At 42.9% G+C, this 103,258-nt stretch overlaps 1 protein-coding gene across 16 annotated transcripts; it reads left to right on the plus strand.

The window, feature by feature from the left end:
- The first annotated feature begins 3,225 nt into the window (after nt 1-3,225).
- ptgr2 (prostaglandin reductase 2) lies at nt 3,226-85,226 on the plus strand. 16 transcript variants are annotated; one of them, XM_073040464.1, is made up of 11 exons: nt 3,228-3,310; nt 18,630-18,697; nt 31,057-31,175; nt 56,790-56,981; nt 59,671-59,841; nt 68,679-68,888; nt 72,571-72,692; nt 77,481-77,568; nt 81,102-81,250; nt 82,767-82,806; nt 84,893-85,226. In XM_073040464.1, exons 2-10 carry the CDS (start codon nt 18,658-18,660, stop codon nt 82,783-82,785), a joined length of 1,110 nt encoding a protein of 369 aa, XP_072896565.1. In that variant the 5' UTR covers nt 3,228-3,310; nt 18,630-18,657; the 3' UTR covers nt 82,786-82,806; nt 84,893-85,226. The 16 variants fall into 16 exon arrangements, with proteins under 16 accessions (XP_072896569.1, XP_072896565.1, XP_072896570.1 ...); XM_073040463.1 differs by having other exon boundaries at nt 3,247-3,364; XM_073040466.1 differs by lacking the exon at nt 3,228-3,310 and adding an exon at nt 3,547-3,565.
- The last annotated feature ends 18,032 nt before the right edge of the window (nt 85,227-103,258 follow it).

Consider the following 103,258-nt stretch of genomic DNA (forward strand, 5'->3'; position numbering starts at 1 on the left):
CAGTGCAGGTCTGCCAGAAGTACCTCATCGTAAAAGCATGTCTCCTAATATTTGGTGTTTCTAAACTCTGTCATGGTCCAGTCCGTGGGATCCGCATTCCAGCTCACGGTCCGGTCCGTGGACCCCAGACTCCAGGTCTTCCGACGTTCCCTTGTCTCATTTGGGCTTAATCGTAGGCACCTGATTCTCGTCTTGGAGCTGGGAATATAAGTGACCCTGGGGTTGAGGCTGTTGGCTGGTTTGTCTTATCAGTATTATGTCCTTGCTTCTGTGGGGTAAGTCAGGCTGTCATTGCTGTTACCCTGAGGCTGGACTGTTCCCTTCCTTCCCGTTGAAGCCCTGCCCTGCAACCTATGCCTGGGGCCCTGTCTTGCCTCACCTGTGCCTGGAGCCTTGCCCTGTTTGGATCTGTCTGTCTGTGTCCATGCCTTTGCTAGGTAGGTCTGGCTGTTTTGCTGCTACCTGGTGTTGGGAAATGTCTCATTGTGTTCTGTGTAATGAGTCCTGGCCCTATGTCCTGTACCCAAGGAGGGGTCCTGGCTCTGTGTTCCATGTTCCTGTCTCTCCCTTGACTCTTCTGTGTTCCTCGACCAGGGCTCTGGTTCTCATCTTGTTGATGTTCCTTGCCCAGCCCAGGAGTACCTTGCCTAGCCTGGTGCTGGATTCCCTTGTCCTGTCCAGGAGTCTCATGTCCAGTCCTGTGCCTCTCCTTGTCCTATAACCATGTCTTGTCCTTGCCTGGTTCTGAATTCTGAGCCTGAGTCAGAGTCAAGACCTAGGTTCTGGGTCCTTGTCCAGGCTCTGGCTTGGAGTCCAAGCCCAGGCTCCTAGTTCCCAGATCCATGTCCTGGTTATGCTGTCCTAGTCAAGTCCTAGCCCAGGCCCAGAATCCTTGTCTCATCTGGGGCCTGTGTCATGTCCAGTGTCCTTTCTGCCTCACTTCCCTTGCTTCATTCTCACACTGTCTTACATTGGGGTCCACTCCCATCGCCGCCCCCCCCCCTCGTTATGACACACTTGGGAAAGCAGCTTCCCCCTTGGCCTCTGACACTGCAGTGGAAACAATCTAAGTTTCGCCAACCTCTCCTGATAGCTCATACACACTAATCCAGGCAGCATCCTAGCAAACCTCTTCTGCAACCCCCTCCAAAGCTTTTATACAGCTCCAAATCAATTTACCAATACTTATTTGCAATGCGTTGTCAAATGAATGCAAGCACACTATATGCTTTTTCTTTGCTTTCTCCCTCCCCTCCCCCCACCTTTTAACTTTACTCATCTTTTTTCTGCGGGTATCCTGCTGAAAGGTCTAGGCCTGAGATGTCGACTGTATTCTTTTCTGTAGGTGCAGCCTGGCCTGCTGAGTGCCAGCAGCATTTCGTGTGTGTTGCTCAGATGTACAGCATCTGCAGAGTTTCTCTTGTTTGTGATAACGGATTATCTACTTGCATGATTGCTTTCAGGAGTTCTTCTGTATATACAGAATCTTTGTGTGTTCCTGACACATGGACGCAGGGCTCACAATAACATCTTCAGTGCTCTTTCTGCACTGAGTGATCGCAAGCCTGGTCTCTAAAAGCCAAGCCAGGTGTAAATGAGGAGAACAGCATCAACTGAAGGAGGTAGAACATTGCTCATCACCAATACAACCAGATGGTCGACGGAAAGGAGGTGGAAGAGCTCAAGGCCTGGTGTCAGGGAAGTAACCTCTGCCTCAATGTCATCAAGACAATGGGGATGGCTAGGAGAACTCACAGCACTTTAGATCGGCAGCACAGCAGTGGAAACTGCCGTGAGTGCACAGCTCACAGTCCTAGAACATATTAGACACTTCCCGAGGAGGCTGAGAAGAGCTGAACTCTGCACACCTCTATACTCGCATCCTTCCACAGATACGAGGTAGAGAGCATCCCAACAAGCTAAGTGAAGAAGTTCACTTTTAAATATTTCACCTTGGTCTCACCCAACATGAAGAAAACGATCCAGGGTGGATTTACCTTATCTATACCCTTCATAATTTTGTATAGCTTTATAAGATCTCCTGTTGTCTTGCGCTCCAGGCATCTATTCAATTTATTCCTATATTTCTGCTCTCCAAGTCCTGCTGGCATCCTTGTAAATTTTCTCTGTACTCTTTCAACCTTATTTATATTTTTCCTGTAGGTAGGAGGCCAGAACTGCGCACAGTTTTCCAATTTGGCCTCGCCCATGTCCTATACAGCATCAACATAGCATCTTACTCCTGTACAAAATACTTTAATTTGTGAAGGCCAGTGTGGCAGAAGCTCACTTTATGACCCTATTGAAACTGATGCCACTTTCAAGAAACTATGGATTGGTATTCTCAGATCCCTTTGTGTCAAGCACCTCAATGGCCTCCCATTCACTCCCTAAGTCCTACCCTGGTGTGTCCTGCCAAAGTGTCTGAGTTTAGAACAGATGAGGAGGAATTTCTTTACCAGAGGGTGGTGAATCTGTGGCTGAGGAGGCCAAATCGTTGGATATATTTAAAACAGGTTAGTTAATGTATCAAAGGTTATGGGGAGAAAGCAAGAGACTGGGTTGAGAGGGATAATAAACTAGCCTTGATCAAATGGGCTGACTGGCCTAATTGTGAACCTATTGCTTATGGTTTGTAAGCACAATGACTATCCAGTGTTAACTGCAATCAACGCAAGTTATTATAGAGAAGATATGCAAGTCTGCTCAATGCAAGTCTTCAAAATGCAGATAAGCCTTTCACCTAACTTCAATCAACCCTGCTGGCATAACTACTCTTTAATGTGATTTAAAGCAAAAAAAAAAAAATCTTGTACCTAATGAAGTGGCCACTGCGTGTATGTTTGTAGTCTTCGCTGCTGTAGTCTCTAAGCCCCTAAGCTTCTCTTGCAATCTCATTGTGGATTTGGCTGCAGTATTGCAGGTCAGGGTCTGATCATGGATATTGGAACTCCCAGGATATTGTTTGTGGGGAATTTGGTGATGCTAATGTTACTGAATGTCATGGGGTAATTGCTGTATTTTCTCCAGTTGGATGTTGTCATTGTCTGGCACTGGTGTGGCCCCAATGTCACTTGTACATATTCCTTTTTGTCATTTGCTTTCTCCTGCCTTCCATAAATTTTGCTTTCTGTTCCTTCCCCCACCTTTCTTCTCTTTTGGTCCCGACCCCTCCAAGGATGCCTCTGTCCGAGCCGCCCCTTTAAGCACGTCCACGCGCGAGCGGGACCGGCCCCTTTAAGGAGCAGCACTCGCTCTCTCTGGCCCCATTAGGAGCGGAAAGGACTTTGCGCTGGGGCGGGCAGATCAGGTTTGTTTTGGCCTGGCCGCATTGGGAGCGGAGAGGACGGTGCAGGCAGATCAGGTTTGGTTTGGTTCTGTTCGGTTCTCCAAATGCTCCCTCGCCGAGGGCGGCCGGTCTAGCCGGGGTAGCGGGCGCTGCCCGGCAGGGCCGGTCGGTAACAAAGGACGGCCACAAGCGGAGCTGGTCGTGTTCTGTAAAGGGGTGACTGTGAGCGGAGGGGAGGAAAGAATGCGATGTGTCTGTCGGCGGACCCGGCTGGTGGTAATGGTCCGGGGGGTCGAATGGAAGGTGTCGGCGGACCCGGCTGGTAGTGAGTGAATGACTGGGAGGAGCAGATGGGCTACATGGGTGTCCGGATCAGTGAGGGGCCTGGGGAAGTGGGAGGTGTTGCGGAAGCGGTTCCATCTGAAAAGTCCTAGCTAGTTTATTTCTCGTCCTTGGTAGTCCCGCTTGGTTTTTAAGGTGACTGGTGTGGTTCTTCCACTGATCGGACAGTTGGTGGCAGACTGGGTGGAGGCATGCAGAAATCCCAAGATTTCTGTAGGCTTGTGAAAACTATGGGTTTAGGATTCACAGATGCCATGAAGATGTTGCATTCCTTTTCTGAGCAGGTTTGACTGTGTACTTAAATTTTACTCTTACCTGCCGGTAATACGTTCCTGTAAGTGTAATTGACTATGAAAAACTTTGTGACCAGGCACGCTGAGGCAATTTTCCACAACCCCATTAAAGAGCAGCTGGCTAATCAAGATTCTTTTTTGTGTGTGGATATGAGCACTCTTCTGTCCTTGATGTTTACTTTTTATAGAGCTGGGCTGGCAGGAAAAGATTGACTGTAAAATAATGGGAGCTACTTGAGCATTTGAAATCTGATATGCTTCAAATCTACTCTCTGGAGTTGTTGCTTTAATGTCCATTTCATAGAGTCATACAGCATTAGAAACATGATATTCAGTGTAGCTGTTTCAGCTGTCCAGTAACTACCTATAGCAGTACTTGCCCTTCTATGCCGTGGTCTTTTAAGTGTTCATTTAAATAGTACTACATTTTGTGAGTGCCCCTGCCTCACACCTGTCAGCTAGTGATTCCAACCACCCTCGAGGTAGAAAAGAAACCTTAATCTGTTCAAAATTGCCTACCACTTTTTTAACCCATAACCTATGGTTACAGACATTTCTCCATAGGGAAAGAGGTTTCTCACTATCTATTTCATCTATGACCATCAAAATGTAATATACCTCCATTCCCCCTACCTCACCCTACTATAAAAAAACATATGATCTGTGCAACACACAGCAGGCGAGGCTATGGACAAGAGTAAACAGTTGATCTTTCAGGCTGAGACCCTCCATCAAGATTGGGGGTAGAAAAGATGAAGTCAGAATAAAAAGGTGGAGGGAGGGGAGGAAGTACCAAGTAGGTGGAACTAGCTGGGGGGGGGGGGGGGGGAGGAGAGCAGGGCTGAAGTAAAGAGCTGGGAACCTAGGCTGCCGGAAGCAGGTCGTTGGGTGACAGTCAGGGGGGGGGAAAGCGAAGGAGAGTAGACAGGTAGTGCAGAGCACCCCTGTAGCCATTCCCCTGAATAATAAGTTTACCGTCCTGGATGCTGTTGGTGAGGATGGCCAACCAGGTGTGAGCCACGGTGGCAGGGCCTCTGGCACTGAGTCTGACCTTGTGGTACAGAAGAATGGGATGGCGAAGAGGAGAGCTGTCGTCATTCGAGACTCTATAGTCAGGGGAGCAGACAGGAGATTTTGTGGATATGAGAAGGACACCCGCATGGTTTGTTGCCTCCCGGGTGCCAGGGTCCGGGATGTCTCTGACCGGGTGCACAACATCCTGGTATGAGAGGGAAAGCAACCAGAAGTTGTGATACATGTTGATACCAACAACATAGGCAGGAAGAAGGATGAGGTCCTGAAGTGAGTTTCAGGAACTAGGCAGAAGGCTGAAGAACAGGACCTCAAGGGTGGCGTTCTCAGGATTGCTGCCAGTGCTACGTGATAGTGATGGTAAGAATTGGAGGAGATGGCAGTTGAATGCGTGGCTGAGGAGTTGGTGCAGGGTTTTAGATTTTTGGAACATTGAGATCTCTTCTGGGGAAGGTGGGACCTGTACAGATTGGATGGGTTGAACTTGAACTCAAGGGAGAGCAATATCCTTGCAGGTAGGTTTGCCAGCATGATTTGGGAGGGTTTAAACTAATTTGCAAGGGGGATTGGACCCAGAGCGATAGAGCAGTGAAAGAAGTGCATGGAGTAAAACCAGATCTAACATATAGAGAGGCTTTGCGGAAAGAGAAGCAGAATAAAGGGTGTAAAGGTAGTAAGGTAGAAGGGCTAAAGTGTGTGTACTTCAATGCAAGAAGCATCAGGAAGAAAGGTGATGAACTGAGAGCTTGGATACATACATGGAATTATGATGTAGTGGACATTACAGAGACTTGGCTGGCACCAGGGCAGGAATGGATTCTCAATATTCCTCGATTTCAGTGCTTTAAAAGGGATAGAGAGGGGGGAAAAGGGGGAGGGGTGGCATTACTGGTCAGGGCTACTATTACAGCTACAGAAAGGGTGGGTAATGTAGCAGGATCCTCTTTTGAGTCAGTACGGGTGGAAGTCAGGAACAGGAAGGGAGCAGTTACTCTACTGGGGGTATTCTATAGGCCCCCTGGTAGCAGCAGAGATACCGAGGAACAGATTGGGAGGCAGATTTTGGAAAGGTGCAAAAATAACAGGGTTGTTACCATGGGTGACTTTAACTTCCCTAATATCGATTGACACCTGATTAGTTCCAAGGGTTTAGATGGGGCAGAGTTTAAGTGTGTCCAGGATGGATCCCTGTCACAGTATGTTGACAGGCCGACTAGGGGGAATGCCATACTACATCTAGTATCAGGTAATGAACCGGATCAGGTCACAGATCTGTCAGTGGATGAACATCTGGGGGACAATGATCACTGCTCCCTGACCTTTAGCATTAACATGGAAAAGGCTAGAATCAGAGAGGACGGGAGATTTTTTAATTGGGGAAGGGCAAATTATAAGGCTAGAACTTGCGGGTGTGAATTGGGATGATGTTTTTGCAGGGAAATGTACTATGGACATATGGTCAATGTTTAGGGATCTCTTGCAGGATGTTGGGGATAAATTTGTCCTGGTGAGGAAGATAAAGAATGGTAGGGTGAAGGAACCATGGCTGACAAGTGAAGTGGAAAAGTCAAGTGGAAGAAGGCAGCATACATGAGGTTTTGGAAGCAAGGATCAGATGGATCTATTGAGGAATATAGAATAGCAAGAAAGGAGCTTAATAAAGGGCTGAAAAGAGCAAGAAGGGGGCATGAGAAGGCCTTGGCAAGTAGGGTAAAGGAAAATCCCAAGGCATTCTTCAATTATGTGAAGAACAAAAGGATGACAGGAGTGAAGGTAGGACTGATTAGAGATAAAAGTGGGAAGATGTGTCTGGAGGCTGTGGAAGTGAGCGAGGTCCTCAATGAATACTTCTCTTTGGTATTCACCACTGAGAGGGAACTTGATGACAGTGAGGACAATATGAGTGAGGTTGATGTTCTGGAGCATGTAAATATTAAGGGAGAGGAGGTGTTGGAGTTGTTAAAATACATTAGGGCGGATAAGTCCCTGGGGCCTGACAGAATATTCCCCAGGCTGCCCCACAAGGTGAGGGAAGAGATTGCTGATCCTCTGGCTAGGATCTTTTATGTCCTTGTTGACCAAGGGAATGGTACCGGAGGATTGGAGGGAGGTGAATGTTGTCCCCTTGTTCAAAAAAGGTAGTAGGGATAGTCCAGGTAATTATAGACCAGTGAACCTCGCGTCTGTGGTGGGGGAAGCTGTTGGAAAAGATTCTTAGAGATAGGATCTATGGGCATTTAGAGAATCATGGTCTGATCAGGGACAGTCAGCATGGCTTTGTGAAGGGCAGATTGTGTCTAACAAGCCTGATAGAGTTCTTTGAGGAGGTGACCAGGCATATAGATGAGGGTAGTGCAGTGGATGTGATCTACATGCATTTTAGTAAGGCATTTGACAAGGTTCCACACAGTAGACTTATTCAGAAAGTCAGAAGGCATGGGATCCAAGGAAGTTTGGCCAGGTGAATTCAGAATTGGCTTGCCTGCAGAAGGCAGAGGGTTGTGGTGGAGGGAGTACATTTGGATTGGAGGGTTGTGACTAGTGGTGTCCCAGAAGGATCAGTTCTGGGACCTCTACTTTTCATGATCTTTATTAACGATCTGGATGTGGGGGTGGAAGGGTGGGTTGACAAGTTTGCAGACGACACAAAAGTTGGTGGTGTTGTAGATAGTGTAGAGGATTGTCGAAGATTGCAGAGAGACATTGATAGGATGCAGAAGTGGGCTGAGAAGTGGCAGGTGGAGTTAAACCCGGAGAAGTGTGAGGTGGTACACTTTGGAAGAACAAACTCCAAGGTAGAGTACAAAGTAAATGGCAGGATACTTGGTAGTGTGGAGGAGCAGAGGGATCTGGGGGTATATGTCCACAGATCCCTGAAAGTTGCCTCACAGGTAGATAGGGTAGTTAAGAAAGCTTATGGGGTGTTAGCTTTCATAAGTCAAGGGATAGAGTTTAAGGGACGCGATGTAATGATGCAGCTCTATAAATCTCTGGTTAGGCCACACTTGGAGTACTGTGTCCAGTTCTGGTCGCCTCACTATAGGAAGGATGTGGAAACATTGGAAAGGGTACAGAGGAGATTTACCAGCATGCTACCTGGTTTAGAGAGTATGGATTATGATCAGAGATTAAGGGAGCTAGGGCTTTACTCTTTGGAGAGGAGGATGATGAGAGGAGACACGATAGAGGTGTACAAGATATTAAGAGGAATAGATAGTGGACAGCCAGTGCGTCTTCCCCAGGGCACCACTGCTCAGTACAAGAGGACATGGCTTTAAGGTAAAGGGAGGGAAGTTCAAGGGGGATATTAGAGGAAGGTTTTTCACTCAGTGGTTGGTGTGTGGAATGCACTGCCTGAGTCAGTGGTGGAGGCAGATACACTAGTGAAATTTAAGAGACTACTAGACAGGTATATGGACAGGTACAGGTATTTAAGGTGGGGGGTTATATGGGAGGCAGGGTTTGAGGGTTGGCACAACATTGTGGGCTGAAGGGCCTGTAATGTGCTGTACTATTCTATGAAATTGATTGGTGCAGGAGGTGAAGGGCTGCTGAAGAGGGAAGGTTAGAAGGCCATGGAAGAAAGGGAAGGGGGAGGAGATGGGCATGTAAGGAGATGAGGTGGGAGAGGGGAACGGTGAAGAAGGGGAGCAGGGACAATTAATGGAAGCTTGAGAAATCGATGTTCATGCCATCAGGTTGGAGGCTACCCAGATGAAATGCATGGTCACACGAGGAAATCTGCAGATGCTGGAAATTCAAGTAACACACAATGCTGGTGGAACACAGCAGGCCAGGCAGCATCTATAGGAAGAAGCATGGTCGACGTTTCGGGCCGAGACCCTTCGTCAGGACTAATTGAAAGAAAAAATAGTAAGAGATTTGAAAGTGGGAGGGGGGAAACCGAAATGATAGGAGAAGACTGGAGGGGGTGGGGTGAAGCTAAGAACTGGAAAGGTGATTGACAAAAGTGATACAGAGCTGGAGAAGGGAAAGGATCATGGGACGGGAGGCCTCGGGAGAAAGAAAGGGGGAGAGGAACACCGGAGGGAGATGGAGAACAGGCAGAGTGATGGGCAGAGAGAAAAAGAGGGGGAATAAATAAGGGATGGGGTAAGAAAGGGAGGAGGGGCATTAACAGAAGTTAGAAGTCAATGTTCATGCCATCAGTTTGGAGGCAGCCCAGATGGAATATAAGGTGTTGTTCCTCCAACCTGAGTGTGGCTTCATCTTGACAGTAGAGGAGGCCATGGATAGACAATCAGAATGGGAATGGGATGCAGAATTAAAATGTGTGGCCACTGGGAGATCCTGCTTTCTCTGGCAGACAGTGTAGGTGTTCAGCGAAACGGTCTCCCAGTCTGTATCGGGTCTCACTGATATACAAGAGGCCACACTGGACTCGCCGGATACAGTAGATGACCCCAAAAGACACTCGGGTGAATTGTTGCCTCACCTGGAAGGACTGTTTGGGGCCCTGAATGATCGTGAGGGAGGAGGTGTAGGGGCAAGTGTAGCACTTGTTTCACTTGCAAGGATAAGTGTCAGGAGGGAGATTGGTGAGGAGGGACAAATGGAGAAGGGAGTCGTGTAGGGAATGGTCCCTGTGGAAAATGGGAGGGGGAGGGGAAGATGTGCTTGGTGGTGGGATCCTGTTGGAGATGACGGAAATGTGGAGAATTATGTGCTAGACATGGAGACTAGTGGTGGGCGGGGGGGGGGAGTGGTAGGTGGGGATGAGAGGAACCCTATCCCTGGGAGAGTGGGGTGAGGGCTGATGCACACAAAATGGAAGAGATATGGTTGAGGGCAGCATTAATGGTGGAGGAAGGGAAGCCCCTTTCTTTGAAGAAAGAGGACATCTCCTTAGTCCTGGAATGAAAAACCTCAACCTGAGAGCAGATGTGGTGGAGATGGAGGAACTGAGAGAAGATGGCTTTTTTTTTTAAAACAAGTAGCAGGATGGGAAGAGGTATAGTCCAAGTAGCTGTGGGAATCAGTGGGTTTATATATAAAAATAAATCAGTAGATAAGCTGTCTCCAGAAATATGGAGAGATCGAGAAAGGGGAGGGAGGAGTCAGAAATGGACCAGGTAAATTTGAGGACAGGGTGGAACTTGGAGGTAAAATTGATGAGCTCAGTCTATGCAGTTTCCCTGATAACTGAATTATTCCATCTAAGACAACACTTCAAATCTCTTTTGCATTTTCTGGTATTACTGTGGCCTTCTTACAACATGGTGGCCAGAACTGCTCACGACAAACAAGCTATGATCTAACCAAGGTTCTGTATAATTGTGGGGTGTTTGTAGTGATGAGGCTTTGTCTGGAATTTCTGTTGAGTAAATTAGACTGAAAGAAGTCATTCATTTTGGCGAGGATGTTGGGCTGGAGGGCCTGTTCCATTGCTGTATAACTTAAAAGACTTTTTTTTGCCTTTGGCTTCTTTGATGGAGTTCATCCCAGATTGTTCTCTCTTAATAGCCTTGCAAATTATTTCACCAAACATAAATTTCAGGAAGGTACTAAATTTTCATTATCTGGAATGGGGGAGAAATGGTTCTGTAAATACTTCTCTGGTTATTCTCTTGTGACAGGAATACTTCTCTGGTTATTCTCTTGTGACAGGAACCAGTTTCTCTCAATGTTCTCCATCAGACCCCACTTTAATTTGTAATTTGTAGAATTGTTAAAGCATATTCAATCTATTGAGTCTGTACCTGCTCATTGTACACAACTATCTAATCCCTTTCCAACTCATTTTAAAGGCCCTGATTTGTTTCCACCAGCCAACCAGGCAGTGAAATCCAGATGCTAACTACCTTCTCCCTAACCCCAGTCCAAAATCACTTTTGTTTTGCTTTGGTCAAGGTCCTTCACAGGTCATTATGAGATTCAATTGACATGGGGTGAGCATAGCAAATTTCCGTGATCAAAGAACTTTAGGATTTTGGTTAAAAACTAATTGAATATTTTTGTCATTCTTCCTGGGTGCTTTTAAACCTCTGGTGAGGTTTCTTATTGAACCAGTAAAAGTGACGTGAAGTTTAATCAATGTTTAACCAAAGTCCGAAGGTTGGTCAGATACAGAAAATTGTTGTTTTTGCCATTTGGATGAAATGAAATGAATTGGGAGGAGCTCTGAACGGGAGTGTAAAGCCTTCATTGACTACTTGGGCTGAGCAGCTTCTTTTGTGCACTGATTAAAATCAGAATAATGACACAACAGGCCAGTTAGATTCTCTCATCAACTTACTACTTTTTTCAATTATTTGTCTAGTACCTGTTTGGAAGCTCTTGTTGAATCATTTTTCATGCTCTCTTAAATAAAACATTTTTTTCTTTAAGTCACTCTTGGTTCTTGTGCTGATTAATTGAAGTCGGTGCCTTTCAGCCACATCTCATTTGCTCCATTTCCAGTCTTTATTTCCTGCACCACTTGTATTGGTGCATAGTGATTCCAGTCTCAACTGAAGCCCCAGTTTCAGCTTCCCCTGGAGAAATGATGTGCTATAGAGGCTGAAATCTGGATCAAAAAAGGCCTATTTAATAAAAAAAAATGAAGATTTGTTGAATAGGCAACATCTATAATTAATATTTCTGTTGACTAACATCTGATGAGAAGTCAATGAGCTGAAATGTTGGCCATTCTTTTAACACAGATGTGGATATTTCCTAAGAAATGAGAGTAGGAGTTGGGACACATTGCACTACCATCCAGCAAGGTCTTGGCTGATCTTGTATCTTAGTATCATTTTCCTTGTCCTCCCAACTTAGCATCATCTACACCATCATAATTGCAGGAGGAGCAATGATGGTGACTTGCTGTGGATAACAAAACAATGACATACCTTTAACATCCGGACCCAATACACATGCCTAATTTAAGATAAATTCTCTATAATGTTTTAACCAGCATTAAAATGTGTTAATAAATGCATTTAAAAGATCTGAGGATTGTGGTTGAAGAGCTGCCCTATAACACATTGTTCATATAATATGAATTGGTTCCTTAAAGTGTAAAGTGGCTCCCCAATGTTTGCCGATTTCAACTTGTGGTTTAATGGGGAGCAGTTGATTTACACAGCTGTACCTTCTGACTTCAAAACCTATTAGTGCATGTGTCAGTGTATTTAATAACAGTAATTTGAACCCCCACCCCTTGTTGTTCTGTCATCGTCCCCTTCCTTTTCAGTCCAGAAGGAGGGTCTTTTGACTGAATCTTTGACCAGTATTCATTTTCGTGGCTGCTGCCTGACCTGCAGAGTTTCTCCAACATTTTGTGTTATTTGAACTGTAGCTTATTTTTGTGGTTCAGTTGTTCTGATCAACTATACACCTTCTGACTATTGTATGTTCCTCCCTACAAATGCCTAAGTGGAAATCAAATTGAGTAACAACACAATTAGAAAAATTATCACAGGATTTTTCATTGTTATAATCTTGAGGAAGAAGAGATAAGCAAGTATGTAGCTAATTTTTTAATTAGTTTTTCAAAACATTTTACAAATTAAAAACCCCAAATCCCAATGAGGAACATTAATACAGTACAAAATTAAGCATACAATAACAATATGCTACAAAGGAAGAGAATTTAACAAAAAAGCACCTAAATTAAAGACAAGTGAGCTTAGTATCCTCCCCAAGCCCCACAACACAAGAAAAAAAACAACTCCAGACCGACCACAACACAATATAGAGAGTATAAGTCCGGACAGTCAAACTCCCAGACTGTGAATACACTTAGCAACAGAGGATAATAATGCCTACTACCAGAAAAAAAAGGGAGCTGAAAGCAAGGGACCGAAAAGAAGAAGAAAAAAAGAAAAAAAAACCCTAGTCAAGAGGAAGGTTATGAAAGTACTCGATAAAAGGTCCCCAGACCTTATGGAACTTTAGATCCGAGTTAAGAACTGAATAATAAATTTTTTCGAGGTCCAAGCAGGCCATAATGTCGTTAAGCCATTGCGCATGAGTGGGCGGGGCAACATCTCTCCATCTAAGGAGGATCAAGCGTCTAGCCAGGAGAGAGGCAAAGGATAGTATTCGGCATTTGGTCGGACCCAGGCATAAATCTGTCTCGCCCCAAAAACCGAACAGAACAATTAAGGGGTTTGGTTCTAGGTGCTGATTCAGAATACACGATAGCGTAGTGAAGACATCTTTCCAGAATTTCTCCAAGCTAGGACAGAACCAGTGCATATGGATGAGAGAGGCCACGCCCCTCTTGCATTTATCACAGAGCGGACTAATGCCAGGGTAGAATCGAGATAGTTTAGATTTAGACATATGGGCTCTATGAACAATCTTAAACTGTAAAAGGCAATGGAGAGCACAAAGAGGTTGAGTTAACCGATTTGAGAACTGAGTCCCAGCTCTCCTCGGATAAGGAGATATTTAAATCCTGCTCCCAGGCCATTTTAATTTTATCCACAGGGGCCCGTCGTAAGGCTGCTAGTTTATCTCGGATAATTGATATTAAACCTTTACCTAGTGGATTAATGGAAAGAAATAGGTCCATCGCATTTTTCGCAGGCATTTCAGGAAAGTTAGGAATTAAAGGAGCAATAAAGTGTCGGATTTGGAGATATCTGAAAAAATGAGCGTTAGGCAGATTGAACTTAACAGAGAGCTGCTGAAAAGAAGCAAAGCGATTATCAATGAAAAGATCTTCAAAATGTCTAATGCCCTTCCTATACCAAACATGGAATGCTGAATCGTACGTAGTAGGTAAAAAAAGGTGATTATGTGCGACAGGGCTGGAAACGGAAAACCCCTGGAAACCATAGCATTTCCTGAACTGAGCCCATATACGCAAATTGTGTCTAACAAGAGGATTAGCTATTGATGCTAATTTTAAAATAACTGTGACATTATTAGTGTTTTTCTTTCCTCCCTCCCAATAGACAGATGACAGGTCATTTAGGTTGAAGGGGAGATGGTGATTAATGAGAGCAGCTGGTCTGTCTTTGGGTTTGTGAAGGAGGGGGAGGCTGTAAGGGAGAGGAAGGTGTTTTTTTTTCTTTTTTTTGGGAGAGGAAGGTTTGAAGTAAAGTTGGTTTCTTTTGCTGGCTTGGCTATTGTGAAACGTAATGTTTTGTGGAGATGTGATAACTTTGAATCCTTGTACAAAGGATAAGGAATTAAATAAAGCATTTTCAGCATCCTTTTTGACTTGAGTGCCATGCTTGAGGACTAGTTAACTAGTGCTTTCAATGCCAGACTGAAATTGAGACTTTTCTTGTTTTAGCTGATTCTAAATGTGCTGTTATTGGCTTTTTAAGTAATTTTGCAACTTCATCCTTAACCATATCAGACTATCCTCAGAATAACCTGAGCCAGCTTAATGGTGTGGGGTATTTCTCTATTTAAAGGTGAAAATCTTGTGAAGCCATGACCTTTTCCAGAGAATATTCAGCCCAGTGGCCAGTGTCAATTCATCCTGAGATTTTGTTAGTTCTGCACTTGGCAGTGATATAATTTTTCCAGAGTTTCCATACATTGAGGGCTGCACCAGTATCCACAGCCTGATGAATGCATAGAGAAGTATATTCTAATTGGCCTTGAATGTTGAGTGGTCGCAAAGCTGGATGAGAGGGGTGGACTGGGAGGAAAAAGCACTTCCTGGACATTGGGGTTTTTGGATGGCCAGGAGCAGTATCTAATATTATTCTCACCATAAACATTGATTCATCACACTGATATTTCTGTACCCCTTGTGAAAGCAGTTCGAGGGCGTAGTCTGCTGTTGCACAGGTTTGTGCCCCTTAAGGCAAGAGGAAAGAATCCTTGATGACAAGGGTTTTCTATGTGCTCAGCAGTATGAAAGCCTGAAGCCTTTAATACGTTATTACTTCCATGTTTTGTTGGCAGCCCTTATCCCCTGATCAACACATACAAACAAGCTGGATGAACTCAGCAGGCTGTTGAAAGGATGCTGCTCAACCTGCTGAGTTCATCCAGCTTGTTTGTACGTGTTGATTTGACCACAGCATCTGCAGTGTACTTTGTGTTTACTTATCCCCTGATGCTGCCTCTCGTGAGCTCACATCTCCCCCTCCCCGCCGCCCTATTCTGGCTGCTGCCCTAACCCTAACACTCCCCGCCGCCCTATTCTGGCTGCTGCCCTAACCCTAACCCTCCCCGCCGCCCTATTCTGGCTGCTACCCTAACCCTAACCCTAACCCTAACCCTAACCCTAACCCTAACCCTAACCCTAACCCTAACCCTAACCCTAACCCTAACCCTAACCCTAACCCTAACCCTAACCCTAACCCTAACCCTAACCCTAACCCTAACCCTAACCCTAACCCTAACCCTAACCCTAACCCTAACCCTAACCCTAACCCTAACCCTAACCCTAACCCTAACCCTAACCCTAACCCTAACCCTAACCCTAACCCTAACCCTCCCCGCCGCCCTATTCTGGCTGCTGCCCTAACCCTAACCCTAACCCTCCCCGCCGCCCTATTCTGGCTGCTGCCCTAACCCTAACCCTAACCCTCCCCGCCGCCCTATTCTGGCTGCTGCCCTAACCCTAACCCTAACCCTCCCCGCCGCCCTATTCTGGCTGCTGCCCTAACCCTAACCCTAACCCTCCCCGCCGCCCTATTCTGGCTGCTGCCCTAACCCTAACCCTAACACTCCCCGCCGCCCTATTCTGGCTGCTGCCCTAACCCTAACCCTAACACTCCCCGCCGCCCTATTCTGGCTGCTGCCCTAACCCTAACCCTAACACTCCCCGCCGCCCTATTCTGGCTGCTGCCCTAACCCTAACCCTAACACTCCCCGCCGCCCTATTCTGGCTGCTGCCCTAACCCTAACCCTAACCCTAACCCTCCCCGCCGCCCTATTCTGGCTGCTGCCCTAACCCTAACCCTAACCCTAACCCTCCCCGCCGCCCTATCCTGGCTGCTGCCCTAACCCTAACCCTCCCCGCCGCCCTATTCTGGCTGCTGCCCTAACCCTAACCCTAACCCTAACCCTAACCCTCCCCGCCGCCCTATTCTGGCTGCTGCCCTAACCCTAACCCTAACCCTAACCCTAACCCTAACCCTCCCCGCCGCCCTATTCTGGCTGCTGCCCTAACCCTAACCCTAACCCTAACCCTAACCCTAACCCTAACCCTAACCCTAACCCTAACCCTAACCCTAACCCTAACCCTAACCCTAACCCTCCCCCGCCGCCCTATTCTGGCTGCTGCCCTAACCCTAACCCTAACCCTAACCCTAACCCTAACCCTAACCCTAACCCTAACCCTAACCCTAACCCTAACCCTCCCCGCCGCCCTATTCTGGCTGCTGCCCTAACCCTAACCCTAACCCTCCCCGCCGCCCTATTCTGGCTGCTGCCCTAACCCTAACCCTAACACTCCCCGCCGCCCTATTCTGGCTGCTGCCCTAACCCTAACACTCCCCGCCGCCCTATTCTGGCTGCTGCCCTAACCCTAACCCTAACCCTGCTTCCTCCTTTGCAGCCCTGATGAAAAGTCTCAACTCAAAAGGTCGACTGTTAATTCCTCTCCCAGCATACCTGGCTGGCTGAGACCCTCCAGCATTTTGTACCTGTTACTCAAGATTTCCAGCATCCCAGTTTGTGGTCATGTAACAGAAATGCTTCAGGCTATAAATGTTTTTTGGTTTGGGCCATCCCAGAGCTTCTTGTCTACAATTTGAATACATGCGTTTTTTTCCCTCAGGATCTTGGCTTGAATTCATTAGAGCCTGCAGGGACATTTTTTCATTTGTTTGCTCTTGAATCTCTTTTGCATGTTAATTTTAAACTTCTAGGATCACTAAAAACTATACTTAGTGATTTCTTTTGCTTTGGATCTTATGAATTATTAGCCATACAGCTTCGTGACCGCTGTCCGTTGTTTCTAAAGCTTCCACTTTTTGTACTAATGTCATCTCTTTGCCTTTCTGGTGTTTCACTAGTTGAATTATGTTATAAAAACACAAAGTGCTGGCAGAACTCAGCAGGCCAGACAGCATCTATGGGAGGAGGTAGTGACGATGTTTCGGGCCGAAACCCTTCATCAGGAGTGAAGTAACGTGGGATGGTCGAGGGGGGATAAGAAGTGGGGGGAGGGATAAAGTAGCGAGCTGGGAAGTGATAGGCTGGAGGGAAATAGGCTAGGGAGAAGGTGGAGAATTATGGGAAATAAAAGAGAAAGAAAGGTAGGGCTGGGGGGAGATTATAGTGAGGGGGGAAAAAGAAAGAGAACCAGACTAAAATTATAGATAAGGGGGGGGGCAGGGGTATCAACGGAGGTCTGTGAGTTGAATGTTCATGCCGGCAGGTAGGAGGAGGCTACCTAGGCGGGAGATAAGGTATTGCTCCATCGACCTGCATGTGGCCTCATCTTGACGGTAGAGGAGACCATGGACAGACATGTCGGAGTGGGAGTAGTCTGTGGAATTGAAGTGTGTGGCCACAGGGAGATCCCGCCACTGCTGGAGGACTGAGCGCCGGTGTTCAGCGAAACAGTCTCCCAGTCAGCGGCGGGTCTCCCCAATGTATAAATGGCCACATCAGGAGCACTGGATACAGTATATCACCCCAGTTGACTCGCAGGTGAAGTGGTGCCTCACCTGAAGCGACTGTCTGGGACCTGGGATGGTGGTGAGGGAAGAAGTGTGGGGGCAGGTGTAGCACTTCTTCCGTTTGCAGGGATAAGTGCCCGGAGGGAGGTCGGTGGGGAGGGATGGGGGGGATGAATGGACAAGGGAGTCGCGTAGGGAGCGATCCCTGCAGAAAGCCGAGAGTGGGGGGGGGGGGGGGAGGGAAGATGTGGCTGGTGGTGGGATCACGTAGGAGGTGGCGGAAGTTACGGAGGATTATACGTTGGATCTGTAGGCTGGTAGGGTGATAGGTGAGGACCAGGGGGACTCTATCCCTGGTGGGCTGGCGGGGGGATGGGGTGAGGGCAGAGGTGTGTGAAATACGGGAGACGCGATGGAGGGCAGAGTTGATAGTGGACGAAGGGAAGCCCCTTTCTTTAAAAAAGGAAGACATCTCCTTTGACCTAGAATGAAAGGCCTCATCCTGAGAGCAGATGAGGTGGAGGAATTGAGAGAAAGGGATAGCATTTTTTGCAGGAGACAGGGTGGGAGGAGGAATAGCCTAGGTAGCTGTGAGAGTCTGTAGGTTTGTAGTTGACATCGGTGGATAGGCTGTCTCCAGAGATAGAAAGATCTAGAAAGGGGAGGGAGGTGTCGGAAATAGACCAGGTGAATTTGAGGGCGGGGTGAAAGTTGGAGGCGAAGTTAATGAAGTCGACGAGCTCAGCATGTGTGTAGGAAGCAGCGCCAATGCAGTCGTCGATATAATGTAAAAATTATGTTATGGTGCTTTAATGGTGAATTAAAATTTAAATGCTAAACGTGGAACTCAAAGTAGCATTTAATGTGTAGTAACACAGAATATGTGGAACAGGATGGAATGCTAATGACACTTTGCTCCCACTCTTGTGTGGAGGCATTTCAAATTTTATTCATTTCATTGACTGTATTGGGTTGGTGTTGAAGGGCAGGGGAAGATGTGGTGTTTGGGTTTGCTAGTGCACAGAATTACAAATAACAGATACTGAATGTTCTTTGCTTGAAGTTTTAAAGTATTTTTGTGAATGATCAGACATTTCTATATTAAAAGGGGAATCTCATTCCTTCTAGGTCAGTTTTTGTTTCATTCTCTTCACAAATGGTGTCGATTCAGCAAGTTGTATTAAGTTGTCGACTGGGTGAGTGCCATTTCAGCCATACTATTTTTCTTTGGTTTTTAGTCCAAATGAAGGGTGAGGTCTTTGCTTCATGGGTTAAGCAGAAAATTGAAATCAGTCGAGAGAAAATCAGATACTTGAAAGAGTTAGGTTTAAGGAGGAGTTGGACGCTAAAAATCTAGAGAATGAATTCCCAAATTTTAAGATTCGGCAAGACACTGCAGCGGATAGTGAGGTCAACTGAGAAGATCATCAGGGTCTCTCTTCCCGCCATCATGGACATTTACACTACACGCTGCATCCACAAAGGAAACAGCATTATGAAGGACCCCATGCACCCCTCATACAATCTCTTCTCCCTCCTGCCGTCTGGGAAAAGGCTCCGAAGCATTCGGGCTCTCACGACCAGACTATGTAACAGTTTCTTCCCCCAAGCTATCAGACTCCTCAATACCCAGAGCTTGGACTGACACCTTGCCCTATTGTCCTGTTTATTATTTATTGTAATGTCTGTACTGTTTTTGTGCACTTTACACAGTCCTGTCTAGGTCTGTAGTCTAGTGTAGCTTTCTCTGGTTTTTTTTAATGTAGTTCAGTCTAGTTTTTGTACTGTCATGTAACACCATGGTCCTGAAAAACGTCTCATTTTTACTATGTACTGTACCAGCAGTTATGGTCGAAATGACAATAAAAGTGACGACTTGAAATGAAGGCATGGTTACCAATGACAAGAAGTAAGAAATTTCTGATTGTAGTTGTAAAGGAGGTGACAGGAAGTGGTGGAGGGATTTGTAGATGTTGGAAAGAATTTTAAAATGGAGGCATTTGTAAAATGGGTCAATGAACATGAGTTCAATCTACTTAGTGCAGGGATGTAGTTGAGAGTTCAAAACTTGAGAGAACTGAAGATGGATGATGCCTCTTTACACAAGGAGATAGAAATAAATTCATTTAACAGCATTCAGTTGGATTTTCTTTGAAGTTTTGAGCTTCCAGTTTTAATGTTGATAGTGTATTTTTTAATTGTTAGGGCTGTCCAGTTTTCAATTCAAAGCTTCAATAGATATTTTGATGGTTAAATTAGAATACATAAGCTAGGGCTTGTTGAAGTGGGAGGGTTTCATTAAGGGGTAGCGTGGTTTAGATTTTTCTCTTCCGTACCTGAGTGGAACAGCAGCAGATTTTCCTGGTAGCTCATGCCTTGTCATTCCCTTGTACCTGATGGATACAGTATTCTCCTGTGTCGTAAAGTGACTTGCTGCACTTTCAGATTGTTAATGTGTAATGAATTTGAATGATTACAGTTTGTTGCCTCGTTGCAAGCTGTTATCTTTGACAAAGTGGGCAGCACTCTTCTGAGTCAAAGGGTCATGGGTACAATTCCCAGTCTGGAATCTTGAGCATAAAATGAAAGTTAATTCTTCCACTGAACACTGAAGGATTATTGCACTGTCAGAGCGAGCAAGTGCCTAATAAGGGTGGCATTTTTGACCGGGAAAGTAAATCAAGCTCCATAGTTCCTAGAGGATGTAAGGTCTTTTAGTTATTATTCTGGTGCCCTGTTCAATTTTTATACTTTATTAAACCATTAAAATAGAGAATCAACTTGTATTATCAACTGTGCATGCAAATTAGTATGTATTTTAATTGCCACACTTCCAAGTCATTGAGTCACTTTGGGATCTCCTGAAATTCACTAATAAATCTTTCGGTAGTGCCACCATATAATATGTTTAAGACAGTGGCTTGCAGTCAATGAACTGTGCTCTGGTCATTGGACTTGAAGCAGGGCACCCTGAGGCCTTTTCATCACTGGTGATTTCAGTCGGGCCAACTTCAAGCTTATTTCCAAAATACTTCCAGGAAGTCTCCTGTCCCAAAAGGGGCCCAAACGTGTGTGAACCTGTGGAATTCATGGCCTCCAGAGCCATCTGTGACAAAGTCATTGAGTATATTTAATGAGGAGGTTGATGGGTTCTTGATTAGTCAGGGTATCAAAGGTTGCATGGAGAAGGCAGGAAAATCGGGTTCAAGGGACTTAATAAATCAGCCATGATGGAATGGCAGAGCCGGCTTGATGGGCTGAATGGCCTATTCTGCTCCTCTGTCCTGTGGTATAAATCAGACCACCAGGCTGTGCCCCTTCACTTTGCACACAAACCAAAGTTGGGAACCCAGTACAGAAAATCATAGTGCTGGTTTGAGGAACTGGATCAGCTTCTAGTGACTGCTTTGAGTCAGTAGACTGATGCACATTCAAAGCCAGTTTAGCTGAGTATGTCAGTCACCACAGACTTTATCAGCAAGTGTGTTGAGGATTATGTACCAAAGAGGACAATTCGGGTGTTCCCAAATTGGAAACCATGAATGATCGGGGAGACCCACTTCCTACTGGGATTTAAAACAATGAATGGGGAGACAAACTTCCTATTGGGATTTAAAACTGTTGAAATTGGGTGACCCTGACCTATACAAGAAATTAGAATATGACAGCTGAAAAGCCATCAGGGCTACCAAGAGTCAGTGTCTAAAGTAAATTCCCAGTAGTGGCAGGGTTTATTTGCAATTACAGGCTACAAAACAAAGTCTGGGAGCATCACTGACAACAGCACATCCCTCCTGGTGAACACAGTACGTTCTGTGCATAGAATGGATTGGAATGTCACTACCACCTCCGACTGTCTGATACGTAGCTCAGCCCACAGTCATGGAGAGTGGATCTGGCCCAGGCACTCCCTGGTCGTGTCCTTTCAACCTCTACAGATTAGTTGGTGGGGGTATTTGCAGACTTTAACTCTCCCCCACCTTCAAGTTGAGTTTCCTGTCTGCTTTAAGCAAACCACCATCACTCCAGTACTCGCAAAACAAGTAACATTCTTCATGACTATTGCCTGTTGCTCTGATATCCATCATCAAGAAGTGTTTGGAGACGTTTGTCAAGGCACAGATTAATTCTGACCTCCCAGACAGCCTTAACACACTGCAGTTTGCCTACTGTGAAGCAGGTCTTGTATGGGTGCCAAATCCCCAGCCCTGCACTCATTCCTGAAGCATCAGGACAGTAAATGTATCCATGTTGTTTATTGACCACAGCTTGGCCTTGTACTATCATTCCAAGCAAACTGATCTCTAAATTCCCAGATCTGGGACTTGGCACCTCCTCTAGCACTGGGTCTGCAGCTTCCTGATCAATAGACTGCAGTTAGCGAGAAGTACCTTTGCTCTAATTATATTGGTGCCCCACAGGCTGCAATCGCAGCCCCTAACTGTACTCACAACAAACCAGATTCTTCTCTAACTACGTCTACAAGCTTGCGGATGATCCCACTGTAGTGGACGATCCTTGTGTAATGGTGAGTTTTAGAACAGAAACTAAGCCCTCCTCTTGGCACCTGGACAGAAATCTGTGCCAGGAAGGTCAAGTTTGTAGGAAGATGTAATTAAGTAGGGTAGTGAAAATACTCTTCACTTCAGATCCCTTGCTCAATTTCTAACCTATCACATCCCGACATCTATCTGCACTGTCCCTTATATCCCTTATAGGCTATCTACAAGACGAAGCAGTAATGGCATTAAAGCATTCCAGAAATTTGATCACATCTTGGACACTTCTGTCTTCTCTATTTCAACCAGTCTTTAAAATGCAGCTTATCATCTGTGTGCTTGTTGCCTCCTCCCCTACTGACCCATTACACTTTCATCACATCCTTAACTTCAAGCCTTCAATCTCTGATAGCCTAAACTGTGGGCAGGGGGTATCAGCAAGGCAACTTTGTTTCAGGTTCACATTCCATTCAATAGTAGGAGGTTATCAGAATAATCAGACAACCAGCCACTGCCCTTTGATCTAAGTGAGTGTTTGGGGTGGCCCCTTGTCACCCTGATGGCACTGCACCCAGATTGTCCTTTTGATCGGTGGCCTCAGACTGCTGAAGTGAAGGGTTAAAGGTATCAGTGAACACTCCAGCCAGTTGATCAGTTTAGGTTACATTTGCATTCTAGTAGACAGGAATGACCCAAATCCTGTCTACTTATTTGCATTTTGAGAGACATATTGTGACTGTCTTGATTTTGCAAAGTTCTTTCCAAAAGAACTGAAGCTCAGTGTGTTGTCTATATTTTTTAAACCTTCTGAAACATTCTTGTTAAGAAAAGCCATGCTTCAGTTCACTACCCAAATGTTCCAATTTCCCTTCAAAAACAAACAAATCACCAATTTCCCAAATTGTCAATGTCTTTATGAAATGTGGGCATCCCATATCTGTAACAGAAGTGTAGATTTCCATCATCTTAACCTGAGTTTCACATGACCAGTATAGAAAAAGGGTCTCAAATCAATTCCAAATAAAGAAACAAACTAAAAACAGAGACAAAACAAAATCCATCCTTGTCCTTTTCTCCCTTCAGGGCCTTCGCGAGTTCCTTTGCCTTCCACAGTGAATGAGCAAACACACTACAGCCCGCCCACTCTCACTGAGCTGAACTCACATTTGGAACATGCAAACCAGTCACACCTCATGCCATTTCAGAAAATGACTTGCTCTTGTTACCAAACTATTAGGCATCTGTTTTGTTGTAAACAAGCACCCGTCCAGTCACAGCCAGTCCATGATCCCCTGGTGGGTCAGCTCCATCATTATACCTGTGACCAAAGCCCCCAAGCGAAGGATCTTAGTCCTTTTCTCTACCATGCCTTCTGGGACTTTAAGTTCAACAAGGGAGGGATACCTAACTTTAACCTCTGTTGCTTGATCCCATAAAGATTTATCATCCCCTTGGGAAGTGGGTGGCATTCTCAGTGCACTGTTTATCGGATAATGGGGCAACAGCTTCCCCAGGGCACCCATCTCTCTGTTAGATAAGATAATTCTAGCCCCCTCCACATGCCATATCCTCAATAGCCACGTAGCCAGCCAGTTACTCCCTCGGTTTTTGTCCATATCTACCTCAATTCCACCAGTTCTGTAGCAGAAATGCTCATTGTTGCCATCTTAAAGAGGTCTATTATGCTTTCCACCTCATCTTGTCCTGTGGAGGTGGGACAGGCCATGGGCCAAAACCCCCTCCCCTCCCCAAACAGGTATGAGACTGCATGGTCACTGGTCTAGACTTGACTGTCTCTGGCGCATAAGGGGCAAGGACAATAATTTTGCAGGTGGAATTACAGACTCTCCTCTAACCTCTCTTCCCCGTCCTCCATCCACACATCAGGATCATCAGGCCTTAATGGGGCCCAGTTGTTTAGCAGCCTCTACAAGCTGCACCTTTACAAGCCCACAGGCTCTCTGGTAATCCTGTCCTCCAGTTCTTCAGTCTGGGTCTGCTGACCAGGTAGCCTCCCCTGTGGTGATACGGCACTGATTCAATGCTTTCACTCATTGTTTCTTGCTCCTTGTGCAAAATCATCTCGTACTGTTGCTTTATGATAGTCACCGGAAGCTGTAAATCTCCCTCATGGCTTTTCTTGCTAACTGGGAGCCCTATCTTCAGGTTCAACTTCAAGTCTAATTATCATTCAGCTACACATGAGTATAGCCAAACAAAACAGTGTTCCTCCAGGACCAAAGTGCAAAACATTACCAACAGCACACAGAATACTGAATGTAGCACAGGGTTACCATTTCTGAAAAACAGTCACAAAGGGGAATAAAATGTAGCTGAAGTCCCTGACTGGCATGACTCTGGTAGAATTGATGGTAAGTTGTCCTGCTCCAATTTGTCTTGCCACTGAAGGGGTGGGGCAGCCCCCAGCTCAGTATGGATTCCTGTGTGCCCACAGAGGCTTCTGCTGTCCCCCACACTGCCGCCGGCATCTCGTCCCCTGGGCGACTGCAGTAGGGGACCCTGCTGTAAGGGCCTAGTCCTTGCTATAACTGAGGCAACGCAACTTCCCCCGTCAGTCTTTCCAGTGAACCAGTGATCTGCACTTGCGTTGTTTTATATGACCTATGTCCACCAGGGTCTTACGAGGCAATCACTCGCACTGCACGCCATTCACCAAGCCCAGGTGACAACACAACGGTACAGCTCCACCACTGTTTAGCAACTCACTGATGGGATAGTCCTGTAGTACTTAACGTTCTTGGTATCTGGCAGTGGCTTGTGATCATTAAAAAAAAAACACATACAGGATGAACAAATCCACCTTTGATTGGACCTGGAATGGCTGCAGTGTCTAAGCTCCCAGCCATTTTGTTCAGCACAGATGCAAAATGGTGCCCCATTTTCATTCAGTGGGAGCCCAGTAGGTTGGCAAGACTTGTGAATCCCGCACTGTTATCAGGCCACCCTGGGACTCGGCATTCATCACAGAGGGTGTTCTCGTTCTTATTTCTGCTTTTAAACACTTTAAGCATTTTCATCTTCTGTTCCATTACAAAATCCTTGCCAGCTATGCTAATTGTTCACAGATTTGGTGAATAGGTCAGAAGACAGCAATTATGAGTAAGTTTTAACTATTTATCAACAAGCAAAGACAAACACTAAAACATAGTTACACAGATATTCATCCTAATGTGCGCACACTTCCAAACTTTACACAGCACTGTTCACTCAACCCATAGTTTGAGAGTGGCCAAGCGAGAGCACCATGTGGGCTACATTCACTGGGGAATAAAATCGCTTTGTGAGCTAACAGAATTGATAGGCCAAAATGACCTATATTGTCAGGATGTATAAAATGGTTGTAACATGCAGTTCAGCAGTCAACAAGTGAGAAATTATGAAATAAATACTGTTCTGGCACAACATAGGTTCTGAAAGGATGGTTGTTTCAGAACAAATTTATTCATCTTTACCTTAAATGAGAAGAGTTTTTACAGAATGCTGTAAATTTTTGAAGTTTTTTTTAAACACCGAATTGCAGTGGAGGTTGAATAATTGGATGTCTTGAATGCCAGGATAGCCAGACCTTTTTTTTTTGTCTATAGGGGAAGCTGGGATTATGAGGAATTGGCAGGAAAATGGAACTGGGAGCATGCTCAAGGCAGCCTGGAATGTCCTTGTTACTTGTTCTCTCGTGTGAGGTTCCTTGCCACCGTTATAACCAGGAGAGGCAGTGGGGACAGGCCCCTATTAAATTTTCACAATTGCAGGTGTTTCAACAACCAAGTCCAGCTCCTGGCCTTCACATGTGGCTTAGCTACTAAGCTTGGCAGAACTGTTTCTACTGAAGAGAAGGGGCAAAGGCCCTTACCCCCAGTTGCTTCAGGCAGTTGGGGCTCATCAGCCGAGGTTGGCAGCTCATCCAGCGAAAGGAAAACTCTGATCTCAAATCCGCTGCCTTATGGCTATATCCACTCGTGGGCAAGGCTTTAGGAATAAACTGAGGAGCTGGAGTCACTAAGGCAGTCCTACATTGAGTTCAATGCTGACTGGCAATTTCTGCGACGCCAAGCTGGTGGTCTCTGCTGTTCTTTTAGATTCATCAGCTGCATAGAGAGGGGGAGGCTGCTGCTTGGACAACAGCTTGCTCTCCATATCGTACTGCCCCGGCTCGCTTAGACAGCTGGGACACAGCACCCGTGGCTGACCCTGATCAGTGGAGGTAACAGCAGTGATAGACTGGTAACAAGTGCCACTAAGTCATAATTCCATTGTATTCCATTAATTCACTGCTCTGACCCATCTGTTTAGGCTACTTTCACTCTATATAATAAGGCCCATTGCAAGCTAGAAGCTATTTGGCCCAATTTGTTTTCGTTATTTCCTTGTCCTGTCTATCACTTCCATCTTCTCACTAAATTAAAACTAATATTTTTGTCTTAGTTCTGTCAAAGACTTCTTGGTCTGAACCATTAACTCTGATCTGCTGTTGCCAGGATTTTCTGTTTGTATTTGATTTCCAGCAGCAGCAGTTTTTAATTAATGTTTTGTGTAGAAACAAAGCTGCTGCAGCCAACACATTGCTGCTAGTGCCACTGTTGTACACGAGCAGACAGCTGTCTTGTGTGCATTGGTATATCTGGTGTGAATATGGGTAGTGGCCACCCAGATGAAATCATCGGCGACCATGATCATAATCCCAGCAGAGGGAGCTATCAGGTAACAATGAGTAGAAGAAAGCCTTCTCCAGTCCATTGGTGTGACTTTACTGCATCCTGTGAAATTAAGAACTGTCCTCATTTGAACCTCAAAGCACACTAATGTACACTTAAATGTTTTTATTTGTTGATTGAGATACAGTGCAGAACTGGCTGCAACACCAGCTGCACAGGATCAAAGTGAGCTGCTCCATCATGGACACTATCCTCCATAGTACCTATGACATCTTCAGGGAGCAAAGCTTTGAAAAGGTGTCTGTCATTGGGGACCCCCATTACTCAGCTCATGCCTTGACACCACTGGGAAAGAGGTACTGAAGCTTGAAAGCACATAATCTATGATTCAGGAACGGCTTTTTCCCCTCTGCTGTCCTATTTCTGAATGGATATTGAACCCATGAACATTAACTCACTACCTTTTTATTTCACTTTTTGCGTTACTTATTTTATATATATTACTGTATTTCATGTTTTTTTCTATTATTATGTATTGCACTGCTGCTGTAAGGTTAACAAATTTCATGACTTATGCCAGTGATATTAAACCCAATTCTGAATCTGAGCAGGCCCGCACAGCAACTCTGATTTTACCTGGGCCTAATAACTGGATAATTTACAATTAACCTACCAGCCAGTACGTCTTTGGACTGAGGGAGGAAACCCACGTAGTCACAGGGAGAACAGCAAGGGGAATTGAACCCAGGTCACTGGTCCTGTAAGGCATTGTGCTATTGTGCGGACAAAAGTCGACAGGAGTGTAATTACTTCTAATGTACACTTTATTCCCAACGCAAACAAATGGCAATGTCATATACAGTGTGTGTGTGTACGTACCTCGCCTCCAAAACATAATAACATAAAACGTAACACTTAACATGGTGAACTTAACCCTTAACAGTCTGGGTGAATTCTGCCTAATGAAATTAAGGAGTCCCTACAACCCCCCCCCCCCCGAATTCACCCTAACAGACAAAGTCAAATGAGCGGAGACCCACAAAACTCAGCCAAACCTACTCCTGTCTTCACGGCAGGTGCTGGGGAGGAAGTATAATCAATGTTAGAAGGCCTGGAGGTGGGAGGCCAGCCCTATGTGGGGGCTGTGCCACTTCCACTGGAGAGTCCAGGTCCGAATAGGCATGCTTGAGACGATCCACAGGAACACTGTCCAGGATACCTCCAAAGTCCAGTGTAAAAAACGGGCCGTCATAAGGTGGTCGCAGGGGAGCCCTACATCCATCATGATGCACAAACACATATTTTGCCTCCCGCAGACCCAGCAACAGGTGCGACCATGGCAGGCCGTGCTGCATCATGGGCACTGGAGCACAAGTTTGATGCTGTCCATGAAAGCGGACGGCTGCTGGGAAGCGGACCGTGGAAGTTGGGAGAAACTCCTGGCACTGGCAGAGGTTGCCCAAAAATGAGCTTCGCAGAAGAGGAAAAGTCCGCCTTGGGAGCTGTCCTCGGGCCCAACGTGACCCATGGCAATCTGTCCACCCAAAGCCCTCACTGAGGCAAGCACGGAGAGTGCTTTTCACAGAACAGTGGAACTGCTCACAAAGACCGTTGGCCTGAGGGTGATGAGCTGTGGTCTGGTGCAGTTTGACCCGCAGATCAGGTGTAAACTGCGTCCCTCGGTCTGAATAGATGTCCGATGGGACGCCGAATGGAGTAATCCACAAGCCAACGAATGCTCGCGATACCTCTGTGGCTGAAATGGACGACAACAGCACTGCCCTGGTCAACGTGTGTCCTTATGGTGGTAAGGAGGTGTGTAAACCTGTGGGATGGGGGCAACGGGCATTCAGGTGGTTGAAATGCCACTCAGGGACCACGAAAGGAGTTAAAGGAGCCTTGGTATGTTGATGACCTTTGCACGTGACGCGCCAAACAAGCACCAGCCCAGTCTCTGACATTCTCCTTAAGCCCATGCCACACAAACTTTTCTGTCACCAATTTCTGTGATGCTCTCTGGCCCGAGTGAGAAAGCCCGTGGACCGCATCAAAAACGTGCTTCCACCAGCTCGTTGGCACAACCGGCCCTGTTGACACATTACACAGTAGTGAAACACCACTGTCACCGAAAGCAAAGTCCATCAATTTCAACCGTCTGTCCGCCGAACACAGCGCCTGCACGCTTGGGTCTGAAACCTGGTCTGCCGCCATCCGAGTGTAGTCCACGCCCAAATGGACAGCACCAGTGAAGGACTGGGAAAGGCAGTCAGCCTGCGACGCGCTGGATGTCCGTGGTGAACTCTGAAATAAGAGAAAGATGGCGCTGCTGTCGAGCAGACCAAGGTTCAGAGTCCTTAGCCACGGCGAATGTTCAGGGTTTATGATCCACAAAAGCCGTAATTGGACGGCCTCCAGCCTCCAGGAGAAAACAAAAATGAAGCTAAAAAATGAGAGGCTGCCATAGCCCAGTAGCGAGCACATCTACAGTGATGAAATGCTTTGAGAGGTTGTTTATGACTTGACTGAACTCCTGCCTCAGCAAGGATCTGGACCCATTGCAATTTGCCTATCACCACAATAGGTCAACGGCAGATGCAATCTCAATGGTTCTTCACATGGCCTTAGACCACCTGGACAATACAAACACCCGCATCAGGATGCTGTTCATCAACTATAGCTCACCATCATTCCCACAATCCTGATTGATAAATTATGGAACCTGGGTCTCTATGCCTCCCTCTGCAATTGGATCCTCGACTTCCCACAATCTGTGCGGATTGGTGATAACATCTCCTCACCGGTGCACCTCGGGTGTGTGCTTAGCCCACTGCTCCACTCTCTCTATATCCATGACTGTGTGGTTAGGCATAGCTCAAATACCATCTATAAATTTGCTGATGATGCACCCATTGTTGGTAGAATCTCAGATGGAGACGTGAGGGTGTACAGGAGTGAGATATGCCAACTAGTGGAGTGGTGTTACAGCATAACCTGGTACTCATCGTCAGTAAGACGAAAGAGCTGATTGGACTTCAGGAAGGGTAAGATGAAGGAATACATACCAATCCTCATTGAGAGATCGGAAGCGGAGAGAGTGAGCAGTTTCAAGTTCCTGGGTGTCAAGATCTGAGGACCTAACCTGGTCCCAACATATTGATTAGTTTGAAGAGATTTGGTATGTCAACAAATACTGTGAAGAGCATTCTGACAGGCTGCATCACTGTCTGGTATGGGGGCAGTGGAGCCAGGGAGTCACGGAGGGAACAATCCCTGCGGAAAGCAGAGAGGGGTAGAGGGAAAGATGTGCTTAGTGGTGTGGTCCTGTTGAAGGTGGTAGAAGTTGCAGAGGATAGTGTGCTGGATCCAGGGGCTGGTGGGGTGGTAGGTGAGGACAAGGGGAACACAGTCCCTGTTGTGGTGATGGGAGGATGGGGTGAGGGCCGAAGTGCAGGAAATGGAGGAGATGCGGGTGAGGGCATCATTGATGACGGCAGAAGGGAAACCACGATCCTTAAAGAAAGGGGACATTTGAGATGTCCTGGAACTGAAAGCTTCATCCTGGGAACAGATGCGGCGGAGACGGAGGAACTGGGAATAGGGAATAGAATTTTTGCATTTGGCAGGGTGCGAAGAGGTATAGTCGAGGTAGTTACAAGAGTCAGTGGGTTTATAGAGGATGTCAGTGGACAGTCTGTCTCCAGAGATGGAAACTGAGAGATCGAGAAAGGGGAGAGAAGTGTCCGAGATGGACCAAGTGAATTTGAGGGCTGGGTGGAAGTTAGATACAAAGTCGATGAAATTGACAAGCTCTTCAGACCAAGGGTGTAGTTATGGGCACTCACACGGGCCCCAGCTATGCCTGCCTCTTCGTGGGTTATGTAGAACAATCTATGCTCCAAATCTATACTGGTACTGCTCCCCAACTTTTCCTTCGCTACATTGGTGCTGCTTCCTGCACCCATGCTGAGCTCGTCAATTTCATCAACTTTCAGTTGAAAGTTAGAAAGTCTCTAGGAAGAGTTGCTTAAGAGTCTCGTACTGGCTGTCTTCCAGAGGGTGCTGAAGGACACTCATCACCGTGGTCGCTGTAGAGCTGTCTAACACTGCAACGATGTAGTAATATTGCGTGTCATCTTCCAAAGATTCCCCGCACTGCGAACTCAGCCTCTGCCTGAGCAGACCAAACAACGGCATATAAATAAATAAACAGTAGTTACGTTTTCATGACATTCCTGACAGTTCATGGCCACTTTTGCTAAGATGAGTTTTATTTTCAGATACCAAAATGAACAAGTTTGCTCTGAAGATGACTGCAGTGATAGGGTTTTGATGGGGGTATTCTCAATAAATGGATGAAATTGTGTTCTCCTCTCTTGTCTTCAGATAAGAATGATGAGCCTGTGGCAGAGAATTTTAGAATGGAGGAGGGTCATCTGCCTGAGGACTTGCAGGATGGCCAGGTGAAAGTTCACACAAGGTATCTGTCTGTGGACCCCTACATGGTGAGTAGATATCTGTAAGCTGTAGATGAGCCTGGATAAGTCAGATGAGCCATTCATCCCCAGCTCTATGAAATGTCCGGTCAGTTCCACTTCACCAATGAGTTGTTTGTTCCGTTTCAACTTTGCAATCAGTTTCTTTTCAATGCTGTTATTGTACCTGCTGACATTGTCCAATTAAGGCAGGTTTAAAAGTGAATAAATTCCCAGAGCCCGATAGAGTGCATCTTTGAATGCTCTGGGAGATGGAGGACATTGCTGGGACCCTGATAGAATCTTAATTGTTTGCTGTACATGGTGAGTTGCCAAATGACAGGAGGGTAGCTAATATGATGCCTTTTGTTCAAGAAGGACAGTAGCAATAAACCAGATAATTGCGTATCCCTGTGTCAGGAGTTTGGGGTCCATCCCCCAGTATGTTTCTGGTTTCTAAACATTCCAGCCTTGCTGTGTTACTTGTGTGGTAATTGACTACGCTTGTGCCTAGTTATTCTGCTGTGTGAATGGTGCTGTTCTTTGCTCAGTCTTTGAGCTAACGCTTGATAGTCTTATAATCCAGTGCTATATTCCTTCTGAATGTCTTTCGCCCTTGTCTTGCTACTTTTGTATTTTGGACCTGTGGGGGTTTATTTTAGAACTTTGGATTCAGTCTGTCATGTATTTGGAACTGCTTGCCTGCTTCTTTGTGACTTCTGGTTTTGGTAGGTTAAACCACTGCCTGGATTTCTGATTTGGATTTTTGCCTTTGTTTTGGAACTGTGTTGGACAGGCAAAATATCCAGTTAAGTACCTGTCTGAATATTCATTCCTGCCTCCTGCGTGATCTCTGCACCTGGGTCCATTTCTCACTCGGCCCTTGGGTACTGTAGCAGAGTTCTGGACGGCCTCGCTGGAGACCCAGGTTCAAGCCCAGACAGGTCCGACACTGTCCAGGTTACTTGGGGGAAAGGGAAATTGAGGGATTGGATTAATCTGCACTGTCAAGGGCAGAACTAAGATAGTCAGAATGCCATAGTTAAGGAAAGATCATGTCTAACAAACCTGATTTTTTATTTTTTATTTTTTTTATAAACTTTTTATTGAGTTTTCAAATAATTACAGAAATAAAAGAAAATATATGAACAAAAAATGTATATACCCTTCCCCCCTCCCCTTAACCCCTCCCCCTAACACCCCTATAGAAAAAAGAAAGAAAGAAAGAAAAAAGAGTGCCTGGATATCGGAAGATCCCCACATGCTCCATGGAGTTCGTAATAACTTTAGTATATATATTTATTTCCCCAAATAACCAATTATTTCATCTTCGGAGCACCTATATATTTAATCCTATCTTTTGTAAATAAGGGCGCCAAATTTTCAAAAATGTTTCATATTTATCTCTTAAATTATAAGCAATTTTTTCAAATGGAATACAGCTATAAATTTCCTTCTTCCAACGATCTATACTTAAATATGTATCAGATTTCCAAGTAACTGCAATAGCCTTTTTGGCTACGGCCAGTGCAATTTTTATAAATTCTTTCTGATATTTATTCAATTTGGGTTTCGGTTTTATCCCTTCAATATCGCCTAGTAAAAATAATATTGGATTATGTGGAAGTTGTGTTCCAATAATTTGTTCCAATAAAACTCTTAAATTTGTCCAAAAAGGTTGAATTTTAGAACAAGACCAAGTAGAATGTAAAAAAAGTACCGATTTCTTGGTTACATCAGAAACACTGATCGGATAAATTTGGATTTAATTTATTTATTTTTTGTGGTGTAATATATAATTGATGTAAAAAATTATATTGCACTAATCTTAACTGGACATTTATTGTATTTGTCATACTCTCAAGACATAGTCTTGACCAATTTGTTTCTTCAATTTTAATATTCAAGTCACTTTCCCATTTTTGTCTTGACTTATGGACTCCTTGTTTAATTGCCTGTTTTTGAATCAAGTTATACATACAAGAAATAAATTTTTTAATCTTTCCTTTTTGAATTAAAGTTTCTATTTCATTAGATTTCGGCAATAACATTGTTTAACCTAATTTTTCTCTTAAATAAGCCCTTAGTTGGAAGTAACAAAAAAGAGTGTTTGATACTTTATATTTATTCTTTAATTGGTCAAATGACATTAATATACCTCCTTCAAAACAATCTCCTATATATCTAATCCCTTTTTGAAACCAATTATATAAAAGTTAATTATCCATTGTAAAAGGAATAAGTCTATTTTGAATTAAAGATCTCTTTGCTAATAAAGATTTCTTTGTCTCATCATCAACATTTATCTTATTCCATAAGTCAATCAAATGTTTTAATATAGGAGATTCTTTCTTTTCCCGTATCCATTTAGATTCCCATTTATATATAAAATCTTCTGGTGTATTTTTTCCTATTTTATCTAGTTCTATTCTAATCCATGCCGGTCTATCTCAAAAAAAGATGCAATAAATCTAAGTTGATTTGCTTTATAATAATTCTTAAAATTTGGAAGTTGTAACCCTCCTAGATCAAATTTCCATGTCAATTTTTCCAACGATATTCTTGACATCTTGCCTTTCCAAAGAAACTTCCTCACATATTTGTTTAACTCTTGAAAAAACTTCTGGGGTAGTTGTATTGGTAGTGATTGAAATAAGTATTGTAGTCTAGGGAATATATTCATTTTTATGGTATTTACTCTACCTACTAATGTTATTGGTAATACCATCCATTTATCAAGATCTTCTTGAATTTTTTTCAATAATGGTAAGTAATTTAATTTATATAAGTTCTTTATATCATTATCAACTCTTATACCTAAATATTTTATACCATTTGCCGACAATCTAAATTGAGTTATTAATCGACATTGACTATAATCTCCTTTAGTAAGAGGTAAAATTTCACTTTTATCCCAATTTATTTTGTAACCTGATATTTTCCCATATTCTTCTAATCTATAGGATAATTTACGCAACGAGTGCAATGGGTTTGTTAAATAAAGCAGAACATCATCAGCAAATAAGTTAATCTTGTATTCCTCCTGGTTAACTCTGAAACCCTTAATATCTGGGTCCGTTCTAATTAATTCAGCTAATGGTTCTATCGCCAACACAAGTAAAGCAGGTGATAATGGACAACCTTGCCTAGTTGACCTTGTTACCTGAAATGGTGTTGAAATTTGACCATTTGTCACTACTTTAGCTTTGGGATTAGTATTTAAGGTTTTAATCCATTTTATAAAAGATACTCCTAATCCATATTTTTCCAATACCTTAAATAAAAAATCCCATTCCAATCTATCAAATGCTTTTTCTGCATCTAAAGCAACTGCCACACTCATTTCCTCCCTCTTTTGCGCCAAATGAATTATACTAAATAACCGGGTTACATTATCTGCCGATTGTCTATTTTTAATAAATCCTTTTTGATCCATATGTACTAATTTTGGTAAGTATTTAGATAATCTGTTAGATAAGATTTTTGCTATTATTTTATAATCAGTGTTTAATAAAGAAATAGGTCTATATGATGCTGGCTTTAAAAGATCTCTATCTTTTTTTGGCAATACTATTAAAATAGCTGTCGAAAAAGATTCTGGAAATTTATGCGTTCTTTCCGCTTGATGTATTAACTCCATAAAAGGAGGAATTAATAAATCTTTAAACTTTTTATAAAATTCAGGCGGAAAACCATCATCTCCTGGAGATTTATTACTTTGAAGTGATCCTAGAGCTTCTTCGACCTCTTTCAATGTAAAAGGCATATCTAATCCCTTCTGCTCTTCCATATTTAATTTTGGAAGAGTTATTTGTGATAAAAACCTTTCTATCTTGACATTATCATTTTGTGATTCTGATTGATACAACTCAGAATAAAAATTCTTAAAAGTTTCATTAATTTCTAAAGGTTTATAAGTAATTTTATTTACTGTTGTTCGAATTGCATTTATCATTTTAGAAGTCTGGTCTGTTTTTAACTGCCATGCAAGGACCTTATGTGATCTTTCACCTAGTTCATAATATCTCTGTTTAGTTCTCATAATTGCTTTTTCTGTTCGATATGTCTGGAGTGTATTATATTGTAACTTCTTATTAATAAGTTCTCGTCGTTTTTCTTCTGTCATATTTCTTTGAGATTCTTTTTCTAATTTTGTAATCTCTTTATCCAATTGATCTATTTCTATCCTATATGCCTTCTTAATTTTAGAGTATAACTTATTATCTGACCTCTCAAATATGCCTTCATTGCTTCCCACAATATAAATTTATCATCAACTGAATGTGAATTTGTATCTAAAAAGAACTGAATCTGCTTTTTCATAAAATCACAAAAATCTTGATGTTTTAGTAATATTGAATTAAATCTCCATCTATAAATTGATTCCTCTTTATCTATCATTATCATTGTCATTATCAAAGGAGAATGATCTGACAATATTCTCGCTTTATATTCCATATTTTTCACTCTGTCTTGAATATTTGCTGATAATAGGAAAAAATCTATCCTTGAATATGTTTTATGTCTATTTGAATAAAATGAATAATCTTTCTTTTGGATTAATTCTTCATATATCAATCAAATTTAAGTCTTTCATCAATGATAGAGTTAATTTTACTACTTTTGATTTTGTGACAACCTTTGTTGATCTATCTAAAACTGGATCTAGACAAAAGTTAAAATCTCCACCTATTAATATTTTGTCATGTGCGTTAGCCAAATTCAAAAAGACCTCTTGTATAAATTTTACATCATTTTCATTTGGTGCATAAATATTCATAAGAGTCCATAGTTTGAAAAAATTTGACAATGTATAATTACATATCTCCCTGCCAAATCAATTAATACGTTTTGTATTTTCATTGGTAAATTTTTATTAACCAAAATTGCAACTCCTCTCGCCATTGAATTAAATGAAGCTGCAATAACATTTCCAACCCAGTCGCTTTTTAATTTCTGATGTTCTATGTCTGTTAAATGTGTTTCTTGTAAAAAAACAAGCTATATCTGTTTTCATTTTTTTAATGTAGGTTAAAATTCTTTTTCGTTTTACCGGTCCATTAAGCCCATTAACATTAAAACTTAAAAAATTCAGTAAATTAGTCGTTATTTTTAATTATGTTACTCCAATCTATAATAATACCTAATCTTTCAACTTTCGTGGTATCTTGGGAAATCTTTTTGAAGTTCTCCATGTTGCTATGTGTGTCCCCACCGATCACCCAGGCAAAAAGATAGAAGAAAAATAGAGTACAAAGAAAAAATCAAAATACCCCCCTACTAATGTTGTGAAAAAAAAACACAACATTACCCCCCTCTGTTGTACGGGTCATGGCGATCGCCATGATTACACACGTGAATCCCGCAGTAACCGATCCAAAGCTCCCCAGCCCCCCCGCAACATAAAAAAGTATATATATAAAAGAAGAAAAAAAATATTATTCTCAATTAGTATTTCTGAAATTTTACTTTTCTCCCCTGTATCATCCTTAAATGTCCATCACTTCCATTCACTGTCTTTATTTTCATCTTTAATCCATTACGTTTGGAAGTCTCTATGTGTAATTAGCGAATAAATGGAAGTTTTTGTGCGAACTCCTCTGCTTCTAGATAATCGGTAAAAAATCTTCTTTTTCCCTCCTCCAAAAAAATTATCAGTGTTGCTGGGTGACGCATTATAAATTTATAACCCTTTTCCCATAAGACTTTTTTCACTGGGTTAAATTCCTTCTTTCTCTTCAAAAGGTTATAACTTATATCAGGATAGAAAAGAACTGCTTTCCCTTCTATCATCAATGGCCCGTTTTTTCTTTTTGGCACATTGGGCAGCCGCCTTCAGGATCTTTTCTTTATCTTGGTATCTTAAGCATTTTATCAAAATTGATCGTGGATTTTGATCAGCTTGAGGTCTTGACCTTAAGGCTCTATGAGCCCTTTCAATCTCAATTAGAGTTTCTCCTTCCATTTCCAATTTTTCAGGGATCCATTTTTGAAAAAAATTTATTGGATCTTCTATATCTTCTTTGAGTCCAACAATTTTAATATTGTTTCGTCTACTAAAATTTTCAAGCTTATCAATTTTTTCCATAAATTGTTTTCTTTCTGATGTCCAGGCAGTAATATCATTTTCCATTTTATTCATTCTTTCAACCATGTCTTCCGTTGTAGTTTCCAAATCTATAATTCTTTTTTCCATTTTTTCCTGTCTTTTTGTCATTTTATCAAACAATCTCCATATTTGTCATATTTCTTTTGATTACTTTTAATGCGCCTAATTTACGCATTATTTGCATCAAAGTCTTTTCTATATTTCCAGAAAAACTTTTACCTCTATCTTCATCTGATTTTTCCAGAGAATCTGACTCTCCCTCAGATTCACTTTCACTTTCGGTTTCAGTCGTAACTGGGATTTGTAGTTCTGGTTGCTCTCGTTTGTGCATGCTCCTTCCTTCACATTTGCGCAGTTCTCGTTGGTCTTTTTCTTTAGAAATGGTCAATGTTGCCGCAGTTCCCTGTTCTGTATCGCCGGAGGTGAGATGTACCTGAGCCCGCGGTTCTTTGGCAGAAGTGGGCCTTGATTCTGTTACACCTTGCATTGTCTTCACGGTAGTAGTTTTCTTCATCTTCTGTTTGTGAGGCATAACTTGAAACAATCCAGAGTAGTTTATAAGTAACTTTTAGAAAGTATTGACTAACTTTTCTTCACTTAAACATTAATTTATTGATTTTTTACGGGAGAGCTGGGTTCCAGCATCTCGATCCTACGTCATCACGTGACGTACCCCACTGATGCTTTGTTTTTTTTTTTGAAGGGACAGCAACCCATTGTGAGAGCATAAACACAAAATGCTGGAGGATCTTAGCAGGTCAGGCAGAATCTACGGAGAGGAATTAACAGTTGATGTTTTAGGCTGAGACTTCATCAGGACTGGAAAGGAAGGGGGGAGAAGCCAGAATAGAAAGTGGGGGAGGGGAAGGAAGTCAAGCTGGCAAGTCACAGGTGAGGGGATGGTAGGTAGGTGAGTGGGGAGGGGGAATGAAGTGAGGAACTGGGAGGTGATGGGTGGAAAAGTGAAAGGCTGAAGAAGAAATGAGCTGAAAGGTGAGGACAGTGGGCCACAGAAGGGTGTGTAATAGAGGAAGGTGAGGGGAAGGGGTAAGAGGGGAGTGAGAATGGGGAATAGAAAAAGCAAAGGGGGATGACCAGAAATGAGACAAATTGACGTCCATGCCATCCGGTTGGAGGGTACCCAGACGGAATATGAGGTGTTGTTCCTTGAACCTGAGAGTGACCTCGTGCCAGTAGGGGAGGCCATGAACGGGCGTGTCAGAATGGGAAGTAGAATTAAAATGGATGACCGATGGGATCTAAAATTGGCTTGGTAAAAGGAGGTGAACTGTTCTGGTGGACAATACTGATGAGGTAGTGTGATGTGACAGATGGAGTTTAATCTTGGTCACCACACTACAAGAAGAACAGTATTGCACTGTAGAGGGACCAGAGTAGATTTGCAAGGAGGTTCACTCTACTTGGGTTGTAACATTTGACTTATGAGGAGAGACTGTATAGACTGAGTTCATTTTCCTTGGCACATAAGAATACTTGATAGAGGTGTGCAAAATTATGAGAGGAAGAAATGAGAAACCTTTTCCAACAGCAGAGGTGCTAATGTACCAAAGGGTTGTGAGAGGGGCAAGAAGTTCAGGATATATATCAAGAGTTCTTTATCTTCCCCGCCCAGAGTGTGGTTGGAATCTGAATTGCACTACTTGGGAAGGTGGCAGAGGCTTAAAGACTCAGAACATTTAAGAAATGCACTAAAACTTGTAGTTTTAGTATGGCTGCATCATTAAATTGGTACAGCAGGTTTATGTTTCCTCTGGTGCCTTGTTCATTTTACCAACTCATCAGTGATGTCTGTAATCACCATTGACCTTCCATTACAAAGGTGTGAGGAATGAACTGCTTGTTGACAAAGTAGATCCAAAATTGGCTTGATGATTCATAACCAGGATTACTAACACTGACATAAGTCATGAAATTTGTTGTCTTGTGGCAGCACTACAGTGCAAGACACAGAAAATTACTACAGATAGTAAGAAAATAGTGTGAAAGCAAATTAACTACATCATGATCATTAGCCATTCAGAAATCTGAAGTAGAAAGAAAGCTGTTGATTATTTTCGGGCTCTTGAACCTCCTTCCTGATGGTAATAAGGCAAAGAGGGCACTTTGGATGGTGAGAGTCTTTAATGATGGATGCTGCTTTCTTGAGGTGTTGCCTTCTGAGAATGTTTTCAAAGGTGGGAGGGCTGTGCCCATGATGGAGCTGACTGGGTCTACGGCCCTCCGCAGTCTCTTTCAATCTTGCACTTTGGAGCCTCCAGACCAAACAGTGATGCAACTAGTCAGAATGTATATCTGTAGAAATTTGCTGGACATTTTTGGTTATGTACCAAATCTCCTCAAACTCCTGATGAAGTATAGCTGCAGGTGTGCCTTCTTGGTGATTGCAATAACGTGTTGAGGCAAAGGGTAGTGGTGAATGTGCTTTGTTTTTCTGACTGGAAATCTGCAACAATCAGATACCAGAAGGATTAGTGCAAGGACCTTTAATATGTAAATTGGACAAGAATGAAGGTGATCTGATTAAGTTTACAGTTGACACAAAAATTAGTAGAGTTATAGATGGCAGTGAAGATTGTTTTGAGGGTAGAGCTGGTCATGGATCATCTGAAACATTAGGCAGATCAGTGGCAGATAGAATTCAATCCGAACACGTGAGGTTATGTATTTTGAGAAGTCAGGTTCTGGTAGGACGTATACTATAATTGATGGGTTTGGCTGTACAGAGAGCTGCAAAGCCTGTGGCTCACTGAAAGGTCAGAATCAGGTTTATCATGTGTCATGAAATTTGTTAACTTAGCAGCAGCAGTTCAATACAATACATAATGCAGAAGAAAAAACAAAATATAATAATAAGTAAATCAATTACAGTATATGTACATTGAATAGATTAAAAAATTGTGCAAAAAACAAATGTATATTAAAAAAGTGAGATAGTGTTCAAGGGTTCAATGTCCATTTAGGAATCAGATGGCAGAGGGGAAGAAGCTGTTTCTGAATCCCTGAGTGTGTGCCTTCAGGTTTCTGTACCTCCTACCTGATGGAAACAGTGAGAAAAGGGCATGCCCTGGGTGCTGGAGGTCCTTAATAATGGATGCTGCCTTTCTGAGATACTGCTCCTTGAAGATGTCCTGGGTATTTTGTAGGCTAGTGTCCAAGATGGAGCAGACTAAATTTACAACTCCCTGCAGGTTCTTTCGGTCCTGTGCGGTAGCCCCTCCATACCAGACAGTGATGCAGCCTGTCAGAATGCTCTCCACAGTACATCTATAGAAGTTTTTGTTGACATGCCAACTCTCTTCAAACTCCTAATGAAGTATAGTTGCTGTCTTTCCTTCTTTGTAACTACATCGATATGTTGGGACCAGGTTAGATCCTCAGAGATCTTGACACCCTGGAACTTGAAACTGCTCACTCTCCACTTCTGACCCCTCTATGAGGATTGGTGTGTGTTCCTTCGTCTTGCCCATTCTGAAGTCCACAATCAGCTCTTTCATCTTAGTAACGTTGAGTGCCAGGGTGTTACTGCGGCAGCACTCCACTAGTTGGCAAATCTCACTCCTGTGCACCCTCTCATCTCCATCTGATTTTCTACCAACAATGGTTGTATCATCAGCAAATTTATAGATGGTATTTGAGCTATGCCTAGCCACACAGTTATGGGTATTGTACCATATAGCCTATATATGGTATAATATGGGACCTTTTTATATTGTAGTAACACATTATTGGGCACGAATTGATCTGCATATATGTGTTCAGTTCGGTTCTGTAAGTAAAAACCCCTGTTAATTTAGCTCCAGTCTCTAGTGTTTTTATTTATAGTTTTGTTGTGTAACCAGTCACATACACAACAAATTGGTGACGAGGTTAATGAACCTATATGGTATCGGAATGCCGTGTTTTAATTGATAATGGCACTTGGAGGAAGAGTGCAGAGTGCAAGGAACTAGCCAAGGAGTGGGAGAAGGAGGCAGAGTGAGGCTGCGAATCTGAAAGGAGTGGGAGTTCGGCTGGAGTTGGGAACATCGGGAGACACAGTCAGAGCCGCAGCACGTCCAGGCAAGACCACAGCCGGCAATGACCCCATGGACTGAGGGTCTGCCTGCCCCAGAAGAAAGGAGTGGCGCACATATCTAGCCAGAGTACGCTCGCAACACTAGCAAAAAAAAGGTCACGTGAGTCTAAAGCTACGTCCACACTAGACCAGATAATTTTGAAAAAGCCAGTTTCGTGTAAAAACGAAAGGCGTCCCCACCAAGCGTTTTTAAAAATAGCTCCGTCCACATTAAAATGGGTATTTGGGCAAATCTCCTCCTACTGAGCATGCGCAGGACACGTATACAGAAAACAAGTGACATGTTTGGTGTCGAATCTCGCCATGAAAGACTGGGTGCACGTTTGTCCAGTTACAGACTAGAAAAACTTAAAAGGAAATTGCCTAACAATGGACAGCTTGTTGGCTCTCGTGCAGGGGGAGTTAAAACAAAAAAAAATGTACTGGAGCGTATGGAGGCAACCGACAGGGAGTTCACAGACAGTATGACCTGATGACGAACATTGAAAAACTGACTAACTCTGTTGCAGAGGGATTTGCAATGATGAGGAATATGGTGCCCCCCCCCCGGTACTTTTCACCGCCACAATACCAGCCTCACAGCCACTACAATAGCTACACATACAGGCACACAGACCCCTGGGTGGCCCCACCAACATCTTCCCCACTCCCACAGAGGGGTCACCCTGGAAACATTTCCTACAGCCATAGTGTCTTCACTGATGAAAGGGACGACAGCTACAACTAAATACAATAAGGCTTGTTACTGGGCAAAAGTGAAATTTGCTGTCACCTCATTTCTTTCCCTTTACTTTTGCCATGTCTTTCTGTATTATTTTGCTGTACTTAACATGTGCAATAAAACAAGTTACTGAGCAAAAGTGATTTTACTTTTACCTGAGAAAAGTAAAACTTACAATTTTCCTTTTTTGGCCTTAACATTTTCACGTCTATGTCAAACATAAGCTACTAATTAAAAATGATGTTCTGGAAGTAGTGACAATTGCATCTATTGAATGTTTGCACAAGCAATGCATTAATAAAACACCTTGTTAAATGTATAAAACTGATGTTAAATGCATCAGTGTTATATTTCCATACAATGTTACATTAGGCTGTTACACATCTATTGCCAGAGAAGTACTTGCATAAATAGGTAAACCACCTTCATATGAGCAAGGACAGAAAACAGGGCAAAGTGAGTACAGTATACTTATTTATTCAGTAAGTTATGGGTCAAAGTATTTGGTGAGCACATTTCCAACTCTCCTGGCTTCAGTCTCGTTGCTGTCAGTTCTGAAATTGTTAATTTTAGTGGGGGGTTGAAATTCTCCGTCACACTGCAAGGCTGCAGTAACATTCTGCTCAGGGACAGTCTCCTGAAGCCGTCTGCCATTGTTGTGGTGTTGGAGGTTGCGTTCAAGAAAATAATGAAATGCTGTGCTGCCACCACCATCTGTTCCGGCATGTCATGACAGCATTTTTAAAAAGCTTTGGTTACCCGTACACACTACACTGCCCAATCTGCATTTTCAGATTTACACACTCTGGAGAGCGTTTTAGAAAAGCTCTGTTTTCGGGGGAGGAAATTGCCATTTCAGTGTGGACGGAGAGTCAAAATGAAGAGAAAAACCTTCGATTACGGATTTATCTGGTCTAGTGTGAGCGTAGCCTAAAAGAAAACAAGGGACCGAGGCTAAATTAACATAACAAGGATGACATTAATTGGAACCATTATGGCATTTGATAGTGGCGTTGAAGACTGGGCGACTTATATTGAAAGAATAGTTATATTGTGATGCTAACAGTGTTAATGAAGGAAAGAAAGTCAGCATCTTAGTGCAATGGGCGCAAAAACATATAGGCTTGTTCACCCCTGAAAAGCCAGCTGACAAAACTTTCAAGCAAATAGTAGACACTCTCCAACAGCATTTAAACCCCAAACCACTGGTCATTGCAGAAAGATTTAAATATTACAATCGGAATCAGAGCAAAGATGAAAGCCTTTCTGAATATTGTGCTGAATTGCGCAAATTGTCAGAACATTGTCAATTTGGAGTGGGTCTATCAGATGCATTGAGGGGTGTTGAACTACCGGCCCGGAGAGAAAAAGAGTATATTCACGACCATTTATTATGTATCTGTACGGCAACCGCTCTCCCCCATCACTGTCTGTGCCACCTGCTGCGCGGCAGCTTGTTGTGTGTACTTAGAAAACAGTAGGTGGCAGTTAACCACCCACTGTGCATAAGCACGAACCACCCTGCCCGGAAGACCACTAGGGCCCCACTTCTGTCGTCAGACACAGTATAAACACACAGAGTACTCGGGTATGTAGCACGGCTGAGACGGTTTGCTGCTGTGGTTCAAAATGCTTTCCAAGAAAAGAAAAGTTGACATCGAAGGTCAGATATTCAACGATAATTGGAAAGATCGTTTTTTTTCTTCTGCAAGGTTAACGGCAAACCTGTGTGTCTGATATGCTTGCAACAAGTGGCTGTGGCAAAAGGGTACAATATCAAACGACACTATGAGACGTCACGGAGAAAAATATGACAAGTACGCAGGACAACTCAGAACGCAAAAGGTAAACGAGCTTGAGCAGCTCTGAAAAAGCAGCAATCAGTGTTCACCAAAAGTCGAGAGACTCGTGATGGAGCTGTCAAGGCCAGATATATTATTGCCAACAAAACAGCTGCTGTGTCAAAGCCATACTCGGAGGGGGAATTCATCAAAACATGCAGGCTGATGGCAGCTGAGCTGGTGTGCCCTGAGAAGAGACAGGCTTTTGGTAATAACAGCTTGTCAAGAAATACTGCGGCAGAGAGAATCGGGGACCTTGCAGGAGATTTGAGCAGTCAACTAAAAGACGAAGTGAACTCATTTATTGCCTTTTCTATTGCAATTGCTGAGAGCACCGACATGGCTGATGTAGCTCAATTGGGAATGTTTAGTCGTGGTGTTGATGCATCTTTGACTGTCACCAAGGAGTTAGTGGAGATGGTACCCATGACAAATACCACAACGTAATATTGGACACGGCCGACCCTACCACACTGAGTCCGCTGGTTGAGCAGAGGGGTTGTGCTCAAACGCTTAGTCCAATTACGTGCGGAAATTGGAAAATCATGAATGAGAAAGGGAAGCCAGTGGCAGAGTTGGATGACCCAGACTGGCTTCATGATCTTGCATTTTTGGTGGATATAACAGAGCACTTAACTGTGCTTAATGTTAACATGCAAGGCCACAACAAACTTGTTACGGAATACTACGACAGCAAATGGTTTATTAATGAAAGGGTGTGGCTCCCAAAACAATCTTAGCCAAAATAGCATCGTTTTTTTCTATCTCTCATCACAACTTTCTTGTAGCCTACGACAGTAAGTTAATACCAATCATAAAAATAATGCTTGCTAGGCAATCTTCATAAGAAACAAAATGTGTAAAGTGAAACAGTTTGTAGTTAGAGGCTGAGACGCATGAGAACAGGTTGAAAAAACGAAGGCAATGAAAGCTGCGTTCGCATGCGTGCGTGCTCAACTGATCCGGCCTGCATGAAGCTGCATTTTGCCAAATCTGGCCCGTGACCTAAAATGAGTTTGACACCTCTGGACTGGTGTGTGGCATGCACTGTGAAACCACACAGAAGAAGCTCCTGTGTGAAAAAGCACTTAACATCTCAATATCATTAGAAATGGCTGCACGAGGTGCTTCTGAGATACAACAAAAATCTCTGGAATATGCCACAAGTAAAATGTCACTGAGCAGAAATGAAGAAAAGAAATGTCATCGTTGTGGAAACATGTCACATGACCTTGAGGGCTGTTGGTTTTTAAAAAATTTTTTCCAGCATAACAAAACTTACAATTTCCAGATACATTTACATTTCTTCCCCTCAGATATCAACTATCAGAACACATCCATCAAAATATAGACATCACCACAGCATCCTGTACAAAATCCCTTATTAGTACAGTAGACAGGTCTACATCTACATACTGCAAAAAAAGTTGCCGTGTTTTATGAAAACTATTAGTTTCTGAGTGTACCATACATGTCAAAAAGTCCAAAGGAATGTATTCCATAATTAATTTACGCCAACCAATAAGTCCAGGGGCCTTATCGGATATCCAACAAAGTAAAATGTTCTTCCTTGCACAAAAAGTCGGAATGTTAAAAAGATTTTTCTGATGTGCACTAACAATACGACTGCTGGGGAAGCCTAAGAGAAAAGACACTGGGTCCAGTTCAAGCTCCATCTTCAGAATCTTTTCCATTTCACGCAAAATATCACTCCAGTATGCCTGAAGTTTGGGACAAGTCCAAAAACAGTGGGTGAAAGTTCCAGTATTTACTTCACATTTAGAACACATTGGAGAAACCTCTGTCTTAAATTTCGAGAGACGATCTGGAGTCAGATGGGCTCTATGCAGAATTTTGAGTTGCAATGCTTTAGTTGTAATACAAACTGAAATTTTCTTTGCGTTAGCACAGATGTAATTTCTACTCCCAGCTCTTCCTCCCAGACCCTTCCTAGCTGCTCAGCCTCTCCACAAGAACATTCCCTCAGGATGCTGTAAGAAGTACTAAAGGAGACTTCACCCTTACAACAAAACACCCTCTTTTCTATGTCAGAACTATAGAAATCAGTTAACGATGATGTTTTTTCTGTATATAATCTCTTATCTGAAAGAAACGGAAAAGATCCTTGTTGGGTATGGTAAAGTTCTGTACTATTTGACTAAAAGACATCATCGTTCCTTCATCAAACAAATCTCCTAGATGGAAAATACCCTTAGAAATCCAAAGTTTAAATCCAGAATCCATTAAGCCAGGCTGAAAATCTGGACTACTGGTTATTGGAGTGAAGGGTGATATTTTCGCTGTGTTGCCCTCAATTTGTCGCACCGCCCTCCAAGCCCTGACTGTATTAATTGTTATTGGATTGCAACAATATTCCTTAACTAGTTTCATCTTATTGAAGAAAAGCAAATTAATAAGAGGGCATTTTGCTTGTGAAGCTTCAATGTCTAGCCAAATTGAGGAAGGGTCCTTGCAAACCCAGACAACCACATAAGATAAAAAGGAACTTAATTGATATTTTTTGATGTCTGGAAAATCCAGACCCCTTAGACTACTGGGAAGCTGTAACTTAGACATTTTAATACGAGGTGTTTTTTTGTTCCAGGTGAAAGAAACGAACCAGCCATTTTTTTTTGAGTATTTGTTGGGTAAAAATGACTGGAATCATTCGTATTGGGTAGAGCAGACGAGGAAGAATGTTCATTTTGAGCAAGGATATTCAGCCAAGCCAAGAGATGGGAAGAGATCCTGTTTGATTTTGTCAAATAACTGTGTAAAGTTAGTTTTGAACAATTGATCAAACGTAGGTTTGATAAATATGCCTGAGTAAACAAAACCTGTGTGTGACCATTTAAAAGGGAAACACCCTGAGTGTCAGGTACCTGCTGCAGATTCCCCAGAGGCATAGCCTCTGATTCAGTAAAGTTGATTTTATAACCTGAAAAGGTGCTAAATGAATTGATGCATTGTATAAGGTGGTGTAGTGACATAGCAAGGTTTGATAGGAAAATTAGGACATCATCAGCATACAGTGTAAGTTTTTGTAACTTTAGTCCTATGTCTGGAGCAGATATTTTGGGGCCTCGCTGAATAGCCTCAGCCAATGGTTCGATCACTAGTGTGAACAGTAGTGGTCAAGTCAAGTCACTCTTATTGTCATTTTGACCACGACTGCTGGTACAGTGCATAGTAAAAATGAGACAACGTTTTTTCAGGACCATGGTGTTACATGACACAGTACAAAAACTAGACTGAACTACGTAAAAAAAAAAACAGAGAAAGCTACAATAGACTACAGACCTACACTGGACTACATAAAGTGCACAAAAACAGTGCAGGCATTACCATAAATAATAAACAGGACAATAGGGCAAGGTGTCAGTTTAGGCTTCGGGTATTGAGGAGTCTGATAGCTTGGGGGAAGAAACTGTTACATAGTCTGGCCGTGAGAGCCCGAATGCTTCGGAGCCTTTTCCCAGACGGCAGGAGGGAGAAGAGATTGTATGAGGGGTGCATGGGGTCCTTCATAATGCTATTTCCTTTGCGGATGCAGCATGTAGTGTAAATGTCCATGATGGCGGGAAGAGAGAACTCGATGATCTTCTCAGCTGACCTCACTATCTGCTGCAGGGTCTTGCGATCCGAGATGGTGCAATTTCCTAACCAGACAGTGATGCAGCTGCTCAGGATGCTCTCAATACAACCCATGTAGAATGTGATGAGGATGGGGGATGGGAGATGGACTTTCCTCAGCCTTCACAGAAAATAGAGACGCTGCTGGGCTTTCTTTGCTATGGAGCTGGTGCTGAGGGACCAGGTGAGATTCTCCATCAGGTGAACACCAAGAAACTTGGTGCTCTTTACGATCTCTACCGAGGAGCCATCGATGTTCAGCGGGGAGTGGTCGCTCCTTGCCCTCCTGAAAGGCACGGTGCTAAAGGGCAGCCCTGCCAGCTACCCCTCAAAATACTAAAATTATCCAACCTAATACCATTAGTGAGAATTGCAGCCAAAGGGTCATTGTAAAGAACCTTCACCCACTTAATAAAATTATTGCCCAAACCAAATTGTTCTAAAGTGAAAAATAGATACGATCATTTGACACGATCAAAGGCCTTTTCTGTATCTAAGGAAACCACCAAACCGTCCACTGCCTGTTGCTGACATGCTTGAATCACATTAAGTAATCTTCTGATATTGTTAGATGATCTATGGCCTTTTACAAAACCTGTTTGATCCTCTTTTATGATAAAAGGTAACATAGTTTCTAATCACAACGCTAAGGTTTTAGATAAGATTTTAAAGTCAACATTTAACAATGAAATAGGCCTGTAGGAGACACAGTCTTCAGGGCTCTTTACTTTTTTAAGAATTAGGGAGCTATTAGCTTCTCTCAATGATGCTGGGAGGAGACCACAATTAAATGCATGATTGAACATGTTTAGCATAGGCTCTGATAATAACCCTGTGAACTCTTTATAGAATTTATAGGATTCAAAGGGGGGAAAGGGGCCACAGTGGTTGACAAAGGAAGTCAGAGATTGCATAGCATTAAAAAAAAGGAAGTATGACAGAGCTAAGGTGAGTGGGAGGACAGATGATTGGGAAGTTTTTAAGGAACAACAGAACTTAACTAAAAAGGCAATACGGGGAGAAAAAATGAGGTACGAACGCAAGCTAGCCAGGAATATAAAGGAAGATAGCAAAAGGTTTTTTAGGTATGTGAAGAGAAAGAAGATAGTTAAGAACAATGTTGGGCCCTTGAAGAATGAATTGGGTGAAATTGTTATGGGAAACAGAGAAATGGCAGAAGAATTTAATGAGTACTTTAGATCTGTTTTCACTAAGGAAGACACAAGCAATCTCCCAGATGTATGGATGGGCCAAGGACATAGGGTAACAGAGGAAATGAAACAGATTGACATTAGGAAGGAAACAGTGATGAGAAGACTGATGGGACTGAAGGCTGACAAATCCCCAGGTCCAGATGGTCTGCATCCTAGGGTACTAAAGGAGGTGGCCCTGGAAATTGCGGATGCATTGGTAATCATTTTCCAATGTTCCTTAGATTCAGGATCAGTTCCTGAGGATTGAAGAATGGCTAATGTTATCCCACTTTTTAAGAAAGGAGGGAGGGAGAAAACAGAACTATCGACCTGTCAGCCTGACATCGGTGGTGGGGAAGATGCTAGAGTCCATTATTAAGGATGAAATAGTGGCATATCTAGATAGCAGTGATAGGATTGGGCCGAACCAGCATATATTTACCAAGGGCAAATCATGCTTGACTAATCTGTTGGAGTTTTTCGAGGATGTAACCAGGAAGTTAGACGGGGGAGATCCAGTGGACGTAGTGTACCTCGATTTTCAGAAGGCATTTGATAAGGTCCCACATAGAAGATTGGTGGGTAAAATCAAAGCTCAGGGCATCGGGGGGAAAACATTGACATGGATAGAAAACTGGTTGGCAGATAGAAAGCAAAGGGTAGCGGTGAATGGGTGTTTCTCGGAATGGCAGGTGGTGACTAGTGGGGTGCCACAGGGCTCAGTATTGGGACCACAGCTGTTTACAATTTACGTCAACGATTTAGATGAAGGCATTGAGAATAACATCAGCAAATTTGCTGATGATACTAAGCTGGGTGGCAGTGTGACATGTGATGAGGATGCTAGGAGAATTCAGGGTGACTTGGATAGGCTGGGTGAGTGGGCAGATACTTGGCAGATGACATTTAATGTGAATAAGTGTGAGGTTATCCACTTTGGTAGTAAGAACAGGAAGGCAGATTATTATCTGAACGGTGTAGAGTTAAGTAAGGGAGAAATACAAAGAGATCTAGGAGTCCTTGTTCATCAGTCACTGAAGGTGAATGAGCAAGTGCAGCAGGCAGTGAAGAAGGCTAATGGAATGTTGGCCTTTATTACAAAGGGAATTGAGTACAAGAGCAAGGAAATCCTCTTGCATTTGTACAGGGCCCTGGTGAGACCACACCTGGAGTATTGTGTACAGTTTTGGTCTCCAGGGTTAAGGAAGGACATCCTGGCTGTAGAGGAGGTGCAGCGTAGATTTACAAGGTTAATTCCTGGGATGTCTGGACTGTCTTACGCAGAGAGGTTAGAGAGACTGGGCTTGTACACGCTGGAATTGAGGAGATTGAGGGGGGATCTGATTGCAACATATAAGATTATTAAGGGATTGGACAAGATAGAGGCAGGAAATATGTTCCAGATGCTGGGAGAGTCCAGTACCAGAGGGCATGGTTTGAGAATAAGGGGTAGGTCATTTAGGACAGAGTTAAGGAAAAACTTCTTCTCCCAGAGAGTTGTGGGGGTCTGGAATGCACTGCCTCAGAAAGTAGTGGAGGCCAATTCTCTGGATGCTTTCAAGAAGGAGCTAGATAGGTATCTTATGGATAGGGGAATCAAGGGATATGGGGACAAGGCAGGAACCGGGTATTGATAGTAGATGATCAGCCATGATCTCAAAATGGTGGTGCAGGCTCGAAGGGCCGAATGGTCTACTTCTACACCTATTGTCTATTGAATTCACTAGTGAGTCCATCAGGACCAGGGGCCTTCCCACTTTGGAGCTGTCTCACAGCTTCCTGTATCTCATGTATAGATAACAGAGCATTGAGGAGGGACTCTTGTTCAGAAGAAATGCCTAGGAGATCTAAATTCCTGAAAAAGGACGCCATCCTAGATTGCCCATCATTACATCGCTCAGATTGATACAATTTAGAATAAAAATTATTAAACAGAACATTAGTCATTTTAGAATTACTAGTGAGGGCTCCTGTCCCATCCCTAATTGAAGCAATGGTCTGAGAGGCATTTTTCTTTCTAGCTAAATAAGCCAAATATTACCTGTTTTTTTCACCATGTTCAAACAATCGTTGTTTAGCAAATGTCAATTTTCTTTTGGCTGCTTGTGTAAATAAAGAGTTTAGTGTACAGCGTAGGGCTGTGATCTTTGATAACTTGGCTGCAGAAAGCTTATTAATATAATCCTTTTCAGCTGCGCCAGTCTTGCTTCCACTAGGCGCTGCTGTTCTGCAGCTTGTCGCTTCTTACTAGCAGAGTATTAATCCCCTTGTATAGGCCTTAGCAGTTTCCCAGAGCATCAATGGACTACTAGCTGATTTGGAATTAATAGATAGGGAAGTTTTGAATTCCAAAGTATAGTAGTCTATAAATTTATTATCTTTTAGGATAAAAGGATTCAGCCTCCAGTGTCTAGATCGTGCTGAATTATCTTTGGGCTTAATATGTAAGTATACTGCTGCATGTTCAGAAATAGCGATATTTCCAATTGTGCAGGATACAACTAAATCTAGGAGCGTTTTGGGGGTTAGAAAAGGATCAATTCTGGTGTAACACTTATGTGGATTAGAAAAAAATGTGAAGTCTTTGAGGGATGTAACAACCTCCAGATATCCACATGTCCTAGTTTTCCACATAAGCCCATGATTTGTTTGGACTGTGAGGAGAGCAATGGGGGACCACTAGGCACTCTGTCCATCAATGGGTCCATGAAACAATTAAAATCCCCACCTACTATAATGTTTTGCATTGGAAAAACTTGTAAGTTTGGAAAAAGCATTTATTAGGTGTAAAGGGGATTTCTTCTTTTTCTTTGTTACTGTGTATGTAATCAAAATGGCTTCTTTGTTTTGTTAAAAGTAGGAATGCTTCTTTGTTGCGAGAGAGTGCTGGAAGTTTGGGTTAAAATTTACTGATAACGAGAATTGTATTCCTTTGTAAACCAATTGGGATTAATGTTGTTCTTTCTTCTGAGTCTGTAAGCTATTGTTGGCGGGCTTTTGGGGAGATCGGCGTGAGGGGGTGAGAGAGAGAGGATGCGATGCTGTAAGCTGGGCGAGGAACGGACCCCAAGGGGGGGGGGGGTGTCCAAGGCCAGGAGGTACCCTGAGGAGAGGAGATAAAGCTAGATGTGCTTGGTTGATCACTTCGGGAGGTCTTGAGCTGCGAGTCGAGGAGTTCGGAGGGGATTGAATGGTGGCCAGAAGACTTCAGTAATTGAGCTCCAACGGTTGTGCACGAAGTGGTTTGGACTTTGATAAGTTTGGTGCCTTTTCTTTATTGTTTTTCCTTCATATATACTGTATCGTTATTAATCACTTAGTTATAGTAACCTTTATAAATTGTACTCATTTAATCGCATATGGTGTACTGTCTGTTTTTGGGTGAGGCGGGGACATCACACAGCATCTACACCAGCTGATTACCCAGTTTGGCGGGGCCGAAGGCTGCTCCCCCTAGACGAGAACGAGCTGAGCGAGCCTGAGGCGACCCAGGGGGTTACAAGGTATTTGAGAGGATGAGCTGGAGGGCAGTAAACATTGAGAATACCATATTCCTCTCCATATATTGAAGCCTTAACAATCACAAATCTCCCATATTTATCCTTAATGCAGTCTAATAACTTAAAAGATAAGTTGTTCCTAATTAAAATGGCCACCCCCCCCCCCCCCCCACACTCCTGGTATTAAAAGATGAAAAAATAAACGTGATCAAATCCACTCTGTTGCAGTTTCAGATGTTCTTTATCATTTAAATGTGTCTCCTGCAATAAGGCGATATCCACCCTTTCCTTTCTCAGGTATAGTAGGATTTTCTTTCTCTTGATTGGTGAATGACTCCCTTTAATGTTCCAAGTGCACAATTTTAATATATTACTGGCTATAACCCTTTATAACAATGATTTGACTCCGGAGGAGAAGAAACCCGACTTAAGATCAGCTGAGCAGCAGTAAGTAAAAAAAAAACACAAAGAAGAACAAAGGGCCAACAGCGCTGAACAAGAGGTCTTACCCCACACTTAAAGGGGATATCTGAACCTTCTAGCACCCCATATTCTGCCCCACTGCCAATATTTAACATAGTCAAAAATGAAAACAGGGCATAATTTATCAATCCACCGATTTGTTACCATCATGTTTAAGCTCCTTCAGGCTGGAGCAGCACTGCTAACAAACAAATAATGAAACTGTATTAATCAAAACAAATACATTACCCATCCTATAAAATATCTTGCCATCGAGTAATGAAAAGGTAAAATAAAGCGACCATTGTGTAGCCCTGGTCATGTTATCGTCCATAACCAGGTCTACACAATATACTGTATACATTCTTTAGCCCAACGTGTCCACAAAAGTTTTAGCTTTGTCAGGACAATCAAATATCTTGGTGGTCCCGTTGTTGGTGAATTTCAGCGCCGCTGGGTATAGCATAGAGTACTGGATTCCAGATTCTCTCAGCCGCATCTTTACCTGGTTGAATTCCTTGCGCTTCCGAATAACGGCTGCCCAAAAATGTTGAAAAAACATAAGCCCGGATCCCTCATATATCAAAGCCTGGGCATCAGTCCTGTGGCGTCTCGAAGCCTCCATCACTCTTTGCTTATCACCAAAATTATGGAACTGCATGAGGACAGGTCAAGGGCATTGGCCTGGACCCGGTTTTGGAGCCAGCGTACGATTGGCTCTTTCCACTGTAATGCGTCCAGCCTTGGTTTCCAAATCAAGGAAATTAGGCAGCCAGCTCTCAAAAAACTTTGCTGGCTGGCTGCCTTCTGTATCTTCAGGTAGACCGATGATCTGTATGTTCTTTCTCCTACCTCTGTTCTCAAGATCATCGACATAGTCAGAGAGGCTTTGAACTTGCTTTTCTAGCGCCTGGATGTGGCTTTGGGCCTGATCACCTTCAGCCTCTACTGCAGAGACTTGGCCCTCAGCCTCGGTTGTTCTTGTATCAAGAAGGGGAATTATGAGGCTATCAGGCAGGAAATTGGAGGCTTAAATTGGAAACAGATGTTCTCAGGGAAAAGTACGGAGGAAATATGGCAAATATTCAGGAGATATTTGTGTTGTATAGGTACGTTCCAATGAGACAGGGAAGTTATGGTAGGGTACAGGAACTGTGGTGTACAAAGGCTGTGATAAATCTAGTCAAGAAGAAAAGCTTACAAAAGGTTCAGAGAGCTAGGTAATGTTAGAGATCTAGAATATTATAAGGCTACTAGGAAGGAGCATAAGAAGGAAATTAGGAGAGCCAGAAGGGGCCATGAGAAGGCCTTGGTGGGTAGTATTAAGGAAAACCCCAAGGCATTCTTCAAGTATGTGAAGAGCAAGAGGTTAAGACGTGAAAGAATAGGACCTATCAAGTGTGACAGTGGGAGAGTGTGTATGGATCCGGAGGAAATAGTAGAGCTACTTAATGAATACTTTACTTCAGTATTCACTATGGAAAAAGATCTTGATGATTGTAGTGATGACTTGCAGCAGACTGATAAGCTTGAGCACGTAGATATTAAGAAAGAGGATGTGCTGGAGCTTTTGGAAAGCATCAAGTTGGATAAGTCGCTGGGACCAGACAAAATGGACCCCAGGCTACTGTGGGAGGTGAGGGAGGGAGAATCAATTCCAATCAAACAGAACAGCCTTCACACAAGGTAAATCTTGAACCAATTTTCTTCCTCCATTGAGAATCATACACTTAATCCTTTGCGGGAAAGTTTCTTTTGGATTACCCCTAATGTGTACATATTTTGAATCCTCAGCCAATGTGTCTTGTTTTTCACAAAGAAGTTGAGAAACAGCATCAAAACAGAGGCGAATTCTGGCAACGAACTGTAAGGTTTCTATTGTTGTATTTTCACCCTTGTGCTGAATGTGCATCTGAAGGAATTCTCCCTCTGGAGCCAGACAGATAGCACTGCAGGTAATCTTTAATATCAGCAAAACTGTATTTTAACAGCAGCTTAAGAACAATGGAACGAACAACAGGATTTCGATCAACTGCTGCACCAAATGGTGAACGATTACTGGTAAAGTACTGATCTTTCTGTGAGTCATGGGATTGCCCGACGTTTGAATAACTAGTAGAGACAGCAGATCAGCAATCACTTCTTTTGTTAGTGGCAAGTCATCTTTGAAGCAGACCATGGAAACTCTCTATGCTCAGAAGTCAACTTCTCAAGACTTTTATATGGAAATCTGTATTAAAACTAACAAGTTTATTGAGAGACGTTACTTATAGGGCAGAGAAGACCTCCACCAAAAGACTTGAGTTATAATTATTATTTTATTATTATTATTTAGAACATTGGGATAAGCACACACACCTGAGGTGCACCAGTGTTGATCATCAGCGAGGAGGATATGTTAACACCAATCTGCACAGATTGTGGTCTTCTGGTTAGCAAGTGGAGGATCCAATTGCAGAGGAGAGGTACAGAGGCCCAGGTTCTGTAACTTCTCAATCAGGTGGCTAGCATAGTGAAGAAAAGCATATTTTAGAAAGTACAAGAGTCGCAGGTGTACAAAGCACTGGAGTATTCTGTATAGTCCTGGTTGCCACACTACAGGAAGGATATGTAACAGTAGAAAGAGTGCCAAAGAGATTCAGCAGGATGTTGCCTTGAATCGAGAGCTGTGGTAATAAGAAGAAATGGATAAGTTGTGTTTGTTCTCTGTCAAATGTTGGAGGTCGAAGGTTGACCTTGTAGACATTTAACAAAATTGAAGGGATTCGATAGGGCCTTACTCCCAGGGCAGGAGAGTCTGGAACTAGAGAATGTAGGTTTAAGATAAATAGGGAGAAATTTAAAGGAGATCTGAGATGTTAATTTTTTCAGAGGGAGTTGGTTATGTGGAATGGGCTGCTAAGGAGATGTTAGAAGCAGATACAATTACATTTAAAAAGCTCTGGGAAAGGAAAAGCATAGAGTTAATGAGATTAGTGTAGTAGCCATCGTGGCCCACATGGACTAGATGTTTGTTGATTTTATGAATGTCAAGTAATGTGGAAAACCTAAACCTGCAATTCCGAAATCCCATTAATTGCTGGATAGTCACGATCGGCATTAGAACTGGCCCTTTGGCCCAATTGATCCATGTTGACCTTGATTCCTAACTAAGCTATTTCCACTTGCCTCCTTTTGGCCCTTAACCTCAGCCTTTCCTAGATGTAGTCATTGTACCTGCCTCAGACACTTCCTCTTTTCCATCCACAAATTTATATATACGGGTGATTGAGTTTTACCCAATTTGTCAAGTACTGAATTGCCAAAGCTTGGGAGGCTGTGGATGATTGGATTAATATAGATGGGTACTTGATGGCCAGCCTAGACGTAGCAGGCTAAAATGTTTGTTTTTGTATTGTGCCACAACCACTGGCTGTCTGAGTGCTCTCAAAGTACTCCAGCTCCCAGTCCCTTGTCCACTAATGAATTAACCACCCTTGTATTGCTGAGGACCTGCTTAGTACATCGTGTCAAATACTGAATACTTTGGGGGAAGAGGTTTCACTAAGCATTTTTTTTTCCTGTTGCTTCCTGCTACCATGCTGCAGGGGTTGCTTTTCATATCTGTACTTAATTTGAGACTTTTATATAGTCTTTAATGAGATCCCAGTTTGTATTTCTGTTTTTCTTACAGTTTGTGGTTTGTATTTAGGTAGACCCTTATTAACAGCCATGTTCTTGCTCTTCTGTACATTCTTACTCCTAAGAGCACAATTTGATGGTTACAGTTAATGTACAGTACTTCCATTTATAAAGGTGTTAGACACAGCATTAGAACAATCACCTTGTGAATTGTGGGCTCATCCCAGACCAGAGTCTTGAGAATGGATCAGGGTGTGTGCTTTAGTGGACAGCAGAGGAAATCCTGCACTGTTTAAGCTGCCATTTTTAGAGGGTAGCTACTGAACTAAGATGAACTAAAATAGAAATAATTTAAAGATTGGATTGCTTCCAAGTTTGTTCCCTTTCTTCATTCCAATCTCTGCTGAGTCAATGCAAGACTAATTTTAGTTTGAGATTTGATGGTTGGCTTGGATTTGATCTTGGCAGCGTTGCAGGATGAATGAAGATACCGGTGTGCATTATTTGCTTCCTTGGCAAGTATCCAGAGTCGCTGATGGTGGAGGAGTTGGAGTGGTTGAAGAGAGTAAACACCCACTGTTTCAGAAATGGGATGTTGTGACTTCAGTGAACTGGCCTTGGCAGAATTGCGCCATTGTGGATGGAGAAATCCTAACTAAGGTAATTTGTCACCTAATTGCTTCCACTTTAATCCTGTCAGAGATTAGGAGCACTATGCCAGTTCACAGTCTCCCTCAATCCCTTCCCACAAGTCTTATTTTGAAATGTTACAACATTTTTAAAATTGTGCATATTTCAGATTTTGAACTTGGGACAATTGAGTAACAGATCTTTGGCACCAGCCCAGTCAATTTCTCTGATGCTTTGTCAACTGTCAGCGCAAGGCTAACTATGGCTCAATTGGTAGCATATTGAGTTTGAATTAGAAATCAAAGTTGTGATTTATGAATGAAGTGTTTAGTTGAATCCCTGTCAGCTCTCAGAAGCAGGCTGAAGATCTCTAGAAGTTATCCCTCAATTAACATCAGCCACATAGTGAAATGTTTTCCTAAAATGGGAAGGGGCACTTAGTTGGTAGACTGCAGTGAAACAAAGCCAGAAATCTACTTTGAAGTGCAATCAAAATGTCCTTTGCAGTTAATGAGGCAGGATGAAAAAGGTAGATGTGTTCCAGCAGTTTAGATCTTTGAATAAACCCTATCTGGAGTACTGTTTAGGTCTGAATGCGATAAAGAAATAGAGATATTTTGCTTTAGGAGTGCAATTCGGATTCGCAGCATTGGGAAATCTAGAGTAGGGAAACATGGCCTTAGAGTTAAGAGTCAGGTCTTTGTTGTGTGAAGAGTAGTGCAAATCTGAAACGGTTGTAGATATTGGGGGAAATGGAAGAGGAAACAAAAACAGTTGATGATTTGGCGTGGACAAAGACAGATCTGGATGAATCATGCTAATTGGGTTGAAGTAGAAAGGAGTTGAGTGAAGTAAGAGAAGTAAATTACAGGGCTTATCCCTGCTTGGATTTTTTATTATTTATTGAACTAAAAAATTTAAGAATAATTTGATAGAAGCCTTCTGGTTAGGGTGGTGGTGTAAGATTTTATCCTTTTAAAAGATCACACAGTTCAGAGGTTTAAGGAATAGACTGGTTTATTAGTACATAATGGGAAGACTCCATGTCTCCATGTCTTCCATTTGTTTTCCATAAACAAATGTGGCATCTAACAGAACTGAGATAGTTTGCTCAAGTTGGATTAGTGAGCAGTGAGATATCCCAGTCTTGCTATAGGCAGCGATAATTATCTTGATGTAAATCAGGATGCCGTGCCAAGCCAGCATAAATGGGCTAGCTAAGGCCAGCTCCACCTCTGAGCTGTTGGTTAGCTGCCTACTTCTATCTCTTTGTGCATAAATACCCTACTCTATACTAACTCTCCTCACTAATGGTCCAGTCACAGGCAGATACCATGAAGAAATCCTCCCTCATTTCTTTATTCAGAGGCTGGTGAATTCATTACCACAGGTGGCTATGGAGGCCAGGTCGTTGGGTGTATTTAAGGCAGCGATTGATAGGTTTTTGACTGGACTTGGCATCGAAGGTTACGGGGAGAGGCTGGGGAGTGAGGCTGAGGAGGGAAAAGAATTGAATTTGATTGGTGGAGCAGACTCGATGGGCTAAATGGCCTAATTCTGCTCCTGTGTCTTATGGTTTACTTAAGGAATATTTTGTAAACTTTCATCTCTGACTTTACTCATACTGTGTCTGAATTAAACAGTAAAATAAGACCCTATGATATTGGAGGTGACTTTTTCTCATAGATGGAGGACCAGATAAAGAGAAAGTGAGAATTGGTATAGATAGGTGGCAGCTGTTATTAATTGGCAATCATATAGATGAGTGCTTGAGCCTGAACTATTTACAATATACATTAAAGACTTGGATGAAAGAACAGATTATGTGGGAGCCAGGTCTACTTATGTTTCAAATGCAAGCTGGAAAGTAAGTTGGAGGAAGGTAGTTTGTAAGCAAGAATGATGGATTTTCCCAGAGGGGAAAACATTTGAAAAACTAAGAACAAAGCAGGGAAATGTCTGGCAAGAAGCATAAACAAGCAAGTTATCATTCAAATGGGAAGAAACATAATGCATTTTTACAGAGGGATTTGACCCTCTCATGGCTGAAAAACAAAATTTGTAAGCAAGTACAGGGAGCAATTGAAAGAGATTGGAATGTGAAAGTAAGGAAGCATTACTGTAATAGTTTGAATGCTTTTTGTGAGTAGATTGCACTCATTGTGGTGAATACTCATTGGAGTTTAGTAAGAAGTAGAGGTGGTTTTATTGAAGCATATGTGATTCTAAAAGCTGTTTGATTGGAGAGGTAATGAAAGGACGTTTGTCGGAGCATCTAGAACCAGAGGATATCTTCAGAACTAGAGGTTGTCATTTCAGGCAGTGATGGGGAATTTCCAGCTTGATTGCTCTGGTCTTGGGGAGGGCACTTTTATCAATAAGGTACTGTTTCCTGAAGCTATAGTTTTGCAGTAGCACATTGTACAGTGATGTTTCACCTTAATTTAAGTGAAGTGAAGAGGATTCTCATTTCCAGTCCAATATTATATGCCTTCAATAAAACAAGAGTTCGCGTTTTATTACTTCATCCATTAACCTAATTCTGAAGAGTATAAAATCTGTCGCAGATTCACACAGCAATGTGACAATGTTCTGTAAACCGGGCGGGGAGTGTAAATATTCAACCTGCATTGGACCAGATTCAGCTGTTTCTCAGGTGAAGATTGCTTCCATCATTATTGTTCTATTTCATGAGATTTTTTTCTTTGTTTTCTTGTAGCTTGATCCTCAGCTTGTAGGTGGGCACCTCTCCTATTTCTTGGGTGTTGCTGGTTTGTCAGGCCTCACTGCTTTGCTGGGTGTGAGGGAAAAGGGCCACGTGAAACCTGGAGCAAATCAAACCATGGTGGTCAGTGGTGCTGCAGGAGCTTGTGGGATGTTAGCTGGTCAGGTATGTAGAACATGTTGGTCACAAGCAACTTGTTTTCTCTCGAACACGTCTGATATATTTGATGTTAAAAGTTAACTCTTTCATTTCCCTGCTGGTGCTTGACCTGCTGAGTGTACCCTGTTTGTTTTCAGTGATTTGAATACTCAGCACCTACATTTTCTTTTAAGTTTCACCCTCCTACTGATTGCTTTATCACCTTTCATTGATCATCTTGTATCTTTAGATTTACTATATTCTGCAGCAACCTTTGACCATAAAGTATGGACACCCTTATTCCAATCATCATAGTTGCAGATCAGAACAGGAGAAGATGATGATTGATATGTTGGTGTTGTTGTTCAGTCATTAAATCAAGTCCAACTCTTCGTGACCTCATGGACCATAGGGTCATTAGGGTTTTCATGGAAGTAGATTTCCAGACTCTTCTTCCGTGCAGATATTGCTGCTGCCCAGGTTGGGACCCGGCTGGGTTTGAACTCAGGACCATCTGCCTTGAAGTCCAGTACTGATGCCACTACACCACCAGCCGGCCCCATGATTGATATGCATTTCTCAATTCTGTATCTGCCTTGATTCATAATCCTTGATACTCAACACATTTTTAAATCTTGATTATGAAATTTTGAGTTGATCAGTTTTAATAAGATATTTCTTTCTAAGTTTCTTGTGGTCTCTGTTCCCACAAGCCATTTTCTCTCTCTGGCACAGCTCTCTGTCCAAAGCCAGCTGGAAAGGAGGAGGGTTGAGCATGGAGCTAGCAATCCCATCCCATAAAAACCCAGAGCTATAGCAAAGCCAACAGAAGCTCCAAGGACCTCACCTCTGGAGGGGAAGGATCTTTGCCTAGAAGACACATGAAGTTGTGTGGTGAAAATTGCAAGTCTGTGGAAGCCACAGGGCTGATCAATCTTCTGTCATCCAGCACCACTACCACCACTGGGAAAATCCTTAGGGAAAGTGGAAAAGAGACCGGCCAAAGAACACCTGGCAACAGCCTTGAAGCTAACACCGAGAAGATGGGCTACACCTGGAGACGACTTGAAAGAGTGGCCCAGGAAAAATGACTTTGGCAAGTTGCTGTCAGTGGCCTGTGCCCAGTGTGCTGATGCCTTAACTAACTATCCAATCCAATCACAGAAGCTTATACACATCATCTAGGGTGATGCCCTACTGTTGGAGGTGCCATCGCTCAGTTAATTTGAAGTTCTGTGGCAATCCTGTCAGATGGGAACATATACTAAAGGGAAAGCAGTATCTGATAAATGGGAGATCGAACTCAGAGTCATCAAGCATTAAGAGTAAGAAGCAAACAATGGGTTTCAATAGCTACACTTAATGTCAGAGAAATGTATACGATATACATTCTGAAATTCTTTTTCTTCACAAACATCCACGAAAACAGAGGAGTGCCACAAAGAATGAATGACAGTTAAACATTAGAACCCCAAAGCCCCCCCCACGCACAAGTAGCAGCAAGGCAATGACCCCCCCCCCCACTAGCAAAACAGCATCGGCACCCCGCCCCCCCCCCCCCCCACCGAGCACTCAAGTGTGTAGCAAAGCATCGTTAAAGACACAGACTTGCAGTACCCCAAAGACTACTCGCTCCCATGGTGAAAGATTAGGAAACAAACAACTTGGTGGTGGAACGTAGAAGTCAAACAGCATCAAAGTTCAAAGTACTTTTAATATCAAAGTATGTATACATTTCCTCTGTCAGAGGAAAGGAATTATTGATATTTCAGGTCAAAGCCACAGTAAAGGCTTTGAATGTCGTGTTTAGGTGATTAGTCATCCTTTTGTTGGAGATGGTTATTTTCTGGCACTACAGTTGTTTGCCGCTTAGCGATCCACGCCTGCGTGTTTTGTGGTTCTTGTTGTATGCGGACATGGATTGCTTCATTTACTGAGGGGCTGTATTTGAAATAAAACATTGTACCATTGTTAGTGAACTCTCTCCTGATGGTGGAAGGTTATTGAAGCAACTGAAGAGTGCTGAGCTTGGGATAGCTCCTTGAAGGACTCCCATGGTGATGTCCTGAGACTGGGATGATTGATGTCTGACAAATAATAACAGTATGGCTTTTATGTAGGATATGATTCCAAACACCAATGATTTCCTCTTGATTTAGATTTGAATTTCAGTTTCACCTTGGTTCCTTGAGCTGTGAGCATGCTATGTTGGCAAAGGAATTGTGGGTTTCTCAGTGCAATCCTCACTGATTTGATTTGAAGCAATTGGCATATTTCATTGTTTTGACATACATGTGACATATAAAGGTTTGCTCTTTAAATCATCTGCAGATTTCCTCGTGTTTGCTCTTTAAATACCTATTGTCTCAGCTTGCTCCTGCCCCACCGAACTCACTTCTGCATATTTTGACACTGTCTTATCCCCCCTTGTTCAATCTCTTCCCACCTATGTTCATGACACTTCTCATGCTTTGAATTTTTTCGATGATTTTAAGTTCCCTGGCCCCCACTGCCTTATTTTCACCATGGACGTCCAGTCCCTATATACCTCCATCCCCCACCAGGACAGTCTCAAAGCTCTTCACTTCTTTTTGGATTCCAGACCTAACCAATTCCCCTCTACCACCACTCTCCTCCGTCCAGCGGAATTAGTTCTTACTCTCAGTAATTTCTCCTTTGGCTCCTCCCACTTCCTCCAAGGCACCCGCATGGGTCCCAGTTACGCCTGCCTTTTTGTTGGCTTTGTGGAACAGTCCATGTTCCAAGCCTATATGGGTATCCGTCCCCCACTTTTCCTTCGCTTTGGAGCATTGACTGCATTGGCGCTGCCTCTTGCACGCATGCTGAGCTCGTTGACTTCATTAACTTTGCCTCCAATTTTCACCCTGCCCTCAAATTTACCTGGTCCATTTCCAACACCTCCGTCCCCTTTCTTGATCTTTCTGTCTCCGTCTCTGGAGGTGGCTTATCTACTGATATCTACTATAAGCCTACAGACTCTCACAGCTACCTGGACTATTCCTCTTCCCACCCTGTCTCTTGCAAAAATGTTATTTCCTTCTCACAATTCCTCCGTCTCCACCGCATCTGCTCTCAGGATGAGGCTTTTCATTCCAGGATGAAGGAGATGTCTTCCTTTTTTAAACAAAGGGGCTTCCCTACTTCCACCATCAACTCTGCTCTCAAATGTATCTCTCCCATTTCCCGCACATCTGCCCTTACCCCATCTGCCCGCCACCCCACTCGGGATAGGATTCCCCTTGTCCTCACCTACCACCCCACCAGCCTCCAGGTCCAACGTATAATTCTCCATAACTTCCGCCACCTCCAACGGGATCCCACCAACAAAAACATCTTTCCCTTCCCCTCCCTTTCTGCTTTCCGCAGGGATCGCTCCCTACGCGACTCCCTTGTCCACAGGTCCCCCCCATCCCTTCCCGCCGATCTCCCTCCTGGCACTTACCCTTGTAAGCGGAACAAGTGCTACACCTGCCCTTACACTTCCTCCCTCACCACCATTCAGGGCCCCAGACAGTCCTTCCAGGTGAGGCGACACTTCACCTGTGAGTCGACTGGTGTGGTATACTGCGTCCGGTGCTCCCGATGTGGCCTTTTATATATTGGTGAGATCCGACGCAGATTGGGAGACCATTTCGCTGAATACCTACGCTCTGTCCGCCAGAGAAAGCAGGATCTCCCAGTGGCCACACATTTTAATTCCACGTCCAATTCCCATTCTGATATGTCTATCCATGGCCTCCTCTACTGTCAAGATGAAGCCACAGTCAGGTTGGAGGAACAACACCTTATATACCGGCTGGGTAGCCTCCAACCTGATGGCATGAACATTGACTTCTCTAACTTCCGTTAATGCCCCTCCTCCCCTTCTTACCCCATCCCTGACATGTTTAGTTGTTTGCCTGTTCTCCATCTCCCTCTGGTGCTTCCCCCCCTCCCCCTTTCTTTCTCCCGAGGCCTCCCGTCCCATGATCCTTTCCCTTCTTCAGCTCTGTATCACTTTCGCCAATCACCTTTCCAGCTCTTAGCTTCATCCCACCCCCTCCGGTCTTCTCCTATCATTTCGCATTTTCCCCTCCCCCCACTACTTTCAAATCTCTTACTATCTTTCCTTTCAGTTAGAATCTGCAAAGGTAAGGAGAGTTTAAAGAAAAATGAAATCAAGATCATTTAAAAATATTCCTGCTACCTGTTCCTAAATCCCAAAGTGGGACAGTTAGGGGACTGATGGGGAAGCCTCCAGTATACCTGTACCCAAAGCCACAGCTCTGCCTTCCAGAGAGTAAACCCATGGAAAGTATCTGAATCAGATGATGTCCGTGATGTGTCCTTCAATCCTGCCCAGAGTATACCTGTACCCAAAGCCACAGCTCTGCCTTCCAGAGAGTAAACCCATGGAAAGTATCTGAATCAGATGATGTCCGTGATGTGTCCTTCAATCCTGCCCAGAGTATACCTGTACCCAAAGCCACAGCTCTGCCTTCCAGAGAGTAAACCCATGGAAAGTATCTGAATCAGATGATGTCCGTGATGTCCTTCAATCCTGCCCAGAGTATACCTGTACCCAAAGCCACAGCTCTGCCTTCCAGAGAGTAAACCCATGGAAAGTATCTGAATCAGATGATGTCCGTGATGTGTCCTTCAATCCTGCCCAGAGTAGCTGGTAGGGATACTTCCTGACCTCTCCCTGCTTCAGTCTAAGGTTCCCATCAACTTTAAGAACACCACTATCATCCTAGTACCGAAGAAAACAAGGTGATGTGCCTTAACGAATACTGCCGCCTGCCTTGACAACCACATTTGTGAAGTTCTGACATTCACCATCATGAGGCTGTTCAGGACACACATTAACTCTAGCCTTCCTCTGCAATGGGATCCTTGACTTACTGACTAATAGTAAACAATCAGATATAGAGTCTAACTATATGGTGTCATGTCAAAACCTTTCCCTCAATATCAGCAGAATAAGAGCTGGTCATTAACTTCAAGGAGGAAGTGCACGAGCTCCTGTTTACATCAGTGCTTCAGTGGCATGTTGGGAACTTGAAGCTTCCAGGAATGAACATCACCAATAGCCTTTCCTGGTCCAACCACATTGACGCTGTGGCCAAGAAAGCTCACCAGCACCTCTACTTCCTCAAGAGACTAAAGAAATTTGATACGTTTCTGTTAACCCTTACCAATTGATACATGATAGAAAAGATCTTAACCAGATGCATTGCGGCGTGGTATGCAAGCAATGGTATGGTATGGCCTGTCAGGTGTGGTGTGGCAGCAATGGTATGGTATGGCCTGTCAGGCGTGGTATGGCAGCAATGGTATGGTATGGCCTGTCAGGCATGGTATGGTATGGCCTGTCAGGCGTGGTATGGTATGGTCTGTCAGGCGTGGTGTGGTAGCAATGGTATGGTATGGCCTGTCAGGCGTGGTATGGTATGGCCTGTCAGGCGTGGTATGGCAGCAATGGTATGGTATGGTCTGTCAGGCGTGGTAAGGCAGCAATGGTATGGTATGGCCTGTCAGGCGTGGTATGGTAGCAATGGTATGGTATGGCCTGTCAGGCGTGGTATGGTATGGCCTGTCAGGCGTGGTGTGGCAGCAATGGTATGGTATGGCCTGTCAGGCGTGGTGTGGCAGCAATGGTATGGTATGGCTTGTCAGGCGTGGTATGGTATGGCCTGTCAGGCGTGGTATGGTATGGTCTGTCAGGCGTGGTGTGGCAGCAATGGTATGGTATGGCCTGTCAGGCGTGGTATGGTATGGCCTGTCAGGCGTGGTGTGGCAGCAATGGTATGGTATGGCCTGTCAGGCGTGGTGTGGCAGCAATGGTATGGTATGGCCTGTCAGGCGTGGTGTGGCAGCAATGGTATGGTATGGCCTGTCAGCAATGGTATGGTATGGCCTGTCAGGCGTGGTATGGTATGGCCTGTCAGCAATGGTATGGTATGGCCTGTCAGGCGTGGTGTGGCAGCAATGGTATGGTATGGCCTGTCAGCAATGGTATGGTATGGCCTGTCAGGCGTGGTGTGGCAGCAATGGTATGGTATGGCCTGTCAGCAATGGTATGGTATGGCCTGTCAGGCGTGGTGTGGTATGGTCTGTCGGGCGTGGTGTGGCAGCAATGGTATGGTATGGCCTGTCAGGCGTGGTATGGTATGGTCTGTCGGGCGTGGTGTGGCAGCAATGGTATGGTATGGCCTGTCAGGCGTGGTATGGTATGGCCTGTCAGGCGTGGTGTGGCAGCAATGGTATGGTATGGCCTGTCAGGCGTGGTGTGGCAGCAATGGTATGGTATGGCCTGTCAGGCGTGGTATGGTATGGCCTGTCAGGCGTGGTATGGTATGGCCTGTCAGCAATGGTATGGTATGGCCTGTCAGGCGTGGTGTGGCAGCAATGGTATGGTATGGCCTGTCAGGCGTGGTATGGTATGGCCTGTCAGCAATGGTATGGTATGGCCTGTCAGGCGTGGTGTGGCAGCAATGGTATGGTATGGCCTGTCAGGCGTGGTGTGGCAGCAATGGTATGGTATGGCCTGTCAGGCGTGGTGTGGCAGCAATGGTATGGTATGGTCTGTCGGGCGTGGTGTGGCAGCAATGGTATGGTATATGGCCTGTCAGGCGTGGTGTGGCAGCTGCTCTGCCTGTCACAACAAGAAACTGCAGATCTTGGACAAGCTCAGCTCACCACGGAAACCAGCCTCTCCTCCATGGACTCTGTCTACATTTCTCTCTAGGTAAAGCAGCAAACGTGAAGATGAAAAAGGACCTATTGCTTTCCTGGCATATATGACAAATAAACTTTTCTCGGGCTTCCAGCTGTGTACAGATATCGATTATAACTGACATTACGATGACAAATGCTGCCATCATCTTCAGGGAGCATCAGTGCTGCTAAAGATTAAACATAAAGATCTCACTGATCCTGGGCATTCTGTCTTTGCTCCTATTGAGCAGAAGATACAAAAGCCTGAAAGGGCATATATCAGACTCAAGGACAGCTTCCATCTTGGCTGCTACAAGACTATTTAACAGATCTCTAGAATGTCAGATGGACTCTTGACCTCAAGGTGACCTTCTACCTGCACTGCATTCTCTCTGCGACTGTAGCACGTTATTCTACACTTATTGTTTTAGCTGGTACTACTAATACACAAGACACTACCTTAGCACATGACAATAATAACAATTTAATTTAGCAGTTATCTTGCTTCACTGGGTAATGTGAGAGGGCTTTGATTATTTTCTGTTTGGCAGCTTGGTGCTGCTGTTGTTGGGAGCTTCCCGACTTGGTAACCTGAAGTGTGTTGCAAGGCAGAGATTATTTTCCTGTTCTGCTGCAGAGTCTGTAGCAACACAATTTACACTGTATATCCAGGAAGGAGTTTGGAGCAAATTCCCAGTCTTTGAACAGAAGCTCCATCACTTTCCATAGTATACTCCCTATCCTGTGTTTGTTGGATCTGAACAGTTCCAGATCTCTTGGAGTAAAAGACCTGACTCTTTGTAGATGAGCTCCAGCAACATTTCTCACTGCTACTATCAGGCAGGAGGTACAGAAGCCTAAAAGTCCCATTCAGCCAGGCTCAGAAACAGCTACTTTCCTCCAACTATCAGGTTCTCGAACCACCCTACACAACCCTAACTGTACCTTAGCAATGGAATAAGATTGTGCACTAGTGAAATTGTATAATTTGTGCACAATTTATACTCTGTGTGTTGTCTACACCTACATGCCTGTGATACTGTTACAAGCAAGTTTTTTTTATTGTACCTGGACTTCACCGTATTCGTGCATTTAACAAACCTGATTTTGTAGCGGTGTGCTACACACAGCGCTGCAATAACGACACGGAGTCGGTGAGCTGCAGTTACAAAAGAGGTTTATTCAAACTTTTTGGCCTCGCTTTAAAGCCTTCCTGATCCCGCCCTCCCCGGGCGGGAATGCTATAGGGGGCGAGTATTCACAGTCCGTCCTGCACGCGGGCTTTTCCCCTTGCTGGTGAAGCAGACTTGGCGCCCTCTTTGGGACCGGCCTCAATGCTGGCGCGCGCCGCTTTGTGAGCTGGTTCGAGTGCGCTGGGAAGTGGGTCGCCACAATTTGACATTTGCTGGTATCTGATGTTTTTGATCTTTTGCAAACTTGCTGGATTAAGTTCAGAAAACAAATCCATTACTTGGGGGTGGAGGGGTTGGGAAAGATGCGCAGCAGGAATGAAAATATGCAAATTCAGTTTTTTTAATACCATTATTTGGAATTTTGGTCTTTTTTTTGTGGCCAGTGTGTAGAATGGCAAAAAGATCAAAACAAAATGAGAGTTGAAGCATATTTGGATGTTGGTGTGGGTAATTAATAGGAGTCACATTATTAGTGTTTTAATAGTAGCATTTAACCCGATGGACAGTTTAAAAACAGGTTGTGTTGCATTTGGATTAAAAACTAGAGTGATTGTGCCCCACAGCTGAAAGTTTAAAATTTATTTTGAGTAATTTGTGAAGTTAAATTCATAGGTTAGTGACAATCTGAACTGAAATTAGGATGTTAGTTAACTCGTTTCTTTAAATTGTGACTAAAAATGTTAATATTACATTTATGTATGGATAAAATAAAACTTGATGGTCCTTAGAAGTCATTAGGATTACTTAATAATACTCGCACATATAAATTTTAATTATTTGCTCAAAATGATACAGATGGGGGCCTTTATAATGTAATTTTGTGTTTAACACAAATTCTATGATTACATCCCATTTAGGAATGAGGTTGTGCCATGGAATGTTTGGCTTTTCTTTCCCATTTTAAGGCAGCAGGGTAGTTACTGAAATGCCTGACATTGTAACTTTCACCAGATTGCTCGTCTTGAAGGATGTTCGAGAGTGGTTGGGATCTGTGGCACGGATGAGAAGTGTCAAGTTTTGGTCCGCAAGATGGGTTTTGATGCCGCCATTAATTACAAAAAAGATGATATTACAGAAAAGCTGTTGGAATACTGTCCGAGTGGAGTGAACGTTTACTTTGACAATGTTGGAGGATACATCAGTGATGTTGTAATTAGTCAGGTATGGATCTTAAGGATTGAAACAATTGAGGGATTACAGACTGTCCATAGCAGATAATACCTTTACCATATCAGCAGAAAAATAATCAAATATCACTTCCTAACCCCACCCATGTCAAACAAAACCAACCCCTTCCCAAGCAACGGGGGGGGGGGATATGTATGTTTGCTCCCTATTAATACTGCTGCCCAAATATGTATCTGTTTTGTGGGGGGAAATCCATGCCAAAAGCCTCAATAAAAGATGAGCAGAAACCATTAAAATGCTTTTGAATCATCTGGATTCATTTCCTCTTTAGTTTTGAAACATGGAATGGCCTTTATTGAAGTGGGCTTTCAAATGAAGAACAGAGAAGCTTTCAGAAATTAGCTCAATCTCTGGGCTGTAATTTATTAGAGGTAAACTGGCATAATGTTCATACTGGGGCTCCAAGAGGACTAGACAAAGCTTCCTTCCCTAGGTGTTCTTGGCAGGTGATTTTGCCTGAAACAACTTGTGACTGGTTGGATCTGGTACTGAACAAGATTTCAATGATAAATCACTTAAGACCACAAGATATAGGAGCAGAATTAGGCAATTTGGCCCATTGAGTCTGCTCCATCATTTATTATGGCTGATCTAACTTTCCTCTCAGCCCCAATCTCCTGCCTTCCTGTATCCCTTCATGTCCTGACCATTTAAGAATCTGTCAGCCTCTGCCTTAAGTATACACAAAGACTTGGCCTCCACAACTGCCTGTGGCAAAGTATTCCACAGATTCACCACTCCCTGGCTGAAGAAATTCCTCATCATCTCCATTCTAAAAGGATACCCCTCTATTCTGAGGCTGTGTTCTTTGGTCTTAAACTCTCTTACCATAGAAAACATCCACTCTATCAAGCCCTTTCACTGTTGGATAGGTTTCAGTGAGGTCACCCCTCATTCTTCTGAATTCTAGTGAATACAGGCCCAGAGACATCAAACATTGTTCATGTGGGATGCCTGGAATCATCTTCATGAGCCTCTTTTGACCCTCTTCAGTTTCAGCACATCCTTTCTAAGATAAGGGGCCCAAAACTGCTCACAATACTCCAAGTGAGGCCTCACCAGTGTTTTATAAAGTCTCAACGTTACATCCTTGCTTTTATATTCTAGTCCTCTTGAAACGAATGCCAAAATTGCATTTGCCTTCCTCACCACAGGTTCAAGCTGCAAATTAACCTTTAGGGAATCCAGCACAAGTACCTTTTTATTTTCTCTCCATTTAGAAAATGGTCAACCCGTTCATTTCTTCTACCAAAGTGCAGTGCTATACACTTCCCAACACTGTATTCCATCTGCATGTCTTTGCCCATTCTCCTAATCCAAGTCCTTTTGTAGCCTCTCTACTTCCTCAAAACTACCTGCCCCTCCACCTGTCATCATATTGTCTGAAAACTTTGCAATAAAGCTATCAATTCCATCATCCAAATCATTGTCATAAAACGTAAAAAGAATCAGTCCCAACACAGACCCCTGTGGAGCACCACTAGTCACCAGCAGCCAACTAAAAAAAGTTACCTTTATTCCCTCTCTTTGCCAATCAGCCACTGCTTTATCTATGCTAGAATCTTCCCTGGATACCCTGGTCTCGTAGCTTGTTAAGCATCCTCTTGTCCGGAACTTTGTCAGAGGCCTTCTGAAAATCCAAGTACACAACGTCAACTGATTCTCCTTTGTCTATCCTGCTTGTTACTACTTCAAGGAATTCCAACAGATTTGTCAGGCAAGATTTTTCCCTTGAGCAAAGCCTGCTGACTGCGGCCTATTTTATCATGTGCCTCCAAGTACCCTGAATTTTATCCTTAATAGTCAACTCCAACATCTTCCCAACTACTGAGGTCAGACTAACTGGCCTATAGTTTGCTTTCTTCTGCCTCTCTCCCTTCTTGAAGAGTGAAATGACATTTGCAATTTTCCTGTCTTTGGGAACCATTCTAAAATCTAGTTATTCTTAAAAGATCATTACTAATGCCTCCACAGTCTTTTCAGCCACCTCTTTCAAAACTCTGGGGTGTACACCATCTGGTCCAGGTGACTTATTTACCTTCAGACCTTTCAGTTTTCCAAGAACCTTCTCTCTAGTTACAGTAACTTCATACACTTATGACCCCTGACACCTGGAATGTCACAGTGAAGATTGATGCAAAATACTTACAGGCAGTCCCCGAGTTACGAACGTCCGACTTACGGACAACTCGTACTTACGAACCGAGGTAGGAGAATGCCGTCCGCCATTTTAAGTCGGATTGCGACGCCGTCAGCCATTTTAAGTTGAATCGCGACACCGTCCGCCATTTTAAGTCGTTGCCATTGACACTGTGTTGAGTGTTTAACTTTGTATTTGGCTTAAATTTTTCTTAGTAAGAGTCACCCTGACCCCCCCCCCCCCCCCCCCGTTCCGGTCGGCTGGTGGCGCAGTGAGATCAGCGCCGAGCTGGAGAACGGAGGTTCCCAAGTTCGATTTAGTGAGAGGCTGCTCCCGTGCCAGATTGATGTCGATCCAGTGACTCCCATACCATTCGTGCCAGGTTGATGTCAAGCTCGCAACTCGACCTCGTAAAAAAAAACACTGCCACCTCCAGTTTAAATTCCCACGTGGAATATTGTGGAGGATCAAATACCCAAACCCAGCACAGCCCCCACTTGTCCCATTTAGCTTGGCTCAGTGCAGTGGAGTTTAGGACCTGGGGAATTCAGTGTTTCTGTTCCATTGACGGGAAGCGATCGCGATTGAAAATAAAGTGGAAATAATAAAGCATTTGGAAAGAGGTGAAACACCATTGGTCATTGAAAAAGCATTAGGCTACATTCGGTCAACAATCGGAACTATTTTGAAGGATAACGGATAAAGTGAGAATAATGGAGTATGTGAAAGACCTTGTCCCGATGAAAGCTACAATTATTACTAAGCAATGCAGTGGTTGAATTACTGGAATACATGTTTCTTAAGTGTTTTATATGCATAGAAAGGTAAAATATATACTAAGACAAACGTTTGACTAACTGACGCTAAATAATGCCGGATGTACTTGTTCCAACTTACGTACAAATCCGACTTAAAGACGGACTTAGGAACGGAACTCGTGCGTAACCCGGGGACTGCCTGTATTCAGTTGATCTGCCATTTCCTTGTCCCCATCACTATCTCTCCAGTATCATTTTCCATCATTCTCACCTCTGTTTTACACTTTATGTATCTGAAGAAACTTTTGGTATCCTCTTTAATATCATTGGCTAGCTTACTTTCATATTCCATCTTTACCTTAATGATTTCTTAGTTGTCTTCTGTTGGTTTTTAAAAGCTTCCCAATCTTCTAACTTCCCACTATTTTTTATTATATGCCCTCCCTTTGGCTTTTATGTTGGCTTTGACTTTTCTTGTTTAAGTAGTAAAATGACACGATAAACATCAGTGGCCCAAAACAAAAACATTTTAGAAATTTTGACTATCCTTTTATGTAGGGGAGTAAGATGTTTTCCCACGTAACCAACTGGGACAGCTCTAATATTGCCTGTTCTTTCACTGGATACTCAGTCTCAGGATAATATATGATGACATATCAGTACTTTGATAATAAATTTGCTTTGAACTTTTACTTTTCCGTCTAAACTCAAGGCAGTGTAATTTAGTAGAACATTTCAATGTTTTATTTTAATCCAGATGAATAAAGACAGTCACGTCATTCTATGTGGACAGATTTCCCAGTACAACAAAGATGTGCCTTACCCTCCTCCACTACCTTCTCACACAGAGGCTATCCTAAAGGAAAGGAATATCACAAGGTAAACAAATGATTCCTGTTTCTATTTACAGTTAGGGTATTTGTTTTGTAGCTTTATCTTTTGGGGGACAGTGAGAAGTTTTGGATCTGTGCCCTTCATTCAGAGGGAGCATGGCCAGGGCCGGATTAACCTAGTAGCAAAAGTAGCGTATGCTATGGGCCCCGCATTTTCGAGGGCCCCGCCCACAATAAATGCTTGCAAGCTGCAGTCTGGTGAAATCGGCATTCTCACCGTTTTCTTACAACTGTTAGAGTGAGTGTTGGGTAGATGATTCATTTACACTTAAATAATTGTCTTCAGCCATCAGTCTTCTGTTTGACAAAGTGCTGTGGATTGAGTTCAGAACAATGCATTTCCTAAAAGCTGTGAACCCAGATTCAATGCATCTCTGAAACAAGAATGCTAAGTTTACAGGTAGTTGTGAAGACACCATATCTATGCTTTTTGAATATGAATTGTCCTCTGTGTTAGCACGTAATGTACCAAATAATGTATTACAGACAGATACTTTATTGATCCCGAGGGAAATTGGGTTTCGTTACAGTCACACCAACCAAGGATAGTGTAGAAATACAGCAATATAAAACCATAAATAATTAAATAATAATAAGTAAATTATTCCAAGTGGAAATAAGTCCAGGACCAGCCTATTGGCTCAGGGTGTCTGACACTCCAAGGGAGGAGTTGTAAAGTTTGATGGATTTTAACTGCAAAGCCTCATTTGTTTCATCAATGACCTTCTGGGAAGGAGAATAATCAGCCTTGCTGGATTTTACATGATGTGTAAAATCATGTGATCTTGTGATTGCTACCTTAATCCTGTAATCACGGGAGTTAGAGGGGGATAATAATATCCAAATTGTTGGCAATGCTCACATCCTGTGAACCCGGAGAAGAAAGCGGAAAGCATTTTCACAAGTTAAAATCAAAGTTATTTGCCCTGAGATAGAATATCTTAATCGATTACCGTAGATTCCGGATTTTAAGCCGCTACTTTTTTCCCACATTTTGAACAGCTTTGAACACTGCGGCCTTTACTACGGTGCGGCTAATGCATGATTTTTTTTCATGCCGCCAAAAACATTTTGCCTCGTAACAGTAGACCAATAAAATTGATGAGTAGTTCACAGAGGTCCAATGAAATTGTACGATAAATCAAGCGCACTTTCACAATTAAATTATTGTAAATCAGTCATTTGTACTCACCCTCATCAACATGGAAAACACTCGAAGAAAAGCATTGTGCTGCCTTTATGGCAGTTATTTAGTTTATAATATTTTCGCTTAGTAATTCATTTGTTAGTATGTTTTCTGTACTACAGCCCGGAATGCTAGACGTCACATCCGGTTTCGCCGCGTCTTGTGGGAAATACCGGTTTGCGATAAACGGGAAGGTGGGGGGAGCGCATTACGCGAGCGAAAACGCTGCTTTTAAGTTAAAGGCGATCAATAACTTTTCCTGGTAGGCTGCAGTATATATATTTTTACCAGTCGCTAGGAGATATTGGAATGTTGTTCGTGCACTGTTCAGTAAAAAAGTATACGCAATGTAATTTGTGTGTTACCGATACGTATGTATATTTTAAAGTAGCCGTATTACATGCAAGGTTCAAAAAAAAGGCATTTGCAATATGTATTTGTTTGTTACCATACAGATTTAATTAAAAGTTAAAAAATCCTCACGTGTAATATCTTTCTGTGTAAATATCTCATATTACAACGTGGGACACCTACGGCCTAAAATCCGGTGCGGCTTGTACAAGTACAAAATTGATTTTCTTTCTAAAATTAGAGCCAGCGGCTTTTAATCAGGTGCGCTCTGTAGTACGGAATCTACGGTACTCATGTGAAAAAAAAGTTCGAATGAATGAGGTCCGCTAATGACAGGACGTTTTGATAGACATGGATTGTGTGTGTTTCTGTGCAGTTCGATGTCTCACGTCACAAATGAAAAAACTACGAACAGTTCCAGTGACAAGTCTGCATGACCCAGGTTAAGTTGTCAATTGGTATTCATACACAAAACGAGATTGAGAGGAATGAGACGGCATTCTAGGGACTGTCAGGAACACAAGTTGAAAATCTGAAAGGGAGCGCTGATAGATCAGGTTATCAGTAAATACCTCTGGTTCCGCTAATTGTTTCAAGGCATCAGATGATTTGCGAACAACTCCGTTTGAAAGAGGCCCGCATACGCAACAATTCTAACATGGAACGTGAGTTGGAACCGGAACATCATCTCATATAGAAAATTGTGGTGTGAACGCATTTTCATTAACACGGACTAAAATCGCATCAGCAGTTGCTAAGAGCGAGGAGACGTTGCGGCCTCCGTACAAGTAACCGAAAGTTACTTACCCGGGACACTGATAAATCCAATTACTGTGTAACAAATAATCTGTGCTTGTACCAGAGTTAATCCTGGGCTATTAAAATTTAAAAGTCTGCTCCCAATTTTCTAATGTTCTACTTTTCATAAAAGACAGTGAGGGTAAATAAATTCAAACAAAGCGCAATTATCAAATTTCTTCTGCGTCTACTGGGTAAAATACTTCAGGGACCAGACGTTCAGAGTCCACCGCGTTCAGAAGAACATGAACTTCTGCGTGAAATAGACATTTCCAGTATCATCAACTAATTTCCTCATGCTAAATCTAGAAAATCTAACTTTCAAATTGTAGTTTTGTTACTTTTGATATTTGAAATTGATACCTACATGTAAGTAATACTATTACTGAAGTGTCAGACATTTGTCGTATTATCTGGCTGTATAGCAAATGAAAAAATTGAATTGCTTTACAATGTAAGTAAATAATTTATGTTTTAATACTTACGTGTTTGTTTAAAAATTTAGGGCCCCTTTATAACTTATGCTACAGGCCCCGCACTAGCTTTCCGGCCCTGAGCATGGCTCTAAATGAATTGTTGCAGTCTTTCTGTTAAAGGCTGCTGATCAGTGAGTTCCAGGATTTTGATCCAATCATAAAACAGGAATGATGAGAGATGGTCAAGACTGGGTAGAATGTTGTGTGATTTCCAGCCTCATTATTCTTCCAGATAGAAGAGATTGTTATTTTGGAAGTTGCTGCCAAAGAGATTTTGACAAGTTTCAGAAGTGCATTTTTGAGAACAGCAATTCTTTTAATTTAGGTACCCATTCAAGTTCATGTTCATTGTCATAGGCACACAGGGAGTAAATGTCATGAATGGTAGATTTTTTGCAGCAGCAACATGATACATTATGAAAAAGACAAACATAAGTTAACATATACTTAAATAAACAATTTATGCACCACCTGTAATGCAAATAAATATAATGACATCAGTGCAAGTTGAGAGAGAAAGTAAAAGAAATGTAGTGCAAGGTAGTATTAGGAACTTTCAGGTCCGTTCAAGAAACCTAATGCAGTGGGGAAGAAGCAGTTGTTGAACATTGGCATGCGGGTCGTCTGGCTCCTGATGGCAGCCTCAAGAAGGGGGTATGACTAGGATAGTTGGAGTCCTTGATGATTGATGTCACCTTCCTGAGTCTTTGCCTACTGTAGCTGTCTTTGTGGGTAGAAACGTATTGGTGATGGAACTTGCTGGGTCTATTACTCTCTGTAGCTGCCTGAGTTCTTGTGCATTGGAGTTTCCATACCAGGCAGTGATGGAAAACCAGAATCTACAGATTTTTCCAATGTAAGTCTGTAGCCATTTGTCAGAATCTTTGACATGAATCTCCTTGAACCTGTAAGAAAAGATGCTGGTGTGCTTTTATGATTACATCAATGTGCAGTGCCCAGGATGGACCCAGAAACATGAAGCTGCTGACCCCACAATGAGGACTTGTTTGTGTTTGCCTTCCTAAAGTCCACAATTGGTTCCTTGGTTTTGCTGATGTTGAGCATAAGGCTGTTATTATGGCACCGCTCAACCATCTCGCTCCTACGCACCTTCTCACCACCATCTGGAATTATGTCAAAAGCAGTAGCGTCATCAAATTTGTAGATGGCTTTGGAGCTGTGTGTAACCACATAGTGGTAGATGAAGAGCGCAGGGAGCTAAGCTTGAGGATAACTGGGTTGATGGCTAGTGAGGTTGAGATGAGGATTCTGAACTGCACTGATTGTAGTCTCCCAGTGAGAAAGTCAAGGATCCAATTACAGAGTGAGGTACTGAGTTCTAGGAGCTTTGACGAGATGGTGTTGACCACCGTGCGGTATTCAGTGAACAACAGCCTGACGACACACACAAAATGCTGGAGGAACTGGCAAAGTTTATGGAAAAGAGTGCTGTTGATGCTCCGGGCCAAGACACTTCATCAGGACTGGAGGGAAAATCTTGAGGAGTCAGAGTAAGAAGGTGGGGTGATGGGAGAAGGAAACACAAGGGAACAGGTGAAACTTGGGGGGGGGGGGAGGAGGAGTGAAGTAAAGAGCTGGGAAGTTGATTGGGTGAAAGAGAAAGGGCTGGAGAAGAGGAAATCTAATAGGAGTGTACAGAAGGCCATGGAAGAAAGAAAAGGGGAAGGAGCACCAGAGGGAGGTGATGGGCAGGTAAGGAGATAAAGTAAGAGAGGGAAATGGGAATGCTGAAGTGCGGGGTGGGGGTGGGGCATTACCAGAAGTTTGAGAATCACACCCTGAAGTGTGTTCTGGTCCAGAGCAGAGAGCCAGCGAGATGGTGTCTGCTGCAGACCTACTTGAGGTGATAGCACTCTTTACTCCATTTAAACTACTCAATGCTGTAATGATTGTATAAGGACTATTACTTCTCCTTCTCCATTTTCCTTATTGATCTTCACAGAGAGAGATTCTTGGTGACAAACTATTCAGATAAGTATGCCACAAGCCTGGTGCAGTTGACCCGGTGGCTGAAGGAGGGGAAACTGAAGGTACTGTACCACACTCTATTCTTGCTGCTTGTGTATAAAAACTATTTCAAGTAATCATGTCACAAGTCATGGTCACATTGGATGATTTTTGTCAATTACATGAACCATCTGTTCACTGTATTTGCTTGATAAATCATATTCTGCATTTGCTGCGAGATTATGTTACAGATGCAGGTGTGGCTCAGATTTCAAGCATGGCTGAACAAATAGATTGGTGGTTGTCTGCACTGGGACCTTGGCCTCCATGGGTTGTGATATCTATTTCTCTCATTGAGTGTGAAGCATAAATGTTTAGTGTCCTAATCCTGTTGCAGGAATATTAAATTTGCTGATGTGCTTTTGCAGCCATTGCTGTGGTAGCTGATTGTTTTTGTTCTGTTAGTCAGAAAACTAGCATTTTTCTTTCCCAAATAAATACAGACTGTTTTCTGATGCCTCTAATACTCACCATCATGAAGCATTTCAAGAGACAGGTCATGGTGTGCATTAACCCCTAGACAAACTTGACCTTAGGTGAATTTCATCTCCCTGGCCCTATGCTGATCACTGGAGTATCTGGATAACAAAGACACCTACATCAGACACCCATTTATTGATTACAGCTCTGCCTTTAATAGCACAATTCCAAACCCCTAGACCTAGGATTCTACACCTCCCTTTGCAACATGATACTTGACTTTGCAATCTGTCAGAATGAATAGGCAGATGATTATCCTCAACACTGTCCTCTGCCCCTACTCTAGTCATTTACAACTGCATGGCTGGAATCTGCTCCAGCTCCAACTACAAGTTTTCAGATGACACCACCGTAGTGGGTGAGATAGAAAATACAGACAAAACATAGAAAACCCACAGCACAAAACAGGCCCTTCGGCCCACAAAGTTGTGCCAAACACGTCCCTACCTTAGAAATTACAAGGGTTATCCATAGCCCTCTATTTTTCTAAGCTCCATGTACCTATCTAAAAGTCTCTTAAAAGACCCTATCGTATCCACCTCCACCACTGTTGCAGACAGATCTTAAATAATGATGAGATGAAGTATAGCTAAGGGATGGGAGTCTGGTGGCAGGACAACATTTCCCTATGTCAGCAAAACAAAAGAACCAGTCACTAAGGAATCTGTGTCAATGTAGACGTCATTTAAGAGCATCAGGTTCCTTGGTGTAAATATGAATAACAGTTTGAGCTTGAGTACCCAGGACACCTTCAAGGATCAATGTCTCAGAAAGGCAGAATCCATTATTAAGGACCTCCAGCACCCAGGGCATGCCCTTTTCTCACTGTTACCATCAGGTAGGAGGTACAGAAGCCTGAAGGCACACACTCAGCAATTCAGAAGCAGCTTCTTCCCCTCTGCCATCTGATTCGTAAATGGACATTGAACCCTTGAATACGACCTCACTTTTTAAAGTATATATTATTTGTTTTTTGCACAATTTTTAATCTATATACATACAGTGGCATGCAAAAGTTTGGGCACCCCGATCAAAATTTCTGTTACTGTGAATAGTTAATTGAGTAGAAGATGAACTGATCTCCAAAAGTCATAAAGATGAAGCATTCTTTTCAACATTTTAAGCAAGATTAGTGTATTAGTTTTGCTTTGTACTATTTTAGAGTGGAAAAAAAAGGAGCACCATGCAAAAGTTTGGGCACCCCGAGAGATTTGAGCTCTCAGATAACTTTTACCAAGGTCTCAGACCTTAATTAGCTTGTTAGGGCTATGGCTTGTTCACAGTCATCGTTCGGAAAGGCCAGGTGATGCAAATTTCAAAGCTTTATAAATACCCTGACTCCTCAAACCTTGTCCCAACAATCAGCAGCCATGGGCTCCACTAAGCAGCTGCCTAGCACTCTGAAAATTAAAATAAATGATGCCCAGAAAGCAGGAGAAGGCTATAAGAGGATAGCAAAGTGTTTTCAGGTAGCCATTTCCTCAGTTTGTGATGTAATTAAGAAATGGCAGTTAACAGGAATGGTGGAGGTCAAGTTGAGGTCTAGGAGACCAAGAAAACTTTCCGAGAGAACTGCTTGTAGGATTGCTAGAAAGGCAAATCAGAACTCCCGTTTGACTGCAAAAGACCTTCAGGAAGATTTAGCAGACTCTTTCTTTCTTTCTTTTTCAATCTTTTTATTAGTATTAATAATATTATGAACAAAATACAATTGATATATTAATAAAGGGATTACAAACATACAATTTCCCACTACACATGAAAGAATACATAAGCAATGATTACAGTATAAATAAGTTTTCCCAAATAGCAGACTCTGGAGTGGTGGTGCACTGTTCTACTGTGCAGCAACACCTGCACAAATATGACCTTCATGGAAGAGTCGTCAGAAGAAAACTTTTCCTGCGTCCTCACCACAAAATTCAGTGTCAGAAGTTTGCAAAGGAACATCTAAACAAGCCTGATGCATTTTGGAAACAAGTCCTGTGGACTGATGAAGTTAAAATAGAACTTTTTGGCCGCAATGAGCAAAGGTATGTTTGGAGAAAAACGGGTGCAGATTTCATGAAGAGAACACCTCTCCAACTGTTAAGCACGAGGGTGGATCGATCATGCTTTGGGCTTGTGTTGCAGCCAGTGGCACGGGGAACATTTATTTCATTAGTCGAGGGAAGAATGAATTCAATTAAATGCCAGCAAATTCTGGAAGCAAACATCACACCGTCTGTAAAAAAGCTGAAGGTGAAAAGAGGATGGCTTCTACAACAGGATAATGATCCTAAACACACCTCAAAATCCACAATGGGCTACCTCAAGAGGCACAAGCTGAAGGTTTTGCCATGACCCTCACAGTCCCCCGACCTAATCATCATCAAAAATCTGTGGATAGACCTCAAAAGAGCACTGCATGCAAGACGGCCCAAGAATCTCACAGAACTAGAAGCCTTTTGCAAGGAAGAATGGGTGAAAATCCCACAAACAAGAATTGAAAGACTCTTAGCTGGCTCCAGAAAGCATTTACAAGCTGTGATACTTGCCAAAGGGGGTGTTACTAAGCACTGACCATGCAGGGTGCCTAAACCTTTGCTTCGGGCCCTTTTTCTTTTTTGTTATTTTGAAACTGTGAAAGATGGAAATTAAAAAGTAATCTTGCTTAAAACGTGTAATCTTTAACTTTATGCCTTTTGGAAATTAGGTCATCTTTTACTCGCTTAGCTATTCACAGTAACAGAAATTTTGACCGGGGTGCCCAAACTTTTGCATGCCACTGATTTACTTGATTTGTAATTGATTAGTAATTGATTTACTTATTTGTTTATTATTATATTTTGTTTTTTCTCTGCTAGATTATGTATTGATTGAACTGCTGCTGCTAAGTTAACAAATTTCACATCACATGCCGGTGATAATAAACCTGATTCTGATTCAACCAGATCAGCGCCCTGGCCAAGAAAGCTCACCAGTGCCTCTACTTCATACGTCCCCATGATTCACCAATTTTAATTTAATGCACTACAGAAAACATCTTAGCTGGATGCATCATGAATTGATATAGCATTTGCTTTGTCCAAGGCAGCAAGAATTTGCAGAGAGTTTTGGCCACAGCTCAGTCCATAATGAAAATCAGCCCCAGCACCATGGAATCTGTCTACACTTCTCACTGCCTCAGAAAAGCAGCCAACATAATCAAGCCTGGATACTGTCCCTTCTTCCATTTGGAAGAAGGTAAAAATTTTGAAAAATGTACCCTCAGGCTCAAAATAGCTTCTGGAATAGACCTTTTGCACCATAAACTCCTGACCTTGCAATCTACCTCAATGTGGCTCTTGCATCTTATTGTCTGTCTGAACTGTACTTTCTTTGTAGCTGTAACACTATTCTCTTATCATTTTTCCCCTTGCACTACCTCGATGTACTTGTGTTGTGAGATGATCTGTCTGGATAGCATGCTGGTTGGTTTTTCACTTCATCGGTACATGTGACAATAAAAACAATTACAACTTTGATGCATGTGGGATCGTATTCAGATTTTGACTGCTTGACTGTTTGTGACAGCTTGGCTTGTAGCTGACAGCATCCTGTTTTCAGTCTTTGCCAGCCATTAGTTGTATAATAGGAGAACATTAAAACTGGAAACAGTGGTTCCCCACCCCACCCCACCCTGCCCGCCCGCCCACCACCGCCCGATCTCTCTCCATGGCACCCATTGAGCTGATATTTTGCACTGAATGACAATGTGTAAATTAGATAAACTCTTTGGGGCAAAAGGTTTATCCAATAGGTTGCTAGCTGAGTTGACAAAATAGCTATTAATGAGAATGTTACTCAGAAGCTGAGAAAATTGAGGAAGGGATGCCACAGCTGCAGTGTCAGCTGACCAGAGTCAACAAGCATAACTGAAACTAAATTCTGAGAAAATGTAGTGTAGCTATGGAGAGAAGGGCAGAGTTGATAACCCTGCATCAGAGGAGGCTGTGCTTCCTGCATTTTTTTAAGTTTCCCACTATCTGCAGTATTTGATTTATTTAGAGGTGTGGCACAGTAACAGGCCCTCTGGCTCAACGAGCCTCATCTGCCCTATTACACCATATAACCAATTACCTCTGGTCTTTGAAGTGTGTGAGGAAAGCCATGGGGAGAACATAGAAACTCCTTGCAGATAGTGGTGGAAATGAGCCCAAGTCACTGGCAATGTATTACTGGTGCACATGCAGCCAGAAGTGTAACTTTGGCAGGTAGGACAGGAGTTGTCTGTTCATGGAGACAATGCTGAAACTGACCCTTCAGTTTGGGATGAAACCAAAGTACCTGGGGAACCACATCACAGGGAGAATATGCAGGCTTCACAGACAGCTGAAGATTGAAGCTGGATCTGAGGCAATGTCTTTACTAGCTACATCACTCTGGGTTTGCACCAAGCTGTTCTTGGTTAAAATAGTAATTAATGTAATTGTTTGTAATAGGGGCTAATTACAAATTAACTCCCTGGAATCAGAGTATCTGCTTGGCTGTGTTTCAGGAGCAAATGAATACTTGGCCTGTGCATCAGCAGAGTGAAATTGTTACAATGATGCTTTCAGGTTATCATCCAGTAAGTAAGTTGGCATTGTGATAGAAATCGCTGGAGGAATGGAGAGAGAGATTTTTATACTGCAGTGCAAAATTGAGTTTGGGTTAATGTACACTGGTAGTAGGTCTTTAAAGGTGTTTGTAGTTTTCACCAGTGCTTCTGTTCCCGCAGGTTTGTGAGACGGTGGTGAAAGGACTGGAAAACATTGGAGGTAAGGAGAGGTTGGCTTTGTGCCACCCTTTGTTAATGGTGCTTGTTCCCCACTTTCCTTTTCAATTGAGTTTTGTATGCTATGCACCTTACAGTGACTTGTTCTTCGGCTTATGTAGGACAGGTGTCCAAAGCTGGCCAATTTGCAAGATCAATTTAAATCTTTCATACATTTTCAGTCTTTTATTAACATTACAGTAGACTAGCAGCTAAGATCAGGATATGCGGGCAAGTAGTAGACTGGCAGGAAAGTGGTCAGAAACAAGGGGGTCAAAATAGATGGTCAGACTAGGAAAAGTTCGAAAGCAATGTCCCATGAGGAATACCACTATTTCTGTTTGGATTCTGGAATTAGAAATGCAGTTTCAATTCTTATGGGCATCACTGAATGTCTGTGGTTAATCATGTATTGTAATGTGAGGATGTTAATGCACCATGAAAAGGTAATGTGATCTTCATTATCAGTAAGATTTCAGTTGCTGCAGCAATTTAAGAATTTAGCACTACAAAATCCAAAAATTAGTAAGCATACATCATGAGTTAGTAAAGCCACAATTGCAAGTATATACAGGAGCTCATTTCTGGTAGAATAGAATTCAGAAATGGGGAAGTTGTATTCAACACAAGATCACACTTGAGATACCCTCAAATATGGATTACTTGTTTTCACAGGAGCCACCTTTTAGCAGATAGACGTAAATGATAAAATTCATCATCATTTCAATTCAACAGCTCAATTTTTGGTCAACAGAAACAAAATGTTTGAAAATCAAGATCTTAATCTCTGCTCAGCTTGTGGTCTACTAACAGCAGTGATCCCTGCGCTGTTTCTGAGACATGATCTCTCTACAGTTGGCACATCACTGTATTGAAAAGATTGCTCAATATCCTCTGCAAGAACAAGTGAGCCAACGTTTGCATCCTCTCCCAGACCAACAGTGAGGCTCTAATTGCATTCAGTCAGATGCTTTGCACAGGCAACTTCATTATCATGGCCAAGAAACACTTGGGTGTAGTCATTTTCCATGAAATGGAACATTCCCATTGCTGATTCCTGGCCCTTGACCATGTGAAAGAAAGAGCATTTTTGGGATGATTGAGAATCACACATCCACACATTGGGAGAACAGGCAAGCTTAGCATAATTGAGGGAAAGGACACAGCACTTCACCAGCAGCCTGTCAGACAGCTCCTATCCCTTCTGTAAAGAAAAATCTGCATTTCCCACAATGGCTTCATCAATTACCTCAAAACACTCAGAAATGGTGTGGAAGCAAATCTGTTTTGATCCTCCAGATACTGCCTCAGAAAAAGAAAAGGACCCTGCATTACTTTGAGGCCTGCATATCAAAAAATAGACAGTGCAACAATTGACTTATAAGGATGATGGTTGTATCAATTCTACTTTTGAGAAATTTTCAACAGGGTCTGCACTTTTTCTCCTAGAGAAAATAGTTGAGAATAAACCTCATAGGCCTGTGATTTTGAAAGTGTTTGCAAGCATGGATGTGGGAAAGAGGTTCCATGTGGAATCCAGAACTGTGAACCAATGATGCAAGACTTCCAGTTTAAAAAAAAAGAAACTATCCATGAGTTTTCTTTTTAATGTAGAACTTATTACCATTGGGAATGACTGAGATGAAAAGCAGGGATTGATTTATGGAGAAACTGGATTTAACACTTAAGGAAGAATGAAATGGAATGTCAAGCATTTGTTTCCTCCCACTCTTTCTTCCTTTAATCTTGGGCAGACCAAGATACAATTGGACATCTAGAGACAATTCTTAGTGTTGTGCATTATAGCAGAACACTGAGTTAGTATTCTACCAGCTCCTGTATATACTTGCAGTTGTGGTTTTGCTCTGCTTTTATGTACTTTCCCATAAGCTAACCTTCTTTGCCTTGTCACACTCTTATGTTCTCCAACATTTTTTTTTCTGATTCCAATCAAAGTATTGCACCAGCATATCATGAAAACTGCACTGAATCAAAAGCATTGGGAACTGTTTCTGAAAATAACTATTGGGAATTCTCCATTAATTCCTGAGCTGGCGATTTTTTTAAAAGCCTCAATTCTTCTCTTACAGCTGCCTTTGAGTCAATGATGAACGGACGCAATATTGGGAAACAACTTGTCCTGGTCTCTGAGGGGTAATGAGGCAAAGTGCCCATTCTTCCTGAAACATTGTTGCTACGGTTTTACTGGCTCTGCTACACTGAGCCCGGCAGTAGATGTTTCTCTTGCCTCTACCTTTCAGATGGAGAGAGGAACGTAAGGAAAGATTGCTAACTGAGGCTTTAGCATATTACTAATCTATTTGTCTAGACATTTTGTATAAATCATGTCAATTTAAATAAAATTCCTATGATCTGTTCATGTTGGAATAATAAATTCTAAGATTTTGCTCATTTAAAACTTAACTGTTAAGATTTTGTCCTTTTTATTTAAACATGGCACTTGGGTTGCAGAACCTTATTTTTGCAGGGCTCACCATTTCCCACCTACTCATATGAAAGGGCTCAGGAATTCTTTGGGAACTCTTCCTACCACTAAATCTTGATCTGACTAATCTCTGGCCTAGAACTCATTAAATCCAATTGATACAAATCATGTTATTACCTCTGCTTCCTGACCAGAATGACTCTTACTCAAAGTTCAAAGTACATTTATTATCAAAGTATATACAAATTATACAACCTTGAAAGTGACAGCCTACAGAAATTCATCTACTTACAGGCAGCTACAAAGCAAGAAACCCGAGAGAACCCAATTTTTAAAAACAGACCAATACCCAATGTGCAGAGAGATTTTTTTTTGGCTGGAGCTGCCAGAGCAGTCACAGAAACTCAGTGCCATGGAGAGAGGAGTAAACATCAGAAAGCAGTGCGCAGTATCAGCCCAGTCCTCACCTCTGGTTCTGACAACCTGCCTTATCAGTCTGTCTGGCCTGGCATTTAAATTCTCCAAACACTGGGTCACCAGGATCCAGGCCCCGCTGCAGTGTTACGTCCTGGGTTTAGACCCTGCTGGCCAGCCCGTGGCCGCCACCCCATTCTGGTCCGTGCTCGGCCTTTCCAGATCGGCTCGGTACTTAGATTTATCCAACCTTGCTCTCGGTTTAAGTGGACAGGCTTTGAAACTCCTCCACTCCGACTCGAATGTGCCTCAACATCACTCCGCCTACTTCTCCTCAAACGTGCCACACTCTGACTTTGCATTGCATCTGCACGCCTCGACCCTCAAGTCAACCTCGCCTTTGCTCACCTCTTCATTGTTTGCAGTGATAGTTTACCACAATTTACCACATTAAAAGTGTTATCAATGAAGTATTTAGTTGTACTTTGTGCCTTTTGAACCACCAGTAAGTTGTCACCAAACTTTAGTAGCGCAGCCTTAAACCAGAAGCAAATCAAATTTGAGATTCCTTCCCTTTTTTCCCTGTCTGCTGCCTCTTTCATGCCTGTAACCTGCAGATTTCTGCAATTAGGAATAGCTCTGCATCTCTTCTAATTGATGGCCATGTTTAGTCATGTAGAACTAAAATTCTGGAATCTCCCTCATTAAACCTTTCCCTCACTTAATAGTTAAAATGTACGTCTGATGAAACCTTTGGTCACTTGTCTCAATACCTTCCTGAGCTTCATGTTACTTTTTGTTTAGTTGCTGTCTGTTACACTGGTCATTGCATCTTGGTTCCTTCTAGAATTTTCTCTTAATTTCAAATTTACAGCATTGAAGTGCTTTTTTACTGTTTTTCATTTGTATTGGAGGAGGTCCATCAAAAATGCTTCTGCTGCTTTTAGCTTGGAAATCAGATCTTCGGAGTGCTTCTAAACATGGGAACAGGAGTTAGTCATAGAACCCCAAATCTGCATCACGTGGTTCTGACCTTCATTCTTGCAGTGTGGTTGTGACTGAGAAAGCAGCAGTGAACCTTACCCCCATGTTTTAAGTCCCTTCGGGTTGGGACTCGTATGAGTGTCACCAGTGGATTTCTATCCTACAATGCTAAAGAAGTAAAAGTTTTTAATGACAATTTAAAATCTCCAAGATTATTTTAATGATATGAACTTGTTTAAGAACAAATCAGATTTTGAACAAAATTGGGTATGTTCTGATCCACAAACTGCTCAGCGTATGATTGCAAGAAACTGTCAAGTGTTCTGTATCAAGGAAATCAAATGCCCTCTACGGATTCTGTCTATACTTCTCAATACATGTAATGATTTGATCTGTATGCAAGGCAAGCTTTCACTGTATCTCTATACACATGACCATTATAAACCAGTTCCTATTCTAATATGTTGTATTCCAGAGGTGAAGCTAGTGTGGCTGCTCTTAAGCTGGAAGCAGCATTTGATCAAGTGTGGCAACAAGGAATGGCATTAAAACTGTGTGAACAAACTGTTACCGTTGTGGCAGGGGCTCACAGGGGCCTAAGCGAAAATGCACCATTGCTTAGTTGTCTTACAAAAGGAAAGGTTGATAAGGATGCAGTGTTGGTGGCCGTATAAGGCATTGGTCTGATCGCACTTGAATATTGTGAGCAGTTTTGGGCCCCTCATCTGAGACAAAATGTACTGGCATTAATCCCAGGAGGGGTTGATGTTTGATTGCTCTGGCCTGGATTCACTAGAGTAGAAGACTGAGGGGGATCTCACTCACTGAAACCCATAAAATATTGAAAGGGCTAGAGAGAATGGATGTGTATGAGATGCTTCCAATAGTGGGAGACTCCAGTGTATTTAATACTTCAAAATTATATGAGTAATATTGTAAATATATTGTTTGATTAAGTATTCTTGGTTGTTTACATAATTCAATATGGGTTATGTAAAAGTATGTAGCTGGTACACATCATTATGCCACCATTCATATGTACACATTCACAAAAATAGACAAAATGTGTCCCAGCTTCCATGCTTTTCTTTCAATTAGTTTTTGGACTTACAAAAGATACCAGTGGCAATGAGGAAGTTTTACAACAAACTGAGATGACTACCTATCTGTTGAAGTGCAGCAGAACATTTGAGTTAAAACAAAACTGCAGTGTTTTCTTCACAAGTAGAGAAAGACGTTAGAGTTTTTTATTTAAAAAAAAAAGCAGAAAATATATGAAATTCACAAGTTCATAAACAATGACTACGGGGGTGATAATAATAAATAAATAACCTGAAATGGATGGTTACAGCATTTGATAGCACAGTTAGATTATGTATACTGATCAAATTGAGCAGTATTTTAAAGCAAATGGAACAGCCGATGAGAAATGAGTAACAGTGTTGCTGGGTGAATTGGCTGGAAAAACATGCAGTTTGGTTAGAAGTTCGACTGCAGCAACCAAACCAGCTGAAATAAGCTTTGCTGATATCATGAAAGTAATGTAGGAACATTTAGAACCAAAAACCATTGTTGATTACAGAATGTTTTAGGTTTCATAAGCAGAATCAAAATCAAGAGGAGTCCATTTCAGCTTGATTGGCTGAAGTGAATTAATTGTCTGAGTTTAGTGATGTCAGCACAGTAACAGGCTTAATGGTACATTGAGAGATTGTCTAGTTTGTGGAATCTTAGAAAAAGCATTCAAAAATAGCTCCAAACTGAAGCACAACTCGCATTTAAAAGAGTACAGTAGTTGCAATCACTGTCAATGGAAATAGCAGACAGACAATTGAAAGCGAACAAAAATTGCAATGTCTAAACAGAAACCTGCCTGTGTGAACAAACTGTTACCGTTGTGGCAGGGGCTCACATAAATGCAGATTTAAAAGTAAATCTGGCAGAAAATGCAACAAGGTAGAACACATACAAAAAGCATGATAGGCAGACAAAAAATAAATGGACTACATGGAAAAGATAAAAAGTGAAATCAGCAGTTTCAAAAAGAGCACCAATCTGCACACTGTTGATGAGTAATCTAATAATGTGAGAGTGGCACCATACGGGATAGCCTTGAGATTCATGATGTGAAAACTAACAATAGACAAGGAATATGGCTCACACCAAAAGTGAACAAATTAATTAAAATGGAATTGGACACTGGCTCAGCTGTTGTGGTCATTCCACAAAATGAAGTTGAACAGCATTTCAAAGATACTGAACTAAAGCCTGCAGGTATGCAATGAGGAACTTACACTAGAGAAAAGATAACTAAAAAGGCAATACGGGGAGAAAAGATGAGGTACAAAGGTAAGCTAGCCAAGAATATAAAGGAGGATAGTAAAAGCTTCTTTAGGTATGTGAAGAGGAAAAATTAGTTAAGACCAAGGCTGGGCCCTTGAAGGCAGAAATGGGTGAATTTATTATGTGGAACAAGGAAATGGCAGACGAGTTGAACAGGTACTTTGGATCTGTCTTCACTAGGGAAGACACAGACAATCTCCCAGATGTAATAGTGGCCAGAGGTCCTAGGGTAACGGAGGAACTGAAGGAAATTCACATTAGGCAGAAAATGGTGTTGGGTAGACTGATAAGGCTGATAAATCCCCAGGGCGTGATGGTCTGCTCTGGAGGTGGCTCTAGAAATCGTGGATGCATTAGTAATCATTTTTCAATGTTCTATAGATTGGAGGGTAGCTAATGTTATCCCACTTTTTAAGAAAGTTGGGAGAGAGAAAATGGAATTATAGACCAGTTAGCCTGACATCAGTGGTGGGGAAGATGCTGGAGTCAATTATAAAAGAAGAAATAGCGGCACATTTGGATAGCATTAACAGGATCGGTCCAAGTCAGCATGGATTTACAAAGGGGAAATCATGATTGACTAATCTTCTGGAATTTTTTGAGGATGTAACTATGAAAATGGACAAGGGAGAGCCAGTGTACCTGGACTTTCAGAAAGCCTTTGATAAGGTCCCACATAGGAGATTAGTGGGCAAAATTAGAGCACATGGTATTGGGGGTAGGGTACTAACATGGATAGAAAATTGGTTGGCAGACAGGAAACAAAGAGTAGAGATTAATGTGTTCTTTTCAGAATGGCAGGCAGTGACTAGTGGGGTACCGCAAGGCTCGGTGCTGAGATATGTATATTTACAATATACATTAATGATTTAGATGAAGGGATTAAAAGTAACATTAGCAAATTTGCAGATGACAGAAAGCTGGGTGACAGTGTGAAATATGAGGAGGATGTTAGGAGAATGCAGGGTGACTTGGACAGGTTGGATGAGTGGGCAGATGCAGTTTAATGTGGATAAATGTGAGGTTATCCACTTTGGTGGCAAGAACAGGAAGGCAGATTACTATCTGAATGCTGATAAGTGTGAGGTGCTACATTTTAGTAGAAATAATCCAAATAGGACATACATCATAAATGGTAGGGCATTGAAGAATGCAGTAGAACAGAGTGATCTCGGAATAATGGTGCATAGTTCCCTGAAGGTGGAATCTCATGTGGATAGGGTGGTGAAGAAAGTTTTTGGTATGCTCGCCTTTATAAATCAGAGCATTGAGTATAGGAGTTGAGATGTAATGTTAAAATTGTACAAGGCATTAGTAAGGCCGAATTTGGAGTATTGTGTACAGTTCTGGTTGTCGAATTATAGATAGATAGATAGATAGATACTTTATTCATCCCCATTGGGAAATTCAACATTTTTTCCAATGTCCCATACACTTGTTGTAGCAAAACTAATTACATACAATACTTAACTAGGAAAGATATCAACAAAATAGAGAGAGTACAGAGAAGATTTACTAGAATGTTACCTGGGTTTCAGCACCTAAGTTACAGGGAAAGGCTGAACAAGTTATGTCTTTATTCTTTGGAGCGTAGAAGGTTGAGGGGGGACTTGATAGAGGTATTAAAATAATGAGGGGGATAGATTGAGTTGACGTGGATAGGCTTTTTCCATTGAGAGTAGGGGAGATTCAAACAAGTGGACATGAGTTAAGAGTTAGGGGGCAAAAGTTTAGGGGTAACACGAGGGGGAATTTCTTTACTCAGAGAGTGGTAGCTGTGTGGAACGAGTTTCCAGTAGAAGTGGTGGAGGCAGGTTCGATATTGTCATTTAAAGTAAAATTGGATAGGTATATGGACAGGAAAGGAATGGAGGGTTATGGGCTCAGTGCAGGTCGGTGGGACTAGGTAAGAGTAAGCACTCGTCACGGACTACATTGGCCGAGATGGCCTGTTTCTGTGCTTTAATTATTATATGGTTATATATTATCTGGGCAAACGCATTAATGACATTTTCTTATAGCCCTAGCCATGGCAGAATTCAATCCATTGTGGAAGGTATTTAAACTCAACATCAATCCTCCTGTTTCTCTGCAACCTACAATAAATTTGTGTGTGCCCATCTGTATTTCGCAGTGCTGATGAATGGTCTTCATCAACATTTATTTCTCGTTCCACCAAAAATGATTGACATAATTGAAATATTTCAATTTCTAACAATTTCTGCTTTCATTTATGATTTCAGCTCTATCTCTCTTAATCTTCAACCCAGAGTATTTGTGGAGTGAAGTGATGTAGCTACTGTGAAGGTAAATATGAGATAAGTGTCTGGAAGATAAACAAATAAGCAGGATTGGTTTGGATACTGCAGTTAGGATATATGTAGGAGCAGACTAAGCAACTTCAGTAATCGACGCCGCTCTGCAGCTAATCAACACATATATAGTGTCATGCATTAAAATACGACATAATATTACGACATAGATCTGACATTTAATTGCATATTCTACTAATCTGTTTATGTACTTCGGCAGCCTTTCAACTTCCTCAAAACTAACTGCACCTCCAATTATCTTCATTTCATCTGCAAACTTTGCAAAAAAGCCATGAATTCCATTGTCGGGTATAGGAGCAAAGAGGTCCTTCTGCAGTTGTACAGGGCCCTGGTGAGACCACGCCTGGAGTACTGTGTTCAGTTTTGGTCTCCAAATTTGAGGAAGGACATTCTTGCTATTGAGGGAGTGCAGCGTAGGTTCACGAGGTTAATTCCCGGGATGAAGGGACTGTTGTATGTTGAAAGATTGGAGCGACTGGGCTTGTGTACACTGGAATTTAGAAGGATGAGAGGGGATCTGATTGAAACATATAAGATTATTAAGGGATTGGACACACTAAAGGCAGGAAACATGTTCCTGATGTTGGGGGAGTCCAGAACCAGAGGCCACAGTTTAAGAATAAGGGGTAGGCCATTTAGAATGGAGTTCAGGAAAAACTTTTTCACCCAGAGAGTTGTGGATCTATGGAATGCTCTGCCTCAGAAGGCAGTGGAGGCCAATTTTCTGGATGCTTTCAAGAAAGAGTTAGATGGAGCTCTTAAAAATAGCGGAGTCAAGGGATATGGGGAGAAGGCAGGAACAGGGTACTGATTATGGAGATCAGCCATGATCACATTGAATGGAGGTGCTGGCTCAAAGGGCCAAATGGCCTACTCCTGCTCCTATTGTCTATTAACTCCTATGGGTATGACATTTGCAACAGTGAAGTATAACAACCAACAAGCCATATTGTGCTTGTGATTAAAAACAGCAGGGCCAGCTTTGTGGGGTCATGATTGGCTGAGACAACTACAGCTTAATTGGTAATCCATCCCCTGTAATAGAATCAACTGAAAACAAATTAAGAAGGGCACTGGGTGATGCTATGGCAGTGTTCAAGGATGGCATTGGAAAACTCAAATGTTTCAAGGGCAAAATAATGTTAAATGAAAATGCCACAGCCAAGTATTACAAAGCCTGTCTGGTTCCTTATAACATCTGAAATAAAGTAGCCAGTGAGCTAGATCACACTGAGGCAGAAGGAATTCCTTCCAAGGTTGGGTGGAGCCTGTGGGCAGTGATCCCTGTAGTCATGAAGAATGGGACTGTCAGGTTCTGGGTGTGTTTTAAGGTCACAATAAACCCAGTACTGAAAGTAGATCAATATTCTCTGCCCAGGACAGAGGGTATCTTTGCAAATCATTCCGGAGGGAAACACCATCAAAGTGGACTCATCTGAGGCCTACCTACAGAAGGCAATGGAAGAAGAGTCCATTTTCTCACCATAAACACTCACTAAGAGCTTTATCGCTATAACAGGCTTATTTTTCAAGGAACATCTGCACCTGCAGTCTGGCAAAAAACCATGGACCAGGTGCAGCTAGGCTGCTGGGCATCAGTATTACCTGAATGACGTCATTGTTATCAGTGAGGATGATAAGAAACAAAGGCCTATCTCCAAAATCTCAAGACAGTGTTTTTTAAAAAAAGATATGGCTAAGAACATTGTGCAACAAGTGTGAGTTCTTTAAACTTTTTCAGAGCTTTTTAGAGCAGCTTGTGTTTGAGCCTACTTGGGAAAAGGCTATCTTAGATTGGGTGTTGCTTAATACCCCAGATCTTATGAGGGAACTTAGTGTAAAGGGACCCTTAGGAAGCCCTGATCATAATATGATTGAATTCGTACTGCAGTTTGAGAGGGAGATGTATCAGTATCACAATGGAATAAAGGGAATTAGAGGCATAAGAGAGGAGCTTGACAAGGTGGAGTGGAGGAGGATACTGGCAGAGATGGCTGAAGTTTCTGGGAATAGTTCACAAGGTGCAGGATAGATATGTCCTACAGAAGATGTAGTTCTTAAATAAGCAGGGCTAGGCAACCATGGCTGACAAGGGAAGTTAAGGACAGCATAAAAGCTAAGGAAAGGGCATTTAAGGTAGCCAAAGTAAGTGGTAAGTTGGATGATTGGGAAGCTTTTAAAATCCAACAAAAGGCAACTGAAAAGCTATTAGAAGGGAAAAGATGAATATGAGGGCAAACTAGCCAATAATATAAAGGAGGATACTAAAAGTTTTTTTTTCAGTTATATAAAATGAGTAAAAGGAAGGTGAGAGTTGATATTGGACCACTAGAAAATGATGCTGGTAAGGTCATAATGGGGAACAAAGAAATGGCAAATGAATGTAATGAGTACTTTACATCAGTCTTCACTGTGGAAGAAACTAGCTGTGTCAGGGAGCAGGAGTGAAGCTTCCATTGCCATTACAAAGGAAAAAGTGCAAGGCAGATTCAAAGGTCTTAAGGTGGATAAGTCACCTGGACTAGATGGACTAAATCCCAGAGTCCTGAGAGAGGTCACTGATGAGATTGCATTGGTCATGATGTTTCAAGAAACACTTGATTCTGGCATGGTCCCAGAGGACTGGAAGATTGCAAATGTCACTCCACTCTTTAAGCAGGGAGGAAAGCGAAAGAAAGGAAATTAAATGCTAAGTAGTCTAACCTCGATAGTGGGATGAGGTTTCAGGGTTCTTGGAGACTAGTGATAAAATAAGTCTGAGTCAGCATGGTTTCTGTGAAGGGAAATCTTGGCTGACTAATCTGTTAGAGTTCTTCGAGGAAGTAATAAGCAGGGTGGACAAATGAAAGGCAGTGGATGTCATTTACTTGGATTTTCAGAAGGCATTTGATAAGATGCCACACACTAGGCTGCTTAACAAGATAAAATCCTATGGAATTACAGGAAAGATACTGGCATGGATAGAGGAATGGCTGACAGGCAGGAGGCAGCGAGTGGGAATAAAAGAGGCCTTTTCTGGTTGGCTGCTAGTGACTAGTGGTGTTCCTCAGGTCAGTATTGGGACTGCTACTTTTCACATTGTTTGTCAGTGATTTAAATATTGGAGGATGGCTCTGTAGCAAAGTTTTGGGATGATATGAAAATAGGTGGAGGGGTGGGTAGCGCTGAGGAAGCAATGTGATTGCAGCAGGACTTAGACAAGTTGGAAGAATGGGCAAGAAAGTGGCAGTATTGGGAAATATTTGACAATGCATTTTGGTAAAAGGAACAATAGTGCAGACTATAATCTAAATGGGGAGAGGGTTGAAACATCAGAGGTGCAGAGGGACTTTGGAGTCCTTGTGCAAGATTCCCAACTTAACAGGTTGAGTCTGTGGTAAAGGCAAATGCAATGTTGGCATTTATTTCAAGGGGAATAGAATATAAAAACAAAGAGCTAATGCTGAACGTTAGTCAGGCTGTACTGTCAACAATTATGGGCTCCATATCTCAGAAAGGATGTGTTGTCATTGGAGAGAGTCCAGAGGAGGTTTGCAAGGATGATTCCGGGTATGAAGGGATTAACATATGAGGAGCATTTGGCAGCTTTGGGCCTGTACTCACTGGAATTTAGAAGAATGTGTGGGGATCTCATTGAAACTTACTGAATTTTGGAAGGCTGAGCAACACATACAAAACGCTGGAGGAACTCAGCAGGCCAGGCAGCGTCTAGGAAAAGAATATAATTGACATTACGGGCTGAAACCCTTCGACAGGCCTGGAGAAAAATGCTAGGGTGTAGATTTAAAAGATGAGAGGAGTGTGAGGGATGAAGTAAAGAGCTGGGAAGTTGATTGGTGAAAGACACAGAAGGCCATGGAAGAAAGAAAAAGGGGGAGGAGCACCAGAGGAAGTCGAGGGGCAGGCAAGGAGATAAGTTGAGAGAGGAGAATGGGATGGGGAGAGGGAAAGGGGGTGTGGTGGGCATTACTGGAAATTCGAGAAATTAATGTTCATGCTATCAGGTTGGAGGCTACCCAGATGAAATACAAGGTGTTGCTCCTCTGATATAAGTGTGTCCTCATCACGACAGTGGAGGAAGCCATGGATGGATATATCAGAACGGGAATGAGAAGTGAAATTAAAATGGGTGGCTACTGGGAGATCCTGCTTTATCTAGCGGATGGAGGGTAGGTGCTCAGTGAAGCAGTCTCCCAATCTATGTTGGGTCTCACTGATATACAGCAGGCCACACTGGGAGCACTGGACACAGTAAATGACCCCAACAGACTCACAGGTGAAGCGTTACCTCACCTGGAAGGATAGTTTAGAGCCCTGAATGGTAGTGAGGGAGGAGGTGTTGGGGCAGGCGTGGCACTTGTTCCGCTTACAAGGATAAGTGCCAGGAGGGAGATCAGTGGGAAGAGACAAATGGACAAAGGAGTTGCATAAGGAGCGATCCCTGTGGAAAGCAGAAAGTTTGGGGGGTAGGGGCTGGGGGAAGATGTGCTTGGTAGTGGGATCCTGTTGGAGGTGGCAGAAGTTTCGGAGAATTGTGTGCTGGACGCAAAGGTTGGGGTGGTAGGTGAGGATAAGAGGAACTTTATCACTGGTAGTGTAGTGGTAGGATGGGGTAAGACCAGACCTGTGTGAAATGGAAGAGGTGATTGAGGGCAGCGTTGATGTTGGAGGAAAGGAAGCTCCTTTCTTTGAAAAAGGAGGACATCTTCGTTCTAGAATGAAAAGCCTCATCCTGAAAGCAGATGCAGTGGAGGTGGAGGAAATGAAAGAAGGGGATGGCGTTTTTACAAGTAACAGGGTGGGAAGAGGTATAGTCCAGGTAGCTGTGAGAGTCTCTGGGCTTGTAATAGACATCAGTAGATAAGCTGACTCTGGAGATGCAGACAGTGTGATCGAGAAAGGGGAGGGAGGTGTCTGAAATGGACCAGGTAAATTTGAGGGCAGGATGGATGTTGGAGGTAAAGTTTATTACGTCAACAGGAGGGACACCAGTGTAAACTTGGAACATAGACTGTTCCACGAAGCCAACAAACAGGCAGGCATAGCTGGGACCCATGGCTACACCTTTTGTTTGAAAGAAGATGGAGGAGCTATAGGAGAAATTATTGAGTGAGGACAAGTTCTGCTAAGCAGAGAGAGTGATAGTGGAGGGGAACTGGTTGGGTCTGGTGGCCAGAGAAAAAACAGAGAGCTTTGAGGCCTTCCTGGTGGGGGATGGAGGTGTATTGGGGCTGGACATCCATGGTGAAAATAAGATGATGGGAGCCAGGGAACCTGAAATCATTGAAAAGTGTGTGAAGTGTCACGGATGTAGGTAGGAGGGGGCTGAACTGGGGGGGGGGGGGGGGGGGGGAGAGAATCCCGGAGTTGCAGTAGTGACTGTGATCGGGACACCAGCTACCTCCTAATGGCGGTGAGCGTGGCGTGAACATGCTGGGAGAAGCTGCCAATTGAACGTGAGTACCTGGGGTTTCAGAGGATCCAATTCAAGAAGCTTGAAAACAAATCTGGAAACCGTGTGCCACAAGCTGGCAGCATGGACCTGTGGGAACGACTAGATAGGATAGATGTGGAGAGGATATTTCCTATGATGGGGGTATCCACAAATAGAGGACACAGCCTGAAAATTGAAGGGCGACATTTTATTACAGAGATAAGGAGGATTTTTTTTAAGCATAAGACCACAAGACATAGGAGCAGAATTAGGCCATTTGGCCCATACAGTCTGCTCTGCCATTCAATCATGGCTGACCCTTTTTCCCCATCCTCAGCCCCATTCCCCAGCCTTCTCCCTGTAACCTTTGATGCTGTGTCCAATCAAGAACCTTTCAAGCACTGCCTTGAATACATCTGGCCTCCACAGCTGCCTGTGGAAATAAATTCCACAAGCTCACCACTTTCTGGATAAAGAAATTCTCTGCATCTCTGTTTTAAGTGGATGCTCCTTAATCCTGTTGTCCTATACTCCCCAACCAAGGGAAACATCCTTTCCACATCTACTCTGTCTAGGCCTTTCAACATTCTAAAGGTTTCAATGGGATCCCACCTCATCCTTCTGAATTCCAGTGAGTACAAACCCAGAGGCATCAAGTGTTCCTCATATGACAACCCTTTCATTCCCAGAATCATCCTTGTGAATCTTCTCTGAATTCTCTCCAATGACAGCACATCTTTTCTTAGATGAGTAGCCCAAAACTGTTCACAATTCACCAGGGCCAAATAAAGCCTCAGCATCACATCCCCTGCAAGTTAACCTGCAGTCCCCAACACCGACCCCTGCAGAACACCACTTGTCAAGTAGTCTGGCAAGTCAACCAGAAAAGAATTCTTTTATCCCCACTCGCTGCCTCCTACCAATCAGCCAATGCTCTAACCATGTTAGTAACTTTCATGGGCTCTCAACTTGGTAAGCAGCCTCATGTTTGGGACCTTGTCAAAGGCCTTCTGAAAGTCCAAATATACAACATCCGCTACATCTCCTTTATCTATTCTACTTGTAATCTCAGAATACCAACAGGTTTATCAGACAAAATTTTCCCTTAAGGAAACCATGCTGACTTTGGTGACACATCTTGTCTTGTCCATAACCTCCTCCTTAACAAATGACTCCAATGTCTTCCTAACCACTGAGGTCAGAAGTGGTGGCGGGACAGATAGAACAAGGGAATCAATAACTAGATGAATTAACCAATCAATAAATAGTTAAATAAATATATACTTTATATCCCCAATAGGGTGAGACTAAATGGGCATTTGGAAACAGATTATGCACATTATTCCAGGCCTTTAGTTACTGCCCCCCCCCCCACCCCACCACCTTTGTTCGTAAGTAGTAATGGTTGCTATTATCCTTTTGAAAACTTATCCACAAATTCTGGTCCAAGATTATTACATTGAACCAGGTATTAATTTTAAGTGAATGTTCCCTGGAGGATTAACCCTGTTAATGATTAACATATTAGAAATTTCATTGTAGAACATTAAGCAGGCTGAGTTTGAAATCTCCCTCTAGCTTCCCCGGCAATTTCAAGAATAACATCACCTCCAGTAATTCCCTGCATTGTCAGTTTAATCTTCCCTCTGGTTTCCCTTGTGTCGTCATCTTTCCCTTTGTTGCACAGAATGGTTACTACACATTCGACCAATTAAGTCTATACTGGCTTTAAATTAGAGCAATACAGCTAGACCTACTCCTCTTGCCCTTCCCAAAGTACCACAAACTCTCCCCTTTTACATACTTATTCAGCTCCTCTTTGAATGCTGCAGTTGAAACCCCCCCCCCCCCCCCCCATTTCTTTCTGGCAGTACAGTAGACCTGACATACTTGTTTTTAAAAAAAGGATTCATTGTTGTTTTATTGATTTGCAAGTCACCTTCATTCCATCTCCTCGTTCTTGACTCTTCTAACTACTCTGTCTATACCATTCATGGTTTAAAATACCTTCTTCAGATTTCTACACAACGTTCTCTGTTCCTTTTTTATCCTCCTCTTTCCAAATGGGGATAAACTTTATAAAAGTTAATCAAGACTTCCTTTCCCCAATCAATGCCTCTAACTCTAAAGTCTAGGGTACGGTCAACAAATTCTACATATGACCCTCTTTCAAAATTGTGCCACTGACTGTCTAAAAAAAGACAAATTTTCTCTTGCTTAACCCTTACACTGCATTATTTTTAACCTTTCCTTTAGTCTATTATTGCATTGTCATAAAATGACACTTTTCTGGTTTCTTCATTCATTAATAGATATTCGCATTGGCGCGTGGCCTAGTGAATAAGGCATTGGTCTAGTGATCTGAAGGTCACTGATTTGAGCCTCAGCTGAGGCAGCGTGTTTGTGTCCTTGAGCAAGGCACTTAACAACACATTGCCCTGCGACGACACCGGTGCCAAGCTGCTTGGGTCCTAGTGCCCTTCCCTTGGACAACATCGGTGGTGTGGAGAGGGGAAGACTTGCAGCTTGGGCAACTGCCGGTCTCCCATACAACCCTGCCCAGGCCTGCGCAAATCCATGGTCTCACGAGACTAACGGATGCCTATATGATATTCAAGGACAGATTAGGGATAGCCGGGACAGCATGTATAGGAAATGTGTCTGACAAATTTGATTTGAGGTTTTTGAGGAGGCGACCAAGAGGATTGACAAGATGGGGTAGTAAACAGTCCCAAATAGTGGCTGATCCAAAAGAATGGAACACAGGATGAGCTAGCCAATCAGGTATAAAATTTTTATGGTAGGAGCCAATGGGTTGTAGTGCAGGTTTTTTTTAGATTCAGAAAGTGATCCATTTTGTGAAGTTAAATGGGGTAGGATATGCACAGTGAATAGCAAGGACCTGGGGAATTTTGTTGAATGAGACCTTGTGGCACCATAAAACCATAAGTCATAGGATTAGGCCATTCAGCCCATTGAGTCTGCTCTGCCATTGCATCATTGCTGATCCTGGATCCCACTCAACCCCATACACCAGTCTTCTCGCCATATTCTTTGACCAAACAGGGAACTATAAACTTCCACCTTAATTATACCCGCAGACTTGGCCTCCATCACAGTTTGTGGCTGAGCATTCCATACATTCACTACTCTCTGGCAAAAAAATTCCTCCTTACCTCTGTTCTAAGAGGACGCCCCTCAATTTTGATGGATACCCCCGCCATAGAAAACATCCTCTCCACATCCACCTTATATTTTCCTTTCAACATTCAGTAGGTTTCAATAAGATCTCCATGCATTCTTTTAAATTCCAGTGAATACAGGCCCAAAGATGCCAAAAGCTCCTCATATGTTAACCCCTTCATTCCCAGAATCATCCTCACGAACCTCCTCTGGACTCTCTCCAGTGACAACACATCTTTTCTGAGATATGGGGCCCAAAACTTCGACAATACTCCAAGTACGGCCTGACTAATGGATTATAAAGCCTCGGCATTATCTCCTTGCTTTTATATTCTATTCTCCTTGAAATAAATGGCAACATTGCACTTACCTTCTTTACCACAGACTCAGCCTGTAAATTAACCTTCTGAGAGTCTTGCATGAGGACTCCTAATTCCCTCTGCACATCTGATGTTTGAATTTTCTCCCCACTTAGATAATAGTCCGCACTATTGTTCCTTTTACAAAATTGCATTATCATAGATTCCCCAACACTGTATTCCACCTGCCACTTTTTTGCCCATTCTTCCTTCCAAGTCCTTCTGCAATCGCATTGCTTCCTCAGCACTACCTGTCCCTCTGCCTATCGTCATATCATCCGCAAACTTTGCGACAAAGCCATCAATTTCATTATCTAAATCATTGTCAAACAATGTGAAATACTGACCACTTGTCACTGGCAGCCAACCAGAAAAGGCATCCTTTATTCTCACTCGCTGTTGTAATGCCATAGAATTTTATCTTGATAAAGAGCCCCACGTGTGGCACCTGCCTCCTGAAAATCCAAGTAAATGACATTCACTGCCTCTTCTTTGTCCACTCTGCTCGTTTGAAGAACTCGAACAGATCTGTCAGGCAAGATTTCCCAATACAGAAACCATGCTGACTTTGACTTATTTTATCATTAGTCTCCAAGTAGCCTGAAACCTTATCCTTAATAATGGACTCCGACACTTTCCCAACCACTGTGGTTAGGCTAAGAAGCCTACAATTTTCTTTCTTTTGCCTTCCTCCCTTTGTAAAGAGTGGAAGATCATGCCAGAAACGAGTGATTCTTGAAAGATCATGACCAATGCATCCGTTATCTTTTCAGCAACTTCTCTCAGGACTCTGGGATGTAGTCCATCTGGCCCAGGTGACTTATCCACATTAACATAGAATAGTACAGCACATTACAGGCCCTTCAGTCCACAATGTTGTGCTGACCCTCAAACCCTGCCTCACATATAATCCCCCACCTTAAATTCCTCCATATACTTGTCTAGTAGTCTCTTAAACTTCACTAGTGTGTCTGCCTCCGCCACTGACTCAGGCAGTGCATTCCACGCACCAACCACTCTCTGAGTGAAAAACCTTCCTCTAATATCCCCCTTGAACTTCCCTCCCTTTATCTTAAAGCCATGTCCTCTTGTACTGAGCAGTGGTGCCCTGGGGAAGAGGCACTGGCTGTCCACTGTGTCTATTCCTCTTAATATCTTGCACACCTCTATCATGTCTCCTCTCATCCTCCTTCTCTCCAAAGAGTAAAGCCCTAGCTCCCTTAATCTCTGATCATAATCCATACTCTCTAAACCAGGCAGCATCCTGATAAATCTCCTCTGTACCCTTTCCAATGTTTCCACATCCTTCCTATAGTGAGGCGACCAGAACTGGACACAGTACTCCAAGTGTGGTCTAACCAGAGTTTTACAGAGCTGCATCATTACATCGCGTCCCTTAAACTCTATCCCTTGACTTATGAAAGCTAACACCCCATAAGCTTTCTTAACTACCCTATCTACCTGTGAGGCAACTTTCAAGGATCTGTGGATATGTACCCCCAGATCCCTCTGCTCCTCCACACTACCAAGTATCCTGCCATTTACTTTGTACTCTGCCTTGGAGTTTGTCCTTCCAAAGTGTACCACCTCACACTTCTCCAGGTCGAACTCCATCTGCCACTGTTCAGCCTACTTCTGCATCCTATCAATGTCTCTCTGCAATCTTTGATAATCCTCTACACTATCTACAACACCACCAACCTTTGTGTCGTCTGCAAACTTGCCAACCCACCCTTCTACCCCCACATCCAGATCATTAATAAAAATCACGAAAAGTAGAGGTCCCAGAACAGATCCTTGTGGGACACAACCCTCCAATCTGAATGTACTCCCTCCGCCACAACCCTCTGCCTTCTGCAGGCAAGCCAATTCTGAATCCACCTGGCCAAACTTCCCTGGATCCCATGCCTTCTGACTTTCTGAATAAGCCTACCATGTGGAACCTTGTCAAATGCCTTACTAAAATGCATGTAGATCACATCCACTGCACTACCCTCATCTATATGCCTGGTCACCTCCTCAAAGAACTCTATCAGGATTGTTAGACATGATCTGCCCTTCACAAAGCCATGCTGACTGTCCCTGATCAGACCATGATTCTCTAAATGCCCATAGATCCTATTTCTAAGAATCTTTTCCAACAGCTTTCCCACCACAGACGTAAGGCTCACTGGTCTATAATTACCCGGACTATCCCTACTACCTTTTTTGAACAAGGGGACAACATTCGCCTCCCTCCAATCCTCCGGTACCATTCCTGTGGACAACGAGGACATAAAGATCCTAGCTAGAGGCTCAGCAATCTCTTCTCTCACCTCGTGGAGCAACCTGGGGAATATTCCGTCAGGCCCCGGGGACTTATCCGTCCTAATGTATTTAACAACTCCAACACCTCCTCACCCTTAATATCTACATGTTCCAGAACATCAACCTCACTCATATTGTCCTCACCGTCATCAAGTTCCCTCTCATTGCTGAATACCGAAGAGAAGTATTCATTGAGGACCTCGCTGACTTCCACAGCCTCCAGGCACATCTTCCCACCTTTATCTCTAATCGGTCCTACCTTTACTCCTGTCATCTTTTTGTTCTTCACATAATTGAAGAATGCCTTGGGGTTTTCCTTTACTCTACTCACCAAGGCTTTCTCATGACCCCTTCTTGCTCTTCCCAGCCCCTTCTTAAGCTCCTTTCTTGTCATTGAGTCTGTCCTGTGCACCTCCATCATTGTGTGGTTTGGAGCCGCCACCAAGCAGGATAGAACCAGACTACACGCACAGTGAGGACTGCTGAGCGCATCATTCGAGCCTCCCTGCCCTCTATTGTGGACCTGTACTCTTCATAAAGGACTCCTCCCATCCTGTGCACGGACTGTTTGATCTGCTTCTGTCTGGTAGGCGCTTCAGATCCCTCCAGACTAAGACTAATAGGCACTGGAGAAGTTTTTTCCCTACTGCGGT

The sequence above is a fragment of the Hemitrygon akajei genome, chromosome 3 (genome assembly GCF_048418815.1).
Source record: "Hemitrygon akajei chromosome 3, sHemAka1.3, whole genome shotgun sequence".
Lineage (NCBI taxonomy): Eukaryota > Metazoa > Chordata > Chondrichthyes > Myliobatiformes > Dasyatidae > Hemitrygon > Hemitrygon akajei.

What these genes read in the sequence shown, in the direction of transcription:
- ptgr2 (XM_073040461.1), top strand. Translation starts at nt 3,533, where the DNA reads ATGCGATGTGTCTGTCGGCGGACCCGGCTGGTGGTAATGGTCCGGGGG. An exon ending in GTGGGATGTTAGCTGGTCAG is followed by an intron (nt 59,842 to 68,678) that starts GTATGTAGAACA and finishes AACTTTCACCAG; the next exon opens with ATTGCTCGTCTTGAAGGATG. An exon ending in AAGGAAAGGAATATCACAAG is followed by an intron (nt 72,693 to 77,480) that starts GTAAACAAATGA and finishes TGATCTTCACAG; the next exon opens with AGAGAGATTCTTGGTGACAA.